This window comes from Corvus cornix, chromosome 4, assembly GCF_000738735.6.
Source record: "Corvus cornix cornix isolate S_Up_H32 chromosome 4, ASM73873v5, whole genome shotgun sequence".
In the NCBI taxonomy this organism is placed as follows: Eukaryota; Metazoa; Chordata; class Aves; order Passeriformes; family Corvidae; genus Corvus; species Corvus cornix.
Genome location: NC_046334.1, coordinates 15,264,599 through 15,408,777, shown reverse-complemented (window position 1 = coordinate 15,408,777; position 144,179 = coordinate 15,264,599). Strand labels below are relative to the sequence as shown.

At 38.0% G+C, this 144,179-nt stretch overlaps 1 protein-coding gene across 1 annotated transcript; it reads left to right on the top strand.

The window, feature by feature from the left end:
- Positions 1 to 50,990: 50,990 nt before the first annotated feature.
- On the top strand, positions 50,991 to 127,005 carry LOC104697326 (hedgehog interacting protein). Its single transcript, XM_039551095.1, has 13 exons — positions 50,991 to 51,817; positions 58,707 to 58,902; positions 65,993 to 66,149; positions 66,966 to 67,167; positions 100,892 to 101,043; positions 101,482 to 101,655; positions 102,538 to 102,681; positions 103,573 to 103,694; positions 105,751 to 105,874; positions 106,242 to 106,372; positions 106,967 to 107,048; positions 117,260 to 117,408; positions 119,756 to 127,005. Exons 1-13 carry the CDS (start codon positions 51,551 to 51,553, stop codon positions 119,947 to 119,949), a joined length of 2,094 nt encoding a protein of 697 aa, XP_039407029.1. The 5' UTR covers positions 50,991 to 51,550; the 3' UTR covers positions 119,950 to 127,005.
- Positions 127,006 to 144,179: the final 17,174 nt, after the last annotated feature.

Sequence of the window (144,179 nt, the reverse complement as noted above, 5' to 3'; positions counted from 1 at the left end):
CCTCCTGCCTGTTTTCAGTCATTTCCTTCTCTCTGTCCCTCAGACATGGAGGAAAGAAGGTCAAAGGACATTCTTTCCTTCTCTTCCAGCTGCGATAAGCTGTTGTCTTTTTTCCTCTAGTTTTCCCTGAAAAAGACTTGCTTTCACCAAAACTGAAGAATGCAACTGCCAGACCACCTTGTTTCTTCAGAGCTGTAAATCTTGTTTAATAATCTTTAGAAAATAAGGCAAGGCAGTAAATGAGGAAAATCAAGTGTTGGTTATTTCCATTCTGCTGCTAGAGCTTGAGCTAGTACGCCATCAGTATGTACATTTCTTCCCATTTAAAAGCGAGTCAGAGCACGATCCAGCATGAAATCATTGTGGACATTGGTAGTTCAGACTAAATAACAGACATCGTTTTTTAATGGTGATCTTCTTCCATACTTAACACTTCTCTTCCCTCCACAGAGACAACTACAAAATTAATCATTCAGCTTCCTTATCCAGAGACTTAATATTCACATGCCTGCCACCATTTCTTGTTGTTTGATGTGTTGTGGGGTTTTTTTCCGAACTTTCAGGTTAAAAATTTCTCTTCAATACTTAATGCCTGCAAAGTCAAAAATCATATATGATCTTACAAAAAGATTATTGACTGCACTATGAATATTATATGCTTACCTTAAAACAAGTGTGAGAACAGACAGCACTCTAAAAATGGCAGGAGAGGACCCATTGCATAATTTAGACGTAACTCCAAGTATAGCGCCATGATCAAGTTTATAAAATGTTCTATTCAGAAGAGCTATGTGAACTTTCATAGTGCAAGAAGCTGTTCTTGGCGCAAAATTATTATAAAATACAAAATCTTTGAAAATAAAGTTTTGATCAAAATAAATGCCTTGCTGGCTCTCAAGTCAGCTAGCTGCCTGAAAAATGGTATCTTTGGGGGCTACATTAGTTGTATGGAAGCTTAGCTAAGAGATTGCAACTAATTTCTATCCTGCTTTAATAATGGTTTAATAAAAGACATGCTTAGTTCCCGCACTGTTTCTGCAGTGAATATAGTCCCAACATTTTCCTCCCTGGGCCCTGTCTTTTTTTAGTAAACACACAGCAGTGGCTACAAAGCATAAATCGAAGTGTAAGTTCTCTTCTGAGTTTGGCTGCTCGATGTGTTCATTGCTAGACCAGCCACTTTTATCCTTCCTCCCCTTATTTAGGGTTTCTCCTATCTACCTTGACATGATATTAACACAGAAGTTCTTTTACCCCTCTCTATTAAAACAGTAGTCCTCATTGGTCTAGTGGAGTTTGCAAAACCACTTTCATCTCTGTGTAGGCTCCTAAGAACATTTAGTATTCCTCAAATAATAATCTCTTTGTATTATTAAGTCTGTTTGATTGATTGCCCAGTGTTGATACTCAGTATTTTATGGTATATTGTGTGGCCTGTCACAAAATCTGTTACTTGTCAACAAGTAGGCCACCAGCAACAGCATGCCAAATGTTGTGGAATGACAAACATAATTACGCATGGTGTTCTGAAATGCATCTCACAGTTCCAATGTGGAGCAGGATTACCCCTTTATTCAGTACTCTGAGAAAAGCATAGCAACAGAAATGCAGGGAAGGAATCTGGGAACATCTGAGTTCAACTCAGAACGTCAAAGGGAAGCCCATTACAGTTTATAACACTTATAATCACACTAAGATAAGTCCAAGAATCAGCTGGCACCCATGTGGTAAGACATTTAGTATTAAAGCACTGCACAGCTGTCCATTACCACACAAATATGCTGGGATTCTGCAGAGGGAACAGTAGAGAGCAAGAGGAAAGGAGAAGGGTATATGAACAATGGATGGAAAGCACATTGCTTTCAGCTAGTAGAAAGATGAAGCACATTAAAGAAACAAATTGTGTGGGCAGACAGAGGCATGATGAAGGAGAAGGAACATCAAAAGCACAAAAGGAGGAGCAATAAGAGGTCATAAAACCAAGTGAGTCAGATGCAGAGGTTCAAGCTATTGGGGAAACCCAGAGGAGTGACTGGAATGTGCTTAATATATTCCATGTGAATATATGTCTGCCAGCTCCCTTTCACCATCCTGTTTCCCACAGCCCACCACACTTCTTCTGTGGAAGAACCTGCTTTGAAAGGCCTCAGATGGAGGACTTCCCACACACCCTATGTGGCTCTTCCAACATACCCTATGCTAACTCCCTTCACATATCTAGGGCCTCTTTACAGAATCTGGGATGAAGAAACAAAAATATTAAAAAAGAAGGAAAGTTGAACATATGTTTCAGTGAAGTCCAATAACTCCTGTAAACAAGTACTGTGTGTACTATTTCAAAACTATTGTCCTATGAAAACCCTTAAATTAGAAATATCTGGAACGCAACAGTAATGGGATCTGTTCCCTCTGGCCCGTATAATCCTTCCTAGCTTACACCACCCACTCAATTTAATGTTGCTCTGTCATAAAATTGGCAAAAGCATATGCAGAGGTCAAGATAATATATTGCTAGAAGATTGTCTGAATCACATTTCTTATTCAAGAGTCTAATTTCCTAATAAATATCCTAGTGATCTGTGGTTTTGACTCTTGCATGTGGTTCTATGAATACTAAAAAAAATTGTCAAGTGCACAGTGAAGACTGGGTGGGCAATAATGAGTGATAATAGATCTAATGGCAATCGGGAACTAGCTGGAACACTCTCTTCATTCCTGGGTTTTTGTCATATTTGAGGTTTTCGAAGTGTAGATATTTTCAGTATGTACATTGCTCTGGGTTGTTAGTAGGGGTCCATTAAAAGGCTTCTGGATTTTTTCTGATGACCACCAACCACTGTTGTATTCAGTGTTTTGCTGGCTAAGAGATGTGGTCCCAAAAGGGGAAGTGGGCAGTGCTCAAATCCAGTACCTGAATTTCAGTCACTCTCAGTATCTTTAACCTCTTTTTTACTCTCTTTGAGTTGTTTCATTGGATCTAACTTAGTTTTCACCATTCCTGTTGTGAATGCTTGGTGGCAGTCACTACTACTTCATGTGGATGAGAGAAAACTGTTTGGACAATGCCTGCCATCACAATGAAGAAATAACCTGTCACGATACACCACGGCTTTTCAACTACATGACTTGGGACAGCATCCAGACAGCACGGAATCAATGTTTAATGTCAGTATAATTAGAGAGGAAAAAGAAGAGATCACCATGGTGTTGCCTGAAAGCCAAAAAACCCAATCAATCTCTTGATAATGGATAATTTAACCCCTTGTTTCCTACTAAACTTAGGAAAAATTACTGTGGTCAATCTTAGGATATTTTTTTCCCCACACAGAAACAGTACAATATATGGCACATTATTTCTGGTAAACAGTGCCTTACTGACATGTTTTTTCACTTTCATTGCTCTTTCAATCACAGCTAGCATGCCTTCCTTCTTAAAAGCTGTTTTTGACCAGATCCCTCTTCAAAAAATCCAAGTTCTTGTCTAAACAAGTCAGTATTGCAGATTGAGGGCTAAAGATTGTGTTTAGTGATGGCATGAAATAATTCTTTTAGATTTCTGAGGCATAGATCCAGACATCTCCTTTTTTTCCCAGTAGTTTGATATGGAGCTCAAGACTGAAAAATACTTTCATCAAAACTCAAAAAACACAAAAAATCAATTACAAGTAGATTTAATGTAGAAGATTGCAGGAAATCAGCATGTGCCTAAGAAAAAACAAGGAAGACTGTAATTGGAATATTTTTTGTGTTATGTGACAGGTCTTGCCTCACAACCCTACTGGAATTAGTTGCAATGAACTGCACAAACATCTGAAGAAAGGCAGGGCCTGGCCTATTTAATCACAGCCACTTCTGAAAATTGATGGGTTGCACAAATACAACCCTAAACTGAAAATAGATTACTGCATCTGTTATCCTCCCTGCAATTGCTGCAACTAAGGACAGCAGTCTGTGCAAGGACAGATGCAGTACTTTGAAGAAAGCATCCTGGCAGGCTTCCAGCTACAGCTGCCTTTCCCTCTGAAAATCTCACTACTGCATGGTATCTCTTGGTTTTGTGCTTACACACACTTATAAACTGCTGTCACATTACTGATTTTCAGTTGCTGTGTCAGCTCTGGGTTTTTTGCATCACAGCAAATAATCTCACAAAACTCATTTTGCACAAGTGAGGTGCAAAATATGTTGTCCCAGAACCTGAAGAATTATAAGCACGTGGCAAATAGAGTTCCTCATATCAGTATTTTCCATTGCAAAACTATTTACAATACACTGCAGTTCTGCAGAGACAACAGTGACAGTGGCTCCATTTCAGTTATCCTTAAAACTGGGATGTAAGGGCAAGCCATGTGAACAAGCTGCACACTTTAAACAGTTGTATTGAAACAGGTTGTTTCAAAGTACAAATACCTCAAGACCAGACTACATCTAAACTGTCCAGATTCCAAATTTAAGTACATCAGCATTGCCTTAGAAGCATGTTCTCCTAAGGAAGTAAACATAGGCTTGACTTTAGAGACACCAGCGGAGCTACTCACACCCCCTAAGCTGGTGCCTCACTAATTGGCCTTGGCCAGTGCTGAAGAGAGAATCTCGGCTATTTCTACAGGAACTGTAAAAGCAGGAATAAGTAGTAGTTCTAATTCTGAACTTTGATCCCTTTGGTTGAAATCCACTGTTGAAATCCATGTAGTCCAGTGCCTGATGCATGAAACTCTAGGCATGAAAGTATTATGGGATTTGAATGTGTTTCTTTTCTGTTTCGTTCACCAACACATGCATCTCTGGTTTATATTTGATTGGAAATATCTCAGGTAAAGAATATGTCTAGCAGTTTGAAAAAAAATTAGCCTCCTGCACAAAGAAGCAGAAGCCAATGCTATGATTGTTTTAAATAATAGCTTGAAGTCTTCTTATTTTTCTAAGTATTCATTGGTAAAAAACCTCACTGTTCTTAGCGTGAATTTTGCTAATGTCAGGAAGTAAAAAAATCAAAAAACAGAGAAGTATTTCAAAATTTAGTTAAAAAGAAATCATTATTGATGAAAGAGTAAATTCTAAATCCTCTGAAAACAAGCAAAGCTTCTGATAAACTCAGTAGTGGTGTAAAAATCAGATGTTTGGGCTTCACTCATACCCTAAGAAATGGTATTTTAAAGTCTATTTTCCTAAAGAAATAACATTGGATAGTGCAGCAATCCAGAAACTTTTGATTTCTGAGATTATTTTTGCCTTACCTCTCAGTTGGCCTGGATATAGAACTGCATCAATGTTACACCTCTGTTCTGCGAATGTTTCAGAGCCTTTTTTCAAACAATTGTTTTATAGCAACAGAATATTACCTTAGAGTTTAGTAAAGCCCATTATAGTGTCTCACACCATGCCTGTCATATCCTAATGTCCTTTTTTCCCCAAAAACAACTACTTTTCGTATGCTCAATGTACCTCTAAATGGTTTTCAGGAGCATGGCCCAAAAATTAATAAACCTGAACTCCATCTGGACAAACTCTATAACCAGAAGCATTCAAGTTGCTACCTGTTTGTTCTTCATGAAGGCAAGGTGCTGCTCTTTTTTCAGCTCAGACTTGTTTCATTAAATAAAAAAAGGACATTGAAACACTTCTATCTCACATGCTCCTGTTATTTGGAGAAAGTCAGCAAAGAGTAAGAGGTGCTGGAACAGCAAACATGGCCTTTGTAAATCAAACCCAATTCCTTATTTGAAACCCAGTGGTGTATTGCTTGCTTTTTTCTTTAATTCAATAGATGTGTGGGCATTCATTTGAGTGAAAGTATTCCCCGGTACAAGATAAATTTGCACAATCCAGAGACATGACATAATCTACATGATGGCTATAAAATGGCATTCTGCTTTTCTCTCTCAAACTCAGTGGTAGAACCACATGCAAAAAAAAGGCAATCACTGTATTCAGTAGCCATGATTTCGGCAGAACGGTAAGATTTTGTTCCGTATCTCTCCTCCGAGATGGAAAAACAGGCATAAAACAAGAAACAAAATGAAGACTAGTCCATGACTTCCTATAGGATGAAAAGACAGTGCAAAGGCTAGAAAAGGGGCATGGCCACATGGGCAAAGATGCAGATCCAAGAATATAAAGATGGAAATTTGAAAAAAAAAAGAGTACCCTTATTTTCCTAATAAAATATAAACAAATATTGTTTGGACAAATATTCATTCTCCAAATAAGTCAGGCTGTGAAAAATTAAATTTTAACCCTGATTCAGAAAAAAGGTTAACTTTGAACATGTGTGCAAATTATTCAGCAACATTCACTAAATATGTGATTAACTGAATATAAGACTAGAATTAAACCTCACACATATTAATGCGGGACACTACAACTCTCAGCAAAGAGTAACTGATTAAATTGGCAACATACTAATATGTAGAACTAAAACCAGAAATCCCATTACTGATTATGTCACAGATGGAAAATTTTGCCAAGCAATGACACCTTAATTAGTACCACTGTCAGCTGCAAAAGGTCATCTATTTTCAACTGCAATAGCAGCATTGTACAAATTATGGTTGGCAGACTGGTATCTCCTTAATCAAAATAAAACATAAAGTGATCCTTAGTGGACCAACTGCAGCTGTCCAATCATAATAAACAAAATTCCTTAGTTGATTTCTTTTACTCGATCTATGTTTTCTTCACCTTTCCAATAAATTAAATGGATATAACAGAGATGAAGGAAAAGACATTTTCGGCTGATTTGTGTGTGTGTTGGATTATCTCAGATAGACAGCTAAATCTGGGTGTTAGCCTGAAAACTGTGCAGTGTCAATTTCAAAATAAATAATGGTAATGGTATTTTCAGGATCAGCTATATTTTTTCTTTCTTGTTCATTGCCAAAGCATTTAGAGGACCCTGCTGTACTTGCAAGGTGGCGAAAAGATTTACCTTGACACATCTGTTGTTCCTAGACAACCTTTTGCATATTGCTTGAGAGCACTGAATGCAAAAAATTAACATAATTAACCTTGATGCTGCTAGGATGTGAAAAAGCACATTAAGCAAGGCTCTTAAAAATAATGGCATTACTAATTAAACACTGAGTTCAATATGTTTACAGTAATTTGCCCTAGGAAATGATGTAGAAAGAGTAAATAAAGCATGTGTTTTTTCCCATTCAAATTAGTTTGGACTAAAACCTGAAGGCCTTAGTAACACAGCAGCAGTTTACTGAGATGTCAGATGCAGACAGTATTTACTAAATACCACAAATACATTCAGTACCATGCATACAACAAAGTACCAAAAATCCTGCCTCTAAGGTGTGGGATCTGGTCTACTGTAGTCCAGTAAGCGATAACAACAAGTCTTTGATAGCCATTAAAATGTGTTATTGCATTATGAGGGGCATTCATCTCACCTAACTCTAATAACTGCATCTGGTCTAAATGTACACACAAAGCTCCATTTCTAGTAGATTCAGGGAGACAGGCACTTACACAGTATGATTTATCCTACCTCTGTTTGAGATCCTAGATAAGACTATGAATAAACTTGAAACGCAGGCAAAATTTTGATTTAACCTGACCCTAACTTAAGCAGAATTAAATCAGTGTAATTGAGAATAGAAAGAATGCCTATGGAATATTTGCTGGGTTTAAGAGTTTAGAAGTTATTCTGTACCTTCTTTCAAGACAGTCTCCAGCCACAGTGTCACTTTAGAGTTATTTCATAAACTTTTGGTTATTATTCACAGCTAAGAAGTAATGACTAAATTAATATTATAGCAGATCTCCTGTTAAAACTCTCAGGCAGAGAACACTTTTATTGTAGGTCTCAGTTTAACCCTCCTCAGAAGCTACTGAGTTTTAAGCTCTCTGATTTTTTCCTCAGCATCATCTTCCCAGTAGTCCTGTGTCTAGCAGCATTAATGGGTGAGTCTCCAGTGTTCTTAAAGTCCTTGCCTGAAGCCTCCAACACAGATCAGTAAAATGTCCCTGTGAGTAGCAACTCTGTGCAGCCATTTCCTCAATCAAATATTGTCAGTCAGACAAATATTAATTCCATAGTAATTCCTAGGAACCAGCAGGGCCTTTACAGAAGTTTTTGAAGATAAATACCAACAACAAGCTTCATTTTCCACAATCCTACATAAAAAATATTATTAACTCACCATTTTACCTAACAGTTTTCTCACCTTGTCTTCTAATGTACTTTGGTTCAATTCCAGATGCTCAGCAATGTATTGGCCCAGGAGCTGCATGTCAGTAAGACAGCTTGATAAAGAACTCAAAAAAAAAAGGGTGAGACAGTGAAAAGAAGCTAAAATTACAATGCAGCAGACTCAAATTCCAATCCTAACTTTATACCTGATTTGCTAGATGGTCCTTGTTTCTTGGCTCCCTCTTTCACTACTTGTTTAGAGTTCTGTACCATGCCTTAAACAAAGAACATCAATTCAACTAGCTTTTCATCTTTTCTACTGTGCCCAAGGACTGCATCCCAAGTCACATAGTGTAAACAGGCCACAGAAATGAGTGGTACAAGCTACAAAGTGAGGCAGCAGTCCCTGGAGGAGATTGCTACTGCCACAATTGATCTATTGCCTGAAGGCAAGGAAATTTCTCAAAGGGAAGCTGCTAGAGGAAGAACCATCAAGGTGAGGTAATTCCATAGGACTGATTAAGCCAGTGGAAAGAGTGCTGCACTCAATGTATTTCTCCATATATTCATCAAATTCCACAAACATAGACTTCTCCGGGTTAGGTAATGTCTATTCAAGCCAATGGTTCTCAGTCATTTCAGATGTGCAACATACTTCAAATAAGCTTAAAATGCTAAGGCATCGTTACCCTAATTTAACAGTCTTCTATCAGAAAGAATCTTATGTAAAAGCAATGTCCTCTCTAGTTTTCAGAAAGACTGTAGAAAAAAGCTACAAAACCACACATGAAGTTAATGGCTTTATGTCTGACGATCTTCTCCATCTGAAAGATTATTTTCATAGTAGTGACTCAGAAACATTCCCAAAAAATCTGCAGTTTCTTCTGCATGAAGATCTCCCAGCAGCTTCTGCTATTTGTTTCTCAGCATTTTAGTAACTTCTTTTCTTGATTATATTTTTCCAGTTAAAATCAGTATTGACACTAGAAGTGTGAAGATGAACATTTTAATGTTTCCAGAGACAACGCTCTTCATTAAGTATTATTTAATTTCTCTCTTAAATACTCTCCTGAAAAAAAGATTTAACTAAACAAAATTTGAAGATAGGTAATGATCTGTTGATGTAAGTGCACAAAGAAAGACAAAGAAATTTTGTATTTCAATTGCTGTTGTCCTCATGAAGGAGAAAATATTGGTCCTACAATCCATTAGGAGGTTTCAGAAAAGCTGAATGTTAGGAGGCCTTTTAAATTATTGTTTAATTCCACAGTGATAAAATAAGCAATTTTTAAATGTGAGAGAAGTTTTAGGGGGAAAAAAAAAGATAAATTCAACAATTACCTCTACATGCTGCTCCTGTAAATGTTTATAGTTTTAATAAATTTCGATTGACAAAAATTTTCATTATACCAACCACAATAAGAGTATTTTTGGAAGAACTTCAATGGCCTCACAGAAGCTGAAGTCGGGGTGGAGGCGATGCTAGGTGTTTGGGAGGGAAAAACAAGATTCCATTGCACTTGAGCATGACCTAGTGGTGGGTTCGTTGAGTGGCATTTATGGTAGAAACAGAAAAGGCAACTTGTCTGCTCAGGGCAATTAATGTGTGTGCAGCAGCTCATTGAGGATTGGATAAAGGGAAAAAAGAGTGGCCAGGAATGAGGTATGTAGATGAAAAGACCCACACTCCCACACAAATGGGCCAGTTGGGACCCATGTGCCTGGTACTTGGACCAACCAAATGCACTTGCTCAAGCAGATTTGCACGGAGGATCAAAATCTGTAAACTTTCTCATTCTTTCCAAAGTATTTAGTATAAAGCCTATTTAAACTATATAAAAGCTTAATGGGATAGAAAAATAGAATTAGTAGCTCACAGTTAATATCATCATTAAACCAGAGGTTGATATTTTTATTATTCTTTATTTAAATTTGGATTCCAGTTAGACAGCAAGTGAAAACTTTGCTAGTAAAATAAATGGTAAAAGAGCATATAATCTCTATTGTTTACATGTTCAAATCATATCTATAGTTTGTCCAGGAACACTGTATACTTGTTCTTTATACTTACAAAATAGTTTCCTCAAAGTCAGCCAAAGAGTTATTTAACTTGAGTATCCTGGCTAAAATATCTGGTAAATGAAGCAACTGACATCTGTGCCTATTCAAGAGTTATTGATGCTACTTATATAATAAAAATTTAATGTGATTGCCTTCAACTTGAAAAATACTAGTTTGCCTTAGCCATGAAATATCCCACCATAATATACTCTACACATTCAAGGCAATAAAATGCAAAGCTGTTTGACCTATACCAGTCAAACCAAAATGGTAAATGAAATTATGTATTATGTTTTCATTACCAATTTTTAGCTAAATCCCTTGAAATGTAAAACAAACTCATGTTACTGAAGCTGAAACAACTTTAATACTGCTGTGTCAACAGAATCTGAATGCTTGTTGATGATGACTGACAGATAAATGTTGTAACCCCCATCCTCTTTATCCATGTCCTATGACATCAAACAGGCTTTTGCACCTCTCCCTGGTAGTGGTCAAAACACTTATGGCTTCCAATCATTAAAAAAATTACTTACATGTGCATTACTTTGAGCTACTTAATCGCTCTTGCTACTCCTTGACAGTCATTCAACCACAAAGCATTCACCTTGCTATCCAGATCTGATCCACACTGAAGATGAAAGTCTTGGCTCTGATCTACACTTTCATTCATTCTGCTGTCTTCTCCCTTAATAAATCAAGAGGATTCAAAAAAAAAAGGTACAAATTTAACAGTTCAGTTACACTTGTCTATGTTTCAGCAAGATACAGCTTGCCCTCATGCTGACCCTTAGTTTGGAAACTCAAAAGCAAAGGGACGAGGTGTGCAATTCTGCTTGTAAATCATTAAAGCCAGGACCTATTACTTAGACTGTGAGATCAGATTTTAGTCTCAAAATTTTCTTTCAGGCTGCCAAAAAACACTTCACATGAAAGCAGAAAATATACAATTTTAGTGATTGGTATATTCCTTTCTGAGTAAACGTGTCACTTTAAAAAGAACAGAACACATTGGGAGTGAGTAAATGTATTCCAAAAAGAATTAAAATAACATTGTCTTTGGTCCTGATTCCTGAATGGGACATATTGAAAAGTCCAGCGGAAAAAAGTCAGGGACTATGTCATCTCCTGTTTAACTAATGAAAAATTATTCTTAGTTGAGATAATTCTTCATAACACCACCCTACAGAGTTCATAAGTCAAATTTATATGCAGCCTTTTTGGATGAGCAAACTGCACAAGGCTACTTACTGTACACAGGCTGCAAATAACGTCAACCAAGGGAAAGGCAAGCCTACTGCACAAAGCCACATAGGAAAGAGGAGAAGCCTCCACAACTTCCTGTTGTGGAGCTGCCTGTGGGGTGGAAAGCACATGGAACTAAGCCTCTTGCCACCCACACACTCAAATTTTACTGGAACCAGGTACAGTATCTTGTATGATTTCCTTCTGTGTCAGTGCTTCAGTAACTTTCCTGCACAGGCCTGCATGCATAAAGGACCTACTCTGTTAATTTGCTTAGGGGAGGAAGAGAAAGAGAGGAACGTTTTGTGGTAAGGAATAATGCCTTCCTTTCCCTTACCTCCCTCCCTCCTTCCCCAGCTATCATTTTGTTTTAGTTGGATTTGTTATAATGAAATGGCCAATATTCTCCTGCACAGAACATCCACAGCTATGTAATTGTCAGGCGTCTTCAGGTTTCATGTGAACAGAACTAGGTAGAACCAGTAAATCCATCTCAGAAAAGTAACCCCTGGATCACTGTAGTGACAGACCAATATTTTCATAATCCAAATGATATCTAGTCATTACATAACAGTTTCTAAGAGGGAGACACCTACACCTGTGTTACTCATATAGCCCTCCAAATTTTTGCCCAGCACCTCCAGATTTTAAAGCACACATTCACTTGGTCTTCGATCCCACACATAATTTGCAGCTGGTGGCAGGAATTAAAGCCCACACTGTGCTTTTGCTTGTGCTGGACCGCCCACATCTGCAGCAAGGCCCAGCCTTTCAACACCTTTTCCACATTTCTTACTAGAAGACAGACAAGTTCTTCTGCAGTAGAACTAAATAACAGCAAAAGAACCCCAGTGTCCACACAAAATTGAAGAGTTGTCTGCACTACACAAATAAGAAGAGCACATCAAACCCAGCTGACTTGTTCTGTAGAACCCTCACCGCTGAGACTCGAGCAAGTGCTTAGCTAGGCAACTGTGGATGGATTTTTGCTGCAAAAGGACAGTAGGCAAGGAAAGAGGATGAGAAGAAAGCAACCACAAATGGGCAAAGAACTCTGAATCATGAATGAGAAAACACTGATCTTGGCAGTCTTACAAAAGTAATATTTTCACTAGAATGAACTGTTCTCAAACAATTTCTCCAATATGTTAGATACAAACAAGTTCTACTTCAGAATTAGGCATGCATGTCTTCCTTTCCACCTCTTTTTTTTTAGTTCCAAACCCAAATTTATTGTGACCAAAAGTTCTCAAAAAAAACACCCCTGTCTCTGTTTGCATTCTAGCTGTGTTTCTCTCTCATGGTATACCACAGCAGTGATGCAGTATGAGATCTCATTCCAGAACAATATTTCCCTTTCTCTATCCTTCTCTTTCAATAGTCCCTTGCCATAGAGAAACTACCAGCATTTAGTGAGTTTCTATGGCAGTAGGACTCGGTTTTGGAAATGAATGAGTTTTTCTTCGTCTCTCACAGATACTAGTAAGTCAAATACTAATGCTTTGACAAACTCATAGTAACCAATAACACGTTATGGATTAGTTAAACCACAAGTGAAACCTAACTGCCTGTGGGAGGAAATGTGGCAATTGTTAAACAGTGTCTGGCTTCAGACACACTTTAAGTTTAGACAAGCAGCAAAGTAAAGAACCAAAATTAACTGAAACTTGAAAGGGGATGCAGAGAGGCAAATCAAACCTGGAGCTTGGTCACAATTAACCCCCCTGCTTTTTTAGGTACAATTTAATAGCTGCATATGATGAACATCACTACTTGGCAGGCTGATGAAATCCAAATCAGCGGTTTTCTAAAGGGATGAAGTTGAACACATTTTCACAGGGAAACCGAAAATGGCCTTCTAATTCCAAAAGCACTGCATTAGGGGACTTACTTTGGCGTTGATTCAGATGAGACGCCTGAAACTAGAACTTGTGCTTGTGAGGGCATCCTGGAGAGATAGATTTTGTGTTTGAAAATTATGTACTATTTCTTCATTGCCTTGGGAAGACAGTGGCATTAGCAGAAAACAGCTTCCTGTTGGATGTCATCAGTGTGGATTCTCATTACGTCTTGGGGTACGGGCAGGACTTCCCCATCTGCTTTGGCTACATTTAGAAAATGAACTGGAGTTGCATTAAGTTTGAAACTGTAAACCGTAAAATGTAAAAATCCTTACTATGTGTAAGCTTTCTACAATGTTTTTAAAATGGTTTAAATCCTGTACCTGAAAAGACTCTAAATATCAGCATTATCTCATTGAAAACTTGCACCCTTCTGAGATCACACAGAATCATCTGAATTAGTTTCCTGATTTAGAGATTTCTGAGCTTCTATTGTCTTCTTCTTCCATAAAGATCTTTTCCTGAAAATTAAATTGATAATGTCCTAAAAAGTATGACAAGAAATTGACTATGCCCCATTATAGTAAACTGGCTGCCAAAAGCCTCTTTTCAGTGGATATATCCTATTTATTACTTGAAAAAGGTAGAAATTAGAGAAAAGTCTTAAAACATCTGTTGAAAGAAGACAATATTTCTAGAAATATTTTAGCACAGTGTTGTGAACTCTTGGTTTTTATTGCAACTTCAGTTCGCTCTCCCCCTATCTATCTCCATATCAATATTATTTTTCACATGACATAAAAACTTGTGTGTGATGTTTTTGCAAGAAAAGGACATGTCTCAGATGTGGGAAGTTCATAGATTTAAGCCCCAATCATGTAAATGATTTGGATCAAGAAAATTTACTCCAAAATATTCTGTGAAGTAATGATGAGACTTTGCGTTTGAACAATAGCCTGTCACATCATTGGTGTAAAGTAAATTTTTGAAGTTTTAAGAGATTTGAAGAAAAAAAATTTGGAAATAAATGGCTATTAGAAAATCAGATGAGAATGGGACCAATGAGCTACCATACATACACAATTTGAGTGGGGTTGTTTGGTTTTTTACAGGTGTAAGTCTTTTAAACATATTTATCTGAACACTGTGAGGAAATAAAACCTGGCAGAGGGACACTTTTGTGGCAGCACTTCAGGACTGTGAGATTAACTACAAGGAGTAAAATGTCAGGGAAAGAAAGGAGTACACAGTATGAAAATAGGACTTTAGATAGAGATACCTGCTTGTCTGTGAGAGAATTTCCATTGTCCCTATCACCACATGATTCTCAATTGTGGAAATCTCAGAGGTAAAAACTGACGATGGAAGTCTTGCCTGCTGTGCCTCTGAGATGGTGCTACACCCCCCACAGAACTAACTACCATTTGAGATGATGAGCTCTTTCCATGGACTAATGATGAAATGATTGAATGTCCTAACTGAAAATCACTATTGTCAGATCCACAAAGTATGGGTTCTGAGAATTTTGGCTGGAGTCTCCCGGTGTTGTACGACAGCAATCTACCACATAGTTTCCTGGCTAGGTAATAGCAAAACAAGTGGCAGCGATGTAGCATTTTGCATTGCTGAACAATAAACACGGGATGGAAAGTATGTCCTAAGTTCAGAAAGGAGCTTTGTTGTCTAGCTTCCATAGTAGGTTTAAGACAGCAATCTCACTGGAAATTTTGGAACAATTATAGAGTCAGCATCACTATGTACAAGAAGAGCATGTGAAGAGCGTGAGTAAATTTCATTAACTAGAAAAATTCACACAAAAACCTGCAGACTCAAGAAGATAACTTATTTGTCATGTAAAGCTAATTCATCACTTTCTGACATTTCATATGCAAATTCTCTGACATTACAAGTCCACTCAAGCAGTATCTCTAATTAAAATTATATTTGTCTATGTATGAAGTAAAATACACTGCACAGTGTATTTGTAGTAACAAAAGTGAGCAGATAACACCTGAAGACCATAAGGAAATAAATGTCTCACTGGGTGAGGGAAAGGTCCACCCAGCCCACTGTTCTGTTTTCAACAGTGACAGTGGCTGATGGGATTTTGGGAGAGTAGCCAAGGACCTTGTCTACAGGTACCTATTTTTAAGGCCTTGTTTTAATGACACTGCCAATATTGCATGCTGTTGATACCCATGCTAACTTATTAGCTATCAGGAGGTTTGAAAGAAACCATACACCATTATAAAACACAGACTCTTTTGCAATACAAAGCAAAAGGAATTCTTTAGATGATTCCACTGAAAATTAGCGTGAGCAAAAATTAGCCTTCCAAATATAAATACAAAAAACTACACCCAAAATTGATCTGATAACAAATATTTGAAAAGCACCTACGATAAAATACCACAAATAGTTTGATAAATTCTGAGTCATACAGATATATTTAATTTATGAATTAATAAATCAAAATGTTGATTTCTATCAGTATTTGAACACTGTTCATCAGCATTTTAGATGTTGCTTCCATTTTACAAGTGCTGCTAAAATACAATGGAATTTCAGATGCTCTCCACATTGACTTAACTTATCTGTTACGGAAATCAACGGGGAATTCTTCTGAATGTCCCATTTATGAGAGAACAATTTCACCAGCCCATCCTTGTCTCCAAAAGCCAGAGTTCCAATGCAGTAGCTTGCTGTTGTGATTTAAGTATTTCCATAAAACCAAATGTCGTATTTTTCTGACAGTAGAATATGTAGTGAAAATTGAAAACATGTTATAAACAGACTGAATTACTGTATAATTAGGATTTCCAAGAAGGCAGATTGCAGGCTAGTCAGCATTTTAAAGATGCAGAAATAATAAATAATGGGAATGTTCATGTAGTCACTTCCCAATAAATACAAGTCTGCTAACACAGCTCCAACCGACATGGATCCAATATTTAATGACTTTTCTAAATCAATATGTCTTAGTCTGTGATTTCATCCGTTCTATCAAAAACCAGTGAAATATGAAAATAGTCTATCCAGGTGAAGTTTTGAAATACAATTAAATGAACAGAATACTGTGAAGCTCCCACAGTACAGTGTCACAAGTACAGGTGGCTAAGCATGGAGGTATAGAATATTATTCAAAAAATTCTCTTTACATATCAGTATAAACCCTCTGCTTTTATGTTCTACATCAGTAAATACAGTTGCATGAGGAAGTATGCTTACAGCTTTTTACCAGCTAAGCGCATAGTTCAATGCCTTAGAAAGCCTCGAGCAGCCTAGAAAGGTAGCGCAGGCAATCCAGCATTTCAGTAGCTCTAAAAGCAGCAAAATGGTAGTTGCAAATCTAATACCACCAGCAGAAGCAAAGAGGGAGAAATATAGCTCCCAGCTTGCCTAATTCCCGCAATTACAGCTTTGAAAAAGAAACAGACAACAAGAGATGTTCGCAGAAAGAGTTGCACGGCCAAAGAGGGCGGGCCCCCCCTTGGTCCTTTCTTTTATTCGGAGGAGGGGAAAGGGGAGGACTGGGGGCGGACCCGGGGTGAGCGGCCAATCAGACACTGCTAAAGAGTTTGAGTTACATTTGGTTTTGCCCGCGCTGGGAACAAAGGGTTCAGAGCACATGGCCGAGGCAAGTGTCTTGGGGAGGGGAAGGGGAAGCTCAGAACAGGCAGCAACAATTGCATTTTTCCTGGTCTAATCACACAGGTCCAAACTCAGGGAGCTCAGCTGAATTAGAAGCCTGGAGCTGAAACATACTATGTGCTACATGGTGCAATGCACAGAAATGCTTCAGGCTTCCTCAACATTTCTTGGGTTGCACTCTTTCCCCAAGAATCTTTGTCTACCTCAATGACAGTTTTCACTCAGCTGAAGGCGATATTTTAATATTTTCTAGATCTACATCTGACTAGTCTCACTGTCTTTTTTTTGGCAATGAACTAGGATCCTCCTTAAGAAGCTGGTAACAAAAGGATTCATAGAATCATGGAATCATTTAGGCTGGAAAACTCCTCTAAGATCCTTGAGTCCAAATGTTAAAACCATTGAATTAAGTTTTATTTTTAAGTCTACATTTTAATACATTAAAGTTCTAGTGGAACTGTAGGAATGGCTAGTAAACTGACTTCCAGTTTTAGGTGGGGTAGGTAGCAGAGCTTGTCCTCATACCTTAGCTGGGTTTATCTGGACAACAGCCACAGTCAGTGCAGTGCAAATAGACAGGAGCTTAACTTATTGCTGATATAAACTACCAAATAATGTTTTGTCACTAGAATAAAAAGTGACATGCAGGGTACTCCAGGGATGAACTGACTGAAAATTCCAAAAACGAATTACTTGCTTGAAAACGCTCTGAACATAAACCCTGTAACAAATTTTAAATCACTCTAGTATAATTATAACTCTTTTTTCCCAAACATAAGTTTATGCGCAAGAATAAATAATTACCAGTTCTCATGCTCTTACACATTAAAAGTAGATAGGAATTATGGTTGTTATTTCATTTTAACTGATGGGGCTGATGTTGTACTTACAAGTAATTTGAACATACCACTATGTGTATCACTTTGCTTTTAAAATACAGAAAGAAATGAAAAGCATGGTTAATAGCTTAATCCTGCTATTTTATTAAGGCCATGAAATATCACAAAAATTATGACTGCAAGCTGTTGTAACAGTAGGTTGTAAAATGCCTGTCATCTCAGCATACTCTTTACCATGCATCTCAGGAGATGCGTTATTCTCACAATAATAGCAGTACAACCTCCTTATATTACACCTTCCTCCAGAGCAACGTCTGATGGAGTGCAATTGTGATTTCTTTCTGTGAGGTGATTTGGAATTAGGTAGTGCTGTACTTGAATGGGAAGCCACTAGAGTAAACAGGAAGGTTTGCATCAAAATGTTCCTGCACTGAATGTATTAATCAGAGAATTCAAGGGAGTTTTATAATTCAAACTCCTAAACCGGGCCATGTCTGTCTCTTAGGGATGTTGTAAAGCTGGCCACCCCTGTATATCTATTTGTCTCTCACAAGTAAGGACCAACTTGTCACTTTGTAGGCCTAGATCCTTAACAATTACCACTCTTCACACCCAGGACCATTACCATGTTTACCAGGATTGTATCTGTTCCAGCAGCCTGTTCCTAGGACCATTCTTACTGTGTCTGGCACTTCAAGAGGTATTTCATCAAACAATATTTATTATGCAGTTATTTCAGATATGTATGTGGCAACACATAAATACAACTAATTGCCTTTGTTTCTTCCAACTATATTTCTTCTTACTTCTTGAACTACTAAATCCCTTTACTAGTTAATAGGAGTAATCATGTACAGAATCTGGTTTTTACTTGGTGACCATGTGGGAGACAGATCAAAAATGTAAGCAAAAATTGCACTTTGCGAGCAAGCAAATGTGCAGGTGCACATTGGCATTAAAAATAGCTTTGTGCAAAATATGACAAAGAACATAGTGGAAAAACACAGCATCCAGCCAGAGCCAAGAAACACTGAAAGTACTCTGAAATACCTACATTAAGCACTTCTACATGGAACACCATTTAAATATTTCACACGTTTTTGGAAAGGGGTTGGTGGACAAAGGAAAAATACTCGAACTGTGAACAGTCAAATAACAGGTAAGAATGCTGTCATGAACTGTGATAGACTTTTGAAAGATGAGCGAGGGAAGGAAGAAGAAACTACAGTAAGTCCACATTGCAAGCTGAAAGCAGCTTAGATGCAGTATTTTCTCTTGCTACTGAGCAACGAAGAACAAGAATTTCTGCATCCTCTGGACCTTTCTGAGGACCAGAACAAGTTCCAAGCACCTGAACTGAGAGCTTTTCCTCATTTCCATGCATTCTTTCAAGTTTCCTGCTACATTACTGCTTTGTGAGCAGTAAAGACAAGAGAAAACCTTGTTTCATCTCCTTGACATGACAAAAAACCAATACAAAATGCATATATGAGCAGTTAAAGATATTCAGATCTACCAAATTGTGTTGACACAAGGAAACAAAATGCAAAGTTTCATTTAAAAAAATACTTTCCTATTAACATTCAATGCTTTCACAATTTGCTTCTAGGAACAACAGTATGTAGCAGCAACCAAAGAACCATTATTTCACAGTGATAAACTGATAAAAAAGTTGGAACAATTTATTACCCCTATCTCCAAGATGTTTAGTCAGAGTGATATCATACTTTTAATAACACTTTTCCAATCCCCAATTATTCATTACAAAGGCATCCAACAGAGATTAACATCACACTCCGTATCAACTGATAATCTAAAGATTGCCTGACAGTGATTGGCTCAGATTTCAAAACTCTACTTTATAGAGGACATTAAACATACTGAGATTTTATTTTTTCCCTACAAGATAATTATTCGTAGAGTGTCTCCTTTACCAACACAAGGAAACAGATGAAGAGTGTCATGCATGTTGGTAAATATTAACGTTGGTAAATATTAATGTATTTAAGTTACTAATAGTATTTGTCTCTCCAGAAGTGCTTCATTATGAAAAAATTACTAAAGTTTGGTGTAGTGAAACCCTGCACCTTCTAATACCACGTGCCCTGGCAATTTTTCAGAAATATTTTAAAGTAATTTTCTGTGTCTTCAAAGAATCAGTTGTCACTGATGAATTAATTCAATATGCCAAATTAAGTGTTGGTTTTTAATGTAAAATTTATTTCAACTGTAATCTGGATGTCTTTTTAGCTGCCAAATATATAACAAAGTGATAAATAGAGCGTCCTAAGAGATTTATTTCAATTAAGCTTGGCTTCAGGGTGGTCCTCATTTCAGTCAAAACTAGAAAATTGATCTATGATTTCCAAAGCAAAAGTCACACCAAGTTGCAAAAAAATAATTCATTCTAACATTTTACAGAGTTTCATTGATGTGCGTTCATGGTATGTTCCATATTTTATTAATTGTTTATGTATTTTAGTACTGTATTTCCAACAGCCTATAAAAAACCTTTAAATGTGGCTCTAAGAAATAGGAAAACTGACATATCCCTTAATTTTTTTTCTGAAATAGATTCTTTCACTGATACCTCTTATAAGTAAATATTAATTTTTTTTAAAACCCAGCTCTTATAGAATACTATAAAACATTGAAACATTAATGCATTAAATATAATGAGAATAAACCACCAACACCTTTTACAGTTAAGTATCACCAGACGAAGAATAAAAATAGGGACTCAAACTAGAAAATTTAAGACATCAGAATACAGGAAATATGGTTTAATGTTTAAATGAAAATGAAAATCACAAGACTTTTCCTGCTTATCTTAAAATGAAGTGTTACATTTCATTTAAATGCTTTTGAGCAAACGTGATGGGTTTCGCATGTCGTCATGTTTCTAAACATCTTATTTACTTCATATTTGTCATAGAGGCAGATACCGAAAGTTACCCTCTCCCCACTTCCATTAGGATATTTACACGTTTGTCGAATGTTTCCTCTCACCAGAAAACATCAATACAATAAAAATTACATTTGATTGGCCTCTCCTTTCACAACCACATTGCAAATATGGTGGTAACAGTCAAGACATCCTAATACTTCTTCTCTACTAACACTTCTTATGTCAAGTAAACATATTTAATAATCTCAGCCACTACATTTGCAATGAGTGAAATGAGTGTCACTTGTCACCTGAAAACATTTGGTGCAGTAAATCCATCTTAAAATATAAATTTGCCCTTTCTTAGGGACTAGTCAAGTAACTTCTTCCAAAATGGAGAAGAGTAACTGGCCACTGGATTTCTTCCATGTTTTGGTACATATAGCATGTGTTGCTGAAGTCTGCTCTTCATTTACTCAGGCAGGTCTCCATACATATTTTATTTCAATATTTGAAGTGTGTAAACTTCAGTTTGAGCTCAGAAGTTGTACATGCTTTTGGGCCAACTTGTCTAATGTGAATTAAAATTGTTGAGCACCTTCAGAAAACCATTCCCTCATAGACAGCTCCAAAATACCAGCAGATATAAAGAGGATAAGACAATACCATACAAAATTAAAATACACACAAAGAGCCATTCCTGTGGCTATATAACACCGGTTAATAGAAAATCATAGAAAATACTCAGCAGAGTTGCAAAATTATGTTCAAAGACATACACATGCATATATTGTGTATGTACATACTTATTTTGGACATAAAATATATTTTCTTTTTATTTGCCAAAGAAAGCATCTCTGGCTATTAATTTATATTCAAATCTTTGTCTTTATTATTCTGCTTCCTTTGGACGATTGTATTGTATTTGGACAACTGTATTGTAGAAGGTTTGACAATATAATCTAAGTTAAGGTGAATAAAATCTTTTTCTTTTTATTTTCTCCTTTTTTCAGTGCTTTTAGATTAAACTTGTTGAAGTTAGCACCATGTTGCAAACTGGAAACACCTGGGTACAAATGCTCCTATTTGGACTAAAGACTAAAACTGTATGATCACAATTGGATAATTCCGGTGCTGAATGTCCTCATTCGCAGAAACAACAGATTTAATTCCAACCTGTCGTCCACAAAAGAATATGCTGGATTTCAAAGAAATCATGTGCCTTGTATTTAAATCCCAATGCTTCAGAAACTCAAGTTTTCAGAGACATGACTAAAACAGAATTACAGCATTTACTGATGTCAAAAACATCATACTGTCAGTTTATATCTTGCCACAGTTTGTAGAGCAGTAACCCCATTTGTTTATAGCCAAATAAACATTTATCTTAATTTTTGTCCATAGAAATAGTGTCTCAAACTATATTAAATAGTGTGGTTTGTCACATAATACTCTTTCTGAAAGCAAGTATTAAAAGTTTAATATTCACGCTAAGATAGCATTCCTAGTGAAATGAAGGAAACAGAAATTTTAAGTCATTTTCTCTTACTCCAATTTACCTAAAAAATGTAACATGAAGATTTAGAGTAAATTATTAAAAAATCCTGGATGTTGCAATGCTATTGCCTTAGCAAGTGTCTTACTGAAAATAATCAAGCCTTTTAGTCATGAATAGGGAAACAGGCTTCAAGATGTATTACTTGCTTAAACTGTATTATTACTGTTTGACACGACTATACCTCAAGCTCCTGAAAACTGGAGACACATTGTCCCATCATCTACACTGGTAATTAGTAATTGCATGGCTTTATAAAAAATAATTTCCATCAGTTCAATTTCAGTCAAAGGAAACAAGAATTACTTTTCCAGATAAAAATTAAAACAGTACCAGTGTATCCTATGATGTAAACAGAGAAGCTCCAGGCAAATGCTAAAGAATGGAAGACATTAAATTCATGTTTCAAAACTAATTCCAAAAAAAGTAAGCCCTTTACAGTTCTTAGCTCCCATCTTGGAGCACAGCTTAAAGGGACTGAAATAAATTTTCCTAGTCTATCTGGGAGAACTATCATACCTAAAATAAAACTCAAAAAATTTTTCACACCTTACTCCCAAATAAATCAGATGGGAAATTCTATACATTAGGCAGCAAAAAACCCAAACATACTACAAATAGCTGCAATGGAGGAGAGCAACATTCTTTAGGTACTTTCACTGAGCATGCCACAAACACTGGTCAAGCACGTTACCTTCACTCTACAAGTGTTTCTGTTCCAACTTTTGACAGGGATGAGCTAGTCATGAATAGCAGTAGTGAGCTTTCTTCTTACTTCAGTTCCTACCAGTGTTGCTGCCCTGTGTGTGCTGACATACACAGCTGGCACATTTATAAGGTCACCTCATCCAGCCCTTGTCCATTCAGAAGTGCTTTTTGCCTTTCACTTATCCTCTGTCATGAGTAGATTGAAGCAATAGGATTTCTCCTAATTAGTAAGGAAATTTATTCTATAAGCTCCTCGAAAGCATTTTATTTTTCCCTTGATATGTTCATCTTTCATGTATTCTACTTGTGAGCAGAGCTGTGAGCAGTCTCTCTTCTCCCTAGCCTTTCTTTACATCTGTACAATGTACAGTTCCTATGTCCCTCCCTGTCAACCTTTGGTTCCTGCTATTCATTCCCTGTAGTAATTCCATATGAACTGCATGGATTAGATAGTGAGCTCTGAGAGGAAACAACCAGATCTCTGGTGTATATGGCTCATTCTCCTAAGAGGTTTCTTGAAATGGACTTCCAACAAACTCCTAAGAACATCCTCCACACAAAGCACAGATAAGATGACCAAAACTAAGGTCTGTAAAGGAGTGTGTTGAATAGCAATGACAGCAAAATGAGGTTAGTCTCTTCATAGCCAAATAAGCCACTTTTCTGGTTATTCCAGGTCACAAATATCATGTAGGAGAGCCAAATATTTAGGGCCAGATGGTCCAGTTAATTCTACCCTTCATGGCAATCATTAGAAGGGCTGAGGACTTCAAAGGGTGTCACAGGAGCTTATGCTACTTGGCCAAAAGCTACAGGACACAGTACTCTGGAAAGGAATAAATAGGAGAGCCTGATTGGAATGAAGTAACTGCCTTTGAACCAGAACTTTGCAGCACTGTGTAAAGCCCACTGTGACGACCAGAATTCAGAAATGAGAATCCTCATCCCACAGAATTGAAGCCTGCCTAAGAAAATGATTCAGGATATAGATCTGAGTGTTTCCCATGTTTTATATGCCTTCTCTCAGGTAAGAGCAGAAATATCTGTAAAACAAAATAGGTGTAGGTAGCCACAAAGTTTGGCCTATGTTATATAATCCAAACACATTTAGGTTAACCAATCACGACAGCTTCCTCAGCATGACCATTGTGTCTTCCCATTCTTCTCCAGAAAATAGGTGTTTACCAGCTTACTGTAAGTCATAGAATCTTGGGTTGGGTTACAAGGGACATAATCACAGAATCAGTCAGATTGGAAAAGACCTCTGAGAACATCAGGTTCATCAAGTGCTGTGAACAATAGTCTTGGTGGATGATATTTTCACATGTTTAGGATAAGCCACAGAAGTTGTTGTCTAGTAAAATGTGCCTAAGAAATAATACTGCTATTCATAACATACTTTTGCTACTTGAGAGCAGATAAATAGAGTAGCAGAATAGGCAGAAATGTCTACTGCCTGGAGAGCACAAAAAAAGATGTCAGCTATTAGAGAACTGTCCTTGTCTCAAGCATATCTCGAGGCTGGGCTGGAACAGATTCTACACAGATCCCAGAAACTTGACCCAGGTATGCAAAATAGAGGTTGGTATTACAGATGGTAATTATATTCATACCATATGTCCACTGTCATCTGGTGAAAGCACAGCTGGGATTAATGGAGTTTTCTAATATTTATTCAAGTTCTGCTACTTGTCGGTACCATCCCCAAAACATTGCCTTTCCTCAAAATTCTTGTGTGGTCAGTTTTCAGTTTTTCAAATCCCCAAGGCACTTGATTTGTTCCTCTTATTATTTGCTAGCCTTTTTAATTCTCCAAGTATCCTACAGGCCATGAATTGGTCAATGGACTATTAGGCTGCGCAGTTAAAGAATCCAGTGGACCAAGGGCAACACTCATCAAAGACTTGGATGGAGGTGGCCAAAGGCATCACAGAACTGAGGGTGGGCCTGTTCCACAACTAAGCCTTGCATAGCCTCAGTCTGCTTAGTAATTCTTTTTAATTCATGCCTCCCCCATGGGGTGAGAAAGCTGGAGTAGGTGGCCTGCTGGTCCTCTGCCAAGCTTGTTTCCCCAGCTCCTACAAATGCCCAGACTTAACTAAGGGAAAACATACTGGCCAACTTACCAAGCCCTCTTTCCCCTGCACAGTTCACCCACTGACGCTTCCTGTCCCATAAGCTCTAACATCAGTTTACTGCTCTTGTGTACAGTCTCACATCAGTCTCACTACCCCACTTGCCCCTTGCATCGTCCCCCGCATGTCCCTGATAAATCTGCTGCTATTTCCCAGTGTATCCCCTCTCTCCTAACACATGCCTTCTGTGCCTCTGCTCCAACTGTCTGCTAACCCAAAGGCCTGGATGAGCATGAGGGAATAATGGCTTTTATACTATAAAGTGGGCAAGCCTTGTTCCCAGTTTCAGAGCCATGGTTCTGATCTTCTTGGGTGGGCTAGTCATGACCCTGTCTTGACAAGAATTAAGGACTTTCCACATGGGTTGGGCAATATTTAGGCACACGGCATGAGGGAAATGAATCAAAACAGGGATGGGTGGAGGACAGAAGGCTAAGTTGGCAGGGGAGAGTCATATGAATGTGAGAAAAGCAACTTAGAAGGCCAGAGGACTTTGTGAATCTAATTCTGGAAGGCTATCTGAATTAGATGAATACTGCATCCTTGGGAAGCGGGATTAAGGTCAAGAGGAGAAAAAAAGTCAGATGACTTGGACAGCAAGGCTTAGCTACTGACCTTCACCTAACTAGCTAAATGAAAGAGAGGATCCTAATATTAATGTCCATAATCTTTTCCAGGAAAACAAATTACTCACCCAGCTATACTGAAAATACAGTATTGAAAAAAAAAAACATACCTTATTTTTTCAAACATTGCTGTAGCCTCGTCTCTTTACTGCCCTCTCCAAGGTTCCTGGAAATTTGATGGTTAGAAGCAAGTTGCAATTTTCTGGGATAAATAAATACTATAATCTCCTTATATCCATGAAGCTATATTCAATGTAGAAATTAACTATCTGTGATACCATTTATATTGCATTCATCTCAACAAGTACTTCTATTATGACCAAGGAACTAACTTTAAAGCAAGTATCAATGAAAAACAAAATTAAGCATTTGCATCAGAAATCAGATTTTAAGAGAATTACGGCATGTATTTGACCAGGACACAGTAGTAACACTGCATAATTTTTGTGATCATTAGTAACCAAACAAAATAAACTTTTAAATATTTTTTTTTTCAAACAGCAAGCCATGCTACATTCCAAATTAATGAGATGTTTTCTTAATACATTAAGTTTCAAATAACTATATTTAATAATTTCACTGGTCTATGGATATTCAGTGAAGATTTTTCTTCCTTGGTAAGCTTGTCACTACTATTTTTCTTTCAGCCATTCAAGCTGACTCATGTTCAAACAGAAAATTGAGCCATCTTATATTAAAAACATCATAGTTTTTCTATGGACTCAGAACAGGGACTAGGCCCACAGAGGAGAAATATTCCCTCCTCACTCCATGATGCAGTGTATAAACTTCAAAATGGAGTTTTCGGTTTCCTACAACACTTCCACTGATTATGCCATACCCATTTACAACTTGTTAGTTCATTTTTTATTTCTCCATCCTCTGTAGACCATGCTGTTGATCACAATTCAAGCACGGTTTCACAGCTAGTTTCTTTCACAATCCACGGCCACGTTGCCACCAAAAGGGAAAGTTCTCCCAATTTCATTAAGCCCTGGGCCCCTCTTTTGTGCCAGCACTGGATTGCTTGGATCAGATGGATTGACTCTATTCAGCTGAAGACTATAAAAATTAATTAATTAGTTTTCAGGCAGATCAGCTTTTTGATCTAAGCAATTACACAGCTGCATGAATGTTGGTGCCACCAGAAGAAAGGCATTATAACCCATTGCCTGGAGTGGAAAAGTGGTGGGACAGTAGCAGAATAGACTTAAACTGGTTTACACCAACTGTGAAACTGCAGCCCCGAACTCACACAGAACTTTGCTGAACATACTGATTGCCATCTTCAACAGCACAGCACTTTGAATATTAATAATCAATTAAATAGTTGTTGATGTGACACTGTTAATATGTACAAACAAGAAATTAACATATCATATTATCAGGCACTGAATCACCTGTTTATTAAAATGCATACTATTCTACATTATCTTTGCCTTGGGATCTTACTGAAAAAGGGAACTTTTAGATAAATTTTTGTCCCTCATCTACTTCTTTCTGCTTCATAAACATTAACATTTATAACTTGCTATTAAACCTTATCTAACAAAAATGCCTGCATTGCCATTTCATCACACAATGAAAATGTTAAATTAATTTTATCCTCATTTTATGTCAAGTCCCTTAAAAGTATTTGCTACTGTTACTATACACATACCATTACATCTTTTTGAAAAAAATTGAGATATATAGTTTTGATCAGTCCAGCAATAATTAATATATTAACGTACAAGTTTCAACTACTTCCTCACTGTTCATATGCTTTGTTTTATTTGTTTCTGTAATTTTTAGCCCCATTGAAGGTCCTGACAGGTGAATCTAAATGGGTATTGCATCTGTGGAACAAAAGAGACATATCAAGTAATGTAACTGCCTAGGACACATAGCACTGATTTTCTAGAAATGTACTATTCATATCTGTTGAAACAATTTTGTTTCTAAAAGAAAAAAAGTAGGTACCAACTCCCTTCTTTATCCCTTTCTTCTTAACTATATGATGCTCAACATTGGATTGCACCAGTTTGAGCCAGTCAATAATTTTAAGTCAGCCTTGCAAAATGCTGTTGCAGAGCTCTGCTGAAAAATCAGTGTAAGTTTTCTCAAGGAATCGTAAAGACTATTTTCAGATATTATAAGCTTCTTGGGAGAAGTTTGTCCCAATATACTGATGAGATTTAGAAATCACCAGCTTCTTCCCTCAAATATCACATTCCTAGCCATTCCAGCAAGAACTTCATCTTGCTTGTTTCTCCCATGGACCCTCTAGACTAAACTACCTAAAAATAACTAAAATCACAGAATACTTTACTACAACTGATATACTTCTACTCTACCTAGTTTTTGAACAAACCCCTAGAACCCGCACTGTTACCAACATACTGCAATCAGAAATTTAAAAAAAAGCCAAGCAATAAACCCCCCAAAAACAACCAGAAAATAGTCAGAAACATCAGGTTTTCTGGCTGTAGTTTTTCCATTTCACCTTTAAATGCCAGAAGTCATTTGTCACTTCTACTGGATTACCTCATAGATGTTCAAAGCCCGCCAAGTGCTTTTCACTATTATTTCCATCAACCTTTCAGTGTGATGACTAATCTGCTGCAGAACCACATGATGTAACACAATGGTTAAAAATAGCAAGGAATATATTTGCTTTCTTTTATTGCCAGTCATTTCCGGAGTTCTTCATGTGTTCATGTAACTTTCTGTCCTTATAAAACAAAAATTCAAGCAGCTTTCTGTCCTTCAGTAACACTTCCACATCAGTCTGTTTGCTCACACTATATTTTATATATATATGTACACATACATTTATTAATGCATATGTGTAATTATACACATCAAAAATGTATATATTGAGACTATGACTTTAAGCAATGAAAATCTAGAAAACACTGGAGTAAGTGTTGTTGGTAAAACCCCACTTAAAAAGCTAAGAGTGTCAGAGGCCTTACAAAAATCTCAGAAAAAAATGAATAATTCTACCTTTGAATGAGTATTTGAAATGTCTGTAATAAGTAGGGCTTGGGGCCATGCATGATAAGGGCAAAGCAATGTATTTAATAGCTGCTCATTAAGTGCATCCTGCGTGAGGTAGGAATTCTGTGGAAAAATAGTGTAATCTCATAATTAAATGTAAACACATGAGGAGGGACCAAGTTTACTCCATCAAAACCTCCCAGGCTTTTTCTCGTTCCTTATCCCTTACTGAAGTTCTGTTATCCCCACTGTCCACGCCTCTCTTGTTCTTGTCCCAATTCCTTCCGTTGATTTATATATGTTTGCCTTTTCCCGGCCTACATTCCACCAAGGCAACTCCTCCTCTGTGTTTCCATGGGGGTACAAAGCAGCAAAAAGAAAAAGAAACTGCCTGATTTGTTTCAAAGACTGGACCTAGATCCAGTCCAGTTTCAAACGGTGCAGGAATACACGTGTACAAAGCAAGAGTTCAAGGTTGTTATATCTAAAGAAGAACACAGCTGACAACTTGATTTTGACATAGATGGAACTCTGGAACTCCAGTAATGTGCAATCCCATGAGTCTGCCCATGGCAGCAAAGTCATGCCTTAGGATGTGTTTGTCTCTTCCAAGCATTGTTGAACAAAAAGTTGGAGGTCGTGTAATTAAACATGGTGAATATACAAAAGCTCAAATCAAGCTGCACAGGTCATGCTAATATATTAAGTCCTATGATTTGACTTCTGGACTTGAGAAGTCCAACAGTGTTCTTTTAATACAGCTTGTGTGTGTATGTGTCTGTGTTTGTACACAATTTATTTTACAATAAAATAAAATTTGATCAATGCTCTTGATCTAGAGGAGCTGTGATTCACTTTTCACACTGCTTTACACTACTTTGATTTCAGCATAGTTATTTCTGATGCATATTAATCTGCCAGTAAAGTATTAGTTCTTTTCATACCTGTGAGTACCCCGACACATAAATCAAGTTTTATACATGCAGTCATGTAGGTACAGGTACCTGCACACTCAAACATTAAAACAAAGAGAGTGTACAAAGCAATTTATGTCTTCTACATTATGTGTATGGCCATGTCTGACTGCATTTGTTCTACTGTGTTTTCGGGAAGATTATCTTACTAAGCTCCTGTTCAAGCTTGCTGCCAGAAAATTTCAGTTTAGCACTAAACTGAAAGCTAAAATAAGGCAATAAACTAAACTTACCCCTTACTCCCAGAGGGGGTCCAACAAAAAAAGAACATAAAAGCTGCTTGTTCATCTGTGGCAGTCCTCTTTTAAAGCTATTGTATGACTGCCTCTATTTCAATGACACATGCTGCTTGTCAGAAGGTGATAGTCTCTGTCATATTTATTAAAAGGCGTTTTGGTACTAAGCAGTCTTAAGTAGCCAACTAAAGACTGTGACAAATCATGTATGGCATTATAAGACACAAAAAATGGTTCTCAAAGTAGTTAGCAATGAGTGACCCTACTACACAATATTTTTAGCAATACAAAATGATCAGAAACATATTGTCTTACAGGGCTTACAGAAGCTTCAAAACTTTTGAATGTCAAAAGCCATCATTCTCAGCAGTTGAATTCGATTTTGCCTCTCTCTGGTAACTGAAAAGGTATAGAATCCTGCAAGCTAGAAGCTTTCTGATAGGTATACCTTTTCAGAGACTCATGAGAATTGTTTTATCTAACAGTTTCTGCATCTCATTAACTCTATTTTTTAAAGTGTTCCTGATTGCTGATCAAAATATGCAATAAACCATACTTTGTTTTAGCAGTAGTTACTTACTATACCTTTTCTGAACGTAATCTTCTAATGCATCATTTTTTACACAGCAATAGCATAACATTTAAGGGTGGTATGCCACTGCTAATTTACATTACAGAAAGGACTGTACAAAAGACTGGAGTGCAGAGATGTCCAAGCTCACTTTAAGCCACCTACAAGAAGACATCCTGCTGCTTGGCCATGGCCAAACATATCATCTTATTTAACCTGGAAAACCTGCATGTTTCCCCAGCAAGATTTCTGCCAGTGGTTAAACTTGCTTATTTATACAGGTATTTGGGTACTTCTACATTGTGCTAGATGTGCAGGTTTCATTTTTGCATCTCTGGTCCTGCCTGAATTTAACAAGACTTCTTGACTTGGCAGTACTTGCCATGTTGCTGCTACTATAAACTTGAAAAGTGTATTTATATTTCCCTCGGAGACAGCTAGTATGAAATCCCGATATCACCCTAGCATGTGATCCTGATCACATACACAATTAAGGTTTATAAACACACTAAGCACTACCTTTCCCTTACTATACCTAACACCAGTGCATTATTGGGTTATTGTCAATAAAATTGGGGCAGGTATCACAATATTATCACAATTTTACTTTGGACAGTAAAATACAAGGAAATACAAAATTTCAAGGAATAAAATACAATTCAAATATTTTATGAGGCAAAGTATTAAATGTGATTGTCTTTATAAGAAAGGTGAACAATTGCTTTGTAAAGAAAGGAAAAGTTGGGTTTGGCTGAGTAAGAAAATGGCAGGAGAAGAAGAGACCCTGTAGAAGTTACTGCAGGCCTTGAAATTAAGATAAACCACCAGAATCAAATGGCTGTGAGATCACTGCTGCTTATTTCTCTCTACAAGGAGATAGACAGAAATGCTCAACACATATTCAGGTACAGAGATATCAGGTCTCCAAATTCCACAGAAAGAAAATTGATGGGTCTAAGGAAAAAAAAGACATGAAAGTCTAATGTACTGGCTGTACTACCTAACAGTTTTCATGTTAAATTCCATTTCTTATTCCTAAGGACTCCATTACCATTAAACTAAATAGCTCAATTTCTGTAAAGCAATGAGAAGCACCATCCTATCAATAACCTATTTTGTGGGTAAGAACTTGGAATTCAAACCTGGATGAGAAATTACTTTGAATGATTGCTGCTGACAATTGTTTTGCTTCATGCTATTTCTTGACATTGTATCTGGGTGGTAAATAGTTCCTTTCCTCTGAAATTCTGAAATCTCAAAAATATTTCTTCCCCACATTAGAATTAACCCCAGAAGTTTCTAAGTTTTCCCACATAAAAGCAGGGAAGACAGAGTCCAGAACAGCCAAAAGGTGTCAGTTTTCAGAGTCTTTATTTTCATGTCAGAGCAGGGACTTGAAACTCAGCTTTCTGGAACCCAATCCCAGTGCTCCCTTTATTTTTCGTATTTTTCATTCATTTTTTTCTTTCTTCTTCATTCCTAGTTAAAGTGTTCATGAGGTAGCATTTTCAGGGAAAAAAATACATTACCCCTCCTTAACAGCTTTTGTAGAAGGAGAGAGGAAAAATAGCCAGGCATTTTTCTCACTCTTACTGCAAAAAGCAAAGCCAGGTATGTGAAGGAACACAATAATTTGCTCGATGAAAATATATTTGTTTATAGCAAATTGAGAATATTAATCTAGTCAGTTATAAGGTGTAAGTGTAAGGATGCAAACCATTCTGTTGAATAAAATATTAAAATAAATCAACATACTATTAACAACTATTCCAAATATTCCAGATTAAATTGGAAGTGAAGAGATCAGGCTAACATTATTAGCCAAAGAATTTTCACCACTCATATGAATTTAAATTATTTAAGCCAGTTTCAACATTTGAAGAACTTTCCTGCTCTCAAGGGAGATATTAAACATATACGTCAGTAATTCACAGATTGCTGCTGCTGCTAGTCACCAGAATCTGGCTTTAATTCCATCCAGTTAAAATCTCTCTTCAAATTAAGAGTGTTTAATTCACTAAAAACATATCAAAATCGAACAGAAACTAAATAAACTTACTAATGATAGACAATTTTAAATGATACTTTTCCTTTAGGACCTGAGAAAGGGAGGTGCCTGATTATCTGAATTATCTGGAGAGTGAGCTGTGATCTAATTTACATGGCAGTAATGAGCACACAGCTTTCTAATTACTTCCTGAACCATTTGCACACTGAGCTGACTGAACCTGGAGTCCAGAGAGCAAAGAATATGACACTATAGGGAAAAGGAATAGTCCAAGCCAAAGGAGGTTACAATAAATATCTGGATGCAATTTGCATGGGTGTGAGGAAAAAAACCTGGGTTATACTGTGGCAAAGAGTTCAGTAGTTTTTGTTTCCCACCCTTCATACATTTTAGGGCTACTGTTCCCAGAAGAAACAGAGGATAAGGTAGTGATCTTGACAATTCAGCCTGCCTTAGGCAGGGCTCTTGTTTGTTGCCTCTTCTTGAATGACAGTGTGGTTTCAGAACGGCCAGCAGAAGATGTTAGATTGTTAATTTGTCCTTTCATTCTTCCCAGCCATTAATCAGATAGGCAGGGGCTTGCTCTTCTGTTCCTGTACCATTCCTCAATGAACCTGGCTTTCAAAGATAGCTTTCAGAGCAGTCACCAGCCTGGGAAGGCATTAACAAATCATTTAAGTGCTACCTGGCTACTTGAGGAAAGAGGGGCTTTATACTCAAGATCTAACACATTCTCCGCAGATACTGAAGCTGACCACACTCTGAATTGCCAAAGAGTTTTCAAGGAATTCAAAGTGGTTGCATTGCTATGTTAGAATTCATTTACAGTTGTATTTATTGAACAGCAGGGTAACTCATTCCTTTTTGATTTCTTCCCTAAAATGAGACCAAGTGTCAGCTAGGCTTTAGCTTGTCTGACAACCTTTATTTCATGCAGACTGTCAGATACACATGTTAAAAACTCCCAGTGACAACTCTGATTCCCCCAAAAAGGTTGGGATTTTTTCTAGGAAATCCTGTTCTACAGGTGAATGTGGAACTTTCTGTGATGTTAGGCAAATAATGCTGTCTCTAGGAGTCTTCTAAACCTGTGTGTGGTTACATACTTCAATTTAATGGATTTAACCCCATTTCTCTAAAAGACCCAATAAAGTAGCTCCATTAGACACTTCTGCCTGTGTTAAAAAATTCTTACAGCTGCTTCACTGAGGTCAATCATCCTTCTTTGAAGAAAGGACTTAAAATTTGGCAGGATCCTTTTCGCTGTCACTATGCAGTCTCACCCTGTGCAGACATGTTCTAAACTTCTGAGAAAAATCAGGAGTTTGCACATGCTCGATGAAAGCTTGCTAGAGGGTATCAAGCAACATTCTTTACAGAGCCTGTTTTCACATTTTGTCTTCCAGACTGAACAGAGCTTTTCCTTGCAACAGCTCCTTATGGCTGCCAGAAACAATTATGGCACTGGGCACTGGAACAGAAAAGAGGCAAACAGTCTTCCTGTGTTCTCAATGTTCTTCTTGTTATACACACAGCTCAGAAAAAGAATCACTTGGGTTGGAAGACACAGTGCTCATAAAAAAGTGAGTGAAAAGTGTATGGGGAGACTTGACAGGAGAAAAGAAGAAGGGGCAAACTGCTGGGAAAAGTGTGGAAAAATATTAATTAGTACTTCTAATTCCAGCTTCGTACTACTAAGTACAACTACTTCCCACAAGAACCTGGAACAGGACACACAGTTCTCAATTTTTAAGATTCCGCTGCTGTAGGTATCCTGTTGGATAAGTCACTGCTGAACTGTATGAGTCTTCTCCACGCTGTGGTCAACCCACAAAGGAGATGACAGCTTATGGCTGCTGCCAAATACTTCATTTGAAGACACGCAAAAGCCTCTGCTACAGGTCAGTAAAATCTCCATTTAATATGAAGATTTCAGCCTGTGTAGCTCCACCCAAGAACAATTCTGTTTTTCAGGAAGGTCTTATTTCCTTTACTACATTCTACCTTGTCAGATAGGATGGTACATTAAAATCTAGATTAAATATAACACATGCTACAAAGTCTTATTCAAAGTTTAAAAAAAATCAGCATTAAGTTCACCTGTACAATCTTTAAATGCTTCCTGTGTGCATAAGGATTCTACTTTTTTTTTTAACACGAATATATTTGGGATCCCTGCTTCATTCAATAGTCAGGAAGTACAGTGTTTAGGCAACAATTAAGGCCTAGGCTTTGAATAAGGACATTGTCATTAGACTTCTGCCTCATTTCCTCCAAAAGGTAGACAATACCCTGGAATGAAGCAAAATCAAAGATTGGTCTTCTCTTCTGACTGTCTCTGTTAAAGTCTCTGTTGAGATGAATAAGAGGAGATCCTGAGGGAAGGAACAGCACTCTAGTCCTTCAGGGAGCAGACTATGTCAGGAGAAAGGTGAGGGAAGAGAGAGCAAGGTCTCACTCATGCAGTGGAAGACTGCTCTGTTGGAACTGTTCTGCCTCTGAAGTCTTCCAGAAGACCTCAATTCTTACAACAGTGACATAAGTCAAGAAGATCTCTGCTTTTCACACTTCAAGCTCTATAAGCATCTCAAAACGATATGAGCAATCGGGCCTAAGGTCTCCTGCATTCTGAGGAATAGACATTCTTGACAAAATAGGATTTGGTCTCAGTCTTTCAAGTACGCAGCTATTTCTGTGGTGTCATAGAAAGGAGCTCATTTCACAAAATAAACTATTTCTTGCTTGCAGGAAAATCATTCAGTGTAGGAGCAATTGCATAGAAAATCTCACATGGAAATTAGTTACTCAAAGCAGGGTTTGGCTAGAGGTCACTAACAAAGCAAAAGGGGAAAACATTGATTATGCAACCACAAAGCTATGCTGTGTTGTCAGCTCAACTGAGATATTTAACTGGAGCAACACAGCTCCATAGACGGATAGACAGGCTTGCCTGAACGACAGACACTGTGCCCTCTGGGACAAAACACCCTACTGGCTAGTAACATAAAGGATTCCTGCATTAATTAAAATAAACTTGTTACCCAGAATTTGCTGATATTCCTGTAAATAACAGGTGCATGCTAGGAACTAGGACGTAGGGCTACAGGAACCCAAAAGGGTTGAAACATCCCCAGCTTCCAAGTCAGTTCAGAAGTAGCCAGGAGAAGAGTCTCTGTTTTTCTGTATGTTTAGTCGGGAAGCAGATGAATCCTTAACTCTTTACCCTCCATGATAATCTGTTGCACCAGAACATAAAACTACGTTTTATTTACACCTTGAATAACTGTGGAGATATAGAATGGATTTCAACTCTGTCTCTTTCAGACAGCTGCAATTACATGTCATTTCCTCACAGAATTTAACCTGAAAAACACAACCAGCAACTGATTTAGTAACCTATATGACTCAGACAGGAGAAAATACTGTAAAGAGTCCTGAATTCCCAGAATATTAAACTTATGAAGGACTGTCTTCATGTCTGAGGATCAGATTCTTAAGGTCCAGTCTGCGTAAATGTTGCTTACATAGGTCTTGACTCAACAGAGGGACCACAAACGTTGTATACCATGGAGCCACTCAACATAATCTGGAGAATATTTCCTTCAGTGTAGCTGCAAAATACCATAAATAGGCATTCCCTCTGCTTCCTTACAAAGAGCAAAATCTCAGACTTGGCTCAGTAAGACATCTGCTTCACTTGGAGGAGAGAATCCCCTTCATTTCTTTCCTACAACTATGACTATGTAAGAGAACCAATACTTTAAAAAAAAGGACGAGTCTACATTGTACTCATTTTCTCTGACTTCATTATCTGCAAAAAAAGATTACAACAGTATGAGGGAGTAAATTTCACTTCCTATATGCCCTCAAGGAAAAGTTAATGCACAGCAAGGAAGGGAATGGAATAACATGGAAATCAGAGGGCTGTTAAAACCACTCTTGGCCCTACTTGACCCCAACGATTCACGGCTTAGAAGCTAAGGAAAGTTTTTTCCTTTTCTATCAAGTGGCTATCAACTTGAACAGGTCAACTTGTCTTGAAAATTGTTTAGGTATATGCATTATAGTAATAAGGGATATACATGCATGGTTCACTCTGATACTGAGAAAATTGATTGCCCACTGCAATTGGTAAGACTGGAGATTGAGTGCCCACAGCTACTCAAAGTACAGTGTTGCCTGTTACTGTCTCTAAATAGCTATAAAAATTAATAATTCACATGTCAAAAAAACACTCCTGTAACAAACCTGGACTGTGCAATCTAGTCTCAGATAAAATGTTCCTTTGGTTTTTAATAAAGAAAACATTTTCATCTATTTTATTTTTCTCTTCCTTCAGGCAACAGTTGAAAACAACTAGCATATAAAACATTTCTTGCTCTTCGTTCTTTATGTGCACACACCATGGACACAGTGAAGATATTAACCAGTATTGGTGCCAGTAGAGACCCTTGAGAGACACCACTCATTGCTGGTGCCCATTTGGACACCGAGCCATTGACTGACTCTTATCTGCCTAATAGTCCTTCCATCAAATCAGTGTCTCTCACAATTTAGAGGCAAGAATGTTGCAGAAGTCCAGAGAGATGACACCAAAAACTCTTCCCTTGTTCACTGATGCAGTTAATCCACCCTTGAAGGCTGCAGGATCAGTCATGCACAATAGGCCCTTGGTGAATATTTGACCTTGGTGAAGCCATGCTGGCCATCCCTAATCTAATTTCTGTAAAGTGTTGCACACCTTCTTGATGTTTTAGTTAAGGATATGCTTTTGTCATTTTGATTTAACAAAACTCATGGTACTCAGATGTGTGATACCATTTTCTAGCATAAGACTTCCAGGAAATGTGGCTTTTAAGCAGAAAAATATCCCAGCAACAAAGGTTATGCTATCTAATTGTTTACTGTGAATAATGTGAGCAACTACAAAGGATTCATTGGTTTTCAGCAAGCAGCAGACTGTTATAACACACACCACCCAATCATAATCTTTGGGAGCCAATGAGGGGTGACTAGGATTTTGGAAATGCTGAAAAAGCTACTAAAATGATCTTTTATTTTGGAAATTGAGTCCTTGCACATATTGCAATTGAAAAGCTTGTGATTCTTTTACAGGACCGTTACTCCAGCAATGCCAGTGACTGACTATATTCTGCCTGTGGTTGTGATTTCATTAAATCAGGGTAACAACGCTGAGAATAAATTTCTGTTAGAAAACATGAATACAAACAGAAAAATCTAGACCAAACCTTTGTATCACAGTGTGATGCAAAAATTTTGACAAACCACTCTTCAATGGGTAACTATGACCTAAATTCCTCTAGTTGAATACTTTCTGCAAGCCAAACAAGGAAGAATTTACCAGTATGAAATATATCCCTTTTCAAACCCATTGGCTTCCTAGGACTTCATTGTCTTATCCATAAAGTTCTGCACCCTCTTGAAATTGCTTTAATTAATAGTGTGTGTCTGGTACCCAGTAAACTGGTTCTGCTGCCATTTCCACTGCTCCTGTTTCTTCCATCGTGTGTAAAAGAATTATCACTGCTTGTTCTTGGTTCTGTGCTACTTTTTCTGGTTTTCAACCATCTCCAAAGACTTGTTGCAAGTCTTTATTGCCTCTGGTTCACTGTCTTTTCATACATCATGTGTAGTTTCCACATCTTATTTAGGTATTTATTTCTTTCACTAGCCTCTCTTATTCTCCAGTGCCTTATCCTCCATTTCTTTCTCTATGAACTAAAGACATGAACCCTGCAACTGTTCACTAAATATACTTAATAACTATAGCTATGTTTTGCCTCACTTAAACTTTATCTCATTTTAAGTAGGCTGCTACATAGTCCTTCTACAATATGTCTGACTGTTACCCTCAAATAAAATTCAGTTTCACTAATGAATAGTTACCCATAAGTAACGAGGGGTTTTGTTGCTGTTCCTGTCAGATGCTTCAATTCAGTTATTTATTTTCTCTGAAAGTTGGCATATGTCTAAATTATGTCTTCAGCTGTTGTCTTCCCTTCCACTTTTCTGTCATCATCAGTCATCTCCCAAACGAAAGACAACATTAGGGAAGGCAAAGGAAAACCAAGAGGGGTGTAGGATAGTGCAGTAAAGTGAACAGGGCAGAAACAGATGGGAAACATCAGACTGAAAGATATGGGAAGAAAATTGAGGCAGATGTGAAGACTAAAGGAAGACAGAGTGAATCAGTGTGAAAAAGAGAGCTGAGCATGAAAGGAGAAAAGAAGGCAAAGGAAAGAAAGACTTGGGGAAAACAGTATAGCCATAGATAGCATAAAGATTAGACAATAAGAAAGAACAGGCAAAGAGACAGAAAACAAAGGAGATTAATCAAGACCAAAAAAAAAAAGGCCCCGGGGAGATGATCTGTATCAGAAATAAGGGGTGTTTTAACCAAAATTGGAGATGCCTGGTATAATGGAGAACACTACAGACCAGAGTAGGACAATAAACAGAATAAATATTTTAGAATAAATGAGCACAGAGTGACTAGAGCAGTTGTGCTGCTGTACATTCTAAACAAGGAAGAGGTAAGAACATTAATCTGGTGTTTCTCTGCAATTGGAAAGCAGGATGCTAAAAGGAATTAGTATAAAGCTAAGATTGGATATTATAGTGGGTTTTTTGCTATATGCTCTTGATACTGCTATGTGCTACAGTATATTGAAAAAGGATAATAAAACCACAGAGCTCTGCTGTCATCACACAATGATACATGGTAACAGTAAATGTACATTTTACATTGGGGTATATTGCTCCTGATTGCTTATTTCAGCCTTTTGCCAAGCTGTATTCTTCCCCATTCTTGCTCAACATTTTAAATATTTTTAATGGAGATGGAATACACATCAAAAGATGTGATATTATTGTTTTATGAGGCACTGGTTAGACCTCATGCTTAGTTGGGCTCATTTTGCTACAAAAAGGCTGTTATTGTACAACATAATGGAGTACATGGGATCAGTTCAGCTTTTGAGATAATTTCTTATGAGAAATTGCATGTTGGCAGATGCACTGATTTCAAGTGAGGCACCCATCTGCATCTGAAGGTACAGGATACTCCAACAAAAAGAAACCTGCAAAGTAACCAAATGAAATCCTTTAAAATGATATTGTCAATTTGACAAAATATTCTTGGTTCTTAGGGTGTTTTCAATGCACAGTGCTTGGTTATTGCCATCATGCTCATCTTGCCTAAGGAAAAAAGACAGAGTGACTTGACAGAGGGCACTTGGCAGATGCAAGGCCTGAAATAATACCATGAATTGGTAACATCAGCTTTGCTGAAGTGGATATTAAAATTCTAACTAGCTGCTATTGTGCCAGGCCTTAAGCACAGTTTTCCTGTCAGTTTGTCTATTAATTTATCAATCTAACAAGGCAAAATTACAGTGGCCTAGTTCTTTTAGAGACAGGTGGTAGCTCCCACTTGTAGCATCCTCTTCGAAGACTGTTTTGAAAGGACAACTAGCCGCTCTAGACAAGTGGCCGTGCTGGGGAAAAGGAATGTCTAGTGCCAATCTCCTTTTCTGGGTGGACATGGCACAACAGTTGGGCTTCAAGCATGGTTACATATCTGAGCAATAGGTAACGTGTTCTTGTGAGGGCAGTGCATGCCCTTACAGGCATTTTCTAGCTCCTCTTTGGCAAATGCAGCAGGCCAGATGGAACTGTTCCTTGGGCTGCCAGTTGGACCACCCTTGTTTGTACCAAACAGGATTTTAAAAAACCCAAGGGGATGGAAAAAGTCTGAAAATTAGCAACTAAAAATAAACAGGAAATGAAGGCAGAACTGTTTCACTTGAAGTGCCATAAGTAAATGAAACAGAGTTCTCCAGCTGGAATTATCAAAATTATGAATTTAAGTAAAAACACTGTGAATAGTGAAAATAATGCCAGGACAGAAAGGAAAGGAGAGCTATATTTGAACAAAAATACTAAACAAACACAGCTACAACAATGCTATCACCAGAACCACACCTGGATATCTTCAATGTGAGGTAAAGGAATGTGTGCAGAAGTATGGCATTTTGAAGGTCTGAAACATGTTAACTTTAGCAAGTTTCCTGTAACCTCCTTTGGAATTCCTTGTTTGTCACAGCATATTCTGTTGCTTGAAATTTTTTTTCCTTTAAGTAAGAGCTTTGAAATATTAACATTCAGGCCAAGTACATAATGGAAGCTTATATTCTATGACTTGTAAGCATGAGCAATTAGGAGAAAGTTACTGCATAATAACAACACGAATACTACAGCAGCTATCCAGCATCAGCTAAGATTTAACACAGATTTTTTTCCAGATGAAGGCTAGACACTGTCAGTCTGTGCAGACACATCACATTAGACATTATTTAATGGAAATATAATGCCAAATAGAAATAGCACCACCTACAATTTGATAGTACTGTTTGAAGCTCAACAAATCAGAAGACTCTCTCAAAAAATACAAGGCACAGTCCTCTGTTGCCAAGATAAAACCTAGATGATCTACACATGACCTTCTCCTTCTGTAGGTTTTGGTACTGCAAAGAGCTATGAAATTGCTTTCTGACTATTCTATTTAACAGTCACACCAACAAAACACAACACAGAAAGCAAAACATAAACAGATATTATTTACACAATAATGTGTAAATAATCTATGCCAATATTGAGATACTGAGTAAAATACTTCAATATGCAAATCCTTTTGGTATTTCAATCATCTGAGACCTTAAGACACTAAAGGCTGTGGTTTATAATTTTGGAGTTTTACACAAATGCAGGCACTGGAGCACTTTCATCATCTAAACAGTTCCCCCAGAAATTTAAACACAGTGAAGCACAATCAAGCCTTATCAGATAGCTTATTAAGTAGGGCTTGCTGGGATACTTGAACTGTTAACCAAAACAACACAAGCACCCTGTGTTTGTGCAGCAGGCGAGGAGCCTTGAAAAGTCTTGCTCTTCTGCAAGGCGAATTCCACTGAGTAACACTCAGTTCTGGGGGGAGACAGGGAGCTGGGGAGGGAAACAACATCAAAACAACAACAAAAAAGAGATGCTCCTTTCCTGCAGGACACAGGGAATGCAAAGCATGCAGAACATCAAACCATAGAAGAATCACTTCAGAATTCTTTGGATTTGGAGCACTCTCCCTACAGTTAAGGCCAGCAACACAGTCAGAATCTCAGGTGTTTCCATACCATCTCTAAGTCAGCACTTTTCAAGGTGGCTGTCTCTGAAGCGTCACCAAAGGAAGGACCTCTTGGTGGTTGTGCTTGTCTACCAAACCTCTTAAGCTAACAGGTGAAACAGAATGAGGTTTCTTTGTTATTATTCTTTTTTTTATTGGTACAAGTGTAATTTGAAAAGGATACTGTGTTTTTCTGGTTCACTCTGCCTTATGAGCACCAACAGTATTTCTACATTTGGAATTTAAAGTAATAGGTAGAAGACTAATTCGGTACAACAGAGGCTGGCTAACAAAGAGTACATCAAAAGACCATTTAAGAGGGTGGAAGGAAATTGCATCCTGCTTTAGTTGGCAGGTCACCTTCCTTTCTTTTGCTACCAAACTGCCACTACACTTTAATATCCTAAAGTGATAATGCACAAGATGAAGCACAAAACATTTTGTTTCTGTTTTCTGGGTATATTTTTTTGCACCTCAAAGAAAGTAACATGGAAGGGTCTTTACATAAAGACCCTGGGGCAGATTTGAAGTTAGAAATTATTCAAACTGAAATCAACAGAGACATGATAGTTACAAACAGCTGATGGGCCTCCTCTTCTCTGTTACAGCTGGGACTTGAACGTGGCTATAAAAGGATCATAGAAAGTCCCAGCACAGAATTTCCATGCCTCAGACATCAAAGACAAAAATCTGACTCTGCTACAGGTTTTAATGAAGCTTTTTCTTCTTTAATTCTTAGAGCACGGACACTTCAAAAGCTAAGAATTTTTTGAATTTTCAGTAACTTAGGAATTTTCAATCTCATAGAGAGTAATGGCCTATGTTTTCCTTTCAAAAATTTAAAATTTACATTAAGACCTAAACAACTAATAAGTAAATGAATCAACCTATTAATTTAACATTTTCTTAAAAAAAAAATTAAATCTTTATTAATATATTTAGAACTATTCATAAGACAAAACCAGGAAATCACCATTTAGAATATTATCTATAGCTCAGAGTTCACACCAGAGTTCAGCAAGTCTCAATTACTGCCCAGAGATGTTTAATTTAATAATAGAAGGAAGCGTGCATTTTTTCCATATACAATAGTACCCTAATAAATGTTCCTTCTACAATCTCCATATTTCCTTGGTTTACTTAAAATTTACTCTAATGTTACTCTACAGACTACTATAATATGAATTAAATGGCAAAATCAAATGCAGATTGCAACTGTGCAGGGCAACATACAAATACATTTAAAATACAAAGGGAAAATTAATTTCCAACAGGCTTAAACAGAAGACCAGAGTTATATTGAACTAACTTACATAATAAAGATTTTTAAAATAATTTTTTGAGCTTTCTGTTTCAGTATGTGTCTTATTCCTGTACTATCAATGAAGTACATAAATTTCCAAAGGCAGGTGATTCAGACACTGTTTCACCTGTGACACCATGTGAAAATAAAACTAATTTTGATGCACATTGTACCAAAATGTCAATATAGGTCCTGCAAATAGTGTTCTGTAGCAATACTCACATTTTTCAGTGTCAGCTAAAGTGTTTAATGAAAACTAATTACCCATTCTCAGTATGAAGCATCGATGGAGTTGGCGGTGGAATCACACTTGGGTTGCAGCACTCCTCACCATCTCAGCCAAAATCCACACAGCCAAGGGTGTTGGCTACCTGCAAAGCAGTGATTTCATCATTTCCAATTGTCTCCTTTCTACAGATATGTAAACAAATCAGAGCATCAACCAATACGGCTCTTTGGAAACCTGCATTTCTACAAACAAAGCAAATTGAAGAAATTGCATCTTCACAGTATTTTACATTTTATTTTGAAAATGTAAAACTGTAACCACGAAAAAGAAGGAATCTTTATCATTCATTTGAACAGGAATGTTTGAATCTTCATGTGCTTCTGACATATATTGATAAAACAGATCCTTAGTTCTTTTCCATCAGGACAATAATAAATATTCCAAAATGCTTATAAATATGCAGACACATAAAGCATTAAACCTGTATGACAAAGCACAAGATCTCTCAATTTTGGTTGCTGTATGTTGAAACAGTTTCTCAAAGCCCTTGATACCAATGAAAAATGCATGTTTATCACGTGTAATAATCTAATAACACAAACTGCAGTGTTCCCTTCTATTTTGTGGGTTGCCATACACAACGACTGTATCTTACATGCCAAATGAGGCAATTAAACATTATTCTCATTTAAACTCTACAGAAAGTTACAGAACAGCCTGGCTAAATAATTTTCTGGGAAGAGCTTAGGTTTGGGATTGGAAGAAAAATTTCCTATTGTAAACAGTACTTAGCACTTAAGAGGTGCTTTGCATTTCCACAAGGCTCCTCAAACAAGTATGTAAGGACTGTGAGCATTGTACAAGTAAGGTCACTGAAATGGGCATCTTTCTCTAAAAAAGATTATAAAATAAATGTTTTCTCAAGTAAGAATCAGAATACACTGCAATGGTTTCTGTTTCAGAGGTAACCAAAACCCATGGCTTCCTCAATTGCTCAAAGGTTAAGTGGTACATGAAACACTTTTATTGTCCTATCAATGCATGACTGCAAATATTCCATATTAATGTAACATTAATGAATATAAAAATCAACATAAGTATGTTAGTAAACAAATACTGTATAGGTAGCTAGCTAACATCTATGTACTCACAAGAAATAAAGTATCAGCTGAAGTTCATGTCCAGGAGAGAAGGATCTCCACATAAGGGGAGAATCAAGAGAGAACAAGGGATAATGACTTTAAACTGACAGAGGACAGGTTTAGGTTGGATATGTGATAGAAATTCTTTACTGTGAGGGTGGTGAGGCACTGGAACAGGTTGGTTAGAGAAGCTGTGAATGCCCCATCCCTGGAAGTGCTCAAGGCCAGGTTGGACAGGGCTCTGAGCAACCTGGTCTGGTGGGAGGTGTCCCTGCCTATGGCAGGGAGTTTGGAACTAGATGATCTTCAATTTCTCTCCCAACCCAAACTATTCCATGATTCTGTGATATGAAAATCAGGGGAACATATTGAATGGGCTCTGGATCAAGCCACAATGGAGAGGATAAAGCATATGTGAAGGAACCTTGATTTCATTACTCACTTTTCCTTCTCTATTTTCTCACTAATTGTTGTTCTTCTTTTTCTTTCATATTTTTCAGTCCTAGTCTCATTTTATTATTATTCATAAATCTTAATGTTCTTCAAATAAAAGATATTTACCTAATTCTACCCATCAGTGAGTGAATTGCTGCCTGCTTTGAGAAAGGATATAAAAAAACCTCATAAACCCATTTAAATCATACACCTTTTCAGAATTCTCTCATGCTACTGGGTGGATCTCAAGATACAGTGTGGAATCCTATTCCAGAAATCTCTAAATCAAGGATCAGTAAGAAAGAAGCACAAGACTGCATCCCCATCAAGTTATTTTTCTAGAGGTGTCCTATTTATGTCCTACATGACTCCCTCCTTGTAGGAAAGCAGAAAGATAAATGACTCATAATTACTATGTTATCTGCTTGAAATTACATTTTTAACATCTTGTTAAAATCAGTATTAAAACTTTAAAACTCTGTCTCCTATCCAAAAATACTGGAAAATTCAGAATTATTACTTGTCCACTCAGCTCTGTCAAAGCAATTTGATTGTACAGACTTCCAGACTAGTTCACTGATTTCTTGGTACAACAGCACTCTCAGGGAACATACAGCTGTCACTTAGATGTGTTTCCCAAAGTTTTATCTATACAGATTACCTCCTCCTGAGACATGCAAGTGCCCCTGGTGTTAAAGTTCAAACCCTTTGGAAAGCCATGCTTGGTGGAGCGATACACAAGCCTCCCAGAAGAACTGAACGTTTGGTGTGAGGTTCTATAAAAAAAACACAGGTCCACAGAGAACAACCCACACAATCCCTCTGCTCCTTCAAGCTGCCAGAGGCACAGCAATCGAATGTCCTCAGAGCCTTCCTCCCTTACATATATTCAGATAAGTTTATCATAAACAGTTCCACAGAAGTAAAGTGCTACCATCTCAGACTCTGTATTAGAAAAAAAAAAAAAAAATGACTGCTGGAACAAATAATTCCCTCATGAACATCCAGCTGACCCCTCAGTTTCCAAAAAATGTTGAGTGGCAGTAGAAACTCATCTGAGTCCCACTGATACTTGACTGATTTGCCAGCAAAATTCAACAACTCGTCCAAGACATAGATATTGTCCCGCAAACAATGTATTTCCATATTAAAAATGACTAAGTATCATTATTCCACTGGATGGGTCTCAAAAAACTGATCCCTCATGAAAGTCAACACTTAATATCTGAGTGGTGACCTATACCTACTAATCTTGTCCCAAACATAGAAAGTAGTCTGTAACTTTGCATCGTCCCTGGAATGCTATGATTCTGTTTTATAATTTAGGCCCTATTATTATAAAAAGTTATATGGGGAGCAGAAAAAGTGAAAAAGCTGGAATAGTGACCACTTTAAATCATGTTTTTGCCCAAATTAAAACTGAATCTCTGCAGTAAGGGTTAAGTGCAGTCTGTTTACCTCATTCAGACAACATGTAGTCTGCAGTGACCATTCCTTGGGAAATTAGGGATTCCCTCACATCTGTAACAAATTACATGGAGCAGTACAGCTCATCCTTAAAGTTCATTTGATAGTGATTGTAATACATGCCTTAAGGTTAGGATGGAGTGCTTAACTCAATCACTTGATTATATGCAGAATTTCAAATGCTGCAGAAGCCAGGCTGCATATGGAAGTTCTGGGATTGAGGACAACTCACCTGGAAATCAAGGCTGTTATTGTTCATATCCTACCACAGGCAGACCACATTCATAGAGAGAATACTACTTTCTAATGGAGAAAGAAACATGCAATAGACTAGAAGGAGTTTTCTATTAGAGCTGTCCAGGAACAGATGGTTCCAGCATCTGCTATTGTGTCTCCTTATCCTGAGTAATTTATTTGTTTTTAAAAATATGATTTGGCCTTAAGTTCAGTCAAAGTTCATCTGGCATCCACATCAGTTTACATCTTTATCCAAGGATCTTCTTTCTTCATGCATCTTACAGTCAAATGAAAGAAATTATTCACACACTGCCACCTGTGTGTGAACCCACCACCTACTTAGATGTGTTTCTCACCAAAGTTAATGGACTCTTCATCTCAAGGTTTGGAAGAATTTACACAGTCCAATCTGTCTTTGAAGACCACATTCCTGGCAGAATAGTCTCAGGCTGAAGAACGAGGCAGTCCCAAAATCTGATGGTTTGACAGTACTCTGTGTGGATGAAGCAGCTTTATGGCCACATCCTAAGTTACTGGCCAAGCGAGTGCCGACATTCCATTTTAATTACTATGAACCTGAGCATGGTTTTTTTAGTTAAAGGTTCACTATTGTACATAATCTAAGACCCATATGCTTGAAATTTGCTGTGCATCACAGGAGTATGAGAGGGGCAAGCAGGCCAAACTGAGTAAGGCACAGCAATCGAATCGAAACTGAGTGACTTCCCAAAGAACACCCTCTGTAAGAATTAGCTTTTCACAAAATCACCTGCTTCTTCCAGCTTTTTCTTTACCTAACTGGGACTCAGGCTACAGCTTTAATCCTCTCCCGACTGATCTCATCCGGTCAGGATTTAGGCTGGTAACACAATGTTCCCAATGCCCCTTCAGGGAAACAAGATGAAAAAAGTAAAGAAAAGAGAGGTTAAAATTTGTAACCACAGATCAGTGGAGGCTGGACAGTCACTTGTAAAAGATGGCCTGATGTAGGTATGACACTGCACAGAAGTGGACACAAGCCTGCAGAGCTCATGTGTGATGCCAGAAATGTGAGGCAGCATCCAGCACCACTCGGAATCGTTTAACACGGCAGAACAGCTGATTTGGGGCAGGCTGTTGCACGGGGCTGAGGATGAGTGTCAGGTACACCACTGCTTTCCCCCATGCACCAGGGCCCTGAGTAGCTGTGAGAACAATGTAAGAAAGAGCAATTGTAATAGAGCTGAACTCCCTACTTTCCAAAAGATAAATTACGGTACTGAACTAGAGACATCTTTCTGAAAGCTGCATCACACATATGAATTGGACACGTGCTGTTCCAGAAAAACATGTGACAGTGGTTGCTGACTCCACTGTTATTTTCCACCTGTGAGAGGAAAGTTTTTTTACCATTTGCAAAGTAGCCTCAAGCTAATGTAGCATGTATGCCCGACATGCAGCAATGCTGTACACAGTGCCTTAGCGTGTATTATACAAAGCTACTATGAAGAATTTCCCCAAGCTTCCATATCAAATAGGAATTGACTCACAATGATCTATGGAACAAAGAGAAATGCACATGCACCGCATCAACACAGGGAAAACCTGTGGAATCCTGTCTGACATCCCAGTCACTGGGCAGCTCAGAGCAGAGTCTCATGACCATTTACTTTTAACACTGTCAGGGTAAAATCTCCATCCCCACACTCAGCAGGCTACAAAGAATACTAGGCACAAATATTTAAGTCCATTATTTAGTTCTGGCATGTACAATATCACTTATTCAGAAAGACCTTTATTCCTTTGGTAAGTATTACAAGCATTTCAGAGTTCCCCTGTTGACATATTATGCAGATTGTTCCTACAGCACATTATGGATACTTCAAACACTGGAGCAAGGCACAGCATACACGTGGCTTGTAAACTGCAGTACGGAGTGGGATTACCACAGTCCCTGGCAGGAAAGAAAGATTTTTCCCACAGCAGCTTCCTTTGTCTCTTTGTAACACACATAAATAGAGACCCGCTGTTGAGGTGAATTACAGCAGGTAGTGAAAGTATGCAGACTATAGGCAAGAGGGCCTCTTGAGTCTTCATTCCCTCACAAAATGGTTTGCTTTATCTGCCTCCTAGTTAGACCAGCCCTCATGGCAAAACTGAACACATGTAATTGAAGGTTTGTGTTAGCAGCTGACATGATGTGCTAAAACAATCTGCAGGTCTTAATCCCTGATGAGCCAATCAAGTGGAGTTAACATCAGTCCAATACTGCTTTTGTACACAGACGGGAATCAGGGTTTTTTGAAGTCTTGTGTAGAGAGGAGACGCATTAGTTTACAGACTCAAATGGTCCAGGTGGCTTCAGCTGGGTTAGAAGATTTCTAAGAGCCATGGGGAAATCTGCGGTAAAGGCATACCCTAAAAATCTTTCTGTGACTGTCTGGGCACCTATTATATCCTAACTGTCTGGGCACCTTGTTATATCCTAACAAGTCCTGTTCATTCAACCTTCTTCAAGTCTTGCTTATACGTCTTTACATCACCCCATCACAATAGAGCTTGAAGTTTTGAGCACTTTATATTATATACAAGGTCAACAGGACATTCCACAGAATCTCTGGGAAATGTCTCCATCATAGATCCATGTAAAATTTCTGTGTAAGAGGCAGATCTTCACAAACTGTCAGTTCTTTCTTAGTTTGGCAGGTTGATCTAAAGCCCATTTCGGGACATTTTTCTCTATCTAATTAATACACCTCTGTCATAGGTTAGCAACCAAACCACAACACCTCAAACTCATCTCCTCTGAGAACTGATACAAGTATTTATGCCAACACAGGGGAAGAGACATACAGACCTCCTAATCTGTCCTTAGGCCACTACAGTTCTGCCAGTGTAACCCCCTGTGAGAGGTCTGCTTGGGAATAAAAGAGACTTTATTCTGGTACTGTGATTCTGCTGTATACCAGAATCACTTTTATTTCAGAATAATCTGCACAATACCACAGAGTAATGAAAAGGGCATAGCTGTCGTCGTAGAACTGCACTGCCACAGTTCTGCTGTGTCAGGTTGCTCATGGAACAAGTTTGTGTATTGCAAAGCAGTACTCTTCTCTAAAACTACAAAGCAACGATGCTGTATCTCAGGAACACACCTTTATTTCACTCACCAACATGAGTGATGAGGCCCAAGCTGTACCACACGCCTTCCTTATTCATGTGGATGTGGCTCGAGCCTTGGCTGGGAAAACCTTCAGTCAAATGAGTGAGTGGCAAGACAACGGGTAGTCGTGAGTTAAGGAACAACTTGCCTTCAAAAATACACTTGAAGGGAGAGGGAATAATCTTTGTGTCTACTCAATAATTCATCTGATGTGCTATTTATTGATGCCAAACTCCAATTTAGTTCAGTGTGGCTGTTTAAGAGGTCACGTGTAAATATGAAGAGACTCACTTTGCTTGGTGAAAAATGGGAACAGGGCCTAGTTGGTCCAGCGACACCAGTGCACATGAGGAACTTAATGCAATACTTTCCCTTTCTCCCTCCTAAAAATGGTCTTTGGGTACCAGCCAATTTTCCCTCTATTTCTGGGATGAGTAGCCAGTGCCTGGTAAACACACCTCTGACTTTACTTATCCAGCTGTCCTTTGCCTCCAAGTTGGTGGCTGTAGCTGCACCCACACCTCAGCCACCTCTGAGGGCTTACCCTGGGATAGGATTCTCTGGGCTTCCACCTTTTTTCTCCATTTCACCCCTGTTGGCCTTTCCCTTTCTGGATGGCTCCTGGCCTCACAGGTGCTTTCTTGCCACCAGGTACTTGGATCTTCCTGCTCTGCCCAACACAGGTCTCCCGTTCTCGGCACACCAGGAGGATGCTCATCCCTTCACATGCCGCTCCCTCACACCTTTAGGAATGGCCGCCGCGCCACCATCGCCAACAGGTTGTACTTTGGTCATCGCGCTCACACACACCAAGGGTCTGCCAGCCCGCGGCACCTTCGGGGTCAGCCACGGTGCCGAAGTCCCGCTGGAAAAAGCCACCGCGAGCTGAGGGCAGCTCCCACCGTCGACGCCCGCCCCGCGCTTGGCCCCACACCTCTGGAGCCTTCCGTGGCGCTTGGGGATGAGCTGTGGGAGCAATGGGCGGACACGGGCGAGCAGACTCCGAGCCGAATGCTGAGGGAGCCCTTCCTCGGACGCCTCGGCCGTCGGGGTCGCAGGACCCACCTACGGCGCTCGCCGCGATCCCACCGGCTCCCGCCGAGACAGGGGAGGGGGAAGACGCCCGCCCCCTCCCTCTCTCCCTCCCTCTCTCCGTCGGCCCTCCGGGAGGCCTGGCTCCCGCTCCCCAGGGGGGAAGGGGGCAGCCGGACCCCCTGGCGGGGGGATCTCCTCGGGGCGGGGCGCGCCGCCGGCCCCGCCGCCGCTCCCTCCCGCCGGGCGCGGCCCCCGCGCCGCTCCCGCTTCCCGGCGGGCCCCCGCGGGCGGCACGCGCGGCCGGTGGATGCCGCCGGGTGACGTGCAGGGCGCGCGGTGGCAGCACCTCCCCGCGCGCCGCTTAAAAAGAAGAAGAAAAGAGGGAGCGAAACATGAGAGCCCGGGCGAGCCGCAGCCGCCGCCGGCAGCAGCAGCAGCAGCGGAGGGGGCATTGCCCGGCCGGCCGCGGCCGCAGTCCCGCCGCGGGGACACCCTTCCTATGGGACGACAAGTGAAGGGCTGCTGCCGCCGCCCGCTGCCCGGCCCGCCCCGAGCCTCGGCGCCTCGGCGCGGCAGCGGCAGCTGCTAAAACCTGTGCCGCTCGCACAACTTCGCCGGCTTCGAGCATCCTCCCGCCGGGGCTCGGGGGCTCGGTGCCCCCGTTCCTGCCTCTTCGCGTCCGTCTTTCTGGAAGAAGCGGGGGTGGCCGAAGTGCTGTTCCTCCGTCGGCTCTTTAACCGCTACTGTTATTATTCTCCTCCAGACTTTCCCCTTCTGGGGGAGGGAGGTGGTTTCCTGATCTGAAGTGCAAAGAAAAGTCAGTGGGATTCCCCTCCTTCCTTCTCCCCCCACCCACCCCCCCACCCCCGATTTGGGTGCATTCACACGCTCCCTCAGGCATGATGCTCAAGATGCTGCCGTTTAAGCTGCTGCTGGTGGCCGTGGTTCTGTGCTTCTTCGAGGGGGATGCCAAGTTTGGGGAGAGCGGCGCCCGGAGGAGAAGGTGCCTCAACGGGACCCCGCCGCGGCGGCTGAAGAAGCGGGACCGGCGGGTGCTGTCCCCGGAGGCCCCGGGCGGCGGGGAGGCGATGTGCCGCGGCCTCTACCCCCGCCTGTCCTGCTGCTCCCGCTCCGAGGCGCAGGGGCTGCCGCACGCCGAGGCCAAGGTAGGCACCACCTGGGGCTGCGCCGGGATTTGGGGGAGGTTTTTGGTGGTGTGGGTTTTTTTTTTTTTATTTTTGCGCCGAGCAGCGCACCGGCCGCGAACCTGCCGCGTTCCCACGCGGGTGGGGGCGATGCCGCGGCGGGGGGCGGCGGCTCCTGCCCGGGGGGCGAGGGCGCGGCGGGAGCGCGATCCCGGTGCGGGTCTGGCGCTGCCTCGGGAGGCGCGGGGAGCCGGCGCAGGTCCGCGCCCGGAGGGGACGCGGGCGCCCCGCGGGGGGAGCGCTGTGCCGGCTCTACCGCAGGCTCTGCCTCCGAGTTACTTTTTGTCCACAGCGCCCGAGTTTCTGGCGGCGGCCCCGGCGCCGGTCCCATCCCGGTGCAGCGAGGCCGGGCCGCCCGCAGGTACCGCTGCTGCCCGGGCGCGGCTGCGGGGAAGGGCGGAGGAGCCGGGCGGGCTCCGGGCAGCGGCAGCGGAGGGGCTGTGCGCTCGCCCGCCGGTGCCATCCGGGTTGGGTTTTTCCTGGGATGAAAAATCGTGTCCAGATTGCTCCACACGCTTACTTCGGGAGGAGGTTTGGGTAGTGACTGATGCCGGTGTACCAACATTCCGTGATCTCCGGCCGCCTCGGGGCCCGTGTGCTACTCATGGTTCCGTGTATCAGCGCCGAAAGACCCCCGAAGTGTCCGCTGTGGGACCCCGGTCTCCCGGCTCTCGCCCAGGGCCGGTGTCTCACCAGGTGCCGTGAGATACTCTGCCTTTTCACATTACCTGGCAGCCTCTCTGCCCAATTTCAAGCTGCGGTCATGTGAAGGGAAGCACCTCCTCTGATCAGTGATTTCTTAAAATTGTCAAGTTCTCGGCATCCTTTAGCGAGTTAAATTCTGCTAATCAGCCTGTTGCTTAGATTTTCAAACGCATGGGTACCTAACCAGGCAGGACCGTGTTTGATAAGCTGTGCTGTGCTGGCCAGTGCTGCATCCGGGGGTAAGCACAAGGAGGGAAGTTGCTGAATAATGTCTTTAAGAATCGCTGCACATGAAATAAACAATCAGGTGTCTTTTTAAAAAAATTATTATTACTTTTCCTTTTCTTTATTGGTTTTTTTGTTGTTGTTGTTATTGGGTTTTTTGTTTGTTTGTTTGTTTTTTTACATTTAATCCTCGTTTAGGTTTAATTAAGAATTCCTCAGTTACAACTCTCTAGTTGTCAAGGTCTGAGAGACTCTTGGAAAACTTGTGTTTCAGTCTTGCTGGCCCAAGCATAATAAAAAAAAAATACCCAGCCTGAATCGAATTTTTATGCTCAGTTCACGGTAGATTTCACTCCATTCTCATGTAAACAGCTTCTACGAATCAACATATGTGTCTGGGTGGTATCTCTCACTTTGTTTTGTAACAAAAAGCCATATTGCATCATTTAATTTGCTCAAGTCATGCAAATAGGAAAAAATCAATAGGACAAAAAGGGGTCGACTTATCCTCCTCCCCACTAAACTGCTGCCCACACACAGAGTCCTGTTGCTTATGGCAAAAGAATAACAACAACACCATTGTGTTTGTTAGTTGGTTCACTAATGGGTGAAACTGGAGAACATCATTCTCCTTCAGTCCCCAGCTCTGTCCAAATGTTCATGCCTTTTGAGGGAGCATTTGTCCTACCCCCTCTATTCCCAGATGAGTGAGAACTGTCTTACTGCAGGTTTTCAGCTGCAGATCTCTCTTTATTCATACCATATGCAGCAGCAGTTTGAGATTCAAGGCAGATATATTTCTTCATGTTGTCTAGAGACAGTGTCATTAAGCTCCTGTGTGATAATTGAATTAAACTATAACCACACACAGATAACCTGAAAGATCTAGCTGGAGAAAAAAGAAGGGAAAAAAAGGGAAAAAAATAATAAGGACTGGAAAATATGTCCTTAATTCACCCTGTTTGCAATGTCTCGGTGGCATATATGCTACTGAGATTATTCAGTGCTTGGAGACCCTTGTGGTAATTGGTTGAATGCAATAAACTGGAAGTTCAATTTTGGTTAATTTTCCATCCCCAGGCAGTTGAAGTGTTTATTCTCTTCTTACTATTACTTAAAAAAAAATCTTTTAATTCCTTTTCAATGTTTTTGTTTCTTACTGACAGTACTAAAAACCTGATGTAAATGTGAGGAAGTGACCATATATGCCACAGTACCTATTTCTGAGCTGTTGAACCTGTTTTGTATTTTCTTTAAAATATAAATTACCTTTTTTAAGGTATGTTATTATACAGGGTTGTAAAATCAGACTTTTTTTCACCAAATATTAATTTTTATGAAACTCACAAATCCGCTTAATCATATCTAACAAACATATATGTTTAAAAAAAATGTCAAAATATATGTCGTTTATACTTGACAGAATGAGGTGGTCATTCTGTAAAAGACATGGCAAAGTATTACAATATACATTTGAATGTAACTTTTCTAAAAGCACATTTTTTTAAACTGTGTTCTACTACAGTTCCAAAACCAGCTTTTTCAAACTCTGTCACATACCTACACGATGGAGTGGCCATGCCATTAACAGAAATCTGAGAGCTGCCATCTTTAAAAAAAAAAAAAAATTGAGCATGCTCAATAGACATACTAATAAGAGCTTCTTGGTTAAGATGCTGGGTCTATGAGAATTTTTGACCAAATCATTGAACTGTGCTTATAAATGAAAACACCACCTGCAGTTTTGGGAACAGTAATGGAGCTACCTAAAGAGCAGATACAACATTGCACTGGCACAAGTAAAATATTTGCGTCCTGTTGTTGACATTTACCTCTTTTACTTTTCTGGGAATATCCCCTTGTTTATGAAGGGCTACTGACAGGCAAAGAAGTCCTCTCTACCTTGGATGGTTTCACAGCCAAGGCTGTCAAGGAATGGGTGAAAAGTAATTGTTTTCAAGTGTGCCCTTTTACAATCATTTGTTTGCTCTGGCTCTTTCATGAACAAAGGCTATTGTTGAACACATCCAACTAAACAAATAACTCATCTTGGGGTCCCTTTAACAGCTGCCTTAGTACAATGATCTATTTAAATATTACCCTAAAATTGAAACTGAACTCTTTAATGACATAATCCAGCACTATAATACAGAAGAGGCATATGTTCAACTCAACAGCTGAACAATCTCGTCAGCACATGATTTTTAGACATAAATGCTTGTATATCAAATATGGCTTAATGCAATGACTTATTTCACTGGTTTTTTTCTTCTGTTAGTATCAAAATTCTACTGCCTTTCTCAACTAGATGTGACAGAGTACACAGAACAGATGACAGTATTAATTGTAAAGAATTTCTGTCCATTGTGTCATCTTCTGTTTCTTCTTTGCACTCTTCTTTCTGTTGATAAACCAATTTAGTATGCTGTGCTTTCCTGTGCATTCCAGGATTTATCTTACCTTTCGTCTACCCATTTTACTTTCATGTGGCTAGAGATTAAAGGATGATCTTACAGATGTTGTAAATTAGTCAGCAGCAGGCATAATCATTATTAGGCATGTTGCAATAAATGTTTGGAAGTTTTACATATTTTCCAGAGCGCAGTTAGTTTAAACCACTGCAGTTTGACGGTTTCACATACGACTTTAAAAATTGAAGCAGGAAATCAGTTTACATTTCTTCAAAAGACCAAAGCCATTGTCAACCTTAAGGTCATTTTCAAAGTAGACATCCAACAGAAAAAGCTTCATTAAAATAAGTATTTCAGAATCTGCTTAGAACTGGTTTAGTATACTCCAGGATAAATACATTATCGATTTACTGAAATTCAGAATAGAGACTTGTCCTATCTCCAAACCAGTATAGAGTTACACATCAGACCTCACACAGAGCAAATGTTACCACCCTATTTTGCTTGAGCATTCTAAAAGTTAAGTAACATTGTACTTGATATTCAAATAATTGATTGACTCTCATTCCTTAATCTTCCGATTAGCTATTATATGACCAAGATTCATTCCAGAAATGACATGAGGGGGTGAATTCCTGTGGTTAATTCCTGGATAGCAGCTGCTCAGGGGGATTAGGATCCTTTTGTCTTAACTTTGAGGACTGAAATGTTGGCAAGCCTGTATCACCAGGCAACGTCAATTACGTTTTCCACAAGAAACAGTAAATTAGCTTTGCTATCCTGTAATTTATTTCCCCTCCCCCCCACCTCCACAATGGGTTCTGGAGTATTCCAGCAGAAGTACAGTTTTCTATCTGCATCTCTGTGGAGTTAATTCAATAAACACACTATTTACCTAGTAACACCTTGTGTTTACTTGTACTTCTAAACACACCATCACACTGTTACCACAAGAAAGCCCGAGATGAACTCCCTGATGAAGACTTCTGAGACTTCTGCAAACCAGGTGATACTACTGCATGTAGGCAAGTACTTTGAAGAGTCTGTACTCACAGTCCTTTGGTGGAAACACCAAAATGGGTCACTTCATCCTTACTTCAAGAGACAAGTGACATGATGTTCTTAAAAAGTAGCATTTATGGATAGTGTTTTTGCTCATCCTCTATTGGCTTCAGACTTTGTCCTGTTCGGCAAGCAATGACCTGATTGAATTATACAGGCCCCTTCCCATCAGAATCACAGCATCCCTTAGGAAAGTCCAGCTAATGCAGAATATTGCCTCAGCAGCATGGATTGCTGCAAGCATGTCAAGTCTCTTCTCTACTACCTGGACTGCAATCCTAGGCAGAATCAGTCAAGTTCAAAGTTATAGTTGTTATGTATTTTGGTTATAGTTTATAGTAGTAATCATTATATTTTTAGTTCTTGTCTTCAAGATTTACCATATCTAGAACATCTGAAACTCAAGGAAGAAGTCTAAGGTTAACAGTTCTGCTGCTGTGGCCCAAATGAGCAACCTAGCAAAAAGAATATAAACTTTTTCAGGGAAGAAGAGCCTGTGGTTCTGGAAAAAATTCCCCAGAGAATTCAGGACTTTTGCCATAAATGCAATTGATTACTGTTTCAAAGCTTTAAAAAAAACCCAAACAAATAAGGACAAACCCTTTACAAAATATGTGAGACAATTGTATTCTCAAGAAAGGTTTGAAGAGGGATAATAAACTATATACAGCAGATGTTAATCACATTACTGACCTGCAGGTGATTTGAAGCTGAGGGTATTTTGACAGCAGATAGTCTAAAGAACAGAACATTTAATGCATTTAGTGTTCCTGGCAAACCTGGAGGAATTCTTTTTGAAGCCAATGGCAGCGCATCCAGAATAAGGGTGGAAGCCAAAGGGTGTTCTAATCAGTGGTCCAACTTCCAACACTAAACTTTAGCGTGCATTTCAGATGGTCTTTTGACAATATATGTATGGTAAGACAAAATTTTCCTGGATAGAGTTTGTCATATATTGGGTAATATTTTGAGTACATATCTGCTTTAAACAATGGAAAGTGCATTTCTCTCAAGCGTTTGAGGTCTATGTAATTATGACCCGTAAATAAAAAGCTGAGTTCAGACCTGCGTTATCAAAGTACAGCATCCCAGAAGAGAGCTGACCTGTGAGACAGCAGACTCAAGCGTATCAGGAGTGCTCCTGCACTGAATAACTTGTTTTATCAACAGTAACTTAGATAATTCCCTCTAATGTTACGTGGCAAGGGAATGACATTGGAAAGTCCTTCTGCAAATCAGCTCACAGATACGAACTACAGAAAAACTAGCAATATTTTCAAATGTGTGTTCTGCAAATATTTCCAAATTTTACAGAATACAAATATTTACCACATCAATATTTCCTAACATAAGTGTGTTACAGTCTTTGTTTATAACTGCGTATAGAAACAGCAGAAAGAACCTGACCTTTGTTTTTGCACTGGATCAGATTCAGTCCCTCTCAACGGAGAGAACACATTTCCCACTGCCCACCATTGGGATGAATGATCAAAAAAACAATCCATGTGGTTAACAATAGATTAACAAAGTGCACTGCATTCAAAAGCTAATAAAGACAACTACGCTGTTTTCCATTATTTTTCACGATTTGATGACATTGCACTCCTTAGCCTCCTGTGTTTACTTAAACACATCATTAGTTGTGGTTTCATGCCTCTTTAAGTGCTATGCATACATAATATATGCTTTTTTTTAAGGACAAAGTTACAGTTTCCATATTGACACAAACAAGATGTTACAAATTCTACTTTTTCACTTATAATAGAAAGATATGTCTGAAAACATACAGGGTTTCCCACCTCCAAATAGTGTGCTTTAGAGAGAGCAAAGAGCAGAGCAGCATTTAAAACATGAAAAATCCATGGCACCTGCTGAATTCCACAGCAGTCATTTCAGCAGCCGGCTGTGGTGTCGTTCAAGATACACCTATTTTACAAATACCTACACATGGTTTTCCTGTTGTGTTTTTATGGTACAATTTTAATTTCTAGTCTCTAAACTCGAGCAGACTACCTTACAAGTTAGGTTTTTCAGTATTTTTTGTAAGAGAAGTGGGTAGAAGGCCTGCTGCTGTAACTCCTTCTTATATAAATGATCCTTCTAGTTCAGAGATTGCCTATGTGATGGCAGGCATGGGTCCTTAAAAGAACTTAAGTATTGTTATTCTTATTTGAGAAGCAAGGTCAGATAAGAAATCTTATAGAAGATTCTGTAAGAATCTTTTGTAAGAAACCAGAGAAATTAAAATCTCACTGTACCAGTGGCATATTGCACATTTCATAGTAATAACTTTTGCACCTCCAGAACGGTGACATCAGACGCATCCATTGATAATAACTGTATTGGTTCCACTAGTATTATTTATGGCATTAGGCCATGCAATCTTTCTGTGTGTAAGATGGGGACACAGGTCACACATTTACTTGTCTCTGGTTTGTGGCTTGCAGGTCCTTTCCGTTACCAACAACACAGAATGTGCGAAGCTACTGGAGGAAATCAAGTGTGCACACTGCTCACCTCACGCTCAGAACCTATTCCACTCACCTGAGAAAGGGGAAACTCCTGAAAAAGAACTAACGCTTCCCTACCTGTGCAAAGACTATTGTAAAGAATTCTATTATACCTGCAGAGGTCACATACCAGGTAAAACTCATAACAAAATACGGGGCTAAAGGGTGTCCTGATATGTTGTTATTGCCTGAGCGGTCATAGATCCAGCTTTTAACCAGGAAAAATCCCCATTGATATCCAGGGGAATTTGCCCAAGCAGAGACAGAATGTCTTCATAGCAGATCTTGTGTAGGGAGGTAAATATTTTGAGTGCTTTCTTGCCACCCTCCTATTAAACTCGCCATGAAACACACATGGTTTGATTGTTGTCAAAGGCACCTGAAGCTACTACCTTTGCTGAAATATTAGTGTGTTAATTCTAATCATGCAAACAAGCAGCTGGCCATCCAAAAGGCTATTCTAAACGATAGATTGCTTTAAAACGCAAAAAAAATAAAAGGTCCTGGCTGGTTGCTGTAGCCTCTAAAAGCTGATGAGTAAAGTGTTTTTTCTGGTTTTGTTACCCTAGAAACTGATGTTTTTTCCACAGGGTTTAAAGCCCATGGAAATCAAAGGACCCTATTTGATAGACTTCTGTGATCTTTGAATCACTTCCAGTGTGCTGTTAACAACCAAATTCTTAACTTACCTAACACTTCCTCACTGTAGTCAGTAGAGTTAGCTGGACATAACCAAAAGAAGAGTTTGCCTTGTGTTGTCTGAGGCAGTCACCAAATGTGTGCTATCACTTGTAACTATATCAACAAAATAACCGCAGAAGATGGCTCTTTTCGAAACACTGTCTTAAGACACTATTATGTTAAATAACATCATTGGTAATCCCAATAGTAAATTATTTATATGTCTAAGACTGTCATTTTTAAACTATGCTTTTTTCCCTGTCCAAACACTTCCTATAAACAATGCCACACAGGAGAAAATAATTAAATTGGTTAAGATTTCTTTTTTTTTTTTTTTTAAACTAGCAACACAGACTGGTATAAAGAACTTAAAAATGAGATGAAGAATGAATTTGTGAATAGTCACTTTTAACATATGAACACAGCTTTGTAATATAATATAAACATGTTTGAGTAAAGGGGATAGTTTAAGTGGATGGGATTTGGAGGACGGTTTCTTAATTGCATGTGTACAGTGTGTACTTGTTTTCTCTGAAATCCCAAGGGTGCAGGGATTTTTTTGCAGTGTTCTTTTATTGATTTGAGAAAACATTTTGAATTCACTTTTTCCCTTTACTGTGCTTTAACATGTATCTCAATCCATTCAAATATGAAAATATTATTATTGTCTTTATAAACTAAGAGATGTTTCTAAGGCTTTCTTAAACCAGCTGTTTCTTGCTCTTTATCACATTCCCCAAAGCAAAGCAGAATAGATCATAGTTGCCAAGACTGCCTGCTGAACAGTGATAACAGATTAGATATTCTAAATGTTTGGCCCATATAAGAAGTCAGCACAAAGACATTTTTGACATGAGTTTGTAGCTAGCACAAATGATTTTCATATTTTGCAGAGCGAGACCCTCAGAGTTGTTTTGTGAAATTCTGTGTTTATGAGGAAACAATTTGTTTAATTGAAAAAAGTGAAAGAGGGAAAAGGGGGAAAGAAGGAGGAGGTGGAGGGAGGGAGAATGAGAAAAGTCTGAGCAGCACAGGAGCTACAGCCACAGGAACCTTGCTCCTCAGATCAACATATGTGGTGACGAATGACAAATTTATTTTTCTACAAAGTTTGTGTATATGTAAAACTGCTGAAGTGCATCAAGATGTCAAGTGCTTTTTGTGACCACCCAGGTTGCCTTGAAAGATAACCAGATGAAAGCATAACTTTAGCACTGGGCAGAGCACTGTGCTTTGCAGGAAAAGAACTTACATACTTTAGCATCAGTTAAAATAAGACTTTTCCTACATCAATCAGATGCTAATAACCATTCTAAATACTTGTCCTGAAAGTATGTTGTACTAACAAAAACTTGTTGCATGCTTACATCTACCAGCAGGATTAATTTGGTGAGTTGACTGGTACTCATGGTCGTTGATACCTATTCTAGGATTTCCCAAAGGTATTAATTAAGATTCAGGTCCCTCTTTTTGAGGAGATGGCCTATAGAATTTTAATATAGTTTCAGAGTCCTGTACATTCTGAAATATAAGTAATTAAAATAACTTATTTGGGGGTTCTGTTTTCCTTGTGAGATGTGTATATCCATAATAATATTTATTGCGAAAGAAAGAAAAAAATAGAAAATGTGGAAGCTGTGTTTTCAGCTTAGCCTGGAGGATTTAACAAAGAGTTGAAAATTAACAGGCCCCCAAACCCAAGGTCTCTGGCAATGATTCACTGTGCATTTGTTAAAATGTCGAATAATTACTCTTCCTCCATTAGGGAGTGCTAATTGTTTCTGAACACCAATACAGCAGAGTTTAAGGAAATTGCTGACTACAAAAATAATTTTATCCCTTAAGTCCTGCACAAATGAGAAATATTATTAACAGTTTAAGATAGCAAGCATCTTTTCTGGGATTGAAATTTTAGGAGTACATATTAACCAAGAAGGCTGAGAAATTATGCATCAGTTTTTTTCATGAGTTAGCTTCAAAAATTCCTTTATTGTTCTGTCTCCTGCAAAGATGAAAACTCTAGCAGATCCTTGGTTATCTAATTTGAAGACAGCAGTTTGCCCACCAGTTATGACTGTATCAGAATTTCCATTGATTTCTTTAGGAATATTGAGAGAAGAAGTGGACCCTATTCCTTATTCAAGCAGAATAATATCAGTAGCTGTTAGGATTGTATGGATATGCAGGAGGGTGTAATGTTTCACAAAGAGCATGAGATTAGAGCTTCCCTGCTTCATTCCAGATAACTGTTCTGATTATTTCTCATCTGATCTTTACTGCAAGCCTCGGTTTAAGTGATTATTGATAAGGACACTCAAGTTAAGTGATTTAATGAAGTGTCTTCAGTCAATATGAATTTTAAGTTTTCCAAGGTCATAAGGGAAGACCGTCAACATTTATTACTAATATAGCTAGTAAAGAAAAGCACAGCTGATTTTGCCTTTAGACATAAGCAGAAACTTGATCCATGCCATTGGAAGTGGCATATTTTAAGGAACAAACCTGTGCCACAGTCACGGTGCCATCCAAGGACATGGGAGAGATTTTGAACTATCTGGCCTCCATTATCTTCATTTGAAGAAATGGATTCCAGATGATTGTGGGTGAATTCAGATCCAGGCCCAGATCTGAATCCAGGCATTACCAGAACAGATGCTTGATAGGACTTTTCAAGCACCAAACAGGGTGTTCCAAAATGTTGGAATTCTAGCCCAAAACACTGTAATTCTAAGAAATTCTACAATTCACAGAGCACTTACAGAAGTTCTAACATGGCTGATTAATAGTCACAGTCAACTTGGTCAACCTGCAGAAAAACAGTGGCTGGTAAATTTGCTGCTGGTAAATCTGCTACTGGTAACAAGAGCATGAAGGGGATTAACCCTGGCCCTGCCTGTGTGCAGGAACCTGCAGTGTCTGAGCAGGAGAAAAGGGTCACCAGTCACTTGCAAACCAGTTGGAAATTATGTGAGCTACCAGTGGACTCAGTACATTTTGAAACAATCGTCTGAAATCACGTCTTTGATTTGGTTTTCACTGGCAGTTGAGAAGAGAAGAGAATGGGAGGGGTTTTGTGAACAAATTCACATCTAGGTGCAAATCAGAAAAAAAACCCCAAAACAGGTAAAGACTTCTTTGACACAATATTGAACTGTATTCTGTCACAGCAGAAATAAAGCAGGTGAGCCTGACTTCCAGATGCCCTCAGAGGCAGTATAGGTCTACTCCTGTGTGCAGTGCAAACAGGGGAGGGAGTGAGTAGGAACTTGGTGCAAAGACTGAGACACGTGCTACCACGGCACTGGAGCTGTGTGTCAAAGAGAAGAGGCAAGGGAATGGGTAATCAGGGAATCCAGCAAAGTGGAATTTGGTGAAGGTAGGATAGGAAGGGAGATACAGTGTGAGGAACAACTGACTGCAAATACAAGTGGAGAGAGGAGGTGGGGATCAGCTGGGAGCAGTTTTCCTTTGAAAAGGCTTTTAATCTTGCAATTTATTCCCACAGTGTTTTATAAAGGCGAACACAGAAAGCCTTCACTGTAGCTGCCTTAACTGAAAAGCCTGTCGTTGGATTCTTGTTTGCAAGACAGAAAGTTTAGCATAGAAATGCAAGCCTGTGCAAAATCTGACACTTAAACATGATGTTTAATCTTCCTTTGTGATTTCAATTTTCTTTGTTAACACAGGCACTGCTCTGTCAACACGTACACAGCTGGTAGGAAATTTGTAATAATATGTATGAGTCTTTTAAAATAAATTAGTAAGTAGAGAAATTCACACAGGACGGAGGGTTGCAGTCCCTATTACTTTTTTTTTTCTTTTCTCCAAACAATTCTAGTGCTTAGGGGCACTTGTCAGGGACCATTCTTCTGGACACTGTACAAACCGAACAAAATGGCAAACTGTACACTAAAGACCTTACAGTCTAAGCATAAGAAAGAAGACAATAAATGGCTACAAGCAGATAGGAGAGCAGAGGCAAATGTTCCTCTAAATGTCCTCAGTGAAGCTGTTAACATGTTAAATGGAGCATATATAACACATGGAGATTGGTTTTTTCTAAATTACTATGGTTTTTATAGAAAAAAATAGCAAAATTCCACCCTTAATGCACAGGTGAAACTGTATTTACAGAGGTTACATTCCTTCCAGTAATGCAGCATTTTTCATAGTTTAATTCTAACTCCACTTTTTTACAAGCATTTCTAATGAAAATAGTCCATAAGCCTTATCCTTTCTTGAAACCTGCTGATGGCTTTGCTAAACAGCAAAAGGCAACTGCAGTGCGCCATGCACTTTAGTGCATGATAAAATATCTCCTGAGGCAAGGAGATTAGTCTTACATACGAGAAAAGGCATTGCACTGGTCAAGTGAGTTTGCATCTGATTGTTATTTGAAATGGACATGTACCGAGTGAACAATGTGATCACAACATGATCTGGGTTGTCCTGACTAAAGATAACACTCAAGACAAGAGAAGTTTAGTAAATAGTAAATGGTATACTTGGAAAATTCTAGACATTCTCAGTAATCGTACACCTCTAATTTGCTATTGCATTTTTTTTAATGACCCACTGTGCCTAGAAAAATAAATTATTAAAGACAAACCCCTGTATTCTTAAGTCAAATAATTCAACAGCAAGATTTTAGGTTACCTTTGATTTTGGCATTATATCTACAAGCCTTGGAATACTACTCTGTGATTATATCAGAGTTCCTCTTCAGTTGTTCCACTTGAAATTACATCTCCCATTTTTTCCAAATAACTACTATAAATTAAAAGCAGCTCCTCAGAGATGAAATTTACTGAAGCTCCAAATCACGGTAATTAAACTTTTACAGCACAACACTCTACCATGTGTTTCCAGATATTATTTTATGGAAATCAAAGGCAGGCTTTGTCGTGTCATTTTTCCAATATTTTTAAAGGAAGATGTATATGAAAAGAAGTATAGTTGGGTGGGAAAGGCTTTTCACTCCACAAAAATTCTGGGATCTAAAAAAATTTTCCTATTCCACATAAGGAAGAAATTGAACTCTTTCGAAATTTTCCATGAAGAAAGCCACAGAGAGACCACCCCAGGATAGCTAATAAAGTCGTTGTTAGGACATTTACTTGGGAAATGGGAGACTTAGGGTCAAACTCTTGCCTGACAGATGAGGGGCATTGACCTGAATATTCCTCTTCCTAATGAAACACCCTAATTACAAGACATTGGAGTATAGTGATACAAGGTTTGCTGTCTGGTTCTGTCTTTTTCATTTAGACCAGAAGTTTGAGCTTGGATCAGAATCATCATGTTAAGTAAAATTTTGTCAAAACTGATAATGTTTCTGAAAAAGCTTTGCTTGTAAGAAATTGGCATTCTCCAATGAAACACAGCTGTCCCTGATCAGTTCTTATTGTACATTGTAAGCCAGAGGTTTTATGGCCAAGATCTAGGCATTACTGCTTTATTCACAAGTGGTAAAGCCATGCATAAATTAGCCCTCTAATTCCAATTGAGTGCTAATTCCGTGTATCCTATGAGTTATGTCCTGGACCATAGTACATCCTAAGACAGTTGCCAGTAATGCAAAAAGGAATGAAGGTAACTTAAGACATTATCTTAACAATGTTCTGGTAAAATAGTACATGTATAACTAGCCAGAATCTGTCTTCTTAGATTTAATACTCCTGATTAAAACCTGGATAGAAATGACTAGAAATAGGTTTGTGAACAGAAATAGATATTTTTTCAATGTCCTTAAACATAATGCAAGAAAGTAATAGCGATAGTGGCAGGGTTTTTCCTCAAAGGCTCTCATTTTATCAACTTTGTGTTTCTCTGGGTCTTTAAACTCCTTCCCATTTTAACCTAAAACCTAAGGACCACCTTTCCTCCAAAGCAGCAGGAGACATATCCCCCTTTTCAGAGGATGGGGCTGAGGAGCCATGGGACACTGCTCAGCTACTTTAATGCTGGGAGTCAACCAAGTCAACCGGAGGCCAACTGGATATCAACACGGTGCAGTTTTCAGCAGTACTTCCCACTTTTTACCTCTCCAACCAATGTCCTTTGCTGGCAGCATTCCACAAAATTTTTACTGCATTTTCTGCACTTTTACCAAAGTCTTTACTGAGATTTTGACTAGAACTAATCACTTGAAGCAAAAACAGAAGCTGCTCAAGCTATTTTACAGCTGATACTACACTTGATTGATAGGGTCAAAATTAGGCAGAAGTGTGTCACAGCCTCAACTCTGAACTTTGCCTCTTAATTTTTTAGTGAGGGAACTGTTGTGTCATTTTGAATGAAACTTAAGCACAGTGAAAATGAGGTTTAATATAAATACTGATGAATAAACTGTAAAAGGCAATACTCAGTTTGTGTTTATACATTTGTGTTTACTCAGAGCAGGCTTTTTTTTTTTTGCAGACAGTCCTTTGTTTAAAATGACCTCTTTTTCCACTATAATCTATTTAAAGATGAGTTTGGTGACACAAAACTGCAGACATGACAACACACTAAATATTTGTATGCTCTTTTGCATTTTTAAGGTTTCCTCCAAACTACTGCTGATGAGTTTTGCTATTACTATGCAAGAAAAGATGGTGGTGTGTGCTTTCCAGATTTTCCAAGGAAACAAGTGCGAGGGCCAGCTTCTAACTCCCTGGACCACATGGAAGAATATGACAAAGAGGAAGAGATCAGCAGGTTCATAAAGATAAATGCTGTTTAATCTGAAAAAAAAACCCCTAGGAAAGCCTGTGGTTTTCCCAGTGAAACAGCTCAGTGTGTGCTTATGCTGAGCAGCTGTGTTTTCCAGATGTGACTTTCTTTTGCTGCTGCTAGTGTACGTCAAAAGAGAAAGTTACATGAGCTTCAGGATTTCAGTACCATTTGGTATTTGCCTTGCCGAAAAGGTGTTAGAATCCTGCTCTGATCCACCTTGTGGATCTTGGTTATCGTCCAGCCCGTGGATTATACATAGTTCTGGGAAGTAATTTGTACCTGAATTTAGTATTACTAAACAACTACAATAAGTTTATTAGTAAAATATTTATGTTGTGATCTTCAATTTATTTCATTTATGTATTTTTTGGTGAAAATAATTAAATTAGATGATTCCATCGTAAGTCATTATTTTAAAATGGATTTTAGAAGCCAAATTTTATCAAAGTGATGAAATTTACTGTGTTTATTTTATAGTAGAAATTCTGTATTTCTAAATTATTCTCTTCTTTCACCAAATTTTTGCCGTCCCATTGTATTTTGGATCTAAATTTAGTTAATGTTCTCTTTCTTGTATACAGACCAAATTTTGCTCAAGTGAAGCTCCAACTGATTTTCTATATTATGTGCTTGCATACATTCAAGGAAATAATTTACATACATTAATAAATAATTTTTTTAAAAATATAAGCCTGTTTTTAATATCATTGCAGAGCGATAATTTTATCTTTTAGGAACATGTTGTGTCATGGTTACGAGAAAGCAGAAAAGTCTCACTATTTCTTTAAATTTCTTTAGAAAACACAAGCACAACTGCTTCTGTATTCAGGAAGTGGTGAGTGGACTAAGGCAGCCTGTTGGAGCAGTACATTGTGGGGATGGATCCCATCGCCTCTTTATTCTTGAGAAAGAAGGATATGTGAAGATTTTCACTCCTGAAGGAGACATACTCAAGGAACCTTTTTTGGATATACACAAGCTTGTTCAAAGTGGAATAAAGGTTAGATTTTATACTTATCGCTACCTTTTTATATTTTAGCATGAATATGGGGAAAATGGGAAGAGTATTTTTTTAGATATTATTTTAATTTAAATAACAAAAATGAGTAATGACAAGAGACACCACAGCTCTTTCTGGCAAAGAAGTGAAAACATGTAGTGGGGAGGGAAAACACAGCATCTTGTAACTCTTACCAAACTTTGTCCTTTCCCTTAATTTTTTCCTCACTTTAAATTCAAATGAAACTATTCAACACCAGCATTCCACAGCATTATCTTTGTATTTTCATCCTTTGGGCTCATTTCCATCCCATTGAATTCAGATGAGTTTTGCTGTGGTGCCAATGGGAGCAAGTTTGGCATAGGGCCCCCCCGCCCTCCGGGTGCTCAGTGATACCCAGGGAGCTGGACAAGAAGAGAGGCCTGGGAATGCTCAGGGATGCCCTGGAGAGGAGTAGGGGTGCTCATTCCCTCTTGACTCGACCCCAAATGTAGCACAAGCTGCCCTGGGTGGGAGGCTGCTTTAAAACTGCATGTATTGGAGGGGTACATAAAAGTGACTGACCCTCTAAATTCAGACACAAGGGAGGGCTGGTGCTACAGCTTCCATCCTGTTTACTGGGAACACTTTCATGGTCAGGGGAATGAGTGGTGAATGGGCATTGATGGGAATATGTTGGAAGGTGGAGGTGAGAAATTACATCTAGTTGTGGGGTAAGTACCAAGGGAAAACTCTTAAGTCTGCTGGGGCATATTTTAATTTGGGAATGTTGTCAAGTGTTGTTCCATGTTGATTTCTTGTCACAATTCAGGGTGCTAATGTAAGTAAAATCCAGATATATAAAGAAGTTTTAAACTGTAATCAGGTTATGCCTAGAACAGTCAGGACTATGTATGAAAAAGCCTTCACGGATGAAAGTTATATTGTCAACACTTGACAGAGTGATCCTAAATAATAATTGGGATGAACTAAATCGATTTAAAATGCATAGCACACGTTAACTGATAATTTTGTTTCAGCTATAAGAGCAAGAGGCCAGTTAAGATAGACTTTTCTGAGATCAAATCTCAGAGTTTTTAGTGTGTGTTGAAAAAGAGAGCAATGAAACATAATTGCACCTTTTTCAGGAGAAAAACCAGTTTCTATTATTCTGTGTTTTGCTGAATGCTTCCATTTCTGCCCCTGTAAGTAACCATTATGTTCAAGATATCCAAACAGAAGGGACTTATCTGTGGTGTTATTGAACAACCATCTAAGGCTGTTCCGTATTTCTTAACCAAAAGTCCTGATCACTTGTACTTGTGAAAAACTGACAGTGAAATTTCCACAGAACTGTTATTGGTCCCAATGAAACCTTTCTCAAGGAAACTTTTACAGCTGCAACTTAGACGCAAGGCTAAATGGAAAACTGATTTTCCATGCTTCTGAACAGGCACTAACCTGCTTGATACAACTCTCAACAGGTACCCTCAGGACCAGATTTAACTTTTAGTTCTGTTTTAAATCAGTGACCTGATCTTTTTAATCTTTACTGTTCTAACCATCATATAATGCTCTACACTGGATCTGTTTCAACTATAACATTTTGTGTAAATAATTTGATGTTTCTAATCTGGAAAGTCTAATTCAATTCCCTGAGATAACAGTCCAGTGACTGGGGATAATTGTATTGCAATGTTTAATGCAGGCTGGCAAGAACAGAGGCTTTATGTACTTTGCAGGTAAGGAGAAAGGGAATGTGCCTAGGAGCAAGACTCCAGCTCTTAAACAGAAAGAGTAAAGAATTTCTGGAATAAGTACATTACATAAAATAATAAACAAATCAAAAAACCCAAACCCCATGTAACCAAAATGGTAGTTTTAAAACAAAGGTTCTTAAACATCTTTATGTGTATCCTCTGCGGTCTGATTCCCGTGATCACTGTCCATGGTCCCTTACCTACAACGATGGGAGATCACTGTGGCAATGGTAGCATTGTCACTACTTGATAGAGTATTTGGTTTTACTTACCTGTTACACACTTCAATACTAGAAATCAGTAATGGAGAATACTCTGTGGATAGATGATTTTCCAGCAGGCAGTGCAGAACAGTCGGCAATTAAAAAAACCTCAACAAACATCTGTCTAAAACATTGCATCCACTTGCACAGTGCAAACATCATGGAATGTGTCCTCTGTGCTCACTCAGGAAACATGTGTCAGGAAACAGAATCTGGATGTACACACTTTGAAGAAAACAAAAACTGCTCACCTCTTTTCCAGCCTTGGAGCAATGATAGCAAGAAAAAGCAAACAATATTTTTTCCCTAAAAAGAAGTGTAAATATTTTCTCTCTTATACTCAAGTGCCTGAAAAAAGCAGTTTCTGCTATTTTCTTTCTGTACCTGAATACAAACGTTTAGTTCTAGTGACAGTAAAAACAGCAAAAATACTTTTTCAAACTTTTAGAGACATATGTTGTACCCAGTAAATAATTAGAATAATGATAATGACCATGCTAATAATAATAATGCAACTGTGGTTGAAGCAAAGGTAATTTAAATTGATGCCTCAAAAGAATTTCGGACAGCTATCCCACTAAGATATTTTTAATGCCGATAGATGGAATAAAATAGTGGTGATTAATTTTGTCTTCTTTTTCTAATGTCAAGAGGAAATTTAGCAGTGATAAAATCATTATATTGTCACAAAGTAGCAGATCTGTTCCAAAGGACTTAAAACTATCTTGAGGCTGATATAACCAAGAAACTGAAGTGATGTATGTTTTTCATAAAAATAATCCTGGAGGTTAGTTCTGATCTCACTAACATATTTCACTTATCACAGCACTGGCAGTCAGATAAAGGGAAAATAATATACAAAAACAGAGGAAGAGAGGTCACTGCATTGTATAAGCCATGTTTCCCTCCTAAAAAAGATGCCTTTTTGTTTCTCTAATGGGTCGACTGGTCCCTGTGTTGATGAAATTCATTTGGAGCCCCTAACATTGACTGTGAGCAAGTTTGCAGGGCTTCTTCATGGGCCCTGCTGCCCTAAGCACATCAGTAAATTGTCTGGATTTGCTTCTTGTCCATCACTCCTGGGAAGGTTTGTGGATATAAACAGAAAGTAAGTAAGAAGAAGGGTACAACTCTTTGCCTAAGTTTTATTGGTCCATTGGCTTTTAATGTTCATTGAAGTCACTGAGGTTCTCTGCTTGAAAACTGCTGCTACAGTAAAATTACTGACAATTACATGATTTAATTTTAAGGAGTTCAAATGAAAAAGAAGCAGCAATAGTTTTATCTGCTCCCAGTATCTCAGAAGGAATTAGCAAAGTGTGGAGAAGTGTTTCACAACAGAGATAGATTCCATGAATGGATGATGGTGACTTGTGCTTCTTGGTGGCCCTACTCAAGAGAAAATTAGAGGCAGGATTCCTGAAGATTAAAAAAAAAAAAAGCTTAAGAACCAATTTTTCTTTGCACATCTCCCAATTTCTAAATCTCTTTGACAGCACAGTTAGCAGGAATGCCTTCCTGATCTTCTATTTTTTAACTTAGTTGTTGGAAGCCGTGAATGGATATTAATCAAGAATTTGCTAATTCAACATCTGTGGCCTTCCCCAATGCATTTTATGTCACACTGGCTACATAAGAATTGTAGTAGTATGTGTGCATGGACTGGGCATTTGGCCAGCCCCCTCCCATTACCTCCTTCCCTATGTCAGGAATGTGGTGACAAGAAGAAGCCGTGTACCTCGGTCTTGCCTCAGAGCTGAGCAAGGACGAGTGAGACATGCACCTGTAACTCAAATCTAGGCCATGCACCTGGGCTCTTTTAGTGATATTTAGGGATATTTAGGGATATCTAGCCCAGTGTAGTGGAGAAAATACTGATTCCATCTCCTAATATATTAGCATTCCCATTAATATTGCAAACTATCCTGAGTATATTCAGAAGAAAGAATCTTTTACCAAAAAAAACCCCAAACCCACCCAAACTAAAAGTCTGCTTCCCTGTTTTGGTGATTTACTGCTCCATTATTTTGTGCAGCTGTTAGTTGCAGAGCAACATTTTACAGTTCTTCCTTCAAAGTTATGTAGCAAAGACCATTTTTTAATGAAAATATTAAAACCCTTTTTTCTCTCAGACTGTATTTCACTACTGTTATTTTCTTTCTGTTTTAAACTATTGCCAAGTAGAGAAGAGGCAGAAAGTTGAAATGAGAAGCTATTGATTTAAGTAGCATTTAAGGAGACCTTAATTAATTATCTAGAACTGATGTGTCTGAATCTATTCTCAAATAGATATTTCTCAAAATTTAGGCAAAATAATTAAAGGGTCCAAAAGTATCATGCTAGTCTGATTTTATCCCATAATGCAGTCAGCAGGGGAAAAAAAAGTGTCAAAATGTTCTAAATACTTGGATTTAATGATTTATTGAGATGCAACAATGATGAATATGCTCTTATTACAAGATTAGTCCAGTCACCTTGTACTCAAGATTGTATCTAACTTACCAAAAAAGGGTCAATGCTGTAGCAGTTCTCCAACTTTTCATACTCCTGTGACTGTATTTTATCTTATTAACTGTATTATTTTCTGAGATTTGGAAATCTTTAGGTTAGTAGCAGTCACCATAAAATGTAGCACAACCTATTACATCAATTTTCACTTACTTTCTTCTCTCCTGAGCCCAAAAACCTGTATTGGTCTAAAATATATTGGTCTAAAATATATTGTTCAGAAGGGAAGACATCAAGGTACGGTTTGGCACCAACAAAAAAATTAGGAGCTTACCCCTTCTCTTGGGAATTAAATGCTATAATCACCTTTCAGAATACTTTCTGAAAAGCTAAGTAGCTCTAGGGCTGCAACTGTTAGTCCTTAAATCATTTTTGTGGTCCTTCCCTATAATCATTCAACTTCCCCAAATCCTTTTAAAACTAAGGACCTTAGAACTATACAAAGTAGCCAAGTTTATGTCTTACTGCTGCCAATGGTAAAATCAAGTCCCTGTAGTTAGAAGGTCATTTTCTACTTATAAATCCACCAACTGAACGAGCTCTTTAGGTACAGAATTGCAGCAGGGCTTCATGTTCAGTTGCTTGTCATCTCTGATCCTTAAGTTATTTTCAGTTTATTCCTTCTTTTTTTGTTCTGTTTTGTTTTCTTTTTGATTGTGACTAAGCTCTGGTGCAGCTCTGGTGTGTATCTGCTGGATACAGGGTCATAAATTCTGCAGCCAGCAAGAACGGCTGCACTCTGCTGCACTTTGCCTCATGCAGTGCTGAGAGCAGAAACCCCTGCAAAATGGGTGTCCTTAATTTTGCCATTATGCAATTACCACTTGCACTTGTGTAGAGATTCAGATTTTTTTTTTTTTTTTAACTAGCAATAAAATATTTCTCGTGTATCTCATGGGAATACCATGATAAAGGGCAAAGTCTCTGAGGAAGGAAAGGGCAGGGCAGAGGAGGGAAGGGAAAAGGGACAGAAAGTCTCAGTTAAATAGTGTCAGAGATCACGGTTGAGAACATATGAGTTAAACTCGACCTCTGTCACCTTCTCTGCTTTAAGACTATGGTTTTCCTTGTCAGAAACACTTAAACAGAAACTTCCCCTAAATATTAAGCCATAGTCACCTTTTTAGTTCATTTTGCTTTCAAATTAATATTAGCAAGACTACTTTATGTAAGTTTTTAATTCCCAAAGTTTTTTAAATGCTAGATTCCTATATAATTCCTTATAAATATTGTAACAGCCAGTTCTCTTTGCAGGGAAAAAACTCCATAGAAATATCTGACAATTATTTTAAGTGTATGCTCAGCAATATCTGACAATTATTTTAAGTGTATGCTCAGCAAATTTCCAAGGAATAGCCTTTAGATGAGTTAAAAGTTAGATATATCTCTTGCTGTGTTTTGGTAGGTTTTGTATCAGAGCACAAGTGCTTTCAGTCCTGCAGAATCTTATTAATGAGTGATCCAGTGATTCAGGTAGGAATTTTCTGTGATACCATGAAGAGTGCTGTGGAACACAGTAATTCATCATTCAGTATAAGACTATGGGAGTAGACTTTCAGGTATTAAATATGTTAACTGTGCTGCTATGAGCCAATTATTCCAGAGTTTCTCAGGATCAAATGAGCATCTGGTCACCACAGGCATCTTTTTGCTGGAATGCATTAGTAGTGAAACATCTACTGTGCCTTCATGTTTGTGTCAAGATATTGGAATAGTAATGAGTATTGTGGACCAAACCACTACACTAAATTGGTGTTTCTGCCTGATTAACAAACCCAACCCGCTACAACTGCCCAGGGAAGTGGTGGAATCACCACCCCTGGAAGTGTTCAAAAGGCAGGTGGATGTGGCACTTGGGGACGTGGTTTAGTGGTGAACATGGTGGTGCTGGGTTAATGGTTGCATTTAATGATCACAGAGGTCTTTGCCAAAGCTAATGACTCCATGATTCTGTAACATTTAATCACATGAATATGTATTACTCAGGTCATTCAATATATAATCAAATAAAAAACTTTTAAAAAATTGCCACTACCTCCAGCACTGGAAAAGCCTGCTCCAATAAGCTTACAATAGGTTGTGCTGTCTTCGCAGTGAGGAGTGACTACAGAAAACTACAATAAAGCAGGGATAAAATCTATTTAAAACTTAGTGTGGGAATAGAATCAGATTGTTTGTGTTATTTGCTGAATTGCTCAGTTCTGTCACCGATAGAACTTCTCACATATTCGTCTTGACTGGATGTGTACATTTGGTTTTGCATCATGCTGATGCACAGACAGATCTAAGTTAACACCTACACTGTCCATTGATATCCACAGGATTTATATTACTGACAGCACACCCACAATTCACATAATTCATTCTACTCCTTCCATTCAAGTCCAGCAATTTCAATTTATTTTCCTCTGAACACTTGGATGAGGGTGAAATCAATGAACCTTTCTTGAACTTTTTGCCCTGACATCACAGCAAGCTGTGCTTTCTTCCACTAAGCACTAGCTTGTACTCTCTACAAAGGTTATTTGCTCTCTGCTCTCTAGAAAGCCAAACTTACAGTAGCTACTAAATTTGTGACCAATTAGTCCCAAAAGGGATTCTTTTGATGCATGGAGAGAAAGGGGAGCAGTGGAAGGTTGTATTTCTCTCCAGGCTTTAGGACTGGAAGGACAATTGAGAGATCCTATCTAAATTTCTTCCTTCTTCAACCCAATGGGCCTGCAATTCTTCAGTTATTCAGAAACAAACTCCATGAAAACTCTGGAAAGTAAATCCTCATTGTTCTACCAGACCAGGCTCTCATCTCTATATGAAAAATAGGGATAGTCCTCTAAAACAATGATGTTGAGGTACAGAACATAAGTGTGACATATATCCTATGATGGACAGAGCAGGATTTCATTTTAATTTCATTCTACAATTAATTCTACCAGTGCTGAGTGCAAACTCTATTTGCTGTCCTTCCCCTGTATTTCTATGACTAATCAAACGGTAAATCCATGTAAGATATGTGCATAGGCCCAGGCAGGGGGGCAAGGTGAATAAACTCATTGGTGTATAACAGTGATACCTTTTTGAGGTACTCTTGGGTGTCCTGGGACTCCTCATTCAGTGTATGAAAAGGGAGATTCTAGGATGTCTTTGTTGAGAAACTGAAATGCTACATTGCCTGTGTTGTTGCAAAAATGACAAGGCAACCAATACAGAGCTCGGATTTCCCCTGGAGACTGCAGAGGGAAGTGATGAAGACTATTTTTCAGCACAGGACTTGCAGGTGAAGTGATGTCAGGTCACAGGACATGGGGGTTTCTCACTCATCCAAAAAGTCAGAAGAGCAGCAGTCAGACCTGTGGCACATCATTTTTGAGGCCACACCTCACCTGGGACCTGCCCACTAGGCACCAGAGTTAATTGCTTATAAATGTCTTAACATAATTGGAGGAGAAAACTCGGAAATAATAGTTAAGGTGTGCAAATGGCCAAATGTGAAAAAATCAGGACATTTTAAAGATAAACCACATAGAATATCCCTGGTTATAGAGATCTTAAAAAGAAACAAAACAGACACAATGCACACAGCAGAACAGTCTGCATGAGAATTCAGCCTTCTTCATGAGAAGGAAGATTTTTTTCCTTTATCAGTGATAAGTTCTTTGTAATTTTTTAGAGGGTGATAATACTGTTGTGAGGACTTAATATACTTCAACTGCATTCAGAAACTGTAAAATACTGTGTTTTAACCAAAGCCTGTATAATGACAGTGAAATGTGCCTGGATTTCTCATTAACTGTTTGCAGATTTTGGTTCTAATCCTAATAGGGGCACAACAGGCCTTTGAAAGAGGCTGTATCTTAGCACCATATAGCTCTGTTGAAAATGAAGTTTCTTACCATTCTGAAAAGCATGTGCCAAAAAGCTCTAGAGACCTCTATTTTTGTGTGAGAGACTGCACTAGATAACCATACTCGAGCTAGCAATTGTGGAACACTGCAGTGGCTCTCAGGTTGTAAGCTGACCAGATGAAGAATTGCCAGTTTATTCTAAGGAAATTTGAATCAACAAAACATAATCGTTTCTGTTGATTTTGGGTAGCGTGGCTCAGATTTGAGGAGCTGAGAGGGGAAAGAAGATAATACTTTATCATTTTACATGCACATGTGTAGATTTTAATGTTCTGTGTTTCCTTGAGAGGAATCCCATGGTGCCAATTAACCTAACTTATTCCAAAACAATTCTCTGTTTGGAAAGAATAATTTTCATTGTGGGTGTTCCATGAAATTGTATGCCTCATACCCTGTTATTACTGAGATGTGTGCAGTGCAATTGAGAATGCCAGTTTCTTTTCCATGCACTGTATAGATTATAGCTGTATCCCACACACAGTGCTAGATAATCCCTACTTTAATTTTGTTATGTGTACAAATCCTTTTTGAACATTTAGCGGTTTAAAAAATGTAAAAATCCATCATCTTCTGAAACTACATTTGTTAAAACCAAAAGCTGAATTTAGAAGTGATCAAAACCAATGAATAACATGCCAATTATCTAATTAAAAGGAAATTGTTGCGTTTACTGAAATGTAACAGGCAGATCATGATAGCCAACACAAAATGGCAAAGAAGGAATAAAGTTACGCAGAAAATTCCATGGTTTTTAGCCAACACAGTTTCAACCACATGTTTTTCTTTAAGGGGAGGAGGTTTAACAGTCCACTAAGGCTCCAGGATTCATCATCCCTTTAAGCTCTTGGACACCCCAAAATCTGTAATGAGTTCCTAAGAATCCTTCAGGGAAGCCATGACGTACTGGAGCTCTCAAAACCAGTCCTGTGTCCTTGGGACTTCTTCTGTGCTTTCCTGTCCATCAGAGCTATGGTTTCCTTTTGTTACATCCCTTCTACTGTGCCACATGGAAAATGGGTCCTGTGTTTGTCTTGAAAGAGGTGAAAAACTGAGTAACACATTTATGTTCATAGTTAATACAGCTCAACTGCTATTCCTATATATATTTCCCCCAGATGCCACAGAACAATTTTCCTTTATATCCTCTTACACACATTTTCTCACAAGCTCTTAAGTCCTATTCCTTAGACAGGATCAGCAAGTTGGATTGAGGGAGGAACACTTCCTCCAATGGAGCACTGGTATATTATCATGTTTTCCACCCATTTTATCCCCTCTGCAGTAAAAGTTGGACAAATGATCTGCCCCTAATTAATGGTTTATATATAATTTTAGCTTTAAAAAGCAGTCAGAACTAATTTTTCTCATTACCAGAAAAATAAAAAGCTCCCGAAGATGAAACCACTTAGTAGCTGACATTTTTCTTCATTGTCAGTGTCTGCCTACATTCTCATATTGCTGGAATTTTTAAAGAAATTATTCCATAAATCTCAATGAAGTAATATTCTCTCAGATTTAATTTGGAAAATTGAATATACAATCTGTGGGAGAGAGGTCTGCAAAATACTTTCAACCATTTGTTTTTAATTTACAGCAGATACTTTTTAAAACCTTGATCTATCTTCACTGGCATTGGACTGCAATCCCTACAGCCGAATTGCAACAACTTTATGTAATAATCATTATTTTTATGCTAACTGAATGCCTTGAAAAGAAATACAAGAGGGAGTAAATCACCAAAAAGCTTTCATATTTTTGGCATTCTTAAAAAATTTGGTGAATCCCCATCAGCTGGATTTTCAATCACTGTAACAGCCTGGAGACAACACACAAGTGGCAGTAGATGAAGGGATCTGCGTGATGCTATAGTGTAAATGAGAAGAGGTTTTTATAGTATCAAACTACATAAGAAAAATACTTACTTGAGCTCTTCCTAGAAGAAAATACATACCTCTCCATAACAAATGGAATGCTTAATTGTTAGTAATGAATGTAAAATGATATTGTACACCTCACAGAGGCCTAGTTGAAGATGTGACCAAGCACTATTGACTCTCTTTATCAAGTAGCAGACCATGTTTAGGTCTGCTAAAACCTTGAGCACTTTGATGATCTCAACAAATTAACAGCAATGTGAAATGGTGGCAGCTTCCATTGCTGCTCTTTTCCTTCCCCATAATGGCCTTACAAGATATGACAGGACAATATTATCGGGACAGGATTGCTCCAGTGACTTTTTGAGGAAAAGAGCAAGAAGTCAGCACTCTTATGTAACAGGCAGGTGTGTGCCTGTGTGAATAAGTCAGAAGATCAAACAAACCTTAACAAACCACCTACGAGATTACTCCAGTTTGCCTTCACAGTGACTTACAGATCACAGCCCTGCCAAATGCTGGGTAGTTCCAAACATCATGTCCAAAGTTTGAAGCAGCAGAAAAATCCAAAAGTAGGTAATATTAGGGAACTGCCTCACAGAAACCAGCCCCTGTGGAGCTTTACCCCTCTGCTAGTTCCCTCTCACTGGGACAAATCAAAACGATTTCACAGACAGGATCCATGTTTCCCCCAAAGGCCTGTGGGGCTGGGAAGGCCGCAGGTAAAATTGGATCAAACCCTTTATTTACAAATGTTTGGTAAAGAAATGTGTAATGGATTACTTAATTTAAAAGTAATGTCATTTTGGAAGCAGAAGCATTCAAAACTGTGGTTTTGCTGTAGTTTAGTGAGTCAGCATTTTGTAGCTTGCAGCATTTTACACTTCTTGTAGAGATACTTTCTCCTTAAAACCTATATTGTCCATTATAAACTTCTGCTTTTAAAATAGGATATTAAACATACATGATACAAATAAAAAGCCAAAAGGAATATAGTTCTATACAATCCCCATAATCTTTTATTTTGTATAGGATGCATATAAATTTCATCAATGTGTATAAATTTTATTTTATTTTACTATCTGCATAAATATTTCAGCTTCCAAGAGTTAGTATTCTAAGGAAAAAAAGGTAGCAAATGACTAAGGGAAGTGAACTTCATTTGCTCCTTACTAACCTAGTAACTTCTCTAATCACTTTATATGAATGGTCAAAAAAAACCCCAAGCAAAATGCATTAAAGAAAATCACTCTCAATTTGAGCAGAACTCAAATTATTTTCAATAAAGCCTGAGAATTCCTTTATTCAATAAAACAAAAATGTACCTTCAACAACCTGTGAAAATTTAGGTGAATTGAAACATAATGAACTAGAATCTCTGGTACTGAATTTTATTTATTTGATATCCTTAAGTGTTGTAGTTCATCAAGATAGATATTACAGATGATTTCATAATAAGTAAAGAGAATGTCTTACCCATGCATTAGATGATCTAAATATGCAGTGAAGGAGAGGTGTTGGGGGAAAAAAAAACAGCTTCAAAACTGAAGCACTGGGTTTTAAAACAGAGTCTGCAAGGTGCTGATTTGCTTAGCAAATTGTGTATGGCCACTCAGGAGTAAGCAGTGATAAAATAGAAAGTGCAAAGGGTATTGCTGTGTTATAGTATCACTCTGTCTGGAGTATTCAGAGAATCTCCCAAGGCTGGACTGCACAAAACTTGCACTTCTTCCATTATGTTTCCTTGTTTTCTGTGTGAATTCTGCCATTTACAAAAAGGTAGAATAGTGTTTTCCTAATACTGTCCTCAAGCACACAATTCTTCATTTGATCAAAAACTAGAGGAATTAGGATTTGTGTTCAACTGATTAAAGGTCTGGGTCCATGATACTTTGTTTCAGCTCTAGCTGTTTGAAACTTTATCGCCTTAATTTTGAGACTGAACATACACTGTGTTGTTCTAATTGCACTGGCTTTTTGCAAAGAACTTTGTACTGTATTCAGCCAAGTTACAGGGTTTCCAAGATCATGGTCTTGGCTCAGGATAAATGGAGCCAATGAGCTAAACAAATTCCTGCTTTCTTGGTTCTTATAGTACGAGAAAAATGGAAAGAGCAGGATACTTTTACTGCTTTGTACTAGTGAAACAATCCTGGAAACTGCAAAAATATAAGTTAGCTGTGTTTATGTCAGAAAGACACACTATTTTAGAAATTATTTTTAGCTTTCTTTTGAAATGTGAACCACAAATTATAACATTAATGAAACAAACATTTCTCTCTGGGCAAATTTAAGGAAAGTTCGATTTAAGAGAATCAGTTTGGGATTTAAAATAATAAAGAAATTGAGTCTAGTACAGACAAATATTGTGTTCTCATAACATGTAATAGTCATAGCTCTGTGTTGAACGAGGATACACGTCTATATTTGTTTCAACTTCTGTTATTGAGAATGCTTTACCAATGAAATAGATTTTAAAACTGGGGTTGAAATAAATGAGTAATTGAAAAAAAAAAAGAAGAGAAGGGACTTCTAATCAGGAAAACAGTGTACATTCTTTCAAAGTCATGTTTATAAGTTCAGAGAAGCAGTGGATCCAGTTCAAAGACAAACCATATTTCAATCTGCTTTTCTGAACTACCATATAGCTCACTACTAAAGTTTGCTTTCAGCTGAATCTTAGCCCAGCAACAACTGATGACTTGAGACACATTACTGGGCATCATCATGGGCTTTCACTTGTAAGGTATCACAATTTCTATGGAATACTGAAAGGGCAAATCCAGTCTTGATGCAGATCTTGAGCAAAACACGAGTTGATACAGGAAGTTAACGTGGTTGAGCCACTAAATAAAAGCAACCATAATATAATTAAGCTCAACATCCTCCCGTGGGAACCCACCATAAGGTAATAATATTACAGTACTTTTCAAAAAAGGAAGATTTTTATATTGAGGAAGTTAGAAATAGCCTGAAGGGGAAAGTTAGGAAATTAAAATCCATAGAAGCAGCATGGAGGTTCTTTAAAAGTACCTTATTAGACTCAGGGAAAATATGTATATACTGGAACAATCAGGAATGAAGAAGGTGAGAAATATTACAAGGTACAAGGGAATGTTCAGGCCCCCAAAAAATAATAATCCTATAATAAAATGGAAATCCAACTCAAGTGACACTAATAGAGCAGAATATAAATTCAGAACACCAGAGTAAGGGTTATATCCTGCCATTGTTTCTCTGACAGAGTAAGTAGGAGTTTTCCATAAATATTCATGGTAGAACAACATTCTGAGGTTTGAGAGGAAATTTAAAGGACAAATAGGGAAAATACAGAGACATTTTAAAGACATCATGATAAAAGAACTTTCTCAGACTAGATGATGATCTTTGTCGGCGGCTGGTTAGGTGGACCAACAGAGCATAAAAGCAAAAGATACAACTTGATTTCTTTCCATAAGAGATACTGAGAAAAGCACATCCTATAGCTGGTGTTTAACATTTGCTGCTTCTCCACCTGTAGGATGAGAAGGGGAAAAAAAGAAAAAACAGGGAGAAGAGAAATCATGGAAAGCACCAGCATAAATTACCTTGAAAATAAGTGCTCTAAAGCAATTGAAAATTTCAGTAGCTAAGATAATGAAGCTGTACTATTCGTTTTTACAAAACTTCTTCTCTGAGTTTGGCTGTAAAAGGGCCCTGAAGGTCATCCTTCAAATAACAGAGAAAGGAGAAGCCACAAAAATCCTAGATGAAAAATTAGGAGAATTGTGAAATTAGGTCAAAAAAGCATCTTGTTTATACTTTAATTTCTTGCCACAAACAGAATGCCGTCAAAGAATCTGTGAGATAATGAAGAAAAAGTAGTTTATATGTCTAGAAGTTTTTATTTGGTGTTTCTGAAGAAAGTGGTATGAGAGATTGCTGCTCATAAAATAAAAACACCCTGTTATGGTTCTGACTGCACTCAGGCAAGAACTGCTCTATACCAACCCCTCTGGACATATCTCTAGTACACTTCTAAATTAGGAGTGAAAAACAAATAGAAGAAATAAATAATCCATATCTTTAAAATAATTTTAAAATGTGTAGTCTCGTATTGCTTCCAGAAAATCAGCTGTTACTTTGAAAAGTTCATAACTAAGTGTCAGAATTTGCTGGTGATACAAGATTGAGTGTGCTGGGAAGAAGTCTAGAGAATTTTTTTACATATAAGTAATGAAATGGCACAGAAATTCAATATAACATAAAGAGCTCTCTCACCTTATTCTGTTCTATCCTGGAAAAAACATAAGAAGTGTCAGTGATAACTCCAAAAGTCTAACCAACTATAAAAAGCAGACATTGAGCAGTATCTAAGAGAGGGTTTGAAGTATTTGGGTAATGAACACTGTCACTATTTAATTCACCAGCATCCTCAGCAGTACAGCAAGATACAATTGAATAAAGTAGTGTTGAAAAGGGGTTTTGTTTGATGGAACCTAAAAATATATTTAACTTGGAAAAAATAAGATCTAGAAGAAATAGGTGAAGTAATACATTTCAGAGAAGGCAACATTGCCTTTTCATTCTGTTTTTTCTTTGATGAAATGTTTAACAAATTGAATTGTCACACTTAAAAAGAATGACATTTGAGCAACATAATCACTTGTCTGTTACACGCTGCTGCCTTGATGGTTTCGATTCAGCACCAATTAATGAAGTATTCACCTGTAGCTTTTCTACTACTATAATTTATTATCCAATTGTTTGCAAAAAATACAGCAGCCATGTAGCTTTCCTGGGTCACCTGTCAATAAAACTGGGCGCAGGTAGGTCCTGTGTCTGCTGGCATGGTCGCCTATACAACAATCACCTTTAATATTTTCTTCAGATTCCTTGTCCAAAAATAACGTAGTGTTAGTGTTTGTTTTCTGTGTGGGACAGAACCAAGCATCTCAAAGTTAGCTTTTCTGTGAAACTTGAGGTATGCTGCAAAGCTTGGTAACTTGCTAACTCATTTACTCTATCAGACTCACATATGTGGCTGTTTTGTATCAGGCATGGATGCAATAGAAAACATTTCCAAGAGTAACTAGGAATTGTCAAGATACACTTCCAGGGATGCTTATAAAACTCTAAAATATTGGACACAATATATAATAAGACAATTAAATTCAGAGAGGCTGCTTCAAAGGCACATATAAAGTCAGTAGTCCTTGCTCACAGAGACCTGCTGTGCTGCTGCATGAAATTAATATCGTTTGGTAAAAGGACCCATCATTGCTCTGTATAGATCAAGGAAATTATCCAGGATATGCAGGTTACAGATTGTAGTCCCTGTCATGAATCAAGTGCAGAATTCCTCTCCTGATTTTTAGGAAGGTTCTTTGGAAACCTTCTCAGGTCAAGACTAGAAATTCTAGTAAAAACAGAAAAAGAAAAGGAGACAAAGTCCATAACAACATAGCCAGTAGCTTGATAGGTTAGATCTTTAGACTGGATGTGTGAACTGGGGTTTTTTTACTGGTTAGGGTTTTCCAACAATACCTGCCACAGAAATGCTTTCCCAAAAATCCTAGACTAGCATAAGGGTCACAGACTCCTGCAGAGGACAGTTACAATGGGGATGTCATTCTCTAATTTCACTGCCACACTTAACTACCCCACTTGCAGCACAAGGTCCCGAATTCTTCTATTCCCTGGGCTGAACAAGCCCCACTCTGGCGGCCTCTCTGCAGAGGGCAAATGCTCCAGTCCCCAGCCCCCCTTCACTGGACTCCCTGTGGTGTAGTGACACCACTCTGGTACTGAGGGGCTGTAGAACCAGGTGCTGTATCCTCTCTGCAGCCTCCTGAGTGCAGAGAGAAGGGAGGATGATGGGTTTCTCTGCTGCCTGTGCTCTTGTTAAACAGCCCAGTCTGCGGCTGGTTTTCTCCGCTGCCAGGGCACTCTGCTGGCTCATGTTCAATTTGCTGTCTGCTGAGACCCCACACTCCCTTTCAGCAGAGCTGTCCCCAGCCAGTCAGTTCCCTGCCTGCATTGTTGCAAATGTAATGGGGTTTGGAAAAGAAAAAGTCGGCAGGAATTTGTATCTGTAGTTCTGATTCATTCATTCTGGCTGGGCTACCCAGAGGTAGTTCTTCTCCAACTCAACGAAGATTGAGGTTTCTGTTTAAAAACTAGAATCTAGAGATGGCCCTCCCCAAGTTATCTTTCTTGTCCTTTTCTCCCTCTTCCCACCATGAAACCCATCCAGCTGCTTTAAACACTGTAAGGTTTAGAACTTCCTATCAAGCTGGCTCCTCTCTGTCTTAAGATTTGCTTTAATTCCTCAAAAAGCAGTATTCAGATGAGATTTGCCAAGTGTATGGATGTGCATCAGAGTTCAGAAATAGCAGATGCTGTGATGCTGTTGCCTTAATGGCTGTGAACTGCACATGCACACAGAAGGGTGTGAAAGAAGCCTCACTGCTCACACTATTTCCACTGAAGACTGTCCTTTAAGGGGTTGATTTTCAGAACTCTTAATCACTGCTGTAACCAGATACTTAGACTTGAATATTTATTATATACGTAAGGCATTAAATACTTTTTGTGATTTATAGCTTGGGTTAGGATGTTATTTTTAAATAAGCCATGTAAAGTACCTTCAATCCTGTCCATTCACACACGCATGAGGCAGACTCCAAAATCATGAAATTGGCTTAAGAGCCACGTGGTTAAAAAAAATCCATTTGAAAACAGGGGGAGTGGAAATTCACTGCCTCCTTACTTTCTAGTTTGATTTGTGTTCTCAGACTTCTTCCTGCAATCAAGAAGTCTGAAGGTTTCAAATTAAAAAGCTGAAAACCTACTTGCAACCCTTCATTCTACTAATTTCAGCTTTCAATACACCTCTTATACTTTGCAAAGCTTGTAATTTAATTGCAAGCATTGGCTACATGACTTACTAAGATGTGCACACACAGCTATGTAGCTGAAAATTCTACAACATAATGAAAAATTAGTTGTAATTAACAAGAGGCTGGATTGCTGAGGTTCTGTGGCATGCCTGCAAATGTTTGAGCCCACATTCCTTCCATACAGTCAGCTCTGACGAGGTTCGTAAGTCCCTCATGCAGTGAGACTGTGGGAAGAGCCCATATGGACAGAGAGCAGGGGAACCTGCTGGTGTTCTGGAGAGTATCTGCTTTGTTTCAATCTTCATAGCAGAAAGAGCAGTTTTCATATTACACTTACTACATTTTGTGTGTCCCTGGGAGATTTTCCTCTATCAGTTCCAAGAACAATTGCAAGGAAATCTTTCTGAGTTTATGAATTTGTAGAGGAAGCAAATTTACCGCTTTTAAATACGTTTAAGCAGTAACATTTTTATTCCTCAGATACAGCAAACTGTGTATAGCCTGTCATTTTTCAGAAGTTATTGTTCTTTTTCTCCTAAGGGAATATGGTTTCTGTAGCTTTAGTGAGGCTCTACTAATTATTACATACCTCATATTTCTAAAGAAGAAATTATGTTTATGTTAGCTATTTTTCTTTCAGAAATTGTTCCATTCAGTACTTAAGTATAGATTGCAAATGTGTGAATTTCCTATTCCTTTCTGGGGGGAAGGGAGGGTAATAGAAAATGCTGGCATTTATCAAAGAATAATATATCAGTGTATTACAATATTCTGACAACTCTAGTAATTTCTTCTACTTTGAATTTGAATAACTGTCACATTTAGCTAATGTCCATTCAAATGCAAAAGTCACCATGTGTAAATAATGACATCATTTAAAACAGATGCCCAAGTCTTCCAACAACAACAACAAAATCAGGAATAATGAATAATACTTACTTAAATTTCAAGTTTATAATAAGTAATGCTATGTACTATTTGGAAAAGTTGTCAGGGGTCTTTGGATTAAATTGGTCCACATCATTTGTGTACTGCATATCGTTGAAAGATGACTTGAAAGATATAATTCCAGTTGATAATTCAAATTAAATTACAAATTAACTCGACAAGGATGCTGATGAGCCAGTCATGATGAAGCAACAAAAAATGAGTCCATGACTCCTCCAAAACATTTTTTAAGTTTGATTCCAAGAAGCCTTTGCAGACCAACTGTGATAAATGTGCATTTGTCACGTGGAAGGGAAAATTGCTTCCTATGTGAAACAATTATGATGATGCTTACTTATTTTGAAGAGAGCAACACTGAAAAGCATGGTTCCTCTTTTCATGTAAGCCCTCAGACTTGGGACTGAAACTTTGGTTCTTACAGACAATCACATTTTTGACAAATTGCTACTGCTGTACTCCTATCATTCCTGGACTGTTTGGGGCTTGGATTTATTTTGTTTCAAACAAGTTACAAAGATGGCTTAACTTCAGAGAGATTTTCTTAATGAAATCCATTCCACCCAGAAGGTGTTCTCTCTAACAAATGGGAAACATCACTAAATTTAACCCAAAGTCTGAGCATATGGAAAGCTATATAGATGATGTCAGACATTACAAATATTATTTGTACTTGCTAGTTTACTTCAAGGGAAATTATGAGAATGACATCATAATGATGACTGACTAATTTTTATTAGTGTTTTCTCTCTGAAACTCTAGCCTTAGAGTTATAAAGAAAAACAGCTTTTAAAATGCCATATCTGTTATTCTTTTCTAACACTTTATGATTTTCTTATTTATAAAAGATATTCATATTTTAAAATACCATAGATACTATCAGCTCTTATTCTACGCCTTTGTCAAAAAAAAAAAAAGTTATTATTTAATGTTCATAAAAGATAGGAAATGATCACATCTTCTTTTAAATTAATTGCTGCTTGGGTTGGCCTACGAACCTATAAACTCTGCTGGAACAGTTGTAGCTAATTTCTTTACAACAGTTTCTTACTATGGAAATGAATTATGCTGATGAAGGGGTGATGACCAGTTTAGGAATAGCGATATGTTTCTGCAGTCAGCAAAGACAAATCACAGGGTGCCACAACTTTGAAAACATCCAAAATCCACAGAACCTGTAGAGCTCTATTTTACAGCAAGAAATGTGGTAATCCAGGGTTGCATAAGTACTTTTTACAAAGGTCCATTGGGTAATTTTGCTGAGGACCTCTTACAGGATCAGCTCCAGCTCTGCAGGACAGCCCAGGTGCTCTGTGTTACCTTCAGGGCCGGAGACAGCAGCAGCCAAGGACACCAATAAAACAGTGTCTCCCACGGCAAGGCAAGAAACATTTTTCAGGCCCAGAAAAATGGCATCCCGACACGAATACTGTGAGAGTCATCAAGGGACAAGATACGATGAGTTGAGTCAGTAGAGACTCCACAACTAAAATCTGGTGGGTAGCACAGCAAGTCAAAGAATTGTGGAGAATTCCCCTCCCTATTTTTAGGAACTTAGCACCACCAAACTGCATTCCTAGGCTCTTTACTGAGGACAACATTAGGCCACAACACCCCTAATCTCCATGACCATATTAGTATCTTTCTCCAGACGCTATTGCCCCATTCAGCACAGTGTTTATGGCTGACCTCAAAGGCAATGGTCCTATCAACGTGTTTATGGTTGAGCATGCTCATAGATGTAATGGACCTTTGTTTATCCGTGAAGACTGTTTTCACGAGAAATTAATATTTATGGTGTCAAAGTGCTTACACACTTTAGGGTACTTAAATGCTGTGCCCCAATGGAGCCTTCGTATTCATGAATTAATTTAATATGCAAAATTCAGGGATGAATTTTGCATCAATAATCCGTGCCAGATCTGCATATATGGCTCTGACTTCTGGCATAAAGTGATGCATTCTCAGTCTCAACTCCCACATAAATATATTTACATTAGGTGTGCAAAGGCAAGGTTCACAATGTGACTTCTGTGGCTGAGTTCAAGTCCTACTGGGAAAGCTTTTGAGAAATTGCCCTCTCTCAGTCTTTGCCACCCTCTTGCCTCAGCAATGCTGAGTAAATGCCTAACTGCTCTCATTTCATTCCAGTGCAAAGCAAATAAAGTTCAGCAAATAACTTAAGGCTTGGTACCATCACACAGTGTTACAAATTTTTACTTCCAGAAAATCCAGCAACATCGTCCATAAATGATGTCTATTTGAGTTCAAAGATATCCCAAAACAAGATGTCTAGGTCATATCAATTCATCTCAACACAGAGGGAAAGTTAATTCTGAGACTGGTTTGCAGAGCAATTCTAAAGAGAGCTACATCACCATGTAATGGGGCTGTGCTCCAAGGAATGCTCCCCTAACCAGCCCCATTTGCAAATGATTTTCAGGATAAAAATGAGCAAGTGATCTGTAATAGATAATAAACAGCTAATCATTACATCACACATACCACATCAATTAATATTGATACATTTATTAAACCTCTTTTATATATGACTTACATTAAAGCATTCTATTTTATCAAGGATTCAAAGGGATTAGAGTTTAATTTGTTATTTTAGTATACTATACCTTTAAATTGTTGACATATAAGTTGTATAAATAGAAACACCATAAATCTCTTAAAAAATGTACCATAAATTTTTTATGTATGACCTTTAAGTAACAGCAGTCTGTTGCATAACTCTACAGGGGAAGTCACATGGTGGAAACCTCATATTTCCTTAAATTTATGGTTGTTTCTTGGTGGTCTAAAAGACTTCTTTTTTTTTTTTTCTCTTTTATTTTTTCTAAAGTTGTAATCTTAGTAAATTGTTTAATGTTTGGTCTAATGCAGGTCAATGTAAGTTCTTATTTAGATTTATAATAGGAAATATATAATGTCAGATACCAATGAAGCCTGGCTAATAAAGTCAAGGATACCAGTGTTATGTTTCATTATAATGATGTGAAGATAATGCCTTTAGCTGCATAACCATCATGTTAGCTACAGACCATAAAATAATCTTTATGAAATCTTGGGGTAAGATTAATTAAGAGAAAAAATACTCGATTTTTTCCAGCATTTTTTTCCCTCCTCAATCAGAAGCATTTTTGATTGATAAATCCCCTCATCACCATTGTATCAGATCTCATTTACTGACACTAAAAGTCAAGTAAACGCTGAAGTGGAGAGAATTGGCTGCCTCATGTTCTCCTGTTTTGTACTACAAAAAAAAAAATCAGTGGAGTTTGGGCATGTGCCTAAATGCTTGCTGAATTAGGGCCTTACGAAACAAAATTTTATATTAAGGTGATGATCATTGCCATTACTTTGAGGAAATTTTTCTCTTTCCAACTCCAAAAGAGTTTGGTTTACACTCAGAACAGTGTTATCAGCATTAACAGAAAAGGTCTGTCTCAAGTTAAAACATGCAAGTGAATATAAGTTGCATGAACAAGAAGAAATTATTAGTGGTTTTCCACCTCCACTGAAATCCTCAGAATTCAAAACAGGAATTTACAACACTTGGCAGAATAAAAATTAAACCCCACTCAGAAATGTCAATATTTAACATACGTAGTACAACCATAATTTAATGAGTTCTTTAAAAATACACAGGCACATACATCAAGTGCACAATTTTCAAAACCCTTTTTCCCCAACAGTGGAATTGAATGGTGGAGGCATAACAACATCAGTTTATTCTTTCCTATAAAATAAATTCTTCTAGATAGTCTCAACTCCCACGTAAATATATTTACATTAGGTGTGCAAAGGCAAGGTTCACAATGTAACTTCTGAGGCTGATTTCAAGTCCTACTGGTAAAGCTTTTGAGAAATTGCCCCCTCTCAGTCTTTGCCACCCTCTTGTCTCAGCAATTTATGGTACATAAAAGACCATTTATTTAAGCCTTAAGATATGCAAATCAAGCATGTGTGCACTGTTTATACCCACTCATGTTCCACTTTTGGGGCTACAAAAACAATTACATTTGATGAGAATTTAATCTACAAGGCCAAGGAAAACTGCCTTCACCTTAATGCTGGATGCAAGTGTATGTAGTGAGTATGTGTCCATAACACCTAAGCATAAACAGCTTGGAAAATCCAAGCTCTGCACAGTTATAAATCCTCCCCTGAGAGGCAGATGTGCAAGGCAGATGAGCACGTTCCACAGGAGATGCAAGTGAAAGCAGTGCTTTGTGTGTGCAGCCTAGCAAAGGACGAGGGCAGCTTTAGATTGGATATTAGGAAGAAAATCTTTACCCTGAGAGTGATGAGGCACTGGCACAGGCTGGCCAGAGAAGCTGTGGATGCCCCATCCCTGGAAGTGTTCAAGGCCAGGCTGGATGGGGCTCTGAGCAATCTGGTCTAGCGGGAGATGTCTCTGAGAATAGCAGGGGGGTTGGGACGAGATCTTTAAGGTCCCTTCCAACCCGAACCATTTTAGGATTCTATGAACTAATATAACACAATTCTATAATGAAGCTGAAAGGGGTACTAATGATTCATTTTCAAGGAACAAGGGATGGATTTACCATCAGGTCATACATCCATAGGCTACTAACTAACAAGCAGAGAACTCAGCCCTGCTGATCTGCTCGTGCTTGCAGTTGCAGTGGGCTCTGTAAAAGGCTGCTGTTCATGCCTCCAGCCTCACTGCTTCTCCATTCAGCCCATGTCAACCTGAATGTAACCCATCAATCAAAGATAACCAAAAGTGTGCCTTTAGTGTCTTAACAACATTTGATTCAAGAGATTTTGGTCAGCTTGTCCAGAGCTCTCAGGTGCTAGGTAGGTTCAATGTATACTAAATAAGAATGGAAAATACAAGAATGATTTTTTTTTTTTTGCATTCTGATTTCTGGATAAGCACTAAAACAATTAATACATGCTAAATAAATATCTCCAGGAGGGTTTAACAGTGAGAAATCAGATGTGTCAAAAATCTGCTGAAAACCAAATGAAGACCAAGATAAAATAACAGCCACTTTACTGTCATCGTATGAGCATCGCTCAGTTAAGGAACAGATAATTTGTATAATGAGTGTGTTTGAGCCTGGAACAGGGTTAATCCAGAATCTTGACAGACATGAAAGACCAGCAAACCTTTAATTTTCTCAATAATTTCCTTTCAAAAGAGCATTTAGAGCCTGAACTTAGGGGAAGGATGATACTACTCAAGGCTAGTCTGGAGAAGAAGGAAAATGTGCACCAAAAAGAGAGCCTGGAACTTTTTCCTATGCATGCAAGGCATTCATTATCCTCACAAATAACAGAAAAATCAGCACTGCTGAGGCTTTCACAAGTAGATGAGGGTGTCAAGGGAGAGGCAAAAATCCATCCCGCAGGCAGCGAGTCTTAAGAACCTCAGAATGCTGGCAATGGCTTCGTTAAAAACCAGAGAGCCTTCCAATGCCAAGAACAGACACTAAAATCTCAGACAGTTAATGCAAGAACAGGATAGAGAGAAGTGAGAATATTCTGAGATTTTGAAAACATACTCTCACCAAGTGTGGACTGAAAGGTTCTCAGAAAGGGTCAAATGAAATATTTCATTTCAGTGTTGACATTCTTTTAACTAAAACTAATTTCTAAACTGAAAACAACCCACTGAAATAATCAAAGTTCCCACTTTTACACATATTAAAACTGGATGTTTCAAGAATTTCAAAACTATTTCACTTTCTGCCCCCCAAATACAACATGTGTCACAAGCAAACCTCCTTTTCCATCAGGGAAAGCAGGGGCTTGGACAAATCAGCATTTTCCAATGCTGTCCTTATCCAGAGATCTTCTAGCCATTTGTACTGAAGACATTTTTCATAGTAATTTACTGGTTGTCTTAGGACAAATGAGTTCTGAAGTTCCATGTCTGCATCAGCTATTGACGCACACAAACATATTCCTCCAATTATTCCATATGCATGCAGTGCCTCACCCTATTTCATTTTTATAACTGTGCATGCTTAACACATTCCTTCTTTGCAATGTCCAAAACTATCTTTGCATTCTCAACAAGAAACATATTTCTCATTCACACATCTTGGGCCAAACCCAGATGGTATTAGTTTCCTACAAGGGTATTTCCTGTATGTCTGAATTGTCAACACGGCTGTGGATTGCCATCATTCTCCTCTTATATACAGATTCTAGTCATGGAGAGCAAACCGTATATCCTCCACCACCCTGGTTTTTCCACTTGGCACATTTCATAAAAATATTCACATCTCTCTCCAAAATACTAATATTTTTCTCACTATTTTAGTTGAGAGGTAAAGACAAGACCTATATGAGGGATCCGCGAAAAACGCCTGATTATTTTAGCTTCCTCTGTCATGCGCAAAATGTCTGTGGAAAAAATATGAATATCTCTGGATTTGTTTACTCCTCGTTTTCAGGTAGCTGGCACATTACATATATTTTTTAGATTTATTGAAAGAACTAAAATAATTGCTTAAGTCAGTATTTAAAGCCAAGCTTAAGTGCAGTAGTGCAGGCAAGTCACTTGCTGGCCTTTCTGCCCTCGGCCTGCACAGCTCCTGGGGCACCAGGAGGCTGATGGGATTGGCAGAGAACCAGTGTGAAAAATCCTTGGGCAGTATCAGAGAATTCAAATGCTTTTTTTCTTCTCTGCTCCCATTCAGTGCCTTTTCAGAAATGTGGAAGTTCAGTGCTTAAATGTGTTTCTGACCCAGGTACAAACACAGTGCACATGCATGAGTTTTGTTGAAAAAATGCAATCATAGCCTTTTTTGGATTTTTTTCTAGCTGCGTTTGTATCAGGACTCCAAAAAGTGCAGTCTTTATATTTCAAGGAGTTTGATTTCAGATAACAAATACAGTTCCAATGCTCACACTCACATGTGGAAGCTTAAAACTCAGTAGCAGATGCTGGACATTCAAATGGGTTTTCTGTTTGCATTTGTGCCAATAAGACAAGACTGTTTACTTCTTGGAACCGCTGAATGGCCAAAGAACACAATTTCAATACTGGTATACACAATTTCAATACTGGAGTAAGAAGACATAACAGAGTGGGCTAGCCTTCATCCAGTAGTGCTGTTGTATGTCTACTGGTAAAATGTTGAAGAACACTTAACAGAGCTTCTAAATACAAAGTCTGACTTTGCTTATTACTGAGAAAACCAGCAACACATGCAACCAGCATTTGCTTTGAAGATATGACATTATTATCAAAACTATGCTGAATGCTGATGCTAAATATAGGCTGAAATATGCCTCTCCATGCATGCAGATTTCAGAGTCCAAAAGTTCTTCGGATATTAGAGAGCAGAATAGCATTTGCTTTATCACTAGGATTTGCACACACATTTTTTGGCAGCTGAAAAATAGTGACATGTTCCCATCTTTTGGGGCTTGCAGGAAAAGCCTCATGTTCTACATGGGGTCTCTGCCCTCAGGAGAGAATCTCAGACAAGATCATAGGAGGAATATAAGCATCAATTGCAGTTAACATTTTATATCCTTCCCATCTCTCTCCTGTGTTTTTATGCTACTTGAACTTCTAGCCTTCAAATTTTCTCCCACGCTCCTAGTAAAAACCATTCAGATAATGCAATTTTCTAGTTTCTTACAATAAGAAGAAAAGGAGATTTGAAATGTCTTGCAGAAATTGCTTTAGAGCCTTTGATAAGTACCTTCAGAGCCTTAGTGACCAAAGCCAGAAATTTGCTTAAGAAATAACCTTCAATGAAGAAGATTACTTTTCTATTTTACAGTGAAGATGAGCATCATTTTGATAAGCCATGGAACTCACTCTTCTCTCAAAACAGTGACAGAGCTCATAAAGGCCACAGTTTAATCCAGGTTATGTTGCAAACATGAATGATTATCATAGTAATACTTGGCAAAGAAACACAAATGGTGTGGACTGAATAAAGTTCCTCTAGCCCTTTATTACCCTCTGGCAAAATATATCCTGTTGAAGGGGTGATTTAAAATTCTTTTTTAACCATTTCTTTTGCAAGATGCAGACTGTTAGTAACTTTTGTCACTTGCTGAGCAAGTTTTAATACCCATGAGCGTGCAGACAACAGTAAGGACATGGAGACCAATCTAAAGGGAAATCCATAGCTTTTTTCCTTCAAGCTGGCTGTGGTTTTCTGTTTTCTCCCCCAGCCCCACAATATTTAAATACATAGGTCATGTGAATGTACCATTCCTTTTGCAACCAGAAAAAGCAAGTATCTGCTCTAATAGGTGACAATTTAGCACTGAAAGCCAAGGGAGAAAGGCAGAATTGTTTGTAAGAGGAATGTCATCATGGCATCTTTCCATTTGCATCCCTCTTTTTTGAAACTAGTTATTTTTTAATGCCTACAATTAGACAGATCAACATTTCTGGTTTTAATTTAATGCAGAGAGTATGATAATTGCTGTTATTCTGTTCTGAATTATATCCCTAAATTTCCATATAAAGTGGTCACGGTAAAACAGCATGAATTTGTTTTCGATTATCGGAGTATAGAATTTGTTGTAGGTTCGTTCATTTTACATAAGCACTGTCAAATTTGCTTTGTGTCACCATTCATCCTCTTTTTTTCCCCTCTCTCAGCAGAAAAGAAAATAAGTCTTACAGCACATTTTAAAGTGCTGTAGACTTTTTTGTCAACATTTATTAAAATTAGGAGCTCAAGAAGATCTTTGTATGATAGTAGGATTTTTTATATTTCCATAGCATATTTTTATCCTTAGGAAGGACAAAAGTGACAGCAGTGATTGGCTGAAATGTCAGGCCATAAAAAAAGCAACTTCTGTATTGAATTATAATTCTTAGAGTCTTTTGACAACTCTCTGCCATTAATCTGTATTTTAAGCAAAATGAAAAATTCTATTGAACATCCTACTGAAAAGTAAAGATAAGTTTTAGATACCTACTGAAGGAATGAGAGCATGAGAAAACTAGAGCAGATGGCTGAAAGGACTATAGTCATATTAGAGCATTGGTACAACAGCAAATCACTAATAAGATTAATTTGTATCATTTGTGTGTTTACAGAAAAATAAAGTCAGATAGCATCAAAATAGGGTGTAAGTTTAAAAAAGTCATTCTTGATTAGAAGAGGTAAAGCCACAGTTTTGGTGACTGGGAAAAAGGATTATTAGTGTCTTGTCATCATGTCATGTGTTTGCAAATGTTAATTGGAACGTAGTCTTTTCTCTGCGGGGTATCATCTGAGCCAATTTTATTGGACTGCCCACTGAAAACGAGTTGTAAAATTTGCCTTTATCACAGAAGTGGGATGGAAAGGTGGGTAAAGCTTCAGAGCTACAGAAAGGAGGAGAAAAAATACAAAAGGTCATCAGGTCTATTCTCCCCTATTAATGAAGGATTTTCATGGTCAGTAAATTTCTGAACAATTACTGCATTCTCATTCACTGGAAGGAAGCTTTCTGGCTGTCCTGGAAGGCTAATTCTGCAACACAATAGACCTCAAACCAATGCAGCAGAAAACCTGTCAGGGAAAGACAGTCTGTAGTGGAAGAATGCTGAAGAGGAAAAGTGCAGGAGAGCAGATACGCCAAATAAATAAATAAAAGACCAGAAAGTGGAGGTGTGCCAGGGAACTGAGACGGAGCATGCTTATTTTTTACCTTCCCATAGTGGCCTCCGCTGGTGAACCACTCACTGAGTTGCTGGTGGAATGTAAAGCTTCCTTGAAAATAAATCCAGCTGGGGACAGAGGTGGAATCACCACCTGTGTTCCCAGAGGATAAATGCTGCTTACAGCTCAAGAGGCCTCTGTGGTGCAGGAAAGTGTGTAATTCACACCTTCCTGAGCCAGCTTTACTGAATGCAATAATCATCTGGTCTTTATTTGAATCTTCCTCTTCCGGGACTGATTTCCACTGTCTTCTGTTATTCCAATTCTCCTAAAGCAGTGCAGTACATAAAGTTTCTCAGTCCAGATGCAGACCTCACATGGGCTCATGGCCACCTCCTTGCAAGCACACTCACAGCCGTATGTCACTCTGCCCAGAACTGCTCAATTATTGGCTGGCTCTGGGCAGTCTCGAAGCTTTCAGCTGCTCCCAGCCAATTAATTGGGAGAGTTGCGGAAGCAGGATTTCTGTTGTACCAGAAGAGTGTGAAGGAGGCAAGCTGTGGGTTTGTGTTGGGTTGGCATCTGCATTTATAAGTTTCATGTACTTTCTTTAGGAGGACGGGAAGAAAGAATTGTATTATCAGGGGACGAGGACTGTCATTTGGATTAAACTAAAGACTTGCCCAGCAGAACAGCAAAATCTGGAGTTGAGGAATTAAAAAAAATAAGTACAGAGGACTAGGACTAGAAGTGAAAGGTCCTGCATTTAGTGACTGGTATCTTCAAAGGACTGTGAAGGTAAGGAAAAGAAAAAAAATGATCCCCCCATGTCAAAATTTTGTCTTTGCTGCAACAGAAGTAAGAAGAAAAAAGAATCAGGGTTTAAGTTCTATTGCTATCAAACATCAGAACAGAAAACATTGTGATGGATGCACTTTGGCCTTTTTCAGCTAAATCCTGCCCTGCACCTAAATGAATAAAAAGCATCTCTAACTTCAGTAGGTTTTGTGCTTAAATTCCAAGTCAGAGTACAGTCCTTTAAGTATTTCTCATGTATAAATTTAATTGTCAAGCATTCTTGTACCTAAAGTTATTTTAAAGTTAAGTATTAAAATAGTGCATTTGTTGAAATCAGTAAAAAATAATGAAAATGTTTTAAAAAAATCCTTAGATAACTGCAAAGCCCTTTACAAACAAGGAAAAAAGTGAAGCTCTGCAACACAAGAGGAAAAAGGAAATGCTTTGGAGATAGGGTCTAGTATGTAGACCATACTGAGCCATGACATCAGTGTAATTATTTTCCCCTAAGGTAAATGTCTTAGGTTACAAATGCTTCCCTTGCCAGAGGCCTCAGGCCCCACAGATAGCAAAGCACTTGAGTCCTCAACACCCGAGAGGTCTAGTAGGAGCTCTGCTCCTGCAGCCTGCCTGCAGCCCAGACAACTTCTGTTCCTTTCATTCTATATTTGCTGTATTTCCACCAGGCAGGGGCAATTCCCTCTTGTGGAGCTCAGAATAGGTGGTGCAGCTTGAAGGGCAGGGTGTACCCCTGCAGCAGACCTTGGCAGGCTTCTGCTTCTGCTGGAGTCACGTTTCTATCCTGTGCTGGGGCCAAATTTCCAAAACATGGCGATTAAGCAATGACTTCCTACAGAGAAGAATACCTGACACTGATCTTCAGCCCTCCTGAATCTCTTTCTGAAGAGTTCAGACGGTGCTGCCTGATAAGAGATTTTACACCCTTCACCCATGTTTTTTACAAATAAAACTCCTTAAGATCAAACACTTGGTAAGGCATACTGATTATGCTATTTATTACATAGGAAATAAACTAAAGGTGACTATATTACTTCAACAACTTACCCAGCATTTGCACTATAATAATAGATGAAAACAAATGGTACAAAGATATTAGAGTTAAAATATTAAGTCAGTGTTGAATTTGCATAATTTAAGCACTACCCCTTTTAAAAAAGGTTGTTACTCCATTCCAACACGAATGGGTTTGTCTAGACACAAGAGTTAAGTATAAATACCATTCTATAACAAATATATATATACCATAATAGTACTGGTAAGTATAAATACCATTATTTTATAAGTATCATATAAAGAGTGCATTTTGAAATCAATTTTAAAGGAAAACTTGGAATATGCTACCTACATTGTTTACTATTAAGCCACACAGAGTAATGGAAATAAATGGTCATGTCTGGTTTTGCTTACTAGCATTAATTACTACTAAGGATACGTAATTAAGGGTCATACATACAATATGATTTATTTTAAATTAAATAGTTTAAAATACCAGTTAAAGCATTCCTTTTTATATTTCTCTGTATTTACTCTATGTAATAACACATATACTGACATAATTAAATGGCAACATGTCTTAAAAATAAGGGCAGCATATGTTTCTGTATCATAGAAAAAGTGTAATACCTTAATAATATTATAAAACTTCTGTCTATAATATCAGAGATATACCAGAGTACATTTGAAAGCACACAAATTGGAAGCAGAGCCCACTTCTAAGGAATGGTTACACGAAAATAGCACCATTCTATAAAAATCCAGTATTCACATGCTTCACATGCAGCATTCACAATGCAAGTGACTTCTCTTAGTGTGAGTCAAAATACAAAGTGGATCATGTTGTGCACTTATTTAACATTTTTACAAGTGTAAATATATTATGTCAGAAATTACAGTGCAAAAAGAAACAGCCATTTAAAAATGAAAAATATAGAAACACTTTGTTTTAAAGTTTACTTAGCTTTGTACTGACTTTATAGAATTCTGATTAAATGATTTTCATGGCTATGGTCTTAAACTAGATCAAACTGAGGTTTAAAGGTACAAGGTTCCTGGTCCAAGGAAATCAGTTTTGGAAGAAGTGTAGTATTGGTGCAGAAGGTGTCACTGCCATGAACAGGAGAGGGGAGTGTTCAAGCTACAGAGCAGCACAGGCAGACATAGAAAGTGGGAGCTGCCAGATTTAGTTACAACACCAATTTCACATTGGCCCCAGTCCACAGTATGTTTAAGTAATTAATACTCATTTCAGCCAACCATCATTCTTTGTCTTCAACAGACATCCCAATGGAATACAAAGATTTGCCTCATTCTTCTTGCCGTTCCTTATACAACTGACAAACATTATTGGTTATTCCATCAAATAGTGCAGTGCAGAATCTCATACAAGCTGCTTTATCATCTACAGTTTGTTGGTGCTGGTTTCATCTAAAGGGAAACTTTCAAAAAAAAGGATGTCAATAACTTATTAACCTGCCAAGAAAAAGATCCGGATGTTTGACACATGGTCTCCCCAGGAAAGACTGAACAGCCTGGGATGCTGGTTTCACATCAAAAGTCCATTGATAAAAAACGTAAAAGTGAGGAATATTCTATAGAGAAAGTCTGAAATTTTGTACATAATTATTTGGTTTGATAGTACTAAAATGCCTGCTCCTAAGGGATTTTGCTGGATATCTCTCAATTTACCACACAGCATATGAGACAACACTACAGCAAACTATATACTTTCTGGCACATAGAGGGCATTTCAAAAGCAATGGAAGTTGTGGCAGTGATTTGGTTGGAAAGAACAGGTTTGCCAGTTAGTGATGAAGCTGAAAATACACATGAACAATCAGTTTCTAAAACCAGGAAAACTAAATATGGAAAAACTCATCTGGATTTCTAGTTGAACGTAAGCCAACTAATGGCTTGATGCTGCACTGATTTCAGTATCTTGGAGGGATATTCAGAAAGTTTTTATTAACTGCATGAATAAATAGACTTTTTAGAACAAAATGTCTATCCGACTTTGAAAAACAGCAGTGTGATTTTTCAAGAAGCAATAGAAACAATGTATAAAGAGATATATTGCAGTCTAACAGAATCATGCAAGACAGCAGTGAGTGAAAGTCCTATGAATGCAACTTGCCATAGTTACTACCTTGCAGGTCCCATGTTTCATCCATTTTTCAAATTCTTGCTTCATGTGTACTTCATTAAAAGCTCTTAATTTAATTTTCACCTGTTTATGCTTTCAGCAACTTTGCTTTCACACTGAGACGGCTGCCATGGCATCAAGCACTAAATAAAATCTTCAGCTTAGTAACAAAAAGATCTCTTCTTACTAATACTTTCAATAATTCACCTTGCATGGCAGACCTGGTGTGACTCATTGACATTCCTGGGCCCTTAAATGAGTTGAACTCATCTCTCATGAGAAGAAATAGGATTGTCTTTGTCTGGGCACAACAGATAGAATCATTCATCAGGAATCTTTGAAATATGCCTTCCTGTTCCCAAAGCAACTGATTTGCCTCCCTTTGCTTCAGACTTTATCAGAGCAACTTGGTCAAAACTCTTAGAAACTCAAACAATAATATCTACAATCAGTTCAGACTCAGCTGCAGAATTATTTTTGGCTCATAAGGGAGAAAGAGCTGGATTGCCAGTGCCTTCATCCATGATGACTGCAACTGATTTGGCAGCTCTAACTAGACTTTCAAAACTAACCTCTCTGATAACCCCCTGAAACTAAATTTTTCTAGCAAACAAACTAGCAAATTTTGCCTGCCTCTAAATTAGCAGGATCCAGATTTCATTGTACAAATCTGTTTGTATGGAAATCTCGTGACCTATTTACATCCCCATTTCAGATTCAGGTTTCTCTTTGGTGGTTGTGATTAAAAAGGAAGTACAGCAATCATGTTGAATTAAAATAAATTAAAGCTGTGCACTTTCCCAGTTAGGCCCTTTGTGGGATGACTTTCAACAGGAAGACAGGCCCATCCATCACTCTGAAGTGCAAATACATTTTAAAAGGTTCATTCTCTCTTATAATTTAAAATTTCATAATTAGCTATCTTGGGTGTGGTTAGAGTTGCAAAACGTTGTTTCCTTACGGGTGCAGAACTGGAGCACTTGAATCTGCAACAGTCACTGGTTCTAGTTTTGAAGGGCTGGCAAGCCCTGGGTTAAACTCCAAAACAACTATCAGCTTGTGAATAATCACATATATGAATTGAATTTGAATTGTTATCTGTGTGCTGTGTTTATTTCTGTGCCTCAGCTTCGTTCCCTGTATTGCCTCAAGAGCAACAAATGAATCTAAGTTTTGTTCTTCATTTATACAAATTCGGTTTTAGGCATAGTAAGGGTACATACATTTTTAGAAGCTTTTTAGAAGCCGAAAAGAAAATTGCCTTCTATTTAAGTGCACAGGGTATTTGCATTGTCACAGTACATTACATAGATTGGATGCTTAACATATAACTGTACTAATCTTCATGGCAAACATAATAACAAAAGAAAGTTGTTCTGAGATTTTTCTATTTTTACTTTAAAAAATAACAAAAAACCTTTCCAGTGAGGGACCACATGTAAAAACTATGGTTTCTCTGCACACAGACCAAGGCTGCTTATTACCTACAGTACACCAGCTATGATGAACAGACCACCATAGTTGTGACAACTGATGTTGCTGCCTCCAGGGTAAAACAAAGGTTTACATATTACACAAGCAATTTAACTGTTTTCTAAACATATTGCCAAGACAGTGGGAGTTGGCAGCCAGCACTATGTTTTAGGTTTTGGATACTTGGATTAGAAGTGACTGCTGATTATAGACCTTTTTATTCGTCTTCTACGAATTACAAGCAACCTAGTAACCCAGCAAAGAATCCTTCACAGCACTTAAACTTGTCTTCATGGCTTCCCAAAGATTACAAACACAAATCACTCCACACAAGTGGCGTAACAGACTTGTGCATAGATAACTACATAAGGCAATTGTCTTGTTCTAACTCTTAAAGACTTCCCCAAAGTGAAATGTTTTATAATCCTTTTTGTGCAGTAGTCAGGAAAGAAATAAAAGAGTTTGGGCAAAGATTATCCACAAGAAAGAAACTTTTTTTTTTGGGTTCCAGCTGAAACACAATAAAGAACATAATTAACTTCACAATTCTTTGTGTTTTTCATTTGACTGCAGGGAGGAGATGAAAGAGGACTGTTAAGCCTTGCATTCCATCCCAATTACAAGAAAAATGGAAAGCTGTATGTGTCTTATACCACCAACCAAGAACGGTGGGCTATTGGACCTCATGACCACATCCTTAGGGTCGTAGAGTACACAGTATCCAGGTATCAGTAGAACTCTAAAATTCACAAACTCTTTATTTCTCAGCAACCTCTGCATTTTAGTATTTCTGATTTCTAAAATGAACACAAGGTTTACAATGTATAAACTTAGGCACCTGCAGAAAAACTAGTGTGGATTTTATTTCAAACTTCGGTTTTGGGATGACAGGAAGTACACTGTTTTTTATTTTTAAGACTTTTTTTCAGTTATTTGGTCATGTTTTAATTATAATTACTTCCTACTTATTGTGTATAGGCTGAAAAATAATTGTTTGTGAATGGTAGAAGATTGAAATTTCTCAGAAATAACTGTTAGGCATTTTTCCATCAAGTTACAACATCCACATCTCAAAGTATCATTTGAATGAGTCAAGTGTATTTTTAGAAAGAAGAACAATAATAGTGAAATGTGAGAACTGTGTTCGTATCTTTAACTTCCAGGAAAAATCCACACCAAGTTGACATGAGGACAGCAAGAGTGTTTTTAGAAGTAGCAGAACTACATCGAAAACATCTAGGAGGACAGCTGCTCTTTGGCCCAGATGGTTTCCTATACATTTTTCTTGGAGATGGCATGATCACTCTAGATGACATGGAGGAGATGGATGGCTTAAGGTACAAAAACTACCAGTGGATAGACTGCTATTATTGTGCTTAAAGGCTTCTGTGGTTCAGCAGAATTGCAGGTGATCCTGCAGTTTTTAAGTATTTTTTAAGTATAAGGATATACTTAAAACCCAGGCCAGAGGGCAATTGTAATACTGGGTTTTAAATTAATGTAAAACAACGGGAGACTGAAACAGATTAATGATGAAGAAAGACAGAAAGGAATGAATTTAAACATCACATCTTTTCATGTTTATAAAAAGAGTTTAGGCGCTCTTCTTCTACTTCTTCTTTCCTCCATCACAATCATAAATGGAAGTTAAAACATTTTAGTTTCTCTTGTTTCACATAACAAGAAAATTCTGAATCCTTACAAAAAAGTATCAACATCTCCATTCAAATAATAGAATTTTTTTCTCACTTGCTTTCTATATATTTAGTCTTTGGATTGTACTGTGACTAGAAATCATTGAATTCAAGAGTAGGATCCAAAGGGTGAGCAAAAAGCATTATGTAATTGCAATGTGATAAATAATATCCATAGTTACTCTAGATGACACAGAGTATAAAAGAGTTAGTAGCCTTATATTTGAAGCCATAAATAATTTTGATGTTTGGAAAGTTGTTCTTATTGATCAAGTTGATTCCCAACAACATGGTCAGAGGCGTTTTAGTCTGCACATAACAAGGCAAGGTATTTGCCAAACTGAGACTTGCATAGGCTCTGTTACAAAGAAGTTTGGACTTGCATCCACCACAAAATCAATCTCTACGTGTTTAATCAGTAAAGTGGGTCATTTATTTTGCTGGTTCACTCTAGTATTATATGGATTAAATCTACCAGTAAAATACTTTTAAAAATGCAATTCTTTTACCCTCCAACTCTCTCAGTGATTTTACAGGTTCTGTATTGCGCCTCGACGTCAATACTGACCTGTGCAATGTCCCTTATTCCATCCCACGGAGCAACCCACACTTCAATAGCACAAACCAGCCTCCGGAGATTTTTGCACATGGACTCCACAATCCAGGCCGGTAAGTAAGTTTCAATTAAACTGAAATTACTCTAGAGCAGACACTGTTTTCAACCAGACCTTTTTTTATACACTCAGGCAGCAATATTTCAATAATAAAAGCACTCATGAACTTTTTGAATCTTCCACTCCTCCACCTCCATACATATGTCACTGTTAGAAACAAATGTACATTGGCAAAGGGGAAAGAGAAGAGCATGCACAACTACTACAAGTCAAGACCCAAATGACAGAAACAAAGTACAGCATTTTTAGTTTTAATAAATAATAAAATTACTACCTTTGTGAACACAAAGAGCTTGAAGCAGAGAGTTGGTAAAGTACAGCTGAGATGGGAATCTTGACTGGGAAAAAAAGGCACATGGAAAACAAATGAGAACATCTGGTGATATCTAAACAATAGCAAGGAGGAGAACAATGCTTTAACTAAACAACACATAATTCAGCAAATTAGGTGGGTGGTAGTACTGAAGTGACATTTAAAGTCATGGTTTGAAAAAAATCAGAAAGTCAAGTTGCTCAGATAAGGAGTTGATTCTTGGACTTTTTAACAGTCCAAAATTCCTACACCATGTAAGTTCATTTAGCTTGGTTAAGGCTCTATTCCTTTCAGGTACTATAGAGCAGACTACATTTTATCACTAGGGAAAAACTGTTTTACTTCACATTACATAGACGTGGTGTAGGAATGGGAAAGTTGAATTATCTCTTGTGTATAAATCTTACCACATTTCTCAGGTATTTTGGCTCAGCATGAAATAGGTCCCTCAAATGAGTAGGTACCACAAAGAAAGAATAATACTTTAAAATGTAATGCTTCATATTGATAATTATATATTATGAACTCACCTTTCTCATGGATTTTCTCTTTTTTTCTCTTGTTGTTTTACAGTTGTGCTGTGGACCGGCACCCAACAGATGTGAACATCAATTTAACTATACTTTGTTCAGATTCAAATGGAAAGAACAGATCTTCAGCAAGAATCTTACAAATAATAAAGGGTAAAGACTATGGTAAGTTCTATCCAGGGTAAAGCTGCTGGCAACAGTCAGTTTCTATGTCTATGGAATAATAAATAGAAAGCAGAAGAGAATACATAAAGGACTGTATAGCCATGATAGGAAACTTACAGCATACATAGGATAGATAACTTATCAGACATAGAAGTGAAAAGTTCAATCTTTTCAAGAGAAAACTTCAATGTAGAAGCAGATAAAAGCTTCAGGACAAAACCAAATTGAAATTACTCAACTTTGTTCTTGTTGGTTTAGAATACCATGTAAGTAAGATTTAACAAATTTGACAGTTGCTAGTCTGTCAAAGATCTCACTGTTGCTGTATATTTTGGCTCATAAAGAGAATATTTTGGAATATCAGGAAATGATGAAAACGTATTCTCAGTCTTTCACAAATAACCTTTTAAGACAGAGAATGGAAACCTCATGTAATGTGCCTCTTATAATGGAAAAAGTGAGATAGACAACAACAGACCACAACCAAACAGGGAAATAACTGAGCTCTGTTTAAATGTTACTAAAAATAAAAAACTTAGAGAGAGGCACTATGCTACTACTTCATAATAAATGACTAGTTTAGATTAGATTACAAAAAGATAAATATACTCAGTTAGGGACTTTAATATATTAAAAGGTTGCATGTTCTCTCTGAATCAGTATGATTGTCAGTCACGATTTCAGTTTGATATTTAACTCTGGTGCTCACCAAGATCGCTTGCTAGTTCAGGCAAGCCAGGTGACCCTTCCTCTGAGCTATCACCTGCCTTGACTGCCCATTTAGCAGCTTGTAAATTCCTGATGGTAACATGTGATAAATGCCAACGGTGTGTAAAGGCAGTGAGAACTGGCCTGTCTCCTGGAATGTAGCATTTCCCTTTCTAATTCACATCCCTAGGTTCTCCCACCTGCACTTCCCTTAAAAGCAAAGCAGCTGTGCTGGCTGGCACAACAGTACACAATAGCATAATGCAATTGTACTACTTCAGTTATTGCATGTATTTTCTGTGTCTGTTTTATAAAAGCCAAACCAAAGAATAATATTTGGTTAACCACTTCTCCAGTGGAATTTTGACTGCATCCTTATTGCAGAGTGTAAACTAAGCAATATTGTGTCTATCCAGAGCAGCTTGCCAATATTAATACTAGGCTGTGGGTCAATGGCTTTAATAAAAAGAGTTCACCATCCTTTTCTCCCCCATAAAATTTCAGCTCTAACTCATGTAGAACAATCTGGGAAATGCATTTATCAAAGACATGCAGATAGCCCTCTGACTAAAAAAAATTCCTATTAAAAATGCTCTATTGCCTATGGCTTTTTTTAAAATTATGCAGCTAGTATGTCAAATGGAGCCTACTTGTACCCTAAGCAGTATTTGACTGCATGAATAGGAACATGTACACTGAAACTTCCTTGAAGAATTATTTGATAGGACTAAACTCTGTGGTTTTGTGAAATAAAAAAGGGGGAAAAAAAAGTGTATAGGAATTGCAACTACTACAGCAGCATAAAATACATTACCATGAGAAGGTACAGCCAGTAATACCAATGTTTTATGGGATGTAACACACATACCATGCTTAAAACTGTGATTTGGAAAGTTTCTCAAACCATTGAAAGGCTTTCAAACCAAGTTCTACTGAAAATCACTGGAATTTCTGCACTGGACTCTACAATGAATGGGGGTTATTTTATTCCTGAAGTTCAGGAGATCCATTCCGCAGACTGGATTGACATGTGGAAATTAATAGCAGTAATTACACCGATTTCAATGGAAGTCCAACCTAATCTTTACGTAGTTTTATTCTCCCTGCTTGCACACATGGAAGAAAACAATTATAGCCTCTTCTTTGGAAATCTCTAATGGATTGTTTCACAACCAGACTTTGCTGTAATTTTCTGATTTTTTTTAACATCTCATTTCCAGCAACACATCTTGAATTCTGAGGAATCTTTAAATGGAACTAATATCTTTTCTTGAAGCAGTAACATTTTCATAAATGTGCATCAATATGAAAAACCATGTGATCTAATGCTATGGTAGTTCCTTTGCAGAGAGTGAGCCCTCACTTCTAGAGTTCAAACCATTTAGCAGTGGATCCCTGGTTGGTGGATTTGTGTATCGGGGCTGCCAGTCGGAGAGGCTCTATGGAAGTTATGTGTTTGGAGACCGCAATGGGTAGGTTTTGTACAACTCACTCTTAAACAAAAATGTGTGTAAAGTGTAAGGTGTATTTAGTCACTCAGCTGCCTGTAGAAAGCAACACCCACAGCCTTGTATATTGTGTCACTTTGCCAGTTTAGCAGCGTGGTAATGCAGATTAGATTCTAGATTTGAGAATAAAATAGCACAGCATTCTGATGAATGGTGACATACAGAACATACCTAATCCTTGGAAAAAAGTACAGAAAATCATAAGACAAGGAACTGCACAAATGTATCTATGAAGCTACTTGCAGCAATTGTTTACTTATTTATCTGGACAATGAAAACTCTCTGTTCAAAATGTAATATAACAGTTTGTTTTATGTGTTTTTGAATATAGAAATTTTTTAACGCTGCAACAGAGTCCTGCAACCAAACAGTGGCAAGAGAAACCCCTCTGTCTTGGCAACACTGGCTCATGTAGAGGTTTCTTTTCAGGCCCTGTCTTGGGATTTGGAGAAGATGAATTAGGTAAATACTAAAAGAATTGTTCTTAAATCATAAGGCTTATCAGTAATTCCTGCTGAAGCATTCATAATTATAGTAAATGTTTAAAAAGAAGGCGATCTGTCCTTTGCCATAGCTGTCTACACTGCTCTCAGCTACACCTCAGCAGCCTTGCAGGAAGAACTGAGAAGAGGATGTGTTATTGCAAAGGGCAAAAGTCCTTACTGTGTCTCACATGCTGTGAACTGTGTCACTCACTATGACACAATGTATAAAACATTTGCTTTTCTTCCCAACATTACAGAATTAAGGGGCAAAGATACTGCACGAGCAGACTGACTCCCCTCTTCTCCCTTCCTCACTGATTTAAAATTTTTAACCAATTCTATACTATATGAAAGAAAAAACTCTCACGATAGAATATTTTTCACATTTTAGCATCGGTTTGGGGAAAGTTCTTATATAAATTTTCAAATAGCAAATGATTCTGTTGTATATGTCAGTGTTTCTTCTGAAGTTTTATTAATTTCATTTGGCAAATACAACTAGATCACAAAAGTCATTTATTTGACATCTTAGGAAAGGAGAACTAATTTATTGCACTGGTTTCCCTTGCAGGTGAGATTTACATATTATCAAGCAGTAAAAGTATGACACAGCCTCACAGTGGAAAACTCTACAAGATTGTTGACCCAAAAAGGTGAGCGCTGCATTTCTCTGTAAGATCAGCCTTTCCTTCAGTAGGTTAAAAACCAGAAGGTAACTGCGGTTCTCTTCATGTGGCTGAATTATGCAATACTGCCAATCAATAATAAGGAAAATTCTCAATGCAGGGGGCTCTCTAAAAGCAAATGTTCCAGCAGCAACAAGCAGAATTGATTCACTGTCTCAGAGGAAGGGAATGTCAAAACAACAGAGCAGTGACCAGCACTAACTTCTGGGAATTTTTACACTTAGACATTGTGCTGAAAGCTGCCTAGTTTCCCACCTAGATGTATATTCTTAATTTGTTTTCATAGAGATGTAGACATACTTAATGTGGAACCACATGGACTGGTAAAAGATGCTCCTGGTAGTTCTGAAGGCAAATGATTTGTAAGTACCACAGAAGTTACACAGCATCAATGGAAGGCAGATGCTGGAATTCTCCCCTGTGCTGCTGCTTCCTCACCTGCTACTGTGATGGGACGATGCACAACAGGAGCTGGCTCCAAAGACCAGCACTGTGTGGCAATACCTGTTCTGTGTACTGAAAAGCAACTTGGCAGTCCTAGCCAGTGTCAGTTTCACCATAAGTAAGCTCTAAAGAACTCGTTCAGTCTTTCCCAAACATCTCTTCTGTTGTGCAGGAGATACCACCAATGGAGAATAGTAGAGAGGACTCAGTTCTCAGTAGGTGTGAGTTGTCACTCCTTCCTGGTATTCAACATCCTTCCATACCCCTCCCATTACCTGTCTCTCCCTGGGCAGGCTTGGAGCACCAAGGAGGGAAATCCTGTGTCCTTGGACTCTGTGCCAGAAATACACGAAATTCTTTAACAGTTCTTAAAGAACTGCTTCCAAAGGGCTTATAAATCCCACTCAAGTGATTTGTAAGACATGGAATTAATAGGATTGGTCTAATTATTTTGGCTAATTTACCAGTTGTAAAATGAGGATAAATGAAAATTATCAAACCAAAGTTCCTGAAGGCATGATCTTTGCAGAGCAGCTGGAGCTATGAAAATATTAAGGAATCTGGAAGGACTGCAAAAAGCCAGTTCCCAACATGACCCAGGGCCCCAGCAGCAATAAGAGCTGATGACTAGCAGATACTCACTTTAGCTGAGGGAATACCATTTTCTTCACGATGGATATTGCTGCTCTATCAGACCAACTTCTGACATGTAAAAGTAGCACATCCATCCTGAAAAGTATCAGAAATCAATTCCAAATGAAACAGCCAACAGAAATGAAGTTTGCTGTATAGTTACATTGAGCCCATCATACCCTACAAAAGCAGCTGCCTATTTGTTCAGCACCTATTTCAGCATGTTCCTCCATGAGTATCAGATACAGTTAGACCTCCATTTTTGGCTTTGCTGTTAAGAGAGGAATTTATTTTCTTGTCAAATTCTAAACATTTTTACTGGGATAACAAGTGAATACAACAATAAAATCATGACATTGGATGCATGCTGTACTATAAGTTACAGTAGAGTTTCAGTGGTAGGGGAGTTTCAGTGTTTTATAATTGTACTATCCCAAAACTACAGCAAATAATTTGGAAGCAGATGTTACTGCAGGTTAGTGCAGTCTGTCAGTCAAGGTTATTATGTATGTTTTATTTATGCTTTCTGGTATTGAAAACATTTTTTTAGAACAAAACTTGCCATTCTTCCTGGGATTGTTTAGTCTGTTGGTGTATGGTTTTAAGTGAATTTTACACCCTAAATCCACTATTAGTATCTAATTACATGGGGCTGCCTTGTTTGACCTCAGGTTTTTGTTCTTGTTACCTCTTCCAGTAGGGTGGTCTTCAACTGACATACCTGAAAGGCCAGACCTCCCATTGCTGCACTCACGGTTGGCTGTTTTCATGCACGGAAAAGGGTCAAGACTGTGTTTGGTTACTGGTGAAAGTAACCAGAAAACTATAAAATACTTTTGTAAATTGGCACACAGTTGAAATTAAACAGACTGTGGCAAAGGGATATCGTTTTTGGTAACGCTTCTCAGAAGCATGGGATAATTTTCATTCACGCAAAGTTTTGAGTTTTGTTGCTTTTCAGTCTCACACCATTGCGGATTTTAAGGGAAAGATAATGAGTGAGTGACTTCCACAAAGAGCATTGCAGCTCTATTTACCATTCCATGCTAAGTTCATACCACCCCTGTAAACAACTTAAAAATTCCATGGCTTTGGCAAATGTTCATGTAAAGTTTTAGTAACAAAATATTGTTATTTACAAGATAACATTCTTTTCCGTGTTAATATTTTGTTGCTTCTCCTCGTGGTGTGCACCATACCAATACAGCAAATATCCACATAAACCCTACCATGCTAAGCTTTCTAGAACACAAAGTGAAGATGCTGCAGGTGGACTATGAGTAGCAGATAAAAATAAAATCATCTAACCATTGGTCTGTCATGTCTTACAAGTTCATTGATTATTAAAAACCCCTGTGAGAGGTGGCCCCTGGCAGACCTGTTAATTTGCAAAGAGAATCTTCCATACCTGGGGCAGTGTAAAAAACAAAATTATAATTTCTTGCAGTAGCCCCTTGCTGGAAATCAATAATTCCATGCAAATCCATCCTTCTTCTGCAGATGGTCATTTATACACTGCTGCAAACTTACAAAATTATTCTTTTATTTTAAAGAATGAACATTACATGAAGGTGCAGGATTTGATTTCTTTTGATCTTTTTAGAATCATAGAAACATTAAGGTTGGAAAAGACCTCCAAGATCATCAAGTCCAGCCTTTGAGAGATCACCACCTTGTCAACTAAACCATAGCACTGAGTGTCATGTCGAGGTGTTTCTTGAACACCTCCAGGGATGGTGACTCCACCACTTCCCTGGACGCTCCATTCCAATGCTTAAAAACCCTTTCAGTGAAAAAATTCTTCCTGGTGTCCGACCAGAACCTCCCCTGGCACAGCTTGAGGTCATGTCCTCTTGACTTGTAGAAAACTACTGCATAGTCAAAGTTGCTCTCAAACATAACCATGACTCCTATTTTTCTTGTATCAAATGTAGCTTAAGACAGAAATCTATTACTTGGATATAGAAAAAAATCAAATTAAGTGGGCAGGTTAAAACATTAGGAGATCAGAAGATGAGAGTAATCTTGAGAATTCTTTGCATTAGTCTTCAGTACTCAGCAATGAGAAAGTCCCATCCTAAAACAATCCTTCATGTAACAAAAATGAGGTGTTAAACTGAGGTGATATATGACAAATTGATGAACATGATCAACACGGAGGTTCTGAATCCCACAGTCATCAAAGCAGTTTGAAATACAGCATTCCAGGTACCACAGTAAAACTTTTGTTCAGTTCTTCCAAATACTTCATGTCAATAACTAGACTCCCACTGAAAGCACCGAGTGGAATAATCCTTCTCTTTGTAAAAAGGTTGTTATAATGATAAATTGGTGCCTGAGAGCTCATGGACAATGAAGTGATTAAAAAAAGCCCCAAGTATGTGAAGTGCTGCAAAATGTAGATATACTACATATTACCAAAAATCCCATAAAGAGAAGAGTATAGCCAATAACATATTTAGCTTTGAGGATGGAGGAGTTGTGGGAAACATTAAAATTAAAAGCACATAAAACCAACATTGGGCACATTAGTTAAACTGGCAGTTAAGAGAAGTTCTTAAGGTAAAAGTGTGTCTCTGAAAAATATATCTATCGTTTGATGATTATAAAAAAACCCCATTACCGCTACTTTCCAGGGGTTGGAACTAGTGAGAAAATACTGGGAGAAAGACTTAAGTTCTTCTCAACTAAAGGGTGGGGTCAGTCAGATACCCTGAAGGTCAGTGCAAATACTAGCATTTTATAAATTGTTTTTGTGGCCAAAAACCAAAACCTTTTTATTTTCTAGTTTTCTGCTTTCTGTTTCATAACTTTTCTGTTGTGTTTTCTGTTTCTAAAAATACATACTAATATCAATCACAAAAGTATTGATGAATTCAAAAGAAAAAATAACTAAGTAAACAGTGATGCAGAAAATGTATAGAGGTCCAAAGATTCCAGTTAGTTGATAACAGAGAAAACAGGAGACAAACCCATTAGAAAAGAAAAAGTAATCATTTTTCTAGCATGATGAGAGGAGAAAATCAACTGTGAAAATGAATATTTAAATAAGAATGATTGTTGATAGGTCCATGCAGTCTGTAATTTAAACATTATTACTAGACCAAGAAGTAAGAAAATAAACTTTGGATGGTGGGAGAACAGCCATAAAGTGGCTTTGTAAGTCTTCTTTTAGAGTACTTATAATACGATCACTTTAATTTCTAAGGAAATTACAGATAAAAGGAAAGATATTCAGAGAAGAGTCCTCAAAATGACAGACAATGCAAAAGTTTTCCATTTAAAAGATGTTCTGTATCTCTTGTGAAGTTTTAAGTGTGAAGCTTTAAGAGTTTGCCACCATCGATACGGTGACTCCAAAGGGGATGAGTAATTGTTTTGACCAGGATGGCTCCCTGAAAGCAACAGGTGATTTTTATGAATGAGGGCAGAGCCTGAGTACGTGTTCCTGCGCACAGAAGAAGATTTCCTCTTCCTCTCCTTGTAACACCTTATAGATCTGGATTTCAATGTGTTTCATATCAACAGCCGGAATAGCTGCTTCCCGTTGGATTGAAACTTGAACTTGATTCAAACCATCTCACTCCTCTTTCATGCCCCTCCAGAGTATATAATTCCACTTATCATCCTTTCCATCATCACCTTCCAGGATTTCCGCTGTCGGACAGCATTTCCAAACAGACTGATTTCAAACACGAAGGGACAGTATCTAGGTCGTGCCTCATTTTGACGTTGTTCAGGCTCTTTAGAAAACCATCAGTGATTTGATTTTTTAGTATGAGTCAGGAGTGTTTGGTGGTATTACATAAGAAAAGCATTTATGAAAGTGTAGCCCTGTTTGAGACTTTAATTACTATGGAAATGGAAACACACAGTTTTAGAGTAATCTGCATCAAGATACTCAGTTCTGATGGGTTATAGATAAACTCCAAAGCTCCTACTGGAAACTCTCTGTAGAAGGAGCCAATTTTGTTGGTGAATGCCCTCACCAACCCAGGTGGGCCATATGATTTCTTTCTGTTCAGAAAGTTACTATCCCTTAAGTCATTTGAGGGAATGGAAAGCCAGAATTAATGTCTAATTATGTTTCATTTAGCCAGAGCATGCAAAATTCTTATCTCATTTACCTACCCACATGCAGTTACTATTCCCACAAGAGACACTAAAGAGAAATTAGAGCTTTTTGCAAATACCAGTCTAGAGAGTTTCACTTTACAGAAGTACTTCACAAAAACTCCTTTGTAACCACGATGGAAAAACCTAAGGATTTTTTTCAATCACATCACAGCTCACTGACTGTAAAAGTTTTTGTTTTGGTTTCGTAGTTTTTTTCCCCTTTTCTTAAAGTCTTTCTAGTGTTGGCTATTAAGGAGTTCTCACTTTTTATCGCTTTATAAGGAAAAAATACAGCTCAGTTTATCTTTCGCTTATTTTCTGGAGCCTGCAGGAAGCCTCTGCCATCCTAAAGAAAGTCACACATAATAGAGCAGCTTTAGCCCAGTAAGCCAGTCTTTCCCAATTCATCAGTCAAAGTGCTATGCAAGTGGCCCCCTAAATTGATAAATTCCCACAGTGCCTGTTGACCCAGCTGCCAAGTGCTCATGCAGCAGGTGTTGTTTTCATGACCACCCTGACAGTAATACAAACTGTTTAGCAGTTGCATTGACCTCTTAGCTATTAACATTGATACAGGCTTCACTAGGGACTAGTTTTCAAACATGACAGAATTTCTTAAGACTAGAGGTCATGAACAAGTATACCATATAAGAATAAATTTGATATGCTGCTGAGTTTAAATCTTAAAAGCCGTGAGTTTTTTCCACATTATTCCCATGTAGTAAATCTGGAGACAAGTAACGAGCTTTTGGCATCTCTCCCAGGACTAAAGGTATACTTTTTAATTTTAGAAGCTGTACCTGAAGAGATGCTATATTTATTCTATGACAAGTAGTAAATTTAGGCTATGACAAGGAGTGAAACAAAATTACTTTTTCTTGACATTTTCCCTTATAAAGGAAAAAACCTCAACAACTAATGCACAAGTGTTGGTGATATACTTAAGCATCATTCTCATATCTAATATCATATGTGCAGGTAATTGAAGCATAACATTCCATATATTTTGTATCAGGATTTCTACAGCACTGTCTCTTGTTTGAATCTGAACATCCAGGAATTTTGTCTGGCTTTTTTTTTTCTCACTTCAGTGGGAAGTAGAGATTTTTGATACTGTGTCAAAAGCCTGGTGGAGGAATTGTTTTCTGTTCAGTACCATTGTTTTACTGCTGAGTTTGGCCCTCCATTTGCATTGATTTATGCACATCTGAGTTACAGATAGCTCATACAGCAACTAAATCACTCTGTGTGTTTAGTGGAGCTGTGAAGAGATGCACTAAAGAAAGCATGAAGTTCTAAGCTATGCCAGGATGAGTCTTAATCTATTAAAGCATGTTGGACTTCTATATGCTTCTAAACTAACAGTAGAGGCTGCTTTCTTCTACTAGCTATGGTAAGGCAGCAAAAATTATTTCACACATTGCACACTCAAGAATTCCCAGCTCATTGCACACGTCAGCAAAGGGATCCAGCGAGGCCCCAGCCCCCAGTACAACTTTTCCTCCATGTTCCATACATTTAGAGTTGTTATACAGTTTCATGAAGGCCTGTTTTAACAAGCAAGATATACTGTACTGTACTGTATATATGAACAGCTCTTTAAGATAACTAGAATTGTGCAGACCATATAAATAGTCATTATCAGCTACATTTTTGGCTGACTTTCTGCGGACCAAATAGTGCTTACTGTAAGAGTAATCAAGCTGTACCCTTTAGAGTTTTATAGATTGAGGGATACAAGGAAAAAAATTCTCTCCAGCCCAGAGTGTGGCTCCATCCATTCCCCTCCATTTTCCATGTCAGGAGACACAGCGAAGCACTGGTTATATAAACAAAGTCATGGTCCTGTCTAAGTGCAGGAGAGATCGAGTCCCAACAGTCAGTTTCAGGACTTACGTTATCTTTGTGGGATTCACTTCAACTTGCGCTGAGCCTGACCATTTCCACCCCTTTCAAGCCCTAAGAATACAAAGTGTGAGCACTGTGGGGCAGAGGCTTTCTCTCAATGTGTGTTGGTCCCAGAGCAGCACTTGAATCCTGAGAAAGAAGTGTGGCTTTTCCCAGAGCTCAGCTAAGGGAAAACCAGCGATTCTCACACACGAGGATTCCGCTGCAGCTGCATTTGTATTCCTCTTCTCCTAAGGCATCCTGCCAACCAGAATTTTTTCCATCTTTGTTTCTACTCCACCTCACCATTAATAAATACTATCCAAGGCTGATGAGTGCAAGTTATTGATTGATGGTAGAATAAAAGGCAAGGTTATATTCACAAGTACCGAGAGCCGTAGAAAACTTTAAATCATAAAAGTGACCAGCCATGCTCAGCTGGATACAAAAAAAGTGTGACTTCTACCTTCCTAATTAAATACAAAAAGACCCATATATTCTAGCACTATCATAGATAAATACTTCACATCTATTAATAAAATAAGTCATTATCTTCCCAAATAAAATACCTCTGTGACTTACAAGGTCATTCTTTGCTAAAGATATGCCACTTGAGCTCTTTTTCAAGAGATGCTCCAGGAGCCTGAGGTTATGCTTCCTGCTAAACACTGTACTGTTCTTGTGGTTGATTAAGAAAAAGAGAAGCCTTCCATTTAAAGTAACTTGAAATAAATGGGGTTTAACAGTGACAGATAAAGAATGTTGTCTCCTATGCAGTTGGGTATACAGAAATAATTTCAAATGTGGGGCTTTTTTTCCATACATAGGAATTAGAAGACAGATCTTTTTACTTTAAATCTGAACAAGTCTCCACTGAAAATCATATTATTTTCTAGAACCATTTCCCAAATAGCATTGGGTGTGATATTTGCATATAATTTTTTAAGTGTAGAAACTTTCTAACCAGTTCATATGTAATACACTCATTACTACAGAACTGGAATTCCTTACAGGTCAAAAAAATAATGCATTATATTTAAAAGACAGCTGTGGAAATATGTAAACAGTCAAACTGAAAGGGTTTCAAATATGCTGCACCAAAGGTGTCAAAACATATTTCAAAGCCCTTAAATAATACAGGACCTTCAGTCTGATTCTCAGAAATGCTTTGGAAATCAGGACTTGGTGCTATGCTAAAGAAACATCTACACATTCTTTCTGTCCTTAACATCTTTGGGGAACCAGTTCTCGTGTGTGGATGCTTAAATAATCATGGCAGTAATTAAGACTGAGCAGAGAAAGTGCTATGCTGAAACAAACCAGTGGGCCTGTACTGTATTACTCTGTTTCAAAGAAAAATGCAAGAAACCCTGTAATGGACCATTAACAAAATGCTTGCCAAAATGGGAGGGGGAAATGTAAGCCCAGTCAGCAAGTGAGGGACTTAGGTATGAATGCTTATTTTTTAAAATATTATTTTTTACCCTATCTAATATTACTTTGAATGGCCCCATTGTGCACAGAAATATCTATTTAAAAACCTAGTGGAACATGTGCTTCAGATATCTTTTGATATCTTAGAAGCCACGAGTTCACCTAGTTAATTTTATTTTCTTTAGCTTAATTTTTTTTCCCTTGATGTTTCTTCTGATGTTGAAATGGGAGATAAACAAGAATGCCCAGTTTTTCTCCACTTTTTCTTCTGTCACAGTTTTCTGCACCTCCGTCATACCTGTTCTTTCTCAGGATCCAAAAACTATCCTTTCCTCCACGCAGGAGTATCACTCTAGGAATTTAATATTTGACAGGGTCCTCAGTGCACGAGCTGCTATTGCAGTTATTTGCATATAACTGGGGTGTAATACTGATGTCAGTATATTGAACAATGTTATTTTCTATTCTATTCTATCTCATACAATTTTGTTTTGGTTTGTTTGAATTCTAGCTGGACACTTAGCCAAGGTTTCTCTAAGCTCTCCACAAAACTCATAGAATCTTTTTCCTGCTCATTTCAACCTTAGTATGTATGGCAGTGGTTCAGGTGATTTCCTTGAAAATGTGTTAACTTAATTAACTTAATTAATTAACTTAATTTTCCATGATGCTCCTATTCAATTACTTGATCAGATCATTTGGGAGATCCTGACATTCTTTTCCAAACTTGTACCTGTTTGGTTGTACCTGTGCAACCAAACCTACAGCAGAGACAAAACATGGTACCTCTACTGTGAACCTGTTGCTTTTGGATGATCCTATCATCCCAACCAAAACATCCAGTATCAGAAATATTCTAAGTCAGCAGAACTAGAATTTCCTTCATGCATACGTTCCACAGAATCACTAGATGGTGAATGGCTGAGTTTGGAAGGCACCTCTGGAGGGCACCTGGTCCAACCCCCCTGCTCAAGCAGGGATTCCTACAGCCAATTTCTCAGGACCATGTCCAGACAACTTCCAAGTATCTTCAATGATGGAGACTCCACAACTCTCTGTGCAACCTCTGCAAGTGCTTGGTCACTCTCAGAGTGACAAAATCTATCTTAATGTTCAGATGCTTAAATAGGCATTCAGAATACACAATCCAGATATCATTCCATGAAAATATGGAAATAAAAAGCCAGCAGTGTAAAACTGAATTTGTAGACAGAGGTAGTACTTCAGCCAAATTATTACACGTCATAATGTGTGACATAAAACTTGTTCAGGTAACTCTTCCCCCTTTCTTAGGGAAAATCTAGATCAGCTAGAAGTGCAAAAAGACCATCAGATGCTGCCTGCGATAAGCTGGCAGCTTTATGAACCCTCAGCAAGATGATTTTGGCAGGTTAATGCTTCAAGAATTCTCAAGGACTATTGCTTAGTCTTGTAGAAGATCTCTGAAGGCAGTTATATGAAATAATAGCAACTTGCACTGTATTTTTCTGTACTCTAACATATCATGTCTATGCTTACTGTTTTTTCGGAGGAAAAAAGAAATCTCATGATTTCTCCCACTGATAATACTACAGCAGAGAACCAGGCCTTTAATAAAAAAATCAAAATTTTTCTCCTTGATCCCACCTTTTAACTCTTTGCTTGGTTTGTATGGTTTTATTCAGGCCTTTAGTCCCTGAAGAATGCAAAAGAACAACTCAGTCTGCACAGATACTGACATCTGAATGCTCAAGGCATTGTCGGAATGGGCACTGCACTCCCACAGGAAAATGCTGCTGTAATCAAGGCTGGGAAGGAGAGTTCTGCAGAACTGGTTTGTATTACAGATTCATAGCAACAAGTGAAAAAAGCAGTGACATGTTGTAATTAGTTTTTAATTATTTGCTCAGAGAAATTTTCAGGTATATGTTGACCAATATATTGGCCTTCAGTTCTAAGACAACATTAAAAATACTGATTTCGTGAGTTGTAGGAGAAAAATAAGTCTTTAGATGAGTAGAACTCTGAAACATCTAATGCACTGTGAGCCAGTGCAGAATGCAATTGATAGCATAAATATGACAACAGGATTCTTTTTTTTTTTTCCACCAAGATTTTAAAATGAAAGGAGATGCAGTCAATACATGTCCTGTGTTTGGACATTCACCTTCCACTTGCAGTATTATTACTGTCAGTGTCAAACAGATTTGTCAGAAAAGGTGGTAAATCAGAACTGCAGGTCTCCATTGCGTATTTTGCACTTCACTAACTTAATGCAGATTTTTTTAGTTTTGGTACATTCTTGCTTTTGATCCTACAAAATGAAATTGCTCCAGTTTGCTAAAGAGAATTCTATGTACAACTTATCATGAAGCAGCTAATAATCAATGCTATTGTGATCCATTATTACAGTGATTTCATCAAATCCTATCATGTAGCTTTCCATTTTAAAAGTCACTTGAAAAAGTGACTGTGATCAAACCAAGATGATAGGTGTGCCTGCAAAGGGATGAGGTGAATAAGCCTGGAGTGCCACAGCTCTGCCATCACTGTCTCAGAGGCTGTGGTTCTGTCTGAGCTGTGTAATTTTGGCCAGTGCAGATACTCCAGAGCTGGCCTGGGTACGAAGAGATGTTATGACAAAGATGTTGTTCCTCAGCATCAGCAGAGTCCTCTGACGGGGCATATTTGGTTGGCGAGTTTGACCAGATGCCCACACAAAGAGATAACATTAGCATAATGGCAGTAGAACTCAATAGCAGGGACTAAGAGAAAACAAAGACCCCATGGATAGTTCAGGTTGGAAGGGCAGGAGGGCCCTGATGAAGCAGGACCATCTATGAAGTCCTTCAGCGTAAATTTCAGCAACCTCCAGGTTTTTAGTGATGAGTAGGAGTGACTTTGGAATGAAATGAGATTAATTAATCGCTAATAATGTATCTTACTGGCAAAGATTCATGAGCTGGCCTTCTATAACCCAGCAATGAAGGCAAGTTAGAGAAATGGATGAGGTAATCTGGCCAAATAGCTCTACTTCAATTGTCCTCACTTGTCAGTCAGAGCCCTCCCACATATGGAGAATGAGGCCCATTCTACAGCCTTTGTCCAAGTGGAACTTAAAGTAAAAAATGCCTCTACATGAGCATAAATAGGTCTTGAATAACCTGTTTTGTTTAAAAGATCACAGCTTTATGACAGATAATTTGATGGACACAATGAGCAAGAAAGCCACAGAAAATATGCAGACTAAGGATCTTCCTTCTCTGTATCCCACACAACAATTAATAGGGATGTTCTAAGTTGAACCTCAAGCTACTATTATAGTTTAAACAAGAAAATTTACCTTACAAGGTATGAGCTTCCTTTTTGTGTAATTAAGAAACTCATGGACAAAATCAAGAAACCTGTATTTCTATAGTGTATTATAAATATCCATAAATCCATATTGAAGCTTATTGCAATAGATAACATTAAACAGCATAACACCTACAGAAAAAGAAAGATGTATTATATATGTATTATATTTATCAAGGTGCTGTGACTACCCCAGAAGACAAAACTTCCACAACTAAAGTTATTATTAATTTTGCTAACAATGGCTACAGTTTAAAATAGGAGCTCTATTTGAGAAACTGAAGCAAGCTGATAACCTAGAACTCTATAGATAAACTGGCATCTTCTAAAGAGAGAGAAAACTTTGAAACTTATATAACTGATAAAAATGGTTGAAAAAATACTCTGGCTCTCTTTTCTGTAAAAACAATTCAATTTTGGTCCCAACATTAAGTGATTCGAGAGCCAAAGGAGTGCATCTAGTCAGGTGTAGTCTGCTTTGCTAAGGCAAAGTAGTGCATAACTCTGAGTATACAAAGGAGTTTGCCTGAGATTCTAAATGAAACCGGAATATGGGAATTGAACATTTTCAAAAAGTCTGTTATTTGAGTTTATCAGTCTTTCCTGGGTGACATCCTCTCAGACATACAAAATTACTTCCTCTCTCTAATATTCTAAAATTTTGAAAAATATGCTTTCAACACTCTTAATATTTCAACCTATGTTGTTTTTAATTTATATGCTTTATCATGGCAAGGTTAGAAAAGCTCTAAATGAATGTGTACTGTATCTTTTTTGGTTTGTGATGTTCTAAACAAATTGGAAAATCGCTGTTTTTTCACCCACAGCAAAATGTGACCCAGCCTGTCGACATGGAGGTGTCTGTGTAAGGCCCAATAAATGCTTATGTAAAAAAGGCTATCTCGGCCCCCAGTGTGAACAAGTGGATAGAAACATCCGAAGAGTGACAAGGGCAGGTATTCTTGATCAGATCCTAGACATGACATCCTATTTGCTGGATCTAACCAGCTACATTGTATAGTTTCTGGGACTATTTGGAAACTCCACTTTCAACGGGCATTTGTTTTGAATCCTGTCATTTTTGAAAGACTGTTATCCTGCAACAAACACCGGTGATTTGATTTACTTTATTAATTTAAGTGTAATTTCCGCAAATGTGCAGAAAATCCCTCGTATGTGTGTAAATATTCCTGCGCGTCTCCGCAGACGTCCCGGTATCCAATATGTGCACACATACACACGCAGCCGCTATCACGGCTTTGCAGAGAGTGGAATCTTTTTTAATATTTATTTCTTCATGAGAAATAGTTTACGAAGCAATTCCACTGTAAAACACATTTTCGTCAAAGGACTTTCCTGATGTCTTAATGGCTTCTTTGACATCCCAGAAATCTCATTCCTGCACCTATCTGATTATAGCAGTGAGAAAGCAGTTTCCAAACACTGCTGTATAAACTGCTGGACTTAATAAAATCCAGTTGTAACAGTTTCTAAGGTAAACTGAACTCCATCATGAGACAATATTTCAGAACTGCTTAATGCATTCCTATCTAGGCAATTCATTGTAAGACTGTAACCTTCACTTTCATCAATGTAACTCTATTACAGAATGTTATTTCTTTATCTAGCATAGATGCAAAAATCTGGTTATTGCAGCTTAATATCAAGATTGTTTCAAGTGTTTAATAATTAAATTATATTCGCATATTTCAAAACCAGTCATCCTAGAAGGTCTGCTTTTTATCATATATTTTATTTAACGATGGGCACTGGGTTCATGTTGCATATTTATATTATTTTATTTTATTTTTATAATGTAGACATCACCTAGATGAGACAGCTTTACCATGTCCTGTAAAATACTAAAGTTACATTTTCACCAACTCAATTGGAAAGACGGGGAAAGAGAGAGCAAACACACACACACACTTTAATGTGTTGTGGATCTAATCTAGAAATGTACCCTTGTGTCAACTTGTATTCATTTATGCTGGATGAGGAAAAAAGCAAACATCCACCAACCATAATAAAATTCCAGCATGTGTTAGAAGTGTCCATAAAGTGATTTTCACTGTAGCAGGACAGTGTAAGAGGTTATACACGGGCAGGCTCTGCTGATGCCACACTGAACGGAATGTCCCGGGGCGAGAGCCACACGAGCACATGCTGACTGTGTGTGGTGTCACTTGTACAACACCTACAGCAGTTCTTGCCAAATGCAGTTCTAAATGTTCCTTGGAGAGCTAACAGAAAGCTGAGTCTTTGTAAATGCATCAATAAATGTGGTGTACATGCTGTAGTCAGGTTTTCTAAGGAATTAATTAATTAGATGTAGGTGCAGAACTGGTGCCCTCTTATCTTCAGCTCTACTGGCAGTTTCTTTGTTCACTACTTACCAACTATCAGGTTTCCTTTGCACTACCTGCAAACTACCTACTGCAGCTTTTATAAAATCTTGCCTGAGAAAAGAAAGCAGAGCAGCCACAGTGTGCACATCCTGTGGTCCTTAGAAGCAGCTGCTCATGCATCAACAATTGACAGCGCTTTAGCCAAGCAGATCTAAAAGTCTTTTTCACCATGTAAAATCCAGTAATAAAATCATCTCTCCAGGGCAGCAACATACAGTGAATTTTCTCTGATAGAAATTTGTCAGTCTTCATTTACTGAGTATTCAATGTGAAATTACAGCATAACCAATACTTGCATTTCTGTGTCTCACACATTCCAGCTCTGAGGAACAGATGATTACATTTGCCTTCCATATATATTTGCCTGGGTTTCGAGTGACCTCATGCCAAATGGAAATTGGTTGAGAAATCTTGGTTAAGTGCTCAGAGAACAATGGTCTGCATTAAAAAGTGCATGCATAATTTTGCACAATGTAGATTCAACTGACAGTCCATTGAGAGACATCTTGGGATTAAATGAGCATGAAGACCAAATTGCCCTCTCACCCCAGAAAAGGGTGGTCCCTTATAGTCACACGAACACTTCATTGGCTAAGCAGTGTGACCAATCTTAAAATGAACCCTGTGGTAGCATCTGTAGGTTAATAGCAGCTCTTTGTCTCCACTGCTTTCTGCCTTTAGTCTTTTCCCTGAATTCCATCACAAAAAGTTTTACAATTAAAAAATGTCCTGACAACCATTTTTGTAAATTGACCTTAGCATCTAATCTTTCCTTATTCAACGTGGGTGACAAAAATGTGAACTTCTCATGAATGAGCCAGCTGTCTAAATCTGTCACATAGCACGGTTTTATTACACTCTTCATAATCAGCAAAGCAAGAAAGTCGCTGAAGTATTTTAGCAACGTTTAAATATCTGACAGAGATAACATCTTTAACACTTTCTTAGATTAAATATATTTAAAAATAAACCCAACTTTAACTCCACTGTGACATGTTATTTTCAAAAACCAGCTGGGGAGATGTGATAGTTCTTTTCTCACTGCTTAGTTCCTTAAGAAATGCCACAGATGGCACCTACATTGAAGATTCACAATAATATATATGCCATAGTCATGCAGAGGACAGAAAACAATGATCTTAGAGTTCTGATCTTAATAATAAAGACAGTTAATTTAATAGGGAAATCCGAAAATAAAACTCCAGTAAGAGCTAAGAATTAAATCCAGGCCTCATTCAAATCAATAGCAAAAACTCACATCAACTGTGCTGCACCCAGAAAATCACCTTCCAAATTTAAGCAAAATTCTAGTTTGTTTATTTTTAAAAAAATTTCTGCTCTGAGTCATTCCATAAAAACTTCAAAACTAAGATATAATCTAAGTGAAGGTTAGAGGGAGAGGGGAGATAGCTTGTGAAACTGTTTTGATTCATTTTTAAACCATCTTTTATATTGTGTGAAAGCAGGCATCTGCATTAAGCCCACATGTACATAGGAAGTCCCAGTGGAAAAGAAGTATTCTCATAAAAAAAAAAAGACACAAAAAATCCTAGCTGCTTATTTATCAAAAGAAATTATTCTATTAAAAAGAGTGAGCAAACCCCAGGCCTAGCCACCCAAGATGCTGATATAAAAAGGGCAACTGCAGTAATTGCCCTGAGAATTGGCATACAAAAAAAAAAAAAAAAAAAAAGGGTCTGTAGAAAGCCTGTTGCCAGTTAGGTCATTCTGCAGCCATTCTCACACAACCTCCGAGAGTGTCCCAGAATAAAACTGAGCTTATAAATGAAACTAGATAAATGAGGCAATTAGATAAGGGCCTCCAGAAGGGATTTTATGTATGTGTTCACGTTGTCTCTGTCTCTGTGTCTCTCCCTCCTAATCTTTTATTCCATTCATTTCTTCCTTTATTCAAGATACTGCCTGTCTGTTCCCCACACATTGTACATTTCAAGCATTCTTTCAGCCTTTCTGCTGCTAAAGGAGAACAAACGTACCTGTTGCAAGAAACATGACTCTCCCTGATGCCTGCTAGTTTTAAACCCCTGCTTTATTATTTTGGGACAGAAAACTCATCTTTCTCTTTTTGTATGCCACTGATCAGAAAAAGGCATATTACTGGAGTATAAGGAAAAACATCTTTACTCCATAGATAAGCAGGGAGACAAAAAGATGTTATGCAAAATCGGCTCCAAATCGTTTCACTCCATTTCAGAAAAACAGTAAACTCATTTTTCTACTGTGCCCAATAAGAAATACTAACTCAAAGCCTCTCCCTCTGGGAATAAATTTCTTTTGTTAACACTCAGGGACACAGATCCAAGCCCTTTTTACCTTTAAATCCTCACACGTTATTCTATTTCATGCAAAAGAAGTGTAAGTTAGGTATAAATAAGAGTATAAATTCTGTATCACTGACATGACACCTCTGTTTATCTCCTTCTTTCATTCACTTGTCCACGTTTGGTTTTGCAGCTCCTTCCTTTCTAGACCCACAGTAAACATCAACAATTCCTGGTTGCTGCAGGTGCTTTTTATTTTTGAAACTGCCTCACAGATGTGCGCATCAAAAAAGCTTCCCAGCTGGCTGAGGCCTTTATCTTTTGGTCATTCCACAGAATTTTGTTGTTTTATAGTGACTTCTAGCACTGTGTCTTAGCTGGGCATTTACAGTTCAGGAGTACCAGCCTCACACAGCTCAGGCACAGACAGACTGAAGCTGAAGGAAGGCAGAAATCACTTCAGTCACTGTGTTTATCAGAAAGTTACCCATTGCAAGCCAGGGATCACATGGCTTAACTGAAAAGCAGAATGATATTCCTGACATGATGAAATGTAGCTTTTCTGTACACATTTTCTCTAATTTGGGTTGAGAAACAAGTACCTTTTCCTATAAAATTATGCAAAATGGAGATGCTGAAAATATGAACAAGTAATTTCACAGGTGCAAAGTCGCACTACAGTGAAAATGAGTGTTCATACATGTAATTCTAAATGCACTCATGAAATAGGCATTTATAAGATTAGTTCTACATGGAAAAAGCAAGTCCAACGGCACCCTGTTCTGCTATTTTTTCCTTAATTGTGTATATTCTTTAAAAGAAATTCATGCATTTTAATTTACTATCCTTTAGAGTATCTGTGTATCAGTTTAATTAGGAATTATACCATTTTGATCTTCTATCCAACTTAAAAGCTGTCCTTCATCTTAGAAAAAAAACCAGAAAAAAGCTAAGTGGTAAATAAAAACTAATTATTTCCATTTTGCAATATTAAAAATTCACTAATATTTTGTCAATTAAAAAAGTAACATTCTCATAAAAATGCAGCCAACCCTTTAAATTAATTCCAACTCAAATTTGCAGAAAATTTGTACCAAATAATCTGGATTCTGGCTACAAAAAAAGTGATTAATATATATTTCCCTAAGTGTTTCAGGACAAAATGTTTTGGAAATACTGAAAAAAATTTAAGACTGTTTTGCTGAAAAGATTTTTCTTTTCAACCACAGAGAAATTCAGTGAAATAAGGCACGTACTTTTTGGGGATATAGGTGTGAAACAGCAGCAGCCACCTGAAAGCTTAGTACAGGATTACTTTAATCTTTGAGGCCCTGACTCCAAGTCCATTGATGTCAATTGATAATCTCCTATTGACTTCATTAGCTACAGGATTAAGTCCTTAAAAGATATCCACTTAGCTGGCAGAAGATCTTAACTTCAGACATCAGTGCACACATGACCTCTCCGTGTCTGCATCTGCAGTCATTAGGCCAATGTTTTGTGGAATAAGACTGCAGATCCAGCCCTGCAGAAAGCCCTACAGAGCATATCCACTCCTCCTGGCTTTCCTTATAGGTATTGCCAACATTTACACAAAATCTGCCTGACTTCTTGATACTTCTTCAAATGTGTCCAGCAATCAGCTGATGTGAAAGCCGAGTGACTCACCTGCTTCCCTGAGCTCTCAGTACTGAAAAGGTATAGTTTAGTGATCATTCCATGCTACAGACATTCACAAACATTTAGTATCTGGGTTATATGCAAATAATGTGTGTCTTTACCTACTGTTTACAGCACACAGACAGGCTTCCATAAACAAAATTGTCAGGCATTATTGTACAGACAGCAAGCTGCATTACTGGAGAAGAGTTTTATTTCTACCGATAAAAACCAACTTTCCATGTGCTATACATTACCAAGAGGGTCCAGTGTATCATATCTTAAAGTTCCTTTTATGGTTTATAAGATTTTCCTATTTATTTTCCTTTTGCAATGAAATAAAAAAGTAAAAAATATTTTAAATGAAAAACTACTTTAATTCCCAGGAAATTTCAGAAAGGCAGCATCAGCTAAAGCATGTGAATATACACAATGGTGTGCTCCCAGTATTCTTGGAAAGAAGGCAGAGAGAGTTGGCTGGTTTGGAGACAGGGGTTTTTTTATGTAGGATACATTTTCCAGTAGGACAAAAGGGTGTTTTGCATCACAAGGCAGTAACAAACAACCCCATTTTCTGAATGTTCCTAGGAGGAGCTGCTAAAAAGAAAATGTTCTAGGCAGTCAAAATGGGTGTGCAGACTGAACTTAATTCATACCAAGATATGCTGAGAGCAGAAACCATCTGGTATTAAGTCACCAGATGTAGCTTGTAGTGGTCTCCATTAGTACCAGAAGCAGTAACCCTACCCTGTGAATTTTCCAGAAATGCTATTAGCTGTCCCCCAAAAAATATACTGCAGAATTAAATCTTCAATTCCCCTTTGAGAACAATTAGATTGTAATGGGAGCCAAGCAGCAAAGGAAATAACAAACTTCTGTCACTTGAGAACATTACTGTTGTGACATTCCCCTGTTCAGCAAGTTTTATTTCATAGTAGCTGTCAGGTACTGTATGTACATTTGAAATGTGGGAAAATAGCTTAGAAAATATCACTCAGACTAGGCTTAAGTATCTTCTAGAAACTGAATTATACTAGTAAGCATATACAGGCACCAATCTAGCTGGGAGCACACAAGTAATTTTAAGCATATGAGCCACACTGAAGTCATGTGCTTAACATTATTAATATAATTAAGTGCTTTCTTGCTTTGAGACCTTACAAGTCTTTGCAAGTCTACCTACATAGACTCCATATGCTATATGTGCATTTCGTTTTAGGGAGACAGCAGGACTGAAGTTCACAACAAGAGAATTCAGTCGCTGTCTGTCACAAATTCTATATAACCTGAAATAATTGTGTCTTTGTGCCTCCACTCTCCATCCAAAAATTACTGAAATCAATCTTTGTAAAGCGCTTTGAGCTCTTCAAATGAAAAGTGCTATAAAAACTACAAATTATTATTATATTATTGAACACCATGTATGTATACACACTATTATGTAATATATAATATATGTATAATGCATATAAATTCTAACAAATGTATTTGTGTAATATCTGAGAAATGGAACAGTTGTATCTGGAAGTGATAAATACATAGAGTTGGATTTATTGTTAATCTGTGGATTTAATGATTTTTTTTAGACAAAAGGATGTTTAAGTGTATAATTGCTTTTCTTAATTTAATATATTTATGTAAATGCATGCCTGAAGTTCTGATTAGATAGTTATTCTGTGTCCCTTAAGCTAATAAAATATATTAAACTTTATCTTACTATATAAGGTACACCTGCTGCTTTAAATTTTTTTTGTTTTAATATTTTTTTATGACTAAATGCATAATTTAAAGTTCATGAAATTTTAATTTTAATCGGCTCTTTGATCTTTGCAGTAAAAGCAAAACGCCAGCATTTTATATATTCTTTGAAATGTACCCTAGTTTTATTTATATAAATTCTAAGATGCTTTCATAAAATGTGACTGAACACTGCTATTATTTTTGGAATGGGAAGTTTGGAAGGGGGTTTCCTGGACAGAAAATTAAGACATCCATATTGAAAAGATACCTGTTGCATTGCAAGCAGTATGTGTATGGACATGCAGCTGGACCAAGGGGATTTTACGCACAGGCTTTGGAAGTACAGATATCTTGGAGAATTAGTTCAGCAACAGTGGGAGAAACACTGGGGTCATTTATTTGTTTTGTTTATGTCCTATCTTCAGAGAAGCACATCATCGAATCAACATATGTTAAATTCAGAGGTACCATTTCCAGTGATTTAAATGAGGGCCATAAAAACTGGATGCAGTGTGGAATTCTTTCCTTTTCTCCCCATCCTAAGACACAGGTTCTGTTCCATTGAACTCAACACCTGAGCATACACATGGGAGCAGGGCCAGCTCCATAGGTCAACCCACTGTGTTTTATGATACAAAAGAACAATTAATCACTGAAGAACAATTAATCACTGAAATGCAAACTACACTTGCATCTGGGACAGCAAAAACCAGTTGGGACAGGGAGTACTAAAGAGCCAAGGGCTTCTTCACACACTAAGTTTACTTTGGTGGTTTGAAATGCTGTTGAATTAGTCTTACACATTTAACTTACCCAAAGCCTTTAGCCTGTCCTGTGTTTATTTCTTAAACCAAAGAATGAAGCATTACCAACTCTATGATATTGATGCTATCTCTACATTTCAGATCGAAGCCAAAATAATCTTGAAATTTTCACGAAATTGTTTTTCCATTTTTCAGTTAGCTATACCATTAGTGATATGGGCTGGTGGCCAGCCAGAGAGCTAGGATCCAAGGAAAATTTGAACTTCACCCAAATTTGAGGATATTTGGAAATTCTATTTTACTTCAGCTTTTCAATAAATAAATACAGCAGTTGCAGCAATGTTCTTTTAAATGCATTTTCCTGAAAATTTTCTTCATTTGAAGAAGCACTCAGAACAAGAAAACAGCTGAAAGATGGCAAATAAATAATAAAGAAATCCATGAGGATTGTTTTGATTTTTTAGTGGGATCTATGTATTCATGAAGAGAGTAAAAAGAATTCTGTGAGTTTTGTACATAATTACAATAAATACAGTGCAGCGTGTAGTTCTGGTGACATCATGAGTCACTGAGTTTGTTCTTGTAATTTATTAAGACATTATGAAAACCCACTGACATATTTATAAGCCTTGGAATTAACAGCTACCTTTCATTCCTTTTACAACACATAAGACATGAATTTTACTTAGAGAATTATATATACTCAGCTGTGTACAGCAGGACTGTAATTCTACCTAGAGCTTCTGATGATATCCTAAACCTGAAGGGAAAAATTTTGAATCTGCTTTTGGATTTACCAAAGGAGGTATCTTTGGCCTCTTGAACAAGGCTTGTGTGGTTTGCCAAAAGCCATCAGAACTTTCAAAAAGAATCCAAAGCCTAAATGCACAATTCAGGAGCATTCCATGTTAGTAATACAGTTAGTACTAATATATTTGATTATATTTGATCACTATTCCCAAAATATATACTTCGAGCAATCTCCTGTCCTTTTATTGCCTTCTCTTTATTTCCACACACAGGTCTGTGTTCCTTAAGTCCTTGGTTCTTTCTTTGTTTTCTTACAGATATGCTGCTTCTCCATCCTATTGCACTAAACTGCATATTTACAATTCACTGCGTATTTACAAGTATTTCATGAGACTGATTATGGCACAAGTGCTTTTTTTCTATTTTACTTTAATGAAAACACTAAGTAATGGATCAGCCCCTGGTTTAACTGTAAATTAAAAATGCACCACAAGTAAGTAGGGTAGAATCTTTAGGATGCCAAAGAATCATTTCGGTCTATGTGGTTGGATTTATTTACTTTGGGGGAAGGGTTGGTTTGAGCCATATTTGATGACATGTCTACGGATGACACACGTCTCTGGGAGAACTGGGCAAAGTGGCACATAGCTTTGGTTTGGAAAACCTCACTCAACAGTGGCTTCCTTGTTTGCTTGGTTTGGGGTGGTTTCTGGGGTTTTTTTAAGTTGTTCTTTTTTGTTTAATTTTTTGTCTTTCAGAGCTGGATTTTGCGTGAATTCCAAAATTTTGGGCTAAAACAGTTGAATGAATGGCTCTTACACTGGTTCAACAGTCAATATTCAAAATTTCAGATATTGTCAATGTTTCAGTCATCTCCAACTGTTGCTCATCTTCCATTAGCACAAATTCACTGGTATCAGTGTTGCCAGGAGGTGAATCAGGAGAAGCAGTGGCTTTTTCTTTTCACTCATTTTATATCACCTCAAATACATTTCACTCAGAAGTGTCTGTCACATTGTCCCACAATGAAACTGGTGTCATTATTCTAGCACAGTTTGCTCCAGTTATACACACTGGAGCAACTTCTATGTGTTTCACCTTTCACTGTGCACATTTGATTACTCAGAGGTAGATGAGGAAGGGAATGTAGGAGTTGCATGCCTGTCCTTCATCAGAACAAGAGGTATGTTCTCCTTTCAGTATTAGAAAATTGGAATTCTGTGATATATATACAAGCTATTTCCACCTCAGGAAAAGGGAACATACATGTGAATCAAATGGCTGCCTTTGGTTCAGGAGGTTTATAAAGAAGAGATCCAAACTCCACAAACTCTCCTGCAGTGGAATTTGTGCTTTCCTGGTTGGATGAATAGAACAGGTGCAGATACAGCTTTTTCAGGCCTCTAAACTACACCAGCCCAAATAAATTACAGCTACGGAGCATGTTTAGCAATTTCAAGCAAGCATTAGAAATGCAATGCCCATGGTGCAGATAAAGTGCTCATGAAAAAGGTGGACGTAACATCTGTACTGGCACAGAATGCCTGACCTAAAGTAATAGCTGCAAAATGCCTCCTATAAAGCATAAGACTGTTAGTACAGCTGCAGCTTTTAATAGCTATTGAATTTCTTGATCAGGGAGGCAGGTCCAGAGCAAGGGAAATGGACAAGTGAAACTATAAACTGCTATTTTACACCTATGAATGTAATATCAAATAAATGTGGCCGAGCCCACTTTTATTTTTTTAAGAAATTCATCCCCAGAGAGCCTCGTGCTAGATCTTAGCTAGCAAGCCATCAGAAGGCACTTATGTCAGCCTAACCCTGAGGTTTCCAAGATGTATAGCTGTGCAGCCTACATATATATATATATATATATATACTGCTTGCTTGCTTATTATATCTGTAAAGAAACCTGCAGTCACACACCTGCTAATACCTCATGCATCATTTCTGCACTTACTCAAAGCTATTTGGTTCTAGATCAATGCAAATAAGCAGTAACAATAAATAAACAAGAAAACAAGAAAAGGTAAACAATAGGCAGTTTTTAAGATGGTTCTGCCAGAAAAAAAATATAGCGAAGTGGCTGAGTTGCACAGACTTCAGTATGGGCAACAGGATGCAACCAGTAAACTCATTACCATGTTAGATTATTAAAATTATTCTGAAGAATACAGCTGTCTGGCATTTTCTTGGGTTTCTTATTTAAATAGCTTAGTATTAATATGAATTCATGTCTAGGAGGCCCCTGTAAATTACTAGAATCATTTTTACTTTGCATTTATAATTACAGCTTTTTGTTTTGGATGGAACTTCTATGGAATTATCAGATTTTCAGTATGCTGATAAACTGCATTTTAATATTTTCTAAGCTTATTGTCTTGCAAATTCTTCATGTCTTCTATTAGCCTGGAAATGAAATCCCTCACATAATACTCAGGCAGCAGAGGCTGCTGAGACTGCAGATTCACCCGAAATTACCCCAGATGGAACACTCTGAATATTCACAGAATATCCTGAGCTGGACCCATGAGGATCATCGAGTCCAACTCTTCAGGACAAGGCCCACATGGGGATTGAACCCACAGCCTTGGTGTTGATGTCGTTCAAACACAGATTAGACAGGATTGTTTTGGTTTGTTCTGCTGTGTTTAGGACCACTTTTTCCTCCAAGAAGACAGCAGTTTTCAGGTTACAGGCTTTTGATATCTACCCAAAGTGTGTCCCAGGCCTGTAAACCCTTCTGAGTCCCAAAGAACAATTCCATCTACCCAATATCCAGTACTACTTAAATATCCTGGCACCTGAACTCACTGTGTTTCTTTTAATATGGCTAAATTTTTTTTCTGGCTGGCATATATGCTCAGAAGTACCTGAACAATATGGAGATAGATAATTATCTCCATCTAAAAGCAATGCAGGATAAGATATACAACTGCCAAAGCTTACTTGAGACCTTGGAGAATCCTGAAAAGTTAGTCATAGCCAGCACCTCAATTAACTTCATGGGTGGTGGTGCCAGTTTAATGATAAGAACACCACTACAATTCACAAAGAGGTGGATCTAACTTCTGGTTACTTCCCAAGAAATTGTTTTGACTGCAGTCTTTCTGGTTGAATCCAAGGTAAAGTGAAGCCAGAAGTGATAAAAAGCAGTGGATCAAAAGAAGAGAGGGAAGAGCAGAGTCAGAACCTTCTGGCCTAGAAAGCTTATTTGAAAGTGTAAACTAGCCCACTAAATTAGTCCTGCTAAACAATTTAGATATATACGCTTGAGAAAGCAGGACCGAGTTCCCCAGTGCCTCCTTCCAGGTGAGTCAAACTCCCTTTCCTGCCTCTATGCTCTGCTTTTCCAAGTGGTCTGTTTGCAACAGGCATTACCGACAACACTCCTGCTTCCACACTTCTTCACTTACCCCTCACTGGGGCAGAGCATCTCTGAAGTCTCCAAGAGGTTTTGTAAAAGAATTTAGGGACAAAACCCAATGTGTCTGTTTATAGGGAATAATCAGGGATTTTTAAAAATTATTACTCTTTCACAAATTATAAAAGCCCCAGTTCATACCACAGGCAGAGCATCTCCTCAGCTCTGGTGAGACCCCACCTGCAGTGCTGCATCCAGCTGTGGGAAACCCAGCACAAGAAAGACACAGACCTGTCCAGAGGAGGGACACAAACACGATTAGAGGGATGGAGCACCCCCCCTATGAGGAAAGGCTGAGAGAGCTGGGGTTGCTCAGACTGGAAAAGAAAAGGCTCTGGGGAGACCCTACTGGGGTCTTTGAGTACTTTAAGGGGACCTGTAAGAAAGATGGGAACAAACTGTTGAGCAGGGCCTGTTGTGATAGGACAAGGGGCATTAGTTTCAAACTGAAGGAAGGTCAATTCAGATGAGATATAAGGAAGAAGTTTTTTTATAAAGAGGGTGGTGAAACACTGGCACAGATAGCCTGGAGAAGTTGTGAATGCCCTGTCCCTAGAAATATTCAAGGCTGGACAGGGCTCTGAGCAGCCTGATGCAGTTGAAGACATCCCTGCTTGTTGCAGGGTGGTTGGACTGGATGGCCTTTAAAGGTCTCTACCAACCCAGACTATTGTGTGACTGTGATTTACAGAGCAGAGAAAACTAAACAGAAGAAGCACAAACCCATCACACAAACTCCTAAGAAAACAGTGCCAACATAAAAATTACCACCTGAGAGCTACAAATCTTTGGTTTTCAAAACCCACCTGCCAGAAGAAAGTCACAGAGTAGATCCAGATCTGTTGATGTCCACAGGACCTCTGCCTGTGTTTTCAGTGGTGCCAGCATACCAACCCACCAAGAGATTAAAATCTGATGAAGCTGAACAGACACTTTAGAAAGGCAAGTTCAAACAGCAATGGGCTTCAGTGGAGCATGTGGCTATCACTGTGAGTTTTGAGCTTCAGTCCCCTGACAAGTGAATACCCCTACGAAAAGCTCAAAACAAAAGATTTGCCAGATTATGGTAATGAGACATTAAAACCCCACAGGATTATATGAATCCTTCCATGTATCTTTTGAACAAGTAACAGAAAGTGCTGAAGTGTTTCCTATATTGTAAAAGCAAATGTAAGTGAAGACAAGTCTTTGCCAAAGTTTTGAGTGACTACAGAGTTGAAGAGAGATCTGGGAGACAGCTTTGAGCATGAGCAGTAGTCATCAGGAGTGGCATCAGGAAGTCTAGAGCAGCAAAGAGACATCCCAGGTAAGCCTGTGAAGCTCTGCGTGACTGTTTTAACTGCGACCTGCATCCTGAAGTGCTCACAGACACCTCATTCAGAAATGTATTCTGGCTGCTGCAGTCACTGTTAACTGCAGCACAGGCACAGCAGAAGGCTCATCTTTAGTATCAATACTCACTTAAGGAGAACCTTCCAGAGAGCAGAAAATGATCCCTCAAATTAATAGGGATGAATTAATAATTCATATTAACCTTTTTATAAAGAGCAAAAAGAAGCAAATGAGATTCCATCCTCTGCCTGTTTTGAAAGCTGCCTGCTCAGAAGGAGCTTTCTTTCAATTACCTGTAATGGGATTATTAGCACATTTTCCTCAGTAAATTTCTCCTTAGAAATAGGTAATGCTGACAAAATTTCCACAACTATCAGAGACAAGAAATTTTAAACAAATTAATATTCTCTGCATTGCAAATATTTAGATTACCATAATCAGAGTAATGATCAGCACTCCTATAAAATGACAGTGCAGTATAGGATAATGTTTGAAGTAAATAAACTGGATTTTGCCCATGTAAAATATTTTCACTGATTTCAATTAAATCTAAAATTCTCCTGCATCTTCTGCCTATATTTCCTACTATTATAAAACAACTGCTACATTGCATTTTAACCACACAGATAGTTTAGCTATTATTACTTACCTCCTGCTTTTTATGTGGTCACAAAAGCATAAGGTTTGGCCTTCTTTCCATTGATTCTTGGTGACCAAATATTTCAAGTATTATTTTGGCTACAGCACAGTTTTGCACACGCAGCATGTAAGCTGCTTAGCATGAAAGAGAAAAGGGATCTGCAGGCCCAAATCCTGCCACCAAGTGAAAAGAAACGAAGTTTAATCCAAAAAAGCAACAATGTGCTGTATCAGATGTGCACACTTCTGTACACAAGTGTATTTAACTCTTAAAATTTTGCATGCATAAAAATTATACTTATTTGTAAACTAGACAATCCTTAAGCACCAGCTATATATGTACAAAATACATATTTATTAAAATATATCAGAGCGATGCCTCAGAAATGTAGATGGTTCAACATATTTAGCCTGAGAATACATCTGGAGGGGGTAGTCCCTTCTATCAAAAACTAAATAGGTGTGAAAACATCTGGGAATTGCTATTCAAACTGAAAAATTACAAGACACATTGCAGAAGATGCTACGTGCAATGTCCCATTCTCAACATCAACCGGCCATTACTTCACAGATAAGAAATGAAAGAACATGGACCTATTTTACATCCTAAAAAAAGATTAAGGCTCAAACTAACATTTCCAGCTTGCTTCTATCAAGGAATGACCATAAGAATTTCCAAACAATATGCAGGGGAATATTTGAATAACAGGAACGGAATAAAACTCTGAGAAAAGGAATTAGAACCTGATTTTTAAAGTCCTTTGCATAGAAAAATGATGTCTGAACAACCTTGAAAATCTGGCTTTTATTTCCTGAAAAGTGCCCTACTTGCCAGCTTTAGAAGTGTAAGCCATTGGAATGAGCACAGAGCATCTGCTTATGGATTTTAAAATTTCACATATGTAATATTTTCAGAATCATATCTTGACAATAAAAAGATTCTTTTCATTCCTGGCTTCCTATGATATGACATGAAAATCTCTCCAATGTTCAGGATACTTTAAAGATAGAACTTTAGGAGTTTTTCAGCAGAAATGTGTTTACATTTTTTTAGGCATATCAGTCACTTGCAGTAGCTTTTTCTTTCTCTCTCGATTAGTACATATCCTCATGCCTCAGCAGCCCAAACATGAATGTGACTAGATAAGCTAAAACCTGAGAATTTCAAGAGCAGTGAAGTGCATGCTTTCACCTCTCCCCCTTTTAAAAGTGTCAAATGCTTCCTGACACGCTTGGGTCCATGGAAATGGAACATATTTTCTCATTACGTTAATTAATGGGTCTGCTTGGGTGGTATAATTCAGTATAAATTTCCTTTAGTATTCTGTCATACCTAAAAGGATCTTATTTTTGTGATGTCTTTAAATTTTTATGACTTCTACTCTGTTTAGTCTGTGTGTAATCCTTCTTTTGAAACCTAATGTCCTAGAAAATCTGCAAGTTTCTCTCAAAACTGGCACACTCTGTAGTTTACAGTCATTTCTTTTTCTTGCCTTCTTAGAACTCCCTGCGAGTCCTTAAGGTGCAGTTCACAGCTCAGGGAATTTATGATTACATCTTCAATGCAAACTCAAGCACTGCGATATATTAAACCTGACAAGATGCTGTTCGTTAATCTCTGAAATACGGCCAGGTGTGATGTAATGAAGAGAGGCTTCCAGCTCTGCAGAGAAGCCTAACACAGCTCCCAGCTCAGCTTGATGGTGGCTTCCTTTACCTCATCTGGGAGAAGGACTGCCTGGGTGGGGACTCTCGCTGGAAGCGTAATTCCAGAAAAATGTGGTTTGGGGAAAATGAGACAGGGTAATCCCTTGCCGTGCCAGTGTTGCTGAAACAGCTCAGCTTCTGCTTTCCTTTCATTTCCAGGTTAGAACACTAACTTGGTCATGCTGTCATGAACCACAACTTCCCAAGGAAATGGCTTGATGGGCTGGAGGTACATTTTTACGTATAAAAAAAAAGGAGCATTTTAAATATTGGAGTCTCAGCTAGCAGAGAAAGCAACATCAGGCTCAGAACACAGAGCAGCAAGTGCTACAATTTACACACACGTTATAACTTGATCAAAAGAAGGCTTTAATTTGGTTGTGACAATTTATTCTTTTTTTTTTTTAATTAATAATTGTATCATTTCAACACAAAAAAGGGTAAAATCAAACCAGACCAAAAATAAGGGAAACTCACCATTTCCACATCATTAATTCAAATCTCAACATAAACTGATAAATGTTATTACTCAATTTTACGTCATTAACAGCATATGTGGAATATATACTGAGCAAAAGTAAGACTTTGAAACTCATCCCTGTTATGGCAACAGAAGAAACTTCGTGAATGAAACTCATATTTGTGCTTATTCCTTTTGTTGAAAAACAAACAAATGGTTTTTAAATATGGAAAGAAAAGATAAAAATAAGTTTTTAAACACTCCATGAATGAGCATTTTGCATCCATGAAACACTGAAATCCACATCCTAAAATAAGTTAAGCCACTAGGTAGATTTGCTCTCTGCAAATCATAACCAATTTGGTTACTGCAACAGTGCAAAACTGGTTGATTTTCACAGATTACTTGATTTTATTGGTTTCATCCAGCTACAAAAGATAAATTTTGAGTACAAAGTTAGTTCCTACTACCTCTACCCTGGAAACAAAAGACAGATCTTCTCAGAAAAATAAGTTTGGGCACTTAAAGTTTTTGTACTACGTTTTGAAACTTCTAAGAAAGAATGCAGAGCAAGACTAGCCCTGCATTTTCTTCTGACCATGGAAAAGTTATCAGGAGAAGACTCCTCTTTTTAACTTGTCTTTCTACTTTTTTTTTTAATTGTTGTTATTATTACAGTATTAAATTCTCTTCTGTTCATTTCAGAAGCAATTCTGCCTAGCTCTTCCTGAGCTCCTCATTCATGGACAAAGTGAAAAAGACAGAAAAAGATTGTGGAACTGGAAACAGACAGATCGGATAGCTTGGATTTCTGTCTTAACATGCATGGCCCCAATCACTGAACACTTAACTTTAGAAGAGAAATTACATCAGTAAATAGATAGGAATACACTGGAATTAGTCTGCACAAGACTATTATACCTAAAATCTTAAATGTCTAATGGATTTACTGCATTTATGCTCAGGTCATTCAAGTAGTTTTTGCAAATATTCTGGCAATTTACTTGCAGAAGTGATTAGGCAGATACTGATGGACATTCCCCAAAAGTGAATCATGTATTTAACAAGAAAACAGATTTTTAGAATTGTATTCATCCATTAGATTAGAAATTTCACTTTTGGCTAGGTTATCCATCAAGCTAAGTTCAAATATGATGTCAAGTAAGTACTGCACTGATTATTTGGTTGATTATCACAGAACCATAGAATGGTTTGGGTTGAAAGGCACCTTAAGGATCAAGTACTTCTCACCTCCCTGCTGTGGGCACAGACCTTCCAGTAGACCAGGCTGCTCAGAGCCCCATCCAACCTGGCCTTGAACACTTCCAAGGATGGGGCATCTACAACTTCTCTGGGCAACCTGTGCCAGTGCCTCACCATCATCACAGCAAATCATTTGTTCCTATTATCTAGTCTAAGCATTCTGTCTTTCATTTTGAAGCCATTATCCCTTGTCCTACCAGTCCATGCCCTAGTGAAAAGACCCTCTCCAGCTCTTTTGTAGCCCCCCCTTAGGTGTTGGAAACTGTCCTCAGGTCTCTCCAGAGCTTTCTCTTCTCCAGGCTGAATAGCCCTGGACCTTACCATTAATTTAACTATATATCTCTTATTTAACGACATTAATTGAATGAAATATATAAAAATATTAAATAACTCGCTCCAACCACTTGAGAATATCTTAAATCTTCAGAATTACTTTGAACTCACTCACAAAGAGAAAGAAAGGTGATGTACATCAAATTAAATATCCCACAAGAAGAATTAATTTAGCAACAGTCAAGGTACGTTGCAACTTCCTCTGTTAACATTGCATTCCTGCCCTGAGTTAACATTGCATCAATTCTGGATCAATTCCTGCCTTGCAAGAGAATTTGACACAAGAGTTCTTGCTTTTGCTAGAGGTGCGCCACCAATGCTTTATACTGACCTCTCAGCCTTTCCGGACTGCTTCCTATTGCAAGAAAGGCATTCAGCAAAGAAAGAAATGTTTCTTGTTACATAAATATTTAAGAAAGCAATAATTGTGAAACAAAAGTACTGCAAAACTGACACAATATTCACCACATTTGGACCTTTTTTTTTACCCCAGCAATAGCCGGATTTATCACATTTCAAGACTAGGAACTAAATTTAAATTCTCTTGATGCCTAGCCAACATCTTCACTAAACTACTGAACCCTGTAGGCCTCTTTCTATACTAATGCTACATTCATTAAAAAATTCATTAGACCCAAGCATGATGGTACATCTCTGGTAAATCATTTCAGGTAAAGGTGGACTCAACCCCATCAGTGAATTAGTTACTTAATCCCAGGCTGCGTAAAAACTTGTATCCATCATGAAAATAACTGGTAGAACAAATCAAGAATACATACTTATACTTCAGGAAAACATTAAGTTGAAAATTCTGTCCACAAGAATGAAAATTACAGAAACTGGCTGCAGCCTTAGTTGCAATAATCAGGAACCAGTTATGGTTTCAAGCTGACAGAGAGAGCAAGTTTAGATTAGATATTATGAAAACATTCTTTACTGTGAGGGTGGTGAGGCATTGGATCAGATTCCCCAGAGAAGTTGTGGATGCCCCTGGAAGAGCTCAAGGCCAGGTTGGATGGGGATCTGAGCAACCTGGTCTAGTGGAAGGTGTCCCTGCCCACGGCAGTGAAGTTGGATCTGGGTGATCTTTAAGGTCCCTTCCAATCCAAGCCATTCAATGATTGATTCTATGATTCCATTCCATTCTATCCCAAATGATACTGCAGGAATTTGAAAGCTTAGATTCCTTTTAATGTTGTGAAAACATGAAGATTTATATGCTTTTTGGTGCACTTATCAAATTAGTCACATAAGAAATAATGCAAGAGCTATTCTGAGCCAGGTTTTCCTCTCAAAAGTTCACTGATACATGGAGAATGAAATCTACAACTTGTATTTTGTATTTCCACAGTCTTTATGCTTCCCATGTAGAGAAATGCTGTTCTGAGGATTGTGTATTTAACATCAACTATGTTAAAATAAATAATTAGGTAATAACTCAGAATACAACAGATTATTGTAACAATTTAGGCTAGTAGTCAGGAAAGGGATTCACACTTGATGGTCTTGGAGACTGTCAGACATACCCTTCATCACTTAAAAATGCAACTGTTGTTACAGATTCCAGAAGCAAAAAGACAAAACCTCTGTGAATTCCATGTCTCTTGCAAGTGCAAATGAAAAGAGTTCTCAAAATCTTTCCAAAGCTACAGGGCTTTCAGTGTCATTGGCCAACAAACCTAAATCTCAGCTACCGAAGGAAATTAAGATTTAACTAATTACCTTTCAATAGCTACTAGAACAATTGTACAGATGCTTTATTCAGATAAATTAATAGCAAGTCAACACTGCCTCCTGCACATTAAATCTGCTGGTAATGCCAGAAATAAACAATGTTCCCTAGGAGTATTGACATCAAAACTATTCTGTCTCTCTTCTTTTTCTTCTTGGCACTTGGCTAAAAGTTCTGGGCCAAATTTTATGTTCTAAAATTAAATATCAACACTCAAAATGTATACCTTTATGTCACCTTCTACCCAAAGTTTCAGATAACTTTGTAGGGGCCAATTAATTCTCTAAATACATAATGAATATTAGCTACATCTTACAGAAAAGGAAGCAAAAACGAAGCTGGCACAACAAATCTGAACCTAATTTTTCATGCTGACTAGTCTAAGCTCTGGAAACACACCACTTCTGCTACTGGAAAACTATTAATAGAGATTCTGAATAGCAACCACTACATTTGAAAAATATACACTAAAATGGTGCTCACCAGATGTGGAAAAAACATCACTGGCATTATCCAATGACTGCTTCTTTCTCTGCATTATCTCAATCACCAATGTATCCTCAGTTGTGTATGAACATCCACCCCTCATAAACATATTTTGTGGCACAATCCCCTTTACCTGAAAACAAACCCTGTTCTTTGCAGAAGCCTGTCTTGCTCCACTCTGCAGATTCCCCAGAGCACAAGCGCATGACCTACAGAAAAACGTTTGAGATATTTATTCACTTGTGCTGGCACACCTCACCACACTTCTCGGTAAGTTTAATACAAAACCCCAGGTGAAGCAGGCGGCTTTTCTAAACATCTGTGGGAGTCTGTCATACCTGTGCCCATAAACTATTTGCCTGTTGAGATATCCAAAAGCTGTCACGGTCTTTAAAAAGTCAGCCTCTACTGAAACTCAATCCTTCTCTAAACAGAGTGGGAGGTTAACTGATTTCATTCTATCTGCTTCTATTCTTTGATTTTATCTTTTAATATTAATATCCTTGAGACCACCCATCAGCTAGCCTGCTTAACAAAACTTACTGCCCAGTTATCTGATCAACAACTGCAGCGAGGCAGAACTCCCTAAAAAGACACATAAGGTAATTATTTAATTACATTCTTATATCATGGATCATTCTTTTTTTTTTTTTTAAATACAAATATTCAAAACAATATAGTGGATATAGGTTGATATTTAAGATGGTGGGACACTTCAGATTTGATTCAAGAAGATACTTAAAGCCAAGTAGTTCTACTCAGATTAGTTTGCAAATAGTAATCCTCAAATTTCTTACCTTTAGAACTTAGTAAAAAAAAATTCATCCTCTTTAAAATTGGAAAACTTAACTTGATGTGATATAAAAAATAATTCTCATGCAATATACGAGATTTACTGAATTACCTAAAGTTAAAGGACAATGAGAGGACTATTTGTGGTGGACTTGGTAGTGCTAATGCTTGAACTTGATGATCTTAATGGTTGAAGATTAAACCATTTCAATCTAAATGGTTCTATGATTCTATTTTTAAAATCTTTTCCAATCTAAATGGTTCTATGATTCTGTTTTTAAAAACTCTGAGGGGAAAACAAACCAAGAACCATTGTTGTATCTCTTTATTCTATATTGCATAAGCCACTTGTTTCAAACAGATTCCAAATGAAGGAAAGCTAAAATGGAACATTGCTAAAGTTCTATGAAGCCTCAGAAGATTGCAAGGCAAAGGACGTTTGCACTACAGATATTAAAATAGCTGAGTTCCCATTTGGATAGCATACTACTGTCCAAAGCACATGAACACATTCTGAATGCATGGCTGCTCTGAAAATGCACCTCCACCGCAGGGAAGGAAATATGGGATTAATAACGTTCGCTCTGAGAGCAGAATTTACGACTGGTAAAAGCACACAACACATGCTGTATATTGATTAAAGAAAAAAGGTCCATCCAGTTTCATTGATGTGTTGTCAACACCATGTCACCAAGTCCCCGAAAACGTGCCACCTAGTGGAGCCTATGCCCATGTCCTGCAACCCAGAAACGGCCAGATCTGCTCTGGTGCCTTCTGCTACCTCACCTGGGAGAACTGCTCTGCATTTCCCATTGAACTGCTCTGCATTTCCCATTCCTCTCACTGCAAACCACCCATCCTCCTCTGCCCTCCCTGCAAAACTTGCTCAGCTTACAATTTAACCAAAAGATTTCTAGAATACCTGCTACTCATGACTAAAAACACCTAAATAAGCCCTGCACCAATACCAAAATTAGTTGAGCACAGAAGAATGTACCAACAGGAAAAATCAAATGCAGCACTTTCTCTGTTGTCTGCCTAGGAGTGGAATCTGCATGAGACATTATTCCAGTGTAAGGGACATTATTCCAATATAAGATATTCCTGATTCTTTTCCCCTAACCAGAAGTATAGGACTGAGATGCTGAGAAAAGAACTATTCACTGCTAAACAGGAAGACAGACACACACATAACTCACATGCCTGAGGAAACAGCTGGGAAAATTAATCTGGAGAGTGAAGAAGGCAGATGAGACCAAATAACATCCAGTTTCAGCTATCCAGAAGAGAGTAACTTCTGAGTCTAAATTCTACCTTAATATGCAATTTTCCACAGGATAACTTTATTTTCCAAAGACCCCCAGCATTTCTGAAGTCAGTACTAGCTAATTGTTCTTATAAATTTATAGTAAAAACCCAATCACCTTCACCTTTCACCAAAAACTAATTGATTCTTTTTTCTTGAATTTGAATACCAAAATATATAGGCTCTTTTAATCTTATGTTATAATTAAAAAGTAGACTTTTTTTTTTTAATGAAGCATAATTGTATTAGTTATAGGAATAGGCCAGGACAGAAGGCACTATGGGGAGAAACTTCAAAAAAAAATATGAGTTGTATACGATATTCAGTTAAAAGTATGAAGTTCTCAGTGCTGAATCTCTCTTAGAAGAATAATACAAGACATGTTCATAGATCCTAAAATGCTCTGAAAGTTGTTCTGTGCCCTTACCTCTTTTCTAATTGCAGAAAAACTCAAGGGTACTAAAATAAAAAATAACTGACAGTGAGGTGTAGTTTCACGGTACACTTTTCTTTGCATTAAATTTTCTGAGTTTAAGGATCTTCACTTCATGTAGTGGAAGGAACAGTAGGCAATAAACATAAGAAATTTCAAGAGAAGTAGAAAAAATATCCAGAGAAATATGAAATACAGTTACATACTGAGATTCTCTGACAGCTGCACCAATGTGCATTTCTAACAAGACAAGACCCATATAGACCTCAGAAGAATCACTTATAGACCTTTTCTCCTCTCTCTTCTTCAAAATTGGTTGTAAGTAAATTTAACAGTGAAGAAGAAAAAGGAACATAACCCACCCCCCAGAAAGCACTGCCTGGAACCACTGGGACTCTAGTCCAACACACTGCTATTACAATTATGTCTTCTTGGAAGATGTGTAAGTACAGACATTGTTTTACCAGTTGGAGATTTATGGCAGTGCACAGGTTTCTAACACAGATCCCGTCAGTGCTCTGTTACACTCTCCTTGTTTGTGCTTTGAGAAGGAGCAGTCTGTCCAGAGAAAACAGACTAGGTTTGGTGATAACAGGGGAATGCAGGCATTTCACAAAACATCCATGTGTTACAATCACAGGGATTGATATTAAGCATCTGCTGAGGAAAATGAACATCAGCCAGGTTTTTTTCATGTTGCCCTCTATTGCTGTGGTAGAGCCCAAATGCTCCACTTGAGTTGCAGCTGCTTTATTTGAACAAACAAAAAACCAACCAACCAATGATAAATCCTTGCCCTGTATCCAGTCTAAAAGACTCAACTGGACAAAAAGCTACAGAATGCTTTCACGCTCTGAAATAAAAAGAAAACCCCTGGAAAAGAAGGTTGCTTGTCTTAGCTGAGACACAAAGACACACCTCCTCACCCCAAGATACAGCATGTTCTGGGGAACAAAAATAGGCTATATTTGTCATTTCTTGTAAAAAATAAATTCAGGTGGTTATTTTTTTCTCCTTCCTGTCCCCAAAGCCTATACACTTCTGCTGCCAGGACCTTAGCTTGTAGGTTGGAAAGGTAAAATGCTTTCACATTACGCAGGTGCAAAGATTTAAAAATTATACTATAATATCCTGGCAGCTGCTAAATTACCTAACTAGACTCATGAAGATTAATTTCCTTTGCTTCCAGATTGTCAAATGGTGATTTCCTCTTCTTGTAAGAGTATTTGATGTTCTGGTATAAGTATAAGCAGAGCCACAGTATTTCAGAATTTTGTGCAACTCAATTTTCTCTCATGAGAAATTACAAATTCCTCAAATTTGTGTCAGCTGGAAAAAAAAAATCTAATCTAAAATGAGGAGCCAATTTTAATGAGAAAGAATAAGCAAATTAGTCACCATACCTCTAATGGTTTCCTCATACACATTTTCCCTGAGTTGTCCAGCACTGTCAATGCCCACAGCTAGCCTGTGCTGTGACATACACAGTCCCACGGCAGTGAGCCCGGACCAGCGCATCCATCAATAATTAACGAGGGATGAGAAAAGCAACTGGTAACAGTTAAAGCAAGTGTTCTCAGGCTGCTTTGAATGGGTTGCTCTGCATTCTTTTGCAATGAACAGGGAAAGCTGTGATTTGCTCCATATGACTGGCAAAGGTGATGATAATATGACTTATGAGCAACCTGCCACAAAAAGTATTTATCTTGCGATATATGAGGTGTATACCAGGAAAGAT

What these genes read in the sequence shown, in the direction of transcription:
- LOC104697326 (XM_039551095.1), top strand. Translation starts at nt 51,551, where the DNA reads ATGATGCTCAAGATGCTGCCGTTTAAGCTGCTGCTGGTGGCCGTGGTT. An exon ending in GGACTCCACAATCCAGGCCG is followed by an intron (nt 102,682 to 103,572) that starts GTAAGTAAGTTT and finishes GTTGTTTTACAG; the next exon opens with TTGTGCTGTGGACCGGCACC. An exon ending in AAGATTGTTGACCCAAAAAG is followed by an intron (nt 107,049 to 117,259) that starts GTGAGCGCTGCA and finishes GGTTTTATTCAG; the next exon opens with GCCTTTAGTCCCTGAAGAAT.